This window comes from Phaseolus vulgaris, chromosome 7 (genome assembly GCF_051622355.1).
Source record: "Phaseolus vulgaris cultivar YP4 chromosome 7, ASM5162235v1, whole genome shotgun sequence".
Taxonomy (NCBI): domain Eukaryota; kingdom Viridiplantae; phylum Streptophyta; class Magnoliopsida; order Fabales; family Fabaceae; genus Phaseolus; species Phaseolus vulgaris.
In genome coordinates this window covers 56,195,210-56,337,793 of record NC_143504.1, presented here as the reverse complement: position 1 = coordinate 56,337,793, position 142,584 = coordinate 56,195,210, and the positions used below count along the sequence as shown (strand labels likewise).

Here is a 142,584-nt window from a genome sequence, read left to right as displayed (position 1 = left end):
TATCAATATTTTAAAAAGTAGAGTATGATGTGTTAATAAATTAATTAAAGAGGAATCACAACAAGAAAGAGAGGAGGGAGTTCAAACTTTGATAAAGACTTCAAGAAGTCATGACTCACAAGCAAGCACAAGAAAGTTAAATGAAGAACTCAATATAAGGCTAGTTTATTTGATCGTCACCACTAACAAATTTCTCCATTGTTGTTTTGGTAGCAGAGTTGTGACAGATGTTAATTGTTATGACTAACGTCGTGCCTGATAATATGTGATTATGTTATTATTATTATTATTATTATTATATTAGGGAAAAATATGGATGTTATGGTGTTTGTATAAATAATATCATTATATTATAAATTTATAGTAGTTATATTTTTTTCAATTAGTATGATAAATTTATAAATGTTATTATAATTTGTAACATGTATTGTACGAGGGAGGTAGGAGGTAGGAACGACTCAAAAGCTATATTTTTTTAAATGGAATTAATTATTATTGAAAACATTGATTTAGATTTAATGAATAAATTTATTTTTAACTAAGTGTTAATTAATAATACTAATAATAATTAAAGAAATAAAATAATTATTATTATTATTACTAGCGGGAACACAGGCACTCACATGCTTGTGTATCCGCATTTTCATTTTTACTATTTATATATTCATATAATTTTAATAAATATTAAATTATATGAGAAGATATGTAAATTATATAAATGCACCATTGATAATAGTTTTATTAAGATTTTATGTTAATTTTTTTATATTTTTATTTTATTGTTTTTAATATTAAATTTTGATTTAACTTGGGTGTAATCTTGAACTTTGTAAGGTTATCAAGATTAAAATTAAGATTTAAAAAAAATGGATCAGCCAACAATGTCAAAACATAATGCAAATGGTTGAATGTTGGAAGTTGTAGAATCTATCACCATATCAATTTAATTCACATCTCCCATGGCAAAGAAGTTGAAAAAAATAAAATAATAAACTAAATACAAATTACCAAACTTCCAACTTATGTAATATCTAATAGATCAAACCACCAGTAGACAAAAAAACTTTGCCCGCAAAGCTGGGCTTAGGATTCATACAAAAATATACAAAAAAATTAAGAAAGCAATAGAAATAAAAATGTTCAAATCCTATAATAATGAGACACGTCTATGCTTCGAACGCTTTGGGAATTGCGAGAAAGAGGAAGCAATGGTGATTGTTGTTGTACAGTGGTGATTGAAGAGGGGCTAAGATGGGTTAGAGTAGGAAAAGAACATGGAGCGTGAAGGTAGAGGGTTCAAAATGTGTCAAAATTTATGAGCATTTTTTTTTCTTTGGATGCAACGCCTGAAACTACTCCTTATAAGGAAGTGGAAGAAAGTGGTAACCGTTCAACTACTCTTATAAGGGAGTGGATGTAACTGGTGAAAATTACTCCTTCGTAAGAAAGTGAATGTAAATGGTGACGTTGAAAACTACTGAAGAAAGTGGTAATAATCAAATTGTTCACGTTGGTCACTACTCACATTTCCTAATATTTATTTCTCTCTCATAAAACAGACACTCCCTCTCATTATCCAATTAATTTTCAAAATAAATTATCTATTTCAATTCAGTTGCTCCATTTATTTCAAATATTTTATTAAATTTATTTCTCTCTCATACAACAGACACTCTCTCATTATGCAATTAATTTTCAAAATAAATTATCTCTTTCAATTCATAATCACTCATTCACCTTTCTTTCAATTCAAAACGTTCATCCACCTCTCTTTCAATTCATAACTATTTCTCCACATCTCTTTCAATTCAAAACCGTTTTTCCACCTCTCTTTCAATTTAAAACTGCCCCACGTATACCAAATATTGTAGAAAAAAATAAGAAAGGGCACAATGACCATACTACAATAATAAAATTAAATATTAATATAAGGATAAAATGGGAAAAAATTAAGAGCAGTTAAGAGGGAATAAGAAATGACACCATGACCATAATACAATAATAAAATTAAATATTAATATAAAGATAAAATAAAAAAAAAATTTAAGAGCAGTTAAGAGGGGAATCCCCTATATATTATCATATTTTATGTCTTTATACTTTACAAAATCTGGAGTCTTTATTTTTTTATAATTTTAGTTCTTTAATTTTTTAATTATCTTTAACTTTTAAATTTTGAATTTCCTTTTATGTAATTTTGATCCTTACTTTTTAATTCTTCGTAGCTTTACTTAGTTTTGAATTTTAAAAATACGTTAAATTATGTAAAATTAAATTTAGGACCAAATTTCTCCTGCTAATAAATGATCTTTTAAATATATAAAAGTAATAATTTATTTTATTATAGCAATCAAATTAACTACATTCTTTTTATTTATTTCTCTTTCCTTTTTAATCTCTTTTCCATAATTCAAACAATCATATATTTTTCCTTTATTGTTTAATGATTAGAGATAAGTTGAAAGCTTGTATTATAATCATAATTATTAAGTTTACTTTAGATTTCCATTAATTATCAAGCAGAAGAAACAAATGATGGTGACCTACATGTGTAAAGCTGAATGATTTTAATGAATGATTTTAAGAATAACTAATCATAAATGGGTACAAATTATAAAGATATAAAGGTAAAATGAACCAAACAAACATATTTAATAAAATATACTTTAATACATTTTTTTTAAGTGAACACAAGGTATTAAGAAGGTTCTTTACATAAGTTATTTAAATAAATAATAATTTAATACACAATAAATGTATGGTATAGGTTGAGATGATCTTCAACTAAATTTTTCTTATGATCACAGTCTAATAAAAATTAGCATCTTTATCTACTAAGATAATTACATTTAATTATTGAGATATTGTAATACTAATAATGTGATAAAATAATTTAAAACAGATAATCAAAGTTTATTGAGATTACAAGTACATTAAATTCAATATAAACATTATTCATTAAATAAATAGAAAAATGTGTGGCTATTATTAAATAGAGTGGACAATTATTGTGACATGTGAAAAGGGCATTTTGCTAATTGAAAGATGACAAGGAGGGTAATCCCATGTGAGGACATTATTAAGGTCACAGGTGTTATCACTTTTCTCATACCAATGTAAGACAAATTGTCAAATAGTTTTTTTTTATCATTAATTTAATATGAAATATAAGATCACTTAAAAAATTTGTAAAAAATTGTATCCACCCTTCTTAATCGATTTCTAGATGAAACACAAATTTTAAGAATTTGAAGATTTATAAATTTTATAAATTTATTAAATTAATTAATTATACCAGAAACTTCTTTATCTAATTTAATCTGTTTGGTAAATTTTCAAATTTTCAAATTGATCTAATAATTAAATCTATTGATAGTTCTGTTTACATAATATGTGTGTAGATATAATTTGTTTCTAGTTATATATATATATATATATATATATATATATATATGTTTGATTTTACTTTTAAAATCTCAAATCTATGTTTACAAATAAATTTAAAATATATATTTACATAAGTTAATTACTTATTTTAATATATTTTAGATTATACAGTCTAAAATATATTTTAAAATTTTATAATCTAGTAATTAAAACATGAACATTTTAAACTTTTGTAAAAACTCAAATGAAATAGAAATTAACTCAATTTTCTAACAAAGAAGGGGAAGCAGGGAACGATAAGATAGTTGTTTAAAATTCATAGGCCGAAGAGTGTCAAATCAAAAGAGTAATAGAAAACAAATAGGGTTTACTTCATGCAGTTAGTTGACTCAAGATTTTGAATTTCCTTTTACACTAAATTTTGTAATTTCAAAATATCTTTGATAGATCTCTTAAAATAATTTTAAAAAAATAAAGTTACATTTAATATTTAAAAATATACATTTAATCAATAGAATAATAGAGATAATTATATTACTATTTACTAATTTTTACCCATTGAGTTAGATTTTAAACTCAGAACCCGTGATCCAACCCAAAAGAGATTGGACTGAGTTAGAATCAACCTAATCTGTATTGGACTTCTCTCCATATGTTTTTTTTTTACCTCCATAATTATTTTTTATTCCAAAAATATCCTTATGTAATATTCTAAATTATGGCATTTTTTAAATTTATAATTAGCTTCTGAATTATGTAATTCAGAAATCTTTTTTCAAATACATAATTAGCTTCCAGATTACATAATCTGGAAGTCTTTTCTAATATAAGATTAACTTTTAGATTATGTAATTCATAAGTCTTTTTTCAGATTCAAATATGTAATCTGAAAAGCTACTATCAAATTCAGACTTCCAGATTATATAATCTGAAATTCCATTTTTTAAAAATATATTCTAGATTACATAATCCATAAGTTATATCTGAATCTAAGATTAGCTTCTGAATTATATAATCCGAAATATTGTATAATTTTCTTAAATTACTTCTGAATTTTATAAATTTATGAAGGTGACACAAGGATAAAAAGATATTTTCGTTTTGTATGGAGGGAGACAATAACATATGGGTGCAGGGATAAGCAGTCCTATTGGTTAGATTGAATAGTTGGATTATTTGACCCAATAAACATCCCTTTTATGAGCATAGCAACATGAACTAGCAAAAGGTCCCAAAGGATAAATTTCTTTCCGCAAAAAAAATTTCACATACAGAATTCATGAATCTTTCAAAATCCATTTAATCATTGAGATTGCATTACAAACAACAGCGTCTCTAAACAAAAAGAAATGTTCATTCAGCTACTAACCAAGAATTCAATAATACATATGCTACAAGCGATGTTTCTAGAACCTATTCACTATACAGAGCAATTTAAGGGCAGCGCCAGTGGCAATTGCTATGACCCATGATTTCAGATTTCACCTGTTCCAAGAGGTTGCCTTGAGGTATCACCAGTGGCCCAAGCTTGATAATCTTTCACAAGCTGCTTGAGAAAAAATATAACAAACAAATCAAATTCATAAATTGTTCAGTATATAAAATATGAATAAGATTATATGGACCAAGCAGTTCATTATTCAACCATAAACTATAGCTACTGCTACTTCAGTCAACAAACCAATCTCATTTTATTTGAATCTATATTTATAAAGAACCAACAAAATCTTTAAATGTTAAAAACACAATTTGGTTATATAACAGTAACACCATAAATAATTAGGATATGCTATTGTATACCAACTTGCTTTTCAGAAGTACTTTATAAGTTATAACTTCAATTTTCCTGAAATATACCCAAGATGAAACTAGCTAAAATATTCTTTCTAAAATTAAGACGGTGTATATTCAGAAATCCTTACAGGATTTACTAACATACACCCATTTGTCTTTTAGGAAAATTTTATCAAGTTATAGCTTTTTGTTGGAAGCCACCTTAATTAAAAGTCACTCCTAGCTCATCTTAGTTGTGGTCTCTAAAGTTGTCTTAATTGTAGCCTCAAGAATGGTAGTTCATCCCACGGTTGACTAATGATATGTCTAAATAGAATATGTAAATGAGCTGTAAATCTTGCGTTACAAGTTAATTATGTATGACTGAGAAAGTTCAAATCTCAAATTATAAGACTGTTATTTTTAAAATACATTTAAGATATAGATTATTAAAATATTCTTTCTAAAAGTCAAATACGTGTATGATAGTAATCTTTAAATTACTTGCCTTGATTTTATATAATTCCATTGATAAAAACAATAAGTTAGTTAGTAACTAAAAGGGGAAGTCAGGTACACTCAAGAACAAAAGAAAGATGTATCAAACAACACAGGGAAACTAATAGTTGCAGTGATAGCAAAGTAAAATCTGAAAAATATGAAAATCTGGTTGGAACTTCATATGCATGTAGAAAACAAATAGGAAGCAGAAAGACAGAAAAAAGTTTGAAAACGAGGTTGAAATGCCAAGCTTTCTGTCATCAACATTAGGCCTTGTTTCAGTACAGCAGGAGTCCACTTAGGAAAGAAAAATAAGAATGTATGATATGATAGGTTGCTAATAGTACCAGTTAGGAAACAATCTGCAAAATATGAATTCAGTTTTGCGAAAGTAATAGCGATGATAGACAATCTATATCTTCAGCATTTTTAGAATAAACAACCAGATTTTATATGTTGTTATAACCAGGTGCACAACAAACAGAGAACAGTAAATAGACAGAATTAAACACGGTTCTGATACAGCCCATGACTCAGGTGATGTGCCGGTTATTTGGCAGGACACAGATAGGCCCAAGATGTAGAAGGTTTACACTAGGAGAAATGAGAGTAAGGCAAACGAAGAGTCTGCTAGACGTGTAGGATGAGCTCTCAGTTGGTTATGTCTGTTATTAAAAAACTGTCAGTTTGTGATGTCAGTTAGAAGGAATATTCAGGGGGTTGGAATATCATAAAGGACGGGAAGTAATAGGTAAAAGGGGGAACTGTAAATTGTATAGAGCCTTAAAGATGGACGGAGAATTTTCTCTGAGAAGATACATGCTCTGGAAATTGTGTACTATTCTGTGCTGTCTTTCAATTTCTTGTGAAATTTTTTTCTGGTTTCCTAACAGTTCAACATACAACACAATGGTGGGCTCACGCTCCTGAGACAAAATAGAGAAAAATATAAAATAATTGAAGAAAAATACAAATAGCCACAAATCTTGTGTGAGAGATTTACAACACACTGCAATCATTGAATCTATCCTTCCTTTCAATCACAATTCCTAAAAAAAGATTGTGGTCTGGTCACACATCACAAACATTATGAGTTGGTCACATGTTGGGTCATCCCAAACCTAAAATAAAAGTCTTAAAATGTGTTTAAGCCTAACTCAACTTCACAAAACTGATTTATAAAGTGAGGTTTACACATAATTTGACCATATCTCTAGTTGATATGAGGTTCATCATACACTCTCTCATGCTGAGGACTAAATATCTCAAGCATAGGAATAGAGGGGGACCCGATAACGGGTGGTACAATAGGACCAATAAACCTCACTAGGATGGACTCTAATGTCACCTTAACAAGTGAACTTTAAGTCGAACTCAAAAGGTCCTAAAAAACCAAAAATGAAGAAAAAAAGCTACTAAACAACTCAAATTTTTAAGTTTTTGTATAGAGATAAATCTATTGGTGAACTATGGGACATGTAAAACATCCTTTTAATACAATAGATAATTCTAAAGTTATATTCTCGGATCCACATATGGGTAACTTGTCACCACTTGCTATTGTATTGAGTTATATTTTGGTCATTTTGACATACATAATTGAAGAACTAAGGAAATGGATTTGTGTGATCAATTACTCCTGAATCAAGAATCTAAACACCCTTTCACAAAGGGCCAATAGTATTGAATGTACTTTAAGGAGGCTTCTGCAACAAAAAATTTGATTTGGGACAAAGATTAGGCATTTCAAGTTCTGGGTCTATCTGTCAAGGATTGGGAAGCTCTGTTCAATTGGGTTGTATTGTGTTTTTTCTTATGTTAAGGAGGATCCGTATCCTCCCATATCCTTGTAATTCTTTCTTCTAATGAATTTCTTCTTTTATCCATAAGGGAAGAACATACCTTAAAAATAAAATTGGCATATAATACTAAGCTTTAACAAACCTGTGACATAAATCGGGGAAGCATAATCCTGAGTATTTGTTCAAGGACTTGAGTCCCAGCTGATTCAATTGCTTGCTTTGGTATTGCTAGGAAAGGAAATGGAATATCAATGCTTACCTGGATTCCACATAGCAATCCAAAAAGACACTTTAACTGGAATCCAACATATATAGAAGCACAAGAAAATGAAATAAACATAGAGTACTACCTCAATTAAAGTGTCTGATGTGAGTTGCTGCATCAAAGATTTATCAGCGTTACTATCACAGGATATCCGGTTAACCATTAGAGCTGCATTACCATATTAAAGTATTGAAAAGGTATTCCTGAAAGTAGCATAAACCAAACAGCATGACACCCTACATGTTTTCATATTGCTTTCCTCGACTACAAGAAACTTGCCTAGCTGCTGCTATAAATAAGGAAATATACATGTAGTTTCATAACTATCACAGTTACTGCTTCTAATGAATAGCCAGTAAGCTACAATCAAAAGCAGTACTGAGCAGAATAAGCATTGATCCACTTTCATACCAATTTAGTCATTCACAAGTTGTTTTTTCAAACAATTTGACAAACCACCACTTTCCAAGAAATCACATACATCTCAACTGATATAAACATGTTAAATCTGATCTTTCTTAGGCTATGTTTGAATAAACTTCCCCATAAACACTAATAGGAGTAAAAAATAAGAAAGAAAAATAAAATAATTATTTTATAAGCTAAAATTAGTTTATACAGATAAAATCGGCTCATGGAGAAGTAAACAAGATGAAACTTTTATAAATTAACTTATGGATAAACTAATTTTAACTTGTTGAAAAACTTATGACATTTTTCCTTCGTATTTTTTCATCCTGTAGGTGTTTAAATAGAACTTTATCTAAACAGGGCTTTAACAATTATGATGCATCTTCATACCATGCCCTCCGAATACTTTATAAAGAAACATTAAGTAGAAAAACAAATCCATGCCAGCCATTCAACACTTTCTTCATTTAAGAAGTATGAAGATGTTGTATATGCAAGGTTGTTGAGCTCGAAGTAAAATTGACTCGCATATTTGATTTATAAACTTTGATAATAGTTAACTAGTGCTAAAGAAGAAAAAACTTTGTACAAATGATATACAATACATAAAAATGTAAGTTCATAACGTAAAAATATTTCAGAAAGTAGCTAATAATTTCAAACTCCTTGACTACAGAGTTTATGCAAGTTTACACAAATTTAAAAGTTCATCCAAGTTTATTCAGAAAATAGTTTGATTGCAAACTAAATCATTTTCTCTAGTTAGGATCGTAACTTAAGAGTTAAGAGTTTCACAACCTTATCAGAATTCGTAATCATTTATTCTTAATGCACTCCCAAACGGAAATAAATAAAAAATCAAATTCTATCAGACATCATTTAGCATCCAGATTTAAATTGGGCTCCATGATTACAAGGGAGGCTGCAACATTGCAATTTGTAAGGTCTACAAAACACCTTCGCAGCTGCAGTTTCTGCTGTGTTTTCCCAAAATTTACAATCTTAACAACTACCACCACAACCTAACACTACACACATTCTGACATGCATTTAACAAAACTCACCATCAAACTTGTCGTTCTGTGCAGCAACCATGGGAGATCCCTCGAGCTGTCACCAACAGTCAAAGCAAATAATCAAAGACAACGAAAGAAACGAGCACAGTAGAAAACTAAATTCAACAACACATTCAAACAAGTTTGACACCTTGCAAGACAAGAGCTTGATGCAACATCCATCAGGCTGCTCTTCCACCTTAACCAACAACACTGGACAGACCTCAAACGCAAAAAACCTGAACCTATAAACGTAACACCGAAACGTGTTGTCATTTATCCGTTCAATCCTCTCCGCGTCCAACACCGAGTACTGACTCGCTGGTAACCGCATGTACTCAACTGCACACATCATAAAATTCAAAAAAATTACCACCTTTTCAAAATCAAACAAAAACATAGAAAATAAAAGAAAGAAAAAAACTCATCTAACTCCTTTCACTTAAAAACTATTTTTTTTAATCTTTATACATATAAGATCAATTTGGACAAACTTTTTCCAAAACAACTTTAGGAGCAGCTTTAGGAGAAGAAAAATTAAAATTAGTTTTTTCATAAGTTAATTTATAGAGGCATTGTCGTATATCTTTTCTAAATTCTTATTTTTAATTTAATTTGTGCATAATTTCTAAATTCTCATAAGCTTAAACCTAAGGAGAAACTCATTTAATTTTATTTCCTTCATATGTTAAGCATTTACGAAATATTTATCTAAACATACCCATTTTTACACATTCCAAGGTATATATTAGATGAGTTTTCCCCAAAAATCTTCCAGAGAAGAAAAAAATGAAATGAATTTCTTCACAGACTAAAATTATGGTAACATCTAGAAAATAAAAAACTTTTGCAAATTAGCTTAATTTAATTTTAATTAAGTTACAGTTATGGAGAAGTTACAGGCAAAACTCCATCGTCAAATATGTACTTAATCTATTTTGGTTTCTAGAGTTGAAAACTGCAGATACTAAAACAGATATAGAGTAATCAAAAGCATAATTGATTAACATTTGTCTAACATTACTTAGGGGGCGCTGCAATTGGCGAACCGAAACGGACTCTTTACGGCGACCTACGAAGCGAGCTTTCTGGGTCGGAGTTGCAGAAGCACGAAGCGAAGGGCGTGAAGATTTGAGATTCCATTGTTTGGTGGAAGGAAAGGAAATCGGAATGGAAGGAAGCAAGGAAGAAGAAGAAGAAGCCATTCACTGAACTGTAGAATACGTATATGGATAGATAGCACTGGGAACACTGCAGGAACAAGAAAACCAAAGACGTGGTCACAAAACGCCACCCAAGATTGCGTTTTGATGAAAAGCTGAATAACTCTTTTTTGTAAAAGTAAAACAACTTTTTTTAGTAACATAACAAGTTAAGGAAAAACACAGATACGGATACGGACGGTCACGACATGCATACGGATATTGAGATTTGTCTAATCTCTAAAGCACGGATACGAATTTATATATTATATAATTTTGAATTATATAAATTAAAAATAAATATTTATGTGTAAAAGTATGTTTTAAATTTTTTTGGGAGCAGAAAGATATTTGTTATGACTGATTCAAAAGAATTTGCTCCTTATTTTTATAATCATAATAAAAATTTAGAAAATTATTGTATTTATATATTTTAAAATTGTGTTAGAACCGTGTTAAAATTTTCAAAAATTCAACAAATATTTTTTAAATTAAACACTTCACGTCGTACGAGTGTCGACACCGATACGTGTGTCCGACATGGATACGCTCATTTAAGAGAATTGTCCGAGCCTCATAGAGTAACACATTCACAAAAATACATATAATTTATAACACAAATATACGAATTTATATATTATATCATTATAAATTAGTAATAAATATTGATGTATATAAATATGTTTCTATTTTTTTAATAAAAAAATGTTTTTCATGGTTGATTCAAAATGATTTGTTCCTTAATTTTATAATCATAATAAAAAACTATACCATAAGTTTAAATTTTTATAAAATTAATGTACTCATTCTTTTTAAAATTGTGTTAGAACCATCTTAGAATTATCAAATATTCAAAAATATTTTTTGAATTTAACACTTCATTGATACGTGTCTTACGAGTATTGTACGAATGTTGTATGAGTGTCGTGTGTTTGACACACCATTTAAAAGACGTGTCCAAGTCTCATAGGTGATAAGTAAAACAAAAATTACCCAAAAATAAATAAAATAAAGAAGTCCATGAATTAGTTGAGTAATATTTCATTTGTTTAATTAAATTTTGGATTAAACTTGAGTATGAAGATTACATTTTTTTTAATTTGTGGCTAATTAATTAATTAATTAAAAATAATTATTTGTATAACTTTTAGAATTATTGTTATTATTATCTGTATTATTTGTTTTATGTCGTTGTTGCAAGGTAATCATAGTGAAAAAAAATATAGATTGGTGATATTTATTTGTGTAAGTAAAGGAATGCAGTTAGTAATAATGGGTGCAAGAAGAAAAAGGTTCCATGAATTTAAAAATCCAATTATTTGATTAAAAAGTTATACAATTAGTTAATTATTATTTTCATTTTAATATCCACTAATGTCCTCTCTCAACTTGCAATGTTAATTTTAATTAGAACAAAAAATTAATTTTACATTTTATTTTATAAGATTTTATTTTATATTTTCAATATGAAATATACATAGACTTTGCTTTGCTATGTCATCATTTATACTTAAATTATTGATTTAAATACTAGGTTCTTTTTGTCAACTCCACCAACTTTAAAAAAAATGTTGACTATTTAAATATATGTTTGTATTAAAATTAAACATTTATATTGTCCAGCAAGAAATTTAAAATAAATTAAATAAATAAAAACAACTGAAAATAAACTATAAAAAGAATTAAATTCTAATTAGATCATGTGAAACTAATACCAGATCTAACAACCGTTATCGTACTATCGGGTTTAAATAACCTATATAAATAAGTGGATCACCACCAAATTAATATATGAATTTAATAATATTTATTATCTATAATCATTGAATATTGAATACTTATCGGAGAAAATACATATTAATATATAATTAAATAATGCCAAATTTTTAAGAGACTTAACAATAGTGTTCATGTTATCGAGTTGAATATCTTATAAGTTCAAATCATTTTTATAAATAAGTAGATTGCCACCAAATTAATTATGTATTTAATAATATTTATTATTTATTATCCACAATTATATAATACTAAATATTGATTTAAGTATTGGAAAACTTTTTATAAATATGTCTCACTCCAAATCGAGAACAAGAATCCAAACCTAATAAAAAAAAATATGAAGAAAAAAAATATATTTCCACTCATTCAAAAACAATAACAAAGTAATAAGTTAAAAAAGTTTAAACTTTTCTAATGTCAAAGAAAAATATTAGTGGAAATATTAAGAAGATGAACGATTTTAAATTGCAAAAGTGGTTAATGTGTGTGACATTCTTAGGAAATAAAATTTGTAAAGAATAAAACACTTACAATAATGATCAATTACTCACATTGGTTAAGACAATTCACATAAAGTATAATAATTTTACATAATAATGATAATGTTATTTTTTATTTATAATATACTATAAATTTATATTGTTAAGATGAATGTGTAAATAATAATATTATTTCTTCAAATTTTAATATTAAATATAAATATATATAAATGAAAAAATAAGAAATGCGGATACATGCGCTTGTGTTTCGCTAATAATCATAATAGTGTAATCTAATTTAAAAACAAACAACACCGTAATTTATCTTACTTATCATTATAAAAATATATAAATACAAAAGGAAATAAAATATTTTGTAATTCATAATATGCACATACATTAAATCTCTTTAAAATATAATAAAAAATACTGATTATTGTGATAAAAAATATTTTAACAACTTAAATTAACAATATATTGGATTTTAAAAATTGATGATGTGAAATATATTTAAACCTAAATAAAATTAGGAGAGAGGGGAAGGTGAGCAGTGCAGTGATAGAAGAACAGTAGAGAAAATGGAACATGCGGTGCCAGCTAAGCTGAAGATGTCGGTTCCTCCTCAATAATCTCATCATCCACTGGTTAGGGTTCCATTCTCACCCTTTCCACCACTCTAAGCAACACCACCTTTTCGATCCACATTCCCCTCTGGTACGCCGTCGTTTTCCTCTCAACCCTTTTTCTATTTCCTTCTCCCTACCTTTTCTGCTATTCCAAGGGATGGCTTCCCAAGAACCTTCCAGAAACTTCTGTTTCTGACCAAGATTCCAAAGATCTCACCTTTTCAGCATTTTAAGATTGCGTTACAAGATTCGCTTCTCCACCTTTTTTTTTCTCTCATTGGGGTGTCAAATAATTAAATAAACACGTTTAAGATCAGTTAAAACAGTCGAATCTGGGGAACCTTCCTCAGCCGTTCTTTACAATCAATGCGTCGCTCTGCGTGTGATTTTGCGTAATCATGGTTTTTTCAGTCATGCTTGCTTAGTTCTTTACGATTAGAACCCTCTTGTTGTGTGCTGCTTTACTTTTTGATACACAGAGGATTTGTATTCCTTTTCTTCTCAGATTCTGTTTTGTTTAATCACTGCGCATGCTTCGGATTTCTTTTCCTATTGTGAGTTCGATTAAAATGCCAGTTTTGCACTTTTGAATCTGATTAAAGTGTTTATGCTGGTGCCCGTTTTCTTTGCTTTTTAGGTGGGTGAGTCAAATTGAGTTACTTTGTTTTGGGCCTAGAATCGTAGTGTTTAAGTCTTAGCCTTAAGTAGGAGATTGGTGGTGATGATTTATGATCGTGGATAGAAACAATGTAGAAGGTTTAAGGTGAAATGCGTGAACCCATTACATGTCTATCTCCTGGCATTTTCGAATGTTTGCTCAAGAGTTGCAGATCATTGATAAATTTTATGGATACCTCTGATATGAGCATTAATGTTTGCTATTGATCAATACACACTGCTTTGTACAGACAATTAGAATATTGTTTGCTCAAGTTTAGTTCTAATGTGTTCTGTGTCTAAGTTTTAGCTGACAAGAACGGCATTGTGTGATTCTTAGGCAACCTCACCTAGTAGTTGGTTGTGGTGGTGTTTTATGTATAATCTGAGTGATATCAATGTTCCTTGACTGTTTTCAAATTTATTTTGCAGTATATAAGTCGTCATGCTGTTGTGACAGTTGAAGACAGTGTTTGTGGGAAAGTAGGGTTGTGATTAGTTGTTTGAGAGTATTAAGGAAGTAAGCAAAAGGATGTCAAATAGTAGGAACACACATTGGTGTTATAGTTGCAGGAGGCCGGTTCGGCTGGGGCGGCGAGATGCGGTTTGTCCTAGCTGTAATGAGGGATTTGTTCATGAACTTAATGATATGGTGCATGTTAATCCTTTTGACTTGTTTGGAATGGACAACAACGAAGAAAGAGACCAAAGGGTCGGACTCATGGAAACCTTCTCTGCCTTCATGAGGCATCAAATGGCAGACAGAGGCAGAAGTCGTGACATCAGGGCACAAACAGATTCAAATCCTGAACACAGTGCAGGGTTTGCTCCTCTGTTGATCTTTGGTGGCCAAATACCTTTCAGATTGTCCGGCCACGGCGGCTTCGAGGCTCTCTTCAACGGGGCTCCCGGAATCGGCATGACACGAGGCAACACAGGCGACTATTTTGTTGGTCCTGGACTTGAAGAACTGTTTGAACAGCTTTCAGCTAGTAACAGGCAAGGTCCAGCACCAGCATCAAGATCCTCAATCGATGCCATGCCTACCATCAAGATCACGCAGAGGCATCTTCGATCAGATTCTCATTGTCCAGTTTGCAAGGATAAATTTGAGCTGGGGTCTGAAGCAAGACAAATGCCATGCCACCATTTGTATCACTCAGATTGCATTGTTCCATGGTTGGTCCAGCATAACTCCTGCCCCGTTTGTCGCCAAGAACTGCCACCACAAGGATTGAGCAGTAATCGAGGCACAAATGGTAGAAGTAGAAGTGGAAGTGGAAGGGTAAGCAGTAGTGGTAGGGAGAGCCAGGGAAGGAGAAATCCATTTTCCTTTTTGTGGCCTTTTCGTTCTTCTCATTCCAGCAGTAATGATGAAGCAACCGGAAGCAGCACACCAGCACCAAGTATCCCAGAGAATAGCCATCATGCAGGGTACTCTGGGTGGCCATTTGAATGACTTAGTGTGAGTAGAAAAGTTTCTTTTTGTTTATGAATCTGCTCTCAAAAATCTTGTGGACTGATGCTGCTGCTTGCTTGCTTGGGGTGAAAACGGTTTGAGACTGAGTCTTCCACTCTGGATTTGCTTTCTCAAGTTGTGAACTATTTTGTATAAATGGTTATTTATGCATAATTGTTTGAATTTGATATTCAAATAACAAGTTTTTTTATCAATAGAAAATATTTCATATGAATCTGAACAAGCAGCTCTGAAAAGCAGTGTGATTTTCATGTATACTCTTTGATTCTGAGATAAAAGGGTTTTAAATTGAACTTTGATACCAACTAGAACATGAAATTTTGTTCGAGAGCAGGAGAGTGATTTTCCCAAACTCTTTTTGAAAATAGAGAATTTTATTTGCATTTTTGGGATCTTCCAATCTTATATATAAGAAGTAAAAGATAAAATTTGTTTATTAAAAAAGTAAAAAGTTGTTTATTAAAATAAACAATTAACTTGAACAAGTTCATCCGAAATAGTTGTAATTTTATTTAACTCATTCAATACAAAAAAAACAATAAATAGATAATTAAGGAATCATTATTATGAAGATATATGATAACTAAATTGCCATAATATTAATTATTTGATTTCATAAGAGGTACATGAAATTTAATTGATTACTCAATGTGACCGATACTTTATTGATTATGTATTTGTTTAAATAAAACAGTATGTATTATTATTTTATATATAATGTATTATTATTTTATATATTTGATTGTAGTCTATATATTTAACGTGGAGTGGTAGTTTGTTTTTCATTATTTTTATAAATTTACACCACTAACTTAATAATTAACTATAACTATAATAATAGTACATTTATTCCTTTATAGTCAAGCTCATCTCACCATGGAAGCCAAGACTCAAGATTAGACCGTCTAGAGCCATGTGAGGAGCGTCTAGACTCAAGAGGAGAGCGTCTAGCACAAGATGAGGGGCGGCTACAAAAGGAGCGTCTAGGAGGAAGCCTAGACCGTCTAAGACCTATCACTAGGTCCATGGCCAAGCATATTCACGCACAAATGGGTCAAGCAACGAATGGGAGGTAGAAGACCTTGTACATGCTACATGGAGGCCCATTAGGGGTGGCTTAGTAGTTAGTGTAGTGTTAGAAAGCATAAACTTGTCTTATATGTGATTTACCCTAGATTTTGTGCACATTCTAGAACATTGCCTCACATGGCCGGCCATGTGCTCCATATGCCATGTGCCTTCACATTTTCATTTCATTTTGCTTACATTTCATGTGCACTTAGCTTAACATTTACAGCCTCCTTAGCCGATGCCTAACACTTGTATTTTAAAAGATTAATGAGAGTAATGTTATGCTGCCCACATTGTGCCATACATTGCTTTTGCCTAGTTTCTAGGACCTAATCTTCATCTTCACCATCTATTAAAGGGTTGGCCGAACCTCCCTTCTTCCATACTCATCATGCACTTTCAAGATCACCACAACTCCTAGGAGGATCTTGTCCATTTCAATCCATAACTTCCGCACCATTTTCACAACATCCAAAAAAAACTCCATGAGAATGTCATCATATATCATTATACTTTTGTATATATATATATAAATAAATAAAAGGTTATTGCATTTGTCCTATTATACTTTTGTATATATATATATATATAAATAAATAAAAGGTTATTGCATTTGTCCTAGGAGCATTTTATCCCATCCAATTAGGCCAATTTGGTAGTTAAATTATTAATTTTATTTTTATTAGTTTAAAAATTACTGGATACACTATCATTGACGTAGTTGATCTATGTTTTCAATTTTAAAAAAAAATCAATTTTTTTATCATTACTACTTCTTTTCTAATTGTTTCTCAATAAAACCTCACTTATTTTAGTTAAAGATATTTTAATATAAAGTAATCAATACGCAAATATTATATTAAAAAAAAATCTATAACAGTCATTCTCAACTGAAATAATATTATTAACAATTTCATTATCTTAAAACATTCTCCCTCCTTACAATACAACACTCTATTATGGTTTGTTTTGTAGAAGTGAAAAAGAAGGAAGAGTGTTCTTTTTGCTTATTTAGTTAAGAAAAAACAATTTAAAAATAGTAAAACTCACAACACTATTCATAATTATCTTCTTTTTTAATTTATACAATGTTTAAATTATTATTTTTACTTTATTTTCTTTTATCTATTTGTACTTTAAGAAACAACAAAAAAATAAAATAAAGACAAACCACACCATTCTGGAAAAGTCCTCACACTTTCCCTCCTTCTTCTTTACAAACTTCAAACCCTAAACACAACTTTTTAATTTTTCTTTTAACCAATTATTATTATTATTATTACTATTATTATTATTATTATTATTATTTGAAATAATAAAATAAGGCACTAGACTTGTGCTGAAACTCATTTTCCCTGAGCTTCTCTTTGAGTTAGTGTTAAATGGGTACTCCAAACCCGACCCAGACCGAGGATGGGCCATGACCCACTTCGCCGGCAATGGGAAAGTCTGGAGAACAACACCACCCTCTGCCCTCCATCGTCGCCGCCCAGGATTCGCGGCCAAATGCACTGCCGGCGGGTTGCGCCTTTTCCGTCGTCGGACTCAAATGCCTTATTGTCTTGCTTTTCTCACTCGCACTTTTCATCTCCGCACTCTTCTGGTTACCGCCATTCGTTCACTTCGCAGATCCCAAGGATCTGCGTTTAAATTCTAAGTACAAAGGTGGGTTTTTAACTTCTTTTCAAGCTAATTTTTTCTTCTCTCTCTCGCGGTTATCCTTCTTAATTTAGTAGTTTAATTTTAATTTTAGGAAATTTTTAAATTAAGAAAAATAAATCCCTGTAGTGATGATAGTTAGTGGATCTGTTTCTATATTTGGTGTTAATTTATTTATTTTTTCTGTGAAGAAAATAACAATGCCAGCGTAAATATAGATTTTAACTTGTTTAAGTATTTTATTTTTAATTTTTGGTTTGTCATAAAAAATTGTTGACGAATTAACGGCGTGTGGCAGTTTTTAATTTTCGGTATTTACTATATTTGTGGGGAAAAGGGGAGATTTGTTTGTTGCATTGTGTTTTGATGTTTTCTTTACTTTGGAAGTTATTGTTCAAAACATTTATAATTAACTACAATTTTAATTTTAATTATAGAGATATTGAAATTACCTTAATGGTGCATGTGAATACAAAAAGTTTCCCAGTTTTAGGATCTGACACTATCATATATGCTGTTGTGAATTTTGGTTGAGCTGGAATATTGCAGTGAGAATTTTCTTCTGGGAAATTATATCTATAAGAATTTTGAAGCTTTTATGCTGCTATGGAGAGGTTTCTTTGTGACTCTTTGTGTCAATGCTTATGTTAGCATTGAACATAACTTTTCCCTTAAAGAGAATACTTGGTTTGCATAGAACTTTACCTATTAGAGCAAGAAGGAATGGAGGTGTTGTAAGTGATAACTTGAAGAACCATAATAGGAGGTTAAGATGATGTGAGAAAGTGACAATATGAGGGCTTGTCTGTGTTCCATTCTTCAATTTTTTTTTGGTTTCATAAAAAAAAAACTAGTTTTAAAAGTTATTTTCAAAAGTGGTACCTTCTCATTTTTAAAATAAAATAAAAAAAATCAAAACATCTTGAGTGTTTTTAGCACTTTATGCTTTCACATTTATATTTATTCATACTCTTTTTTGCATTATCCTGTCTTCTTCCTTACTCTTTACTATCTAAAAAGTAGATTTACAAAATTGATTTAAAAACAAAAAGAAACACAACACCCTTTGTGGTTAAAGGCTTCAGCAGATAAAAAGTAATGGAGGAGGCAGGGTCAAACAAAATTAAATTAATTAGAGGAAAATAGCAATTTTGGATGATGCAATAATGGCAGTTAGCATTGGAATATATGTAGTTCCAATTATACTTCCTTTAATAGCATACCTTTTTGCCTCATACTTTTGCATGGAATTTCCACAATTTCCGAGACAATTTTCTCATCTCTGCCACAATAAATTTATTTTCTTGTTGATACCGAGTTTAATTGTTGGAATACTTGCTTAGTTTATAAAACCATGAAATTAACTGTTTTTTCTATGTTTTTTGTCCTCACGTGCACTGGAATTAATGACAAACTAAATATGGAGTAGTTTAATATTAGAATTCTATTCAAATAAAATCATTACTAGTAATAATGACTAGATGAGAAATAACTGATAATGGTATATATCATTTTGATTTGTAACTCCTACCAATATGATTAGAGAAATGCTTGTAATATCAACGGGATCAAATATAATGGAAGGGTGGTGAAACAAAGTTTGAGTCCCTATTGGAAGAGCATTCTCGTTTAGCGTCTGAATGTATCTAAAAAACATTGCTTTTAAAGAAAGATAACTGTGAGAAAAAGGAAATATGCATTTCATTTGACTCTATTTTATTCTTTTGGAATTTCTATTTCCAAAAAAATAGCAAGGAACAAGTCAGCTGCTGGAAATGTGTCGTCACATGTGCTGTTTGAGTTGAGAAATGAAATATTTTGTTTTTGTTCTGGATGTGGTACTGTTAAATCGATTTTGTAATCATTATAAGTGGCCAGGAACAAAAGTTTTAATTTTGATTATGAGGTTTAAACATGATTTTAAGTAGTGCTATAGTAATGTAGCCGTGAGCGCCCTTACCTGTTACAGGGGTTGCTATAGCAGAGAGGTTTAGTGTAGCAGGCTGAATAGCTGTGATGCAAAACCAAGGGTTTGCATGTTTTTGTTTAGTCTTGGAGTACCCACTACCGTAATGAAAGTTTGGACAGGCGAGAGAATCAATGTACAATTAGTTTTATCTATGAAGGAAGTCTCATACGTTACAATACATTATTACATGATTTATTTGATAAAGGATTTAATGTAATTACGCACATAAGCATGATTATCTAATCTTTTTATTTAATGACATTGTTTTAACTTTTCAGATCATGATATCGTTGCAAGCTTTTATGTGCAGAAGCCAGTATCTGTGGTAGAAGACAATATGTTGCAGCTTTCTGATGACATTTTTGAAGAGATAGGGGTTCCCTCAACCAAAGTAACTCCTTCACTGGTTTCCTTTTGTCAACTTTATTAATATATTTTTTTTGGTAAAAGAACTTTATTAATGTTAATGTTATTTGATATAGATATCATTCTTATATTTCAAAACCAGGTGGTCATCTTGTCTGTGGATCTCTTACCACGATCAAACATGACAAAAGTGGTGTTTGCAGTTGATCCTGATGGTAAATATTCAGAAATGTCTGCAGCTGCCATTAGCTTGATAAGAGCATCATTTAAATACTTGGTTATGCGCCAATCATATCTCCTGCTGACTACATCCTTATTTGGTGTACCCTCCGTTTTTGAGGTGCTGAAATTTAAGGGAGGGATCACTATCATTCCACAACAAAGTGTGTTTCCTCTGCAAACAGTGCAAACACTATTCAACTTTACTTTGAATTTCTCCATTTACGAAATACAAACAAATTTTGTTGAGCTGACTAGTCAGCTAAAGGCTGGGCTACATTTGTCTCCTTATGAGGTTTGTCTTTGTTATTTCTGACCTTACTGTTTTTGTTGTATGGCTCTTGATTGTAATTTGTTATTTACTTTCTTCAGTTTTGATGTTATGTCAAATCTGTCAATTATGGGCTCTGTGTCTAAGCTCTATATGGCATTATGGATTCTGTTGTGGGATATCTATCAGTTACAAGTGAACCATGTTTAAGGTTGGACTCTGTAAGCAAAAGGAATAACATATAGCATGCAAAATAAGCTAGCTCTGTCTTGTGTATAATCTTTAAATTTAGGAATTCCTTACATAATATACATTTACGTGTTCTTAATGCTGGGAGGATTTCGAATATACTGATCTCGCCAACCTGATTCTGATTAGGTTTCCTTGTTGGTATGCAGAACTTGTATGTCATCTTATCAAATTCTGAAGGTTCTACAGTAGCTGCTCCTACCACAGTTGAAACGTCTATCCTACTTGCAGTTGGGATTACACCATCAAAGGAGAGACTAAAGCAACTGGCACAAACCATAATGGGACATCATTCATGGAACCTTGGGTTGAATAACACTCAGTTTGGTAGGGTTAAGCAGGTTCGACTTTCATCCATCTTGAAACATTCCCTTCATGGCACTGGCGGTGGTGGCTCTGCTTGGTCACCTTCTCCTGCCCCTCTACCTCATCCTCACCATCACCACCACCACCACCACCATCACCACCATCACCATCACCACCATAGTCACCACCATAATGCACATGTTTTTCCTGAAACTTCCCCTTCACCTTCACCTACAACTGGGGAAGATGCTGCTTCACCTGAATATGGTTCTCCTGCCCCTGCAAGAAGTGTGCCTGCCCCAGGGAGAAGTTCTTATGCTCAACCTCCGAAATGTCAATCTGGGTGCAGAAAGAGATCCAGCCGGAATACTCAAAAGCAATTTCGTCTAACACCTGAAGTTGCTCCTACTAATGCCCCACACTATCCTGTTCCCTCACCACGGGATAGACCCTCAGCACATGGTTTTCATTTCTCAGTTCCTGCTTTAAGTCCATTACCAAACATAGCATTTGCGCATGTCGAGCCCCCTCCTAAGAATGAACTATCTGCTGAACGTCCCAGCACACACTTTCATGGGCCATCACCATCTTTATGTGAGTATTGTTAATGGCAATTATTTGCATGAGCTATTAAAGGCAACTTGTTTTACATAATTTGTTGTCTGCGCATTTTTAATACTACTGGTCATATCTTGGTATTAAATTTATCTCAGTTTATAAAAGGAATTAGAAATTATTAGCTCAATGAAATTGAGCTGTGAAGGGGAAATATGAAAGGAGGAAAGTACACATTGTGTATGGGCTCAAACTAACTCCTACTCTGCATGTCCTGAAAAAGTTTTTGCACTGCTTTGCATTGAAGCACACTTTCATGCTCGGGTCATGCAGTTATAGAGTCTACTGCTTTGTTTTTGTTTTTATTGTCCCCTTCTTTTTTTAATGGAGGTTTCTAGTTCATCAGTATTAAATCTAACATTCCAACATTAGATTATAATCTTGAGAAAGGCTAATACGAAATTCTTTGATACATTATTTTTTATTGAGTAAATTTTAAGAGGATCCCCTGAAAAGGCATAAATGGTTTTTTTAGTGAGACCATGTATGAAATTCATCTTATGAAGACATGTGGAAAAATTGTGTTACTAAGCTCTAGCTCACTTGTTCGTCCTTAGGTTTGATTATACCCTTCGTGATTACCTGAGCATTTTTACACTTGTGGGTTTCATTGTATGTGGGTATTGTCTACACTTGCAATAAATATAATGATTGTTTAAGTTCTTAAGAGTATGTGGTAACTCATTATAAATTACCATGGTTATCAAAATAGGACTAGAATAGTTGCTTCAATTAAAAAACCAGTGGACTGCTCTTGTGTTTAGTTCATTTGAGTCTAAACTGGCTTCAAATATTTTCATTCAATCAAAGAAATTCGTCCAACCGAATAAAGAACCTATGTTAGTCACAAAGGTATACACAAGGCTTTTATTATCTTCTAGCAAACCATATATTAAATCCTTTGACGGATTTAAAGTTTTATTTGACTTGATTTTTATTGTTGTGTTATTTCATCATTTAATAGTTTAGACAATATTATAAATATATACATAATTATTTTTTGTTCCTCTATGTTTTGATTTAGTTGAATCATTGAACCCTAAAACACTGTATGCGACCATGAAATATTGATTCCTTTGGACTGACATTTTATTTTTGCAGCTTCTGCAGGTTGTGTTGGGACTGTTAATTGGATACCTTCAATGTTTTTAGTAATTTTATTACTTGTATAAGCAAGTTCTTAACTGTATCATTCGGGCATATAAACCAGAGAGTGCTATAAAGATGTGCTACGCAAAGGCTAGCTTCACATCTGAGTGAATACAAGGTGTTATTGAGAGTGTAAATAGTTGTTTAAAAAGATCTAAGAACAAATGTGCCCTTCAAAAAAGGGGGGAAAATGCAGACAGTGTATGCTTTTTCAGGTCAAAGTCTTAAAGTGGCAGGCCTTGATTAGGTGCATCGCTGTTGTTCTGTAACGGTAGATGGAAAAAGGAAATGAAAGGAAGAAAAAAAATGGTAACAATCCCCTTTTGGTTCTCATGGCTTTTAAATTTAATTTGTATGGATTAATAAGCTAGTTGTTTGGCTTACTTCCATAGTTTTTCTTGCAACTTCTTTTACAGTTGAATGAAATGGTTTATTGAAAAAGACAACAACACTAAATTCTTCCATCCAAAAGTTAAAATTAGATATGCCACCAACAAAATTTCCTTTTTAAAGCATAATGATAATATGCTTAAGGATAAGATTTACATTGAGATACATGTGCTAAATCATTTCTAACATGTTGTCTACTTCTAACATATGCTCTGATATTGATAATATCATAATATTATTCTTTTAAGTTATTGACAAATGTGAATAATCTTATCGTTACACAACAGTCTACCTTGATTGAAGTTAAACAAATTATCTTCAATCATTTCTCTGATAGTGTCTTTTGTTTAACTGGTATTTTTTTATCGAACATTTTGGATATTATTCCACATTATCATTATGTATATAATCACATTGTTTTAATACATAGCTTATTTGATGAAAATGAAATGGAAAATTTTAGATCTATTGTTTTAGTTAATTTTAAATATAAAATTATTTTAAAGATTTTAATTAATAGATAATTTTGAAAAAAATGTCTTTCCTTAATAAAGAAGTTTTGTTCCTGGCAGGTAAAAAACTGCCTTGAAAGATTGGTTGCAGAAGGCTCATTAAACAATGTAAGAAATCGTTTAATGGTTTACAAAAATATTCTCAAGGCTTTTGTAAAAAAATTTGACGATGCCAAAAGAAGTTAAAAACTTGAGTAATAGAGAGCAATACTAAACACTTTGACTTGTACAAATTCATCCTTAACTCAAGCTAAGCTCAATTATCCTCAGTCAAAAAGGGTTCCAGTAATAAACTAATTATTATATTAATATTATAAGTGCGGTTTACAATAAATATACAAAGTCACTCATAACTATCAACTAATTTTTTCTTGAGATTTACATTGAGTACATTGTGTCTCTTTCGGACTAAGTCTTTTTAGATTATACAAACAATAAAGTTGTAATGTTTACTCTTTACTAAGAGAGGATATAAAATATAAACATTGAGAGAGATAACAAAAGTAAAGAATATACAAATAAGCTCTTGTCTTTCTATATCATCTAACACAGTTTTTACTAAGCACATAGAAGTTAAAGAATGAAAAAAAATCATGTACTTGCATGAGCATATTTACATTCGTTGATTCAACAAACTTATATCATGACACAACTTCTATTTATAGGAGTCCCAAAACTGTGTATTATGACCGAGTGTTTCCACTTTGTCTTTTTGCGTTATAACATTGTTTGACTTTATTATGACACTTCTGTTGTAGAATACTTTTGTTTAGGTGAAGGACAAATTTTATTTGAGTAACTACCTTGTTGCACTCTCCATACTAAATAAGCATACAACACTCAAGCATAGGTTGTATGAATGCCAATATCTTCTTTGAAATCCATGAGACACCACTTTTTGGGAGAAACAATCTTTCATGTGTCTCAGGATACAACTTTTGAGTGCATATGCTAATTGCATGTTCATCTTGTCTTTGTAAGCTTGTGTGTAGCACTTCTTTTGAACTTGTCTGATCTTCATATCATCTTCATCTTTATGTATTTGCATCTGGTACCAGATTTCATCTAGTTTTCAAACATAGCATAGAATCTCTTTATTTTCTCAACTTTATTCAATTTAACTTCCACACTTTTCACCTCACATCAATGCATTTTTTAAAACAATGAAATCCAACTTTATTTATGAAACATAATATCAAACTTCTATTTTTTACTTATATGAAAACTTATGCATATACCAACATGAACACGAAAAGGAATAGAATCATGATTTGTCAAAAAATGACTTAATTCAACCTACTTGTTCGATGACTTAATAGGTCAAGTTGCGTTTAATGCACCTTCCTATCATAGAGAAATAACCTTCTAAATTTCTTAAACCCTTTAGAATATAACATCTAAAGTATTACCTTTTTTTATAGATTAGACATTCCAGAAAAAAGTGTATGCCAGAAGTAAGATTCTAAAGTGCATTCTCTTTGATTCCAAAATGAATAATTCAAAATAGATTTATATTGTTTCAAATTATTCATTTAGAAACCATCCATAGTAAGATTTATCGAAAGATGAACAAGATGTGGACTACATACATCTCCATCAACCATAAAATCCGACCGTACCATAATGAAAAAGAAAACTATATTTCTAGCGTAACACGATTAGCTATAAAGATGAACAAAAAGAAAGAGCACAGACAATGTTGGAAGGTTCAGAATTTACTTTCTTGCAACCTTGAGGTTCTAGAATTTTCCAATCGTGAAAAATCATATGGCTATGACGTTTCTGCTCATGAATGCCTCTACCAAGCCGAGTGCAATTTTCATCATCACCCATCAGACGCTTCAAGTATGGCTTCCGTTATAGCATTGAAGTGATGCAAAATTCTCCAGTATTTGCAGCAAGTCACGGTATTATTGCACAACAGCACAGATGGTTTTGCCAATGCTGTGGCATCCTTATCTAACTCATGGATCTTAGAGTAAAATGTATCTGATAAATTTTCATCCACTTGGCAAAAAGGGCAAGATAAATTAGTTCACTGTTGTGATAAGATGGTTCTAATCTGCATCACCAAGCCCATCACTTCCATCACCCCTTTTAGATATGGGAGTAAATTGTGAATTTGGTTTCTTCTTCTGAGAAGCAATTTCAGCATTCTTCCGCAAAACAGCTCCAGGTGATGGATATGGTCGTTGTTGAAAGAGAGGACCCTGAAATTGATAGAGAAAGAATTTATAAATAAGGCTCAGTTGAGGAATGTAAGGAAACTGAAACCAAAAATTATTATGGCAGACATTCTACTTTTCTCTGTTTCTGCATAAAAGACATCACTGTTACCCAGTGGCACTAGAGGCTAGCTTGGCATCAAATAGAAGCTCAATATCCCACCAATTCTACCCGTAATCTATCATTACACAATTTCACCAACTTTTTTATTGTTTATACACAAGACATTTTCGTGGATAACTTCATTCAGTTGCAAAATTCTTCTGGGTATTAAACCATCCATGGATACCAGGTTAAAGCATTACTTTGGTAAAAAATGCATTGAAAAAAAATAGACATCAAATGTATCAATAAGAAAAGCAACTAAGGAAAAGATAGGAACAAAAGAATTTCTGAAAGTAAAATAAAAATAAAATAAAAAAATAATGTACATACTGTTGCTGTTGTGTCAGCTGCTCGTGGCTGCACACCTTTCAGACCCACGACCCTGAAAGTAATCATACATTTATAGTTACTAATCATTTAAGCGAGCTTTTCTATTTTATATATATATGTGTGTGTGTGTGTGTGTGTATAAAACATACAATACACATACCAGCCACCACGAGGAGCATCAGAATAGGAGCTAGGGTCCATGGGATCCAACTCATCATCCTCTGCATGAGCACGTTTCTTTCCCCCTTTTCTACTTCCCTTGTGAAATGGAGGTTTCAAACTGGTCCTAGGGAAAGAAATCGAATCAATACAATCCTTTATGGCTCCAGTAAAGACAAACGTATAGATTTCAAGGCAAAACTGTGAGATAACAGATGATGAGATGATAGCAACCCAGCCCAAAACTCCCGACCCAACAATTCAATGGACTGTATATGATTATTGAGCATTTTGGGGAATATCAAGGGTGGCAGAGGAGCATTGAGCAAAACTGTGAAATACAAGGGCAGGGAGTATTGAGCATTTTGAGGAATATATAGGGTGGCAGAGGTCAAGGGCAGAGTAGACTTTGCCCATGTGATAGGTTTCGTTTTCTATTCTGCATTTACATTCTTCAGTGTTATTCATTGTAATTAGAGCTCTCTATCTCTGCAGTTTTATTGTTTTTATTCAATAATACTGGTTCCCATCAGTTTCTTTTCAAAAGTTCACTTCCCCTTAATTTTCATCAATCATTTCCTCAGAATGCACCTTTCCACAGTTTACCTCTAGGAAGTATTATCGCAATATGGAACAGAACCTAAAAGAAAGTGTATTTGCTATACAAGCTTTTAATCTAAGCATATTTTAGACTTTTCATGAAAGCATGGTGTAGAAAAAGAGAAAATCTAAAAGATGGATAGTGGAAGTTTAAATTTAATTATATATTATTATAGAGGTCTGCCCCAAGCATGTGCAGCAACAAATTTGGCTAGATAACATCAACTGAACAACAATAAGCTTTTGTTAAAAATTTAATAGCACTGCAGATCTTCATACAACTAACCCTTGTTTGCTAGACTTATTATCTGAAATTTCACCGGGATGTGCAGCACTGCTTTGCTGATTATTCAAACTTGAGGACAAATATTGACATTGAGGAAGATTCAGAACCCTGCATTTTTAATAAAACCAAACTAAATATTAGAGATAAACCTTTGCAGCTAATTTAGAAGAAAAAAAAGGTAAGCAGATGATGTATATAGTCATACATGAAGAAAAAAATCAACATTAATTTTGCAGATTTCATTTTCACCGCAGTGAGCAGGATCTATGGTTCTGGTTGTACTTTTGTAGATTTTATTTACAATTAAAGCACATTTTCTTGTGACCTTCAATTACTATTCAACATATGATACATATAAACTAACAATAAAAATTCTCCAACATTAGCAAGTTTGGTTGGGATTATTTTTAAAGAAACAATCGCTTAAGAGTAACCATTCTCCAAAAGTAAGCAATTATTTCTCCTAAATAAAATGAACCAAACATACACTAAGACCTCAATAATCATTAACAGTAACAACTCTCTACCTTGTGCAGTGATTGCAATAACCCCATGTTTGAACAAGGCCAACACCCCAACCACCACATCCCGTGCACCGTGCTAAATTAGATGATTCGTCATATCCATCACCAACAGGAACATTGTGAGCTAAATTAGGTCGTTGCCATTGTGATACATGAGTTTTTGTATTGTAGTAATACTTATGACCTGAAATACAAAGAAATAATAGATAAGGTAACTTAAATTCTTCAAACAATGGCAAAAAAGATAAGAAAAATCTATCATACAACTACAACAAAGTCTATGGATAAACTGGCCCAACAAACAAACCACTCTAAAAATCATTTCACAAGTGTTGAAACATTTTATTTCTCTACCAAGGAAACTAAATATACATTGAACCCGGTAGCATATATACCTAGTCACTATTGAAAATTTGTAATGTTTATATCAAACAACAATGAATGACGAATCAAATACATTCACTAATTGACAAAACAAAAACATGCAAAAGGGAAGAACAAATAAAAGTCAAATGTTAGAATTGTTAAAGTATAGGAAAGAGAGACATCGAGCTGAAATCGTGTTTGAGACAATACAAATGGCATTAATATAATACATAAAGGAGATTTGATATCTTCTAATAATAAAAATATGATATAGGAATAAATATTTTGTTGAGGGGTATGAGGAAACAAAGTTTCATAAAGAACACTAGTGGATGCCATGAAATCCAAGAATCATGAGTCTTCAGAATTTTGATTCTTAGGAATGACTAAATTATGTTTGGTTGGTCAAATATTGCTAGGAATATTTATATAAGTTCTCTACAGACCAAAGACTATCGTGTTATTTTCACTACATTTTAATTCATTACCACATTAAATGATTTAATAAGAGTAACATGTTAACCTTTTTTAGTAAACTTCCATTTTAACACTCCCATGGGAATGTTTTTCTGAGGAAACTCGGCCAACAACCAATTCCGAGAAACATTGTTTCTTGGGAATGTTATTCTTTAAGAGGTAAACAAAACATGAGAAACATATTTTGGCAACTTTAGATTCCTGAGAAACTAAAATTTTCCTTCTACCAAAAAACCCCTTGGAGTAATTATATTTTAGCCATTCTTTCTCTAATCTAAACCAGTGAGTCTCCTTAGAATATAATAAATAAAACTCATATAAAGACCAGACGAAACCACATGATAATTATAGCTGAACCTGTTGTTTCATCCAATGACTCCACCCAATATTCTGGAAGATGTGAAGATGATGGTGATTTCTCAGTTAAGTATGACTTTTGAGGATTTTCCCATTGACTCTTCCCAGTACTTTCATTATAATAATAACATGCCCCACTTACAGGATCTTTTGCCTCAACCTACATGGAAAATTAGAGATTCATATGAGCTAGAAGTAGTAGGGTATTGATAAAAATAAGATATGCTTATTGTCCGAAATATGCAGCAACTGTGATGTGACACCAAAATCTTAATTATATCTTTTTTGGTAAAAGTTAGGATTTGGTTTAAAAAGGTCCAAGAGTGATTAAGAGATTTAAATAGCTGAAGGCATATGCAAAGAATTTTTCCACCCAAATTCTATGGCAAACTTTACAACAAGTGATAGTGATACACACCCATCCTGGTGGCAACTTTTGATTTTCCGTAACTTCAGCTGCATTGGCTTTCTGAAACTCAGAAACAGGTAATCTGTAAGGTAGTTGAACAAATTGAAAATAATTACTGGAAAGCACATGGCATGAGAAACTAGAAGTTAAAATTGCAGCACAATCAAATGTCACATTTTCAAACCCAACGTGAAATTTGTAGTACAAAGTTGTAGAATGAGGCCTCAAAAATAGATTGTCACCCCCACTTCCAAGGAGGAAAATAACAGAAAAAAGAAAAAATAAATAGGTGAAGGAGAGGAAATTGAATATGATAACAAATATAATCTAAGATCAATATACTTACTGGATCTGCAGTACATGAATTTTCTCCAAGAATACCCCTAGCTCTCAACCTCTGCTTGAGGTACTCAGGCAATTCTTTAGCTGCAGGTTTTTGTTCTGAACATCTATCAAGTATAGGATCAGACTGACTGACAGCATTGTTACCTACTTCACAGTTCCAAAAGCAACAAAGTTAAGGTACAAGAGTCTACTACATGAGTTAAAAATATTTGTAATCATATTTACCTGCAGTAGTATTAAGTTTTGGACCATCATAATAGGCACCTCCACCAGGCACACCATATCCATTGCCTATTTCTGTGTTACCTGATACAGAATGCATATAATCCCAAAGTAATCAGACAAATTATTACCATTAAAAGACGATAATAGATGCAATGATGTTAAAATCTCGAGAAAACTCGTGCGATCCCACAAGTGCAGGGGATGCTACAAGCTGAAATAGATGGCAGATAGAGATAGGCACAGATCACTGTGGAGTCGTAAGGCTGCTCGTCAAATATCGGGATTGTGTGCCACATCGATCCTTTCTGTTTTTTGCAGCTAGGGTTCAACGGCCCATTTGTTGGCTATGGGACAAGACCCAGCCAAACTCGTATGGTCCTTTTGTTCTGCTAGAGTTCCCACCCATTCGCAAATTAGAGACGAAGGAGACTACTCATGACGTTGTGCACACCCCCCTAACCTTGACGCTGACGCTGCTGTCAAACAACAATAATTGTCATTGCTGACAGCCATCAAAGCACTAATGTAGCTCCTGCCGACACTAGCTTCTCCATTGTCGGCATCATAGCACTCACAAACATTGTCTTCGGTGATGCCTTTGGAGTTGTCGATGCTTGCTATGTTTTGCTCTGTCTTTACTTCTTTTGTTCTTGCTGGAGAGTGTTCTCTATTCTTGCTAGAAGCTTCTCTATTTTGTTTAGAATTTGAAGGAAAACAAATGGCATCAGCTAGAAGTGGTTCGAGTCACGCTAATAGAAGAGGAAGTCGTATTGGAGCAAGGACTGATCTTGCATGGGGTCGGTGTGTTTCTCTTGGTGGGAAAGCAAGAACTGTGAAGTGAAAATATTGTGAGGAAGTATTAACACAAGGAATCTATCGATTGAATCATCATCTAGCAGGAACTTAAAAGGATATTGGACATGTGTAGCAGTTCCTGGAGATGTTAAAAGTTTAATGTTGGATGTTGTTTAGCATTTACAGAAAAGTTTGAATAAAAAATCAAAATTAAAAGAACTCGGAGGGGGAGTAGTGTGGGTGATTCAAAAGACTAAGGCAAGAAGAGGAGAGTTATGACTCATCAAGTATTTTCAAGAAAAAGGAACTGGCAGTCAAACCACTTTCAATGTCATTTTCAAGAAAAGTGAGAGGCAGGATCCATATCAAGAAATTGCTTTATTTTTCTACAACAATGTTATACCATTTACTGTATCAACAAGTGAAGAGTTCAACTTTGGAACCTTCGGATGAAGACATCTTAGTTGAAGTTGGAAAAGATGTCAGTGGTGGTGGTGTTGCTGCACCTATGGATAATTTGAAGGTTCCTCCAATTGCTGATAATGATGGTCACGAAAGGAGATGACATTAATGAAAATGAAGATCAACTGGAGAAGGATGCTTATCCTACTTTTAATATGAATGATCTTCTTGGATTGTTTGTTTGTATTAATCATATATGAGTTTATTAGTTATTTCATGAGTTGTAAACCTATGTTTAGTTGTGTTAAGTATTGGATATAATTACTTGGGACTTATTATAATTTATTTTTATCGTCTATATTATTTTTAACGCATACACAGGTCTATGAATACAACTTTTTGTATCTCATAACACTCACGAGTCTAGTTACATTCTTGAGTCACGAATTTTTATCCCCCTTTTGATCCTCTATGATCCTCGAGTTTTACAACATTCTCTAGATGAAATTATTAGTATAAGTGACATGTTTCAAAGAGCTTATTTATAGTTTATTTAGGCTTATTTTATGACATAAGCACTTTTGTAAGTATTTGGAAGAGCTTACGAACAAATAGCTATGATATGTTTACAGGCTTTTTTAGTTTCTCTCAATAAGCTCTCTACGATAGCATATGAAAAACACTTACAACTTGTCTGGAAACAATTTAGCCCCACTTCATCTTCAATTATTGAAACAACATATAAAGAAGTGTTTACATGATAAGCAATTATTCAATAAGCACTTAAGTAAGTTGCTTACTGTCCCAAACCCACCCTACGACCTGTAAAGTAATATCTAGTTCCACTCAAAGAAGGCCAGAGGTTGCCTGAAGATTTCCTGTGGTTAATCCATTCAAAGTGCTCTAGCTGTTCCTTTGAGGGAATTACTGCGTTAAGGAACATGGCCAGCCCAAATTCCCAAAGGGTGCACATAATAACTGTCTTTTTTGCCTTCCCTAAAACCCTATAAATCCAACATGATATTGAAATGGTATGATCAACCTCACAATATCAGTCCACCAATGCCACATTACCATTGAACTGGAGAGAAAGGAAGCAAAATGGTATAGAAATAAGAACACTTGGTTAAGTAAACTACAGACCTTCTTCCACACGTGCAGCTTTCCCACGCTTCACAGCCATTTCAGTCCTATGCTCTGTGGCCATTTTCAACAGATGCTCCTGTTTTTTTAAAAAATAAAAACAAAAAATAGAAAAGCTCTGTCTAACTCTCCTACTCTTCAAAAGAAATAAAATTAATCCCAATCACGTTTTTGTCACACACCTTCAAAGCACCGGGGTCACGCCGCTCTGAGAATACATCAAAATTATCCTCGTTAGGTGCAGCATCAGTTCTTCCCTCTCTAGAATGGCCAAACACAAACATCCAACTCAACAATCCCACTACCTCAAACCACTTAACATTTCAAGAAAGCATTTCCACATAATTGAACAAAGGAAAACGAAAACCAACACACACCTTTGACTCCTTATGACATTTTGCATCGCAATTTCCTATCAATAAAAACAAATCCAAAACACCCAGAACAGTCAAATAAATGAAAAATAACCAAAAAAAAAACAAAAAAAACACAAGAGCAAGAACTTAAAACACGGTCCACAAGATCAGCACAACAACAATCGCACCCACATTTCTCCACAGTCTCAATAAAATCACAAAGAACCGAAAACAGCAATGTAAAACCTGGCACAAGAGAAAGCAACATACTTGTTCGCGCAGCACTGCATCCTGAGCAGCAACATCAATGTCGTGCGAGCCATTGAAGTGTGCTCCGTAGTTGTTCGAAGCGATGCTATTGGAAACGGTTACTGTGGCATCGTCCACTCTAGTGTTCTGAGCAAGGTTAGAATTGGGAATGGGAAAAGCATAGTGTGGAAGGGTTCCTTGTTGAAGATTGTTGGGAGGAAAAGGGTATTGAGGTGAAGGAGCGGCATGGGCATAGTTTGGCCACGAAGGAACACCTGGAGGAAGTGGTTGATCTTGGGAATTTTCCATAGCTTCTGAATTTCCTCTGGCGAACACAAAAGAGGATTAACGAGAAATAGAGTGAAATTTGCGTAGAATGAAAGCGTGGAAGTAGAATTGGGTATATCTGAAACGAACAAGGATTGAAAGGTAAAGAGAGAAGAGAGAGAGGGTTAATGTGTTCTTAGCTATGAGGTGGACACGCTATTAAATGGTATGTATAATTCGAGACTCCATTGACACATATTGATGAAATGTATAATTTAAAAAATATTTATTTAATTTATAATAATTTTAACACAATTTTAGAAGATAAATACATTAATTTTTAAAAAACTTAAATTTATTATATAAATTTTTAATATGATTATAAAAATAATGAATAAACTCTTTTAAGAAACATTTGTTAAAAAAAAACTTAAATATATTTATACACATAAATCCTTATTATTAAGTTATTATATAATATTAGGGGTGACAAAGTGGGGCGGACCGTGTAGACCAACCCGCGGACCGCTGAAAAAAATGCGGGGCGGGTTGTTTATTTCAACCCGCTGGCCCGTCCGCATAATTCGCGGGCGCACCAAGTGCGGGGCGGGGCGAGTTGGTCTGTATAACCCGCATAACTTTAAAATGTATAATTTTTTTTTTTACACCCTCATATTTTCTTCCTGTAACCTCATATTTTACATTCCGAAATTTTTAATAACATCTTACTTTCATGGAAATAATAATATTACGAGACCATTTACCTAATGCATCTAAATAAAAAAAAATTCAAATTTTTTATTTAAAAAAATAATTTTTTAATAAATATTTCTTATACGGGTTGGGTTAGAAAAATCAGTCCGTAAATTCTTTACGAGACGGCCAGCCATTTCCACTCAATATAATATATAGATTTATATTTTTTTCATACATTCTATAAATTATACGTATTTCGTGATGTGTGTTACATATATTCTTAATGTGAAAAATATTTACTAAATAACCTTATAAATTACTTGTAATTGTGGTTTAGTTAGGAATCAACAAAATAAGTTAGTTATGTTTTTTTTTTTAACTGAAAAATAACTCATCAAACGTTTTTATATAAAAAAAATGTTATATGTGCATTATTATATGTGAAAGATGTTGATTTATAATGTGCATTAAATGGTTTAGATATGGATGATTATATTTTTTAATTTTTTAGTTTAACTAAAATGTAGTTAATTAAATGTTTCCATAAAAAATAGTGTTATATCATATGTGGGAAAATAAGTTGAATATTCAATAATATATCATTGAATTGTATATTACTTTTTAAAAAAAATCTAAAAATACAATTAGGGAGAGATAAAATGATAAAATATGTTTTTTATATTTTTATACTGGTTTGACTATTAGTGAATATTAATTTTTTTAGTCAATTTTATCGAGTTTCCTATAATAATTTTCACTGTAAATATAATTTAGTATTTTTTTTTTAACTTCAACCATTTATGCAACAAATAGACATTAATTACTTCTAACTAAAATATAAGTGTGTTATTTCATAACAAAACAAAGAGATTACAAGGATTTTGATTAAAAAAAAAATATAGAGAGCCTAAGACAAGAACTATTAAAATTATGATAAAATCATATTTGATACTTATTGTAAAACACTTAATTAAATATTCTTTTAAATACTTAGAGATCTTAAACACATTTTTTTTTACATTTAATCAGTTAGTTGAAATAAACTGCTACACACTCATAAAACATGTTGTATAGTTTTTAAATAAAAATTATTATTTAAAATTAATTAAATCTGATTTAAAAATACATAGAAATAGATTTTTAATGACTAAAAATGATTTACAATTTGTTGTTCGTTAAATAAATGTAAAATTATTTATGAAATGCGCTAAGAACTATTTCATATTGGCTTTTACCAAAATATTACATTTTCACAATTATATTTTGAATTTCAAAAACAAAACATTTGCCTATCCGTGTCACTATATGATTTTATATTTTTAAAAATTACATCTCTTATATTATACTCAATAATATTATAAATATTTGTATTTTATATATTTTTTAATTAAAAAAGAAAGTAGGAAAGAAAAATACAATAGTTAAAATTTGTAATTATAAATAAATACATCTTATTATAACTATTTACAATATCTATACCAGAGCATATAAATTATTTAGTACTAGCGGCACACTTTATCCGGATTTTTTATTTTTATATAATTAAATATAAAATTTAATCAAATTAAATAATATATTATTATTTGCGTTAATTTTTTATTTTCTATATTTATATTTATTTTTAATTAAATATGTTTAAAATAAAATAAATAAAATAGATGAATATATGAAAAAAATTAGCAATATACAATTTCATAATCTTAACATTAGAATTTTTTAAGCATTGAAGATGGAAGACTGGTGAAGTGACGATGATGAAATATTGAGGAGATTAAAGAACAACAATACAGAGTTGCATAGTGATGCCTAACACGAAAACTTTATATAAAAAAAAAAGAACAACAATACAGTTTCAGAATTTCAAAATTATTTTTTAACTCAAAATTTTTATTGTTTAATAAATAAAAAATATTAATTCATTTTTAAAATAAATAATTAAACGCAACTTTTTTATTTTAAATAATTAAATAAACTCTAATTAAAAAAGACCAATTATATAAAGTTTGAAATAATTTTAAAAAATTAAATATATATTTTTAAATTGTATTATTCTTTTATTTTTTAATTATTTTTTTATAAAATTAAAAAAACATTTCACTAGTATATATAATTTCAACTGTATTATTGTAATACGATTAAAAATATTTTTATTTTCTTAAAAAATATTGTTTTTTAATTGTAGATAATTATTCTACTTTTTTAAAAATTTAAAATAAAATACTCTGTGAGAAAATATCTGAAAATATTTGTTCATATTTGCATATTTTGACGCAAGAAAGTGTTTTGGAATTGAAATAAACTGTTTTATATTGTCTTGCAATCTCAAGTCTCAAGAAATTCCACGATACGGGGCCCACACAGAGAGGAAGAAAGAAAGAGAAAAGTTAAAATGAAAAAAAAAAGAAAAAAGATAGTTAATGAAATTGTCCTATAAAAATTACACCCAAAACCTCATTGGTCTTCCTTCTTCTCTACACTCTGAAAACTCATAGCCCTCTTTCTCATCTCTTCAGCACCACACTCTCCCACGCTGCTTTTGAACTCAAAATCTTTGCCAGCTTCTTTTTGCAATCGCCATTCATATTCTCTGTACGAACCTCCTTCACAATCTCTCAATGTCCTTCTACGATTTTTCCTTTTCCTACAACGCTACATGTTTATGTTTATGTTTGTGTTTTTATGCATGGATTATTAGGTTAGTTTTTTTTTTTTTGATTTTTTTATCCGCGCTTTTGACATGTGTTAAACGCTATAATCGATCAATAACTTTGCAAACACTTTACCTGGTTGAGTATGCACTTGTTTTTGTTGTATCTTATCGAAATGTGTGTCTGTTGCTGTGCTCCGATACTTTATTCTAGGTGTGTTTAGCGCTGTCAAATTTGTGGTGTTTCTTTATTGTTTTTTTAAGTTTGCTAAACCTTTTATTTTCTGGTGCTTTGTTAGCTTTTGATGATCAGTGTGTTTGTGTTCTAGCATTGTGTTTGAATTACTTCAAACCTTCGGTTGACACAGTTTGTTGTCTCCATATTATGAGGCTTGGTGAGAAGGGGTTGTCTATGCACCGAAGAAAGGGGAATTGGTGTGCCTATGGTGGGCAGGGTTTTGTCTACATTGCTATTATTAGAGCATTGTGAAGAATGACATAGGAATCAAGCAATTTGCGTTTGTTTGCTTTAAAATTAACAAAATATTTATTATGTGATTGCATGCTATTTTTAACATGTGAATTTATGGGCAGATTTATTTTCTAGCACGTGTTCATTGTAGAGGACTAGCAACTGGTTATGATTATCTATACCTTTTCATTGCATATTGCAAGTTAGATGGTTTTGTTTTGTCTGTTATTGTAATCATTAGGTGTTAAAACAGTTTTTTTTGGCCTTAATAAAGTGTCTGCCCAAAGGCATTAGCAGTTTAAGGTTGAGTTGTTATTCGATCACATCTATTTGTTGCCTTTGGCTACTTATGCATGAACGGTGTGGGTCCATTTCAGTGAAGTGTCAATCTGCAGACTAACATTTACTGTGTGTTGATTTTAGAGGTTAGCAATTTGCTAAAAGGCTGTATTATTCTCAATTTGCATTTATAAATTCTAATGGTGATTTTAGGAGGGTGTCTTTGGTAGATCTGTATAGAGTTGATGTGCTGCATCTGTACGTAGTGTTAGCCATCATTGATATAATTTTTGACGATTTCTTTTCTCTTCCATTTGTGTCTCTCCTTTCTTACTAATTTATTTGTTATGAATAGTTAATATAAGTGCTTGGAAATAGAATAAATATTCAATTCTCAAACTATTCATAATTAATAATAGAAAACATGCAAGTAGCTGCTGCTGCATCTGGACAGTAAGGGAAAAAAGAAAAAGAATAATTGATATTAAAGAAGAAGAAAATAGATAGTGGGTGAAAGAGAAAAGAGGTAAACAAAGAAAGGAAAATATATGTGAAGGTAGAAGAAGAAAGGCAAACAGAGCGTAGAAAGAAAAAAAAGAAAAGAAAAAAGAAACAGAGCACAGAAATGAAGAAAGAAATCTGTATGAGTGGAATGGAGCAGGTCATCCGAAACGGAAGGGGTCACTGGAGAAAAAGAAGAGATAGCTTGCACAGTGATAGTGTGCGGGAGAGAAGAATGAAGGGGTCAATATAAGGTTTGTATAATGTAGTGACCTAAATCTGGTATAGTGCACTATTTGTCACTATTGATAACCCAGTGAGATACCATGTCCAAAACTCGGCCATTTCTCATTCATTGTGGATTTTCCCCATCTGTAAGTGTGGATTGACCTAAATATGGTTTGCTAATAGATGCCAACAAAGGTTCATATATAATATGCATATAGGTATTTGTTATTGTAAAACAATCAATCATATTTTATGCCAATAAATTGAATGACTGATTTTGATTTCTATCTCTTACCATACACAAAAGTTACGTGAAGAAGGAATGTTCCTGCCACTACCTTATACAATATTAATGTGCATAAGGAAGGTGATGGATCAACATATCTTTTATTGAATCTGAGTCGCATCTTGTTGTGAATATATTTTCTTTTAAAATAAATACTCCTAGTCGCATCTTGTTGTGAATATTACGGGCATTGACATATGTTATGTTTGTAATGCTTTAATGATTTTGCTCTTAAGGCCTTAACAAGATTTGCTCAGAATTCGGAACAACTTCTTTATGATGATCAAGAGAATGGCAGTTGTTTACATGTTTCTGTATTTTTTGTATTATGTGGATTAAAAAAAACTTTTTATTTATTGAAAGATTCATTATTATGATTATGATTTTGTTTTTGAAAAATAATAGACTTTTTTTTTTGTGTCAGGACTGCACTGCTCATTTTCTACGGACAAGTGCCATTGTAGCTGGATTTGTTGGCGAATTCTGCTGTGATCCTTTTATGCAGAGCTATCTTTGTATTTTAGAGTATACTTGTAATTGAAACAGTTTGAGATTTGAAAACATTATCTTGTACACCTGTAAACATTTAATATTTTAGTGTTACTATATCAAATTTATAAACTTTGGTGTTGCCTGATGCTTGTACTGAACTGATTCTTGCTTTAGTTTCTTTTTTGTGTTTCCACCTCTAAATATGTACTTGAATTCACATGAAATCTTGTAGATATATATTGGTTATACGTGGGAAAAAGGAGAAGAACTGACTTCTTCATCTGAATTGTTGGATACACTTCGTACACAGTGAAGAATGGAGACTTTAGCCCAGCTGGAAGCAATGTGTGAGAGGCTTTATAACTCGCAGGATTCTGTTGAAAGAGCACAGGCGGAAAGCACACTGAAATGCTTTTCCTTAAACAGTGACTACATTTCACAGTGCCAATATGTTCTGGATAATGCATCCTCTCCGTATGCATTGATGTTGGCAAGTTCGAGCTTGTTGAAGCAAGTGACTGAGCAAAGCCTTCCTTTACAGCTCCGGATTGATATTCGTAATATTCTTGCTTGCAGATGATTATGACTAGGAGTATTTTAGGGGCTTTTTGGCTTGGGTCTGCGGGAACATACATGATTTGTCTATTTCCTAAAAAGAATTTACCGAGTGATGTTCCGGTGTTATGAGTTACATTCTAAAATACTTGTTAACTTAATTTTGTATGAATTGAAGTCTCTGTTCCAAATTTGGTATCAACTTATTTTGTGGATAATCTGACTTTTCTCTTATTTCTTTTTCCGGTTGTTTTTGGGGAATTTGGGTTCAGTATTTTGGATTACCTTGCTGTCAATTTTCCCTCACTGTGGTTGCTCCATTTCTTATTCTCTTACAACCCAAATTGATTAGATTGCTATTTTTTTTGAAGGAAACTACCTCATAAATTATCTGGCAAGCAAAGGACCAGAACTGGAGCCCTTTGTTCTTGGATCCTTGATCCAACTCTTTTGTCGCATTACAAAGTTTGGTTGGCTTGATGATGACAAATTCAGGGAAGTTGTTAAGGAGGCAATGGACTTCTTGAGTCAGGTGACACATTATGATTTTATAATGTTGCTACAGTTATCTGAGCAGGCCATTTGTACATCTCAGAGCTATGAATGTAAAGAATTAGGATATGGAAGTCCATATATTTCCCTGTGTGCTTGTTTCAGCATCGAGTATGTGCATCAGGCATTAAAATTAAAATCATGTTAAGTTTGCAAGGAAAGTATCCAAACATGCTTATTCATTAACGATAACATATTAACATCATGTTTGTTATTATTATTTTCCCTATCAATGAATAATGTGCAGCTTTGGTTTGTTTTCTTTACTGTGCTATTAAGCATCTCGTGACTTTTGATTTTAGATTCTATCCCTCATAAATTAAAGGTCGTTGTAAAGTAGTTGTAGGTCTATGCTTTTTGACCATGCTTAGGTTTCTTGTTTTGTTCTTCAAAAGTGCTTGTTGTCCTTGAGGTTTTTTGGAAGTTGGAATTGCTAGAGTTTTTTGTGTGCACAACTTCTCTGCAAAATGGTGGAAATTATGTATAGGAATTCTGGATCATTTTTGAAATCTATGGCAGACGCCAATACCAAAAGTCAAAGCTTCAAATTTTGTTTTGGATCTTAAATAATTAATGGGGTTAGTGCTAATGACATGATATGGATTACGTAAATGTTACCATAAAATGCTGTTTCTAGAATATTTTTCGCACAGACTTATCTTTGGGTCTGTGGTGATCTTTGGTTATGGGGTTTCAAAAAATAACTAGCTGCATGTATTTAGTGATGAAGTTTGCGAGTCCATCTATAATATTTGATTCAAACACATGTTTGTATTTGTCTTTGTTGCTGTTTAAGACTTCATAATGATTTGTTTTCCTTCACCATCTACTAGGTGAAACACTTGAACTTTAGGAAAATCCCATTGTTACAAAATAAACACACAATACAACATCTGTTGCTTGCTTTCCCTTATCCTCCTTGAAGAACTTGTTTTTGGTGCACTCATTGGAAATAAGCATGTTTTCTAGGATATGTTTTCTTTTGATGAAGCCTTTCTAATGATGGAAAGGGTGTATTTTTAGGACTACAGGAAGGGGGAAGTTAGTTGATATAGTTAGGATTAGTTAGTTAGGGAGTTAACGAGTTAGATAATAGGAGAATGTAGGGGGAAAGAGGAAGGATGTTGATTTTGTAGATTGAGCATTAGCTCTTTGTGAAAGAATCAATCCTTTGGGAAGGGTAAACCTTCGAAGATGGAGAGCTCTCCTATTTCTTTGTTCTTTTCATCCTATTCAATAAAAATCTTTATTTTCTTTTTCTTTCTAATTCTTGATTCCTCGCAGTATCAAATTGAATTACAACGCTCCTTAACAAACTGAAGGTACTTAAATGGCTATAAATGAAGGAAACAAGAGATATTCCCCTTCAAATTATCTTCTTTTTTAACCTGGGAAGCTTCCTAATTAAGTATATGTAGTTGGTTGCAGAAGGAGTCCAATGAAGATTTGGTATTTTATCTTCTAATATTGGAACTGCTAAAACATAATTCTGTCATTATCTATTGTAATTTATTTATTTTTCAGCTTCAAGTTATGCGTGACATAAACCAAGTCATTCATCTTTTTTGATACAGACAATTTCTTCCTTTTTTATGAAGGTATAAATAAATGAAGTTTTAAAAATTATATAAACCAAATAAATAAAATTATATACCACAAATAACTTGATAGACTTGAATTACCATTTCAAATGAGCTCTAATCATGCTCACAAATTTTGTTAAGTGAGACACGTGATTCTTGGGAAGTTGATTATATCCATGCCTTGTGTAACACATGTCTTTGGTTGTTGGTTGTTAAAAGAGTTGTGATGTGATTACAATGTGAGCAGAGATATACTGTATTAAGAGAGTAGCAATTGAGTTGTAATCTTTGGAGTTCTTTTTGTAACGTGTGTGAAAAAGGAAAACTTTTTCATAGTGATTTTGCCCATAGATGTAGATTAGAGCTCCTTCATACTCTAGTCAAACCATGTTAATTGTCGTGTGTCTAATAATCTCCTTCTTGCTCCTCATTTCTGTTCATCGTTTGTTGTGGGGTTTGTGGTGGATATTTCTAGTTTCCGGTGAAATTGTTTTATAATTCCACAATTGTTACATATAGCTACTTTGTGATTATGTGAGCATACTTAATTTTATTTTGGTGATTGATACATATATAGTGTTTCCTTTATGTGGATATTTTGTCCTTATGTCTTATTTTTCTCATCTTTAATGTGTTCTTATTACAAAAATGAGGTCCTGTAATATGTTGAGTCCTTGTAATGAAGTTTAATGGTCTAATCGCCGATGAAAAAGTTTAGGGTGATTGTCTTGTATCCCATACTGGTTGTCCTACCCACATGAATATTTATAATAATTATAAAGTTTTTTATATTATTATTCTTAAACAAATATTTTTAATTTTATTGGGAGTATGAGAATATCGGAAATTAGATGTAGGATTGGATAACACAAGATTTTGGTTGATGGAATCAAGTTCTATTAACCACCACAATCCATCATGTCGAGTTTTGGATATGTTGACCAGTTTCTCTGTTATTGGCATGTGGTGTTTGAGGTTTTGATTGCGTACATGCTGTTTTTACCCTAATTATTAATATTAATAGATCTTCCTTTGTATTACAGATATCATTGGTTTGAATTTTAATCTGACCAATTGATACTTTTTGCAGGCACAACATCATTATGCTATAGGTTTGAAGATATTGAATCAGCTAGTTTCTGAGATAAATCAGGTGAGAATCAATGCTTATTTCAACAGGAAGTAGTAGCTTGCTTATAAAAAGCCGTGCACTTGCTGTATCTGTGTTATTGTTCTAACCATTAAAAGCCTTTTTTTCACACTTCTTTCTTAGGACTGAACTTTTATTATGTTATGCTTTTTTTGTTGTTGATTTGTTAGTCTGCTTTGCCTGAAGTTAATGCTTGTTGTCTTTAAGGTATGAAGTTTTGAGGTATTAATGATGAATGTTTCTGTATTTTCACATTTGAGCATATATAATATATGCATATTAGGAACTATTTGTTTGGTTTAGCTGCTGCTGTTTGATCTGCTGCTATCTGGTAGACTGATTGACATGGGATATCAAAACCGTGAGTTGTCAATATTAGCATCATATTGCATTGTTATATTTTAGTACCAATCAGTATCTGAAGTTGGTCCTCATTTTAATTCCTATCCACCACTTTGCAAGGGTTAATGCGTATAGAGCAGACTTGATGCCTCTGAAGAGTAGTGCTATGTTGTCACTGAACTAAGTTACTGCAGAAAAACTGAACTTAGATACTGCAGAAGCACTGTTTTTTTTAATATTTTTATTTCCTTATTTTATTTCTTTGGGTGCGTAGACTTCTTGTTGGTGTTGATTCATAGCTAAGCGGATATTTATTAATACTACAAAATAGTCCATAAATTCTGTACCGTGGGTGTATATATTCTCTTGCAAGACATTGAATTGTATATTTTAATTTTAATCAGGTAACCAACTAAATATTATATTTGATTATAACTTCATTGCTGATATTGTTGTTGTTACCTTTATTTATTTTATTGTGTATTTTCAGCACAATGCTGGATTACCTGCTGCTCGTCAACGTAGGATAGCTAGCTCTTTCAGGGATCACTCACTTTTTCAGATATTCCAGATATCATTAACTTCTCTCTTCCAGTTAAAATCTGATGGTATATCATATTTTTGTTATGAATATGATTGTATACATTTATTCATTTTCAAAGTTCTAAACTGATGCCATGCTATGAATTGAGTAATTGTGCTTTGTTTTTGTGAAAAATTCAGTTGGGAGCAAGTTGCAGGAACTTTCTCTTATGCTTTCTCTTAGTTGTTTGTCGTTTGATTTTATGGGGACATCATATGATGAAAGTTCAGATGAAATTGGTACTGTTCAGGTATAATCTGTGTACGTAGATAGTTGTTTTCTTTTCTCTAGTCAGCAGTTCTTGACCTGGAATTGGCATTGGTTATGCAGGTTCCATCGGGATGGAAGCCTACCCTAGAGGATTCATCTACACTGCAAATATTTTTTGATTATTATGCATTGAATCAAATGTTTTCAAAAGAGGTTTGTTTATGTTAGTTTATTCCATTTGACAATGGAGCCAGTGCTTTAAAACTTGTGATACACTATTTTTTTTTGAGTGCTGCATTTTGTTTGATTTAACTTGGGTCTTGTTTTGTGTATAGGGAGAATATTATGAGATCTCAGGATAGGATTTTTCTTTGTTGCATATGTTTACGGGATAAAATGTAATTTGTCTGAATTCCGGATGCAAAATTAGAGGCAAAATCTGAGGAAATTCTTTCTTTCTTTTTATGATTAGGAATAGTATTTATAGTTACAGGAAGTCCCAATTAGTTGCCATTTGCAGCTGATGTGATGTGACACCTAGCTAACTTCTATCTAAAACCAGCCAGCTGGCTCCTGATTGACATATATATATATATATATGTATGTATAGGAGGCCCATATGAAGGCCCACTACTACAATGCACAGGCCCAATGGTACAGTTATACTTGTAGGATTCTACATCTACAGTATATCTCTAATATAATTAAATTGGGTATTTGGGGCCAATGTTCTCGCGGGAATGTATTCTGGGTCATGTCATCTGCGTAAATATTTATTTTTACATTGATCTTTGTGGTCTTATATAATTGTGAACTTCTAGATGTGAGTTATTGTAAATCCTGTTGTCATGGATCAGCTCTCAAAAGAGCTTTAGCTTTTATGTGTATGTCTATGATCAGTTTTATACTTTATATACTTACCCCCTTGTTATGCAAGGGTTCTTATCAAGTATGGAGTATAGACAATGCAAAATCTACCTTTACATTCTGATTATATTTAAGTACGGAAAATGGTTCAGGATTCTACGGTATGCCCTTGCGAGTCTAACACGAGCAAGGGTGGTGTTTTCCTTTTTTTGCTACTTGTTCATTTTTTTTTCTGTGATAAATGTTGAATAGGTGCACAGATAATGTATTTGGTGGAAGACAATCAAATAAAATTTCCTAATCTTGTTAGACAATTTTCACCCCCTACTTTTACTATATGCAGCATGAGATTTTATTTTCTGCTTGATTTGCTATACCTGTCTGTATTATTTTTTTTTAATGCGATGAACTTGTCTTTCACAAGAAGTATCTAATTTGTGGTAAAGTGTATTTTTCTCCATATGCCTTTTCCTTTATTCCCCCACCCAAGTAATGTAATCTATCAGCCCTTTGCTTTAATAAGATGCTTTTGCTTTAACTTTCCTGTTGATAGAGTTTATTTTATCTTCCCAAAAAGCTTTTGCTTCTGATTGTGATAAGCTTAAATTGTTACTGCTTTCAATACTATGTCATGGTTTGTTAACCTCTTAACATAGAACTGCTATATGTTTAATTTAAGGTCTTGTTTATTGTTAAAATCTTGTTGACTTATCTTAATATATGTATTTTATTGTTCAAGTTTACTGACATTTTGAGGCATTGCGTAATTTGATTTATAAAATACAATTTATCCTATTATATGTATTTTGATACTTGTGATAAATAATTGATTACCATATTTTAAATGAATATACTATTTGACTGTCGTCCTTTTCTTTTATATCTATAACATAAATGCATGTGAGCTTCTGTAAGGTTTATTTGCATCTGATCCTTTGTTCCTACAGTTCTATTATAATGGAAAAATTCTGTGTGCAAAGAAATTACTGTAGGTGTCTAACCTCACTTCTTTATATTGGCGATTTCCCATTATTTGTTGTTATTGACTGTAGGCTTTGGAGTGCTTGTTGCGTCTTGCTTCTACTAGACGATCATTATTTCCCAATGATACTGCTCGAATGAAGTTCCTGTCACACTTGATGCAAGGCACCAAAGAAATTCTGCAAACTGGAATAGGTAAGTTTGATTTACAGCTACTTGGCTTTTAGCTTGATGTGTGTATTAGTTAATGGTCCACTTCTGAGCTGTTAAATTGGTGCAAACCTCACCTTATGAGTTGATTTTATAAAGTTGAGTTAGACTTAAAGTCCACTTCCTAATAGTTATTATGAAGATATAATTATTTTTTGCTTTTATATTCACATACTTATTTTTCTTGTAGTTTTATTGGATATAAATGCTTTTAAAGCTTGGATACTTCACCAACCTATAATGGTGAAGTATCCAAAAATATCTATGTCAGATACGTGAAAAAAAAATAAAAGAATTTGTGCTTTGTAGGTCTATAATACGCACGCACACACACTAATAATCAGTAAAAAAAAATCCCTCAGTAGAATCAGCCATAATCTTCACCCAAATCAAATCATGGAGACCTTAAAAATATCAGATACGTGTGAAATAAATATATGAAAACAGACATTTTTTTGCTCATCCTCTGTATCTGTGAAAGCTAATCAAGAATAATTGGTCTAGTGTGTCCTACGATAAACCAAACTTTCACCGAAGATGTTGAACAAGAAATTCCACAAAGAAAAAGCAGTATATCATAGAAAAAAATGTGGAATTGATTCTGAATGAGCATACTCGTACTCATCAAAGGAATTGTGCTACATATAGCCTACAAACTTACTACATATCATTAATAATAAATTTAGACTACTGCTAACCTGACTTGGACATTGCTAATCCTATCTATTGGTTTAGACTACTGCTATATTTTCATTCAATATGTTTACATATTAGAGCTGAATAATGTTGGGTGATCCATTTAGCTATTCTCACCTTTGTACATAAATTTTATATAGATTTTTGTTGATGAATTTCTTTGTATAATAGGTCTTTCTGATCATGATAATTATCATAAATATTAGAGCGGAATGATATGTGATCCATGTAGCTAATCTCACTTAGTGAGATAAGGATTTAATATATAAATTATATTTAGATCTTTGTTGATGAAATTCTTTGTATAACAGGTCTTTCTGATCATGATAATTATCATGCCTTTTGTCGACTTCTTGGACGCTTTAAACTAAATTATCAGGTGAGCAATGTTGTTTCTGTGTTTTTTCATGATCCATATACATGCTCATTCAATCTCTGTTGTGATTTTTGTTTTCAAGTATCATCACCTCATCATATTTGTGGACGACATGTGAATGTAGTATTAGTTTTATTTCTACAATTCTTGTTGAGTGTTCATCTGTGTTTTCTGTAGTGTCTTCCATCTTTTGTTTTTCGCTAACATGTTTTGTACAAAATCTCCTACATGATCATATAGCATCTTAATTCTCATAATTACAATTATAATGATAAGTTAGATCTACTAGTAGTTCAACAATATCATTTCATAATTCAACACCCTTCCTCAAGCTACTGAATGACTATCTATCATTCCTAGCTTGCTTGCAAGATCATGGAATTGTTCTGTGGGGAAGGCCCTTTGTATACAAATGTCCTAGTTGAAGTCTTGATGCAAATCTACTCAATCTATCTATATATGCTTTGTCTTATCACGCCGAACTGGATTGTGAGTAATACTAATAATCAATTTATTATTATAATAAAGGTTCTTCACACCTCGTTTTTAGATCATTCAAAATATTTTTCAACCATAACAATTTAAATATCACTTGTGCTACCACTTGAAATTCAATCTCTACCCTAGACTTGCAACTACATTTTTGTTTCTTCTCGAAGTCACCAAGCTTCCACCCAAGAACATGGAAAATATATGGAGGTGGATCTCTAATCAGTATCTAATTGTCTACAACAATATACATCTCCATATTTAATTTCATCCTTCTATAACAACACTCCTCTTCATGGATTTACCTTCAAATATTGAAGGATTCTATTCACAACTAGTAAGTGTTGCTCTCTTGGATTCATGAAGTGATTGATCGCACTTGCAACATAAGTTATGTATGGTCTAGTGTGGACTAAGTAAATGAGCTTCCCTAGAAGCCTTTAATATTGGCCCTTGTTCACAACAAAGCTATCTTGATCACTCCCAATTCTAGTGTTTTGTTCTATAGGAGCTATAGTGGCTTTCAATTAATTTTCCCTATTTCTTTGAGAAGATCTAGAACATTTTTTCTTTGGAATATGAAGATGCCCTTTTCAAGTACGCAACTTTTATCCCATGGAAGTAATTCAATTTTCCAAAATCCTCTACTTGAACTGAGTCACAAGTCTTCTCTTTCAAGATCAGTTTCTCATGTTCATCATCCTTTGCAATAATTATGTCATCCACACAGACCAGGAGAAGAGTAAGTTTTTCTTTTAAGGAATACTTGATAAATAAGGTATCTCACCTTGGCTTTGTCAGTACCTAATGAAACATAGATTGAGTAAGTCTTCCAAACCAATCACGGGGTGACTACTAGGGTTTGTACAAGGATTTCTTCAGCCTGCATACTCTATCCCTTTCTTCAATAGACCCTTGCTTTTATAATAGAAATATTGACCTTGTCTCCTTCTCAAATTATCCAATATTCTGTTTTGGTGTCACTGACAACCATTTCAATTACCTTTTACACCAATGAGTTATATAATGATGAATTGACTGAGATTCATATACTGCCTGCCATTGTGAATCATAACCATGGTGATTTCTTCTATATTGCTAATGTGTCATGCAGTGATACCTACCTTTCAACTTTTGTGCAATGTTAATCTTGAAACCAATTTTTTGCAACAATTTCTTCTCCATCTCTCTCTATCACACCACTTATCGTATCACATACCTCTCTTCCTCCCTTGTGTAGGAATTGTTATAAATTCTTATTTCATAAATAATATTAAAATTATTTATTCTATTTATGAAGGTCTTATTTTGACTAGGGATTACTTTTATACTTATGTTGAAAAAACTAGAAATGTTTAATTTTAAGACTGAAACACAATGCTTTTATAATTAAGAGATTTTTTTCTTTGCTTTTTTATGTTGTGGATAAATTATGTTTATGGTTCAAGTGCTGTACTAAACTCTTCACCCACATTTTGCAAATTTGTTCATGTTTCTTGTTGCATCTTCTCTTCCCAGATTTAGATGTTGTCTGATTATTTTCCTTGTTGCTTTACCTTTGTATCTCTATTTCCTTTCCTGATCAAGATAAATAGGTATAGAGGAACTATTGCAACCTGGTTTTTCATGACTGCTGACATCCTAATCTCACTTTAATTTTGTTCACTTGAATTTGCACAATTAAGTTTTCCTAGAGTTCTTGGGATTCAATTTGTACTAGTATGTCTTGATTAATAAAGGCTTTTTCTTATCACATTCCCACCATGATTTATGCTGCAGTTATCTGAACTTGTGAATGCTGAAGGCTATAGTGAATGGATACACCTAGTAGCAGAGTTTACTCTAAAATCTTTGCATTCTTGGAAGGTATGCATCCACTATTTAACTTGTTCCTTAAAATGTCAGGAATTGTGTCAAATATGTTGGAAACAATTTCTGGTCAAATTGGATTAATGGCTAGGATATTTATATAGACAAATTCGTTTTTGGTGGCTTGTCATGAGCCTATGGAGTTAAATTTTCCGACTTTTTCTATTGAATTGAACTTAGTATGAATGATTGTAGAGATGCTGCCAAGTGCTTGATGAAGCATTTCCAATAAAATATATTAGTTTTCAACTTAGTACCAGAGTGGGTACTATCCTGCTATGTTTTCTCACTTATAGTCAAGTCTTTGGCATCGTTCGTTGTTGCTGTTCAGACTGCAATCTCAATTTCTTTGTTGTGAGGCAAATCCCTGAAATTTTGGAGGCCAAGGCCTCCATGTAAGTGTCATGTGTCATGCTCTAGTCACTATCAATTTGCTTGTATGAAAGTTTGGTTTCTTGATTTGGGATCTGAGGATTGTGAACCGCGGACAAAGTTTGATTTTTTGCTTTATTTTCTTTGTTATGAGATTAAAGAAAAATAATTTGTGTATTGATTGTATTATGTAGAATGATGGGAATCATTTCCCATCATATCGTACTACAACTAGAGCTACTACTAAATTAGGTTGAAATTGTTCATATTATTTCACTGCATAAAAGAACGTTTGCCACAAACATTGATGAGGAGAGAAGAAAAAAGAAAGTTATTAGGGGAGAGAACTAGGTGCAACGAACCAAGACAAGGGCATTAACATGGGCAAAAGACATCAACGAGACAAACAATGGTGATCTAGTGTGATTCTGGCATCAAGGAGGAGGCGCCTGGAACACACACGCCTGTTGAGGAGTTGATGGTAGTTTACGCGTGGCAACGAGTTGAAGAGCGTTTGGCCACATGATACAGGGTTGGGTTGTGCTCCTTGAGGTTTCGCTAACCCTAACTTAGATGTGCTGAAAAATTAGTGAATTAGTGCATAATTGGTGTGTGCGTGTCTATATATATATATATATATATATATATATATATAGATGACTGAAGTGTATCTCAAAGGGAAAGATTATAACATGTAAATACAACTTTATGTAAGTTGTACACTATTTGAGGAAGTGTGTTTAAGCCTAACTCATCCTCACAAAATCGACTTATACGGTGAGGTTTGCTCCCTCTTGTATATCTTAGAAGTAGTGGCCAAAGCTAAAGAAGAATTATTGACCTTGAAAAAACTTTTGAGCAACAATCCTTGACCTTAGCCTCACTGGTTTTAGTTAACCCTGTAGCTTGATGATTTAAAGAAGGGTGCATAGTGGCTAGTGGCTTGAAGATGTCATCGTTGACACTAGAGATTAAACTTTTATGTAGGGTTTCTTAATTAAGCCCCACAATGCAATTTGAAACATTTTCAAAATGTTGTAGGCATGGTTATCAAACTTGCGAGTTAACTCGTGAACTCGTCCGAGTTTTCGTTTCTATTCACCCTTTCCGAGTAAACTAGGAAGTAAACTCGGTTTTGGAGCAAACTCGGTAGAATCAAAAGCCAACTCGGTTGAACTCGAGAGTCTGCAACAGGGTTGGTGAGTCCAAAGGATATCTTTTCTTAAACCCAAAACTATCGCTTTCCTCTTGTTAGGGTTCAAACAAACACACCCCTTCCTCGCACTTGGGTTCGCATTGAGGTCACGTTAGTGGTCGTCAACGCCATATTTGTGGTTGTCTTCGTTTGTCGTTGCCGATTTTCGTTCATGGTCGTTGTTTGTGGTCGCCTCACCTATCTCTATTCGCGGTCATTGATTTGTGTTCGTGTTCGTGGATGCGGTCATCTCAGTTGGTGGTCACGTTATGGTTGTCAGTCTCGGTTTTGACCATTTGCATCACTAGCGCCGCCAATGAGTGGTCCTCGCCTTTGTTATGGAGTTGAAAGTAAAAGGTTGAATGTATTTCTAAAAAATATCTACAAATGTGATTACAATATAGGTTTATGACTATTTTTACAATCTAATTAAGGAAAGAAATAATAGGTAATTAAAGCTATAAAATCAAATCAAATCAAATCGCTAGAAGAATCAAATTTGTCCTAATAAATAGAAATAACGGAATCTGCACCAATTATGGAATAATTATCTCCTAATTATGCAACAAGAATGCTAATTGCCTAATTGTTATCACAATTTATTTATTGGAGTTTGGTTGGAAAACTCATCTCTATTTCATTTATTATGTACATGACATTTCTTTTATAGTCATAATAGTTTGTCAGTTCATACAATGTCTAGTACATACAGGGGTGGGGTGAGACTTTGAGAGAGTTATCTTAAGGTGTGTTGAGATAAGAAGGATAATAGTTAGTTGTGTCAGGGAATGCCTTTTGTGAAAGGATGAAATGTCTTCTATGTGCGGATGCTTGTGTTGAGTAGATAATTGTTAAAAAATACACTAAAGGGTCTTTTTCTACATTTTCTTTATCTTGTTTTGTCATTTCATTAGGGAGTATGTAACAAGTTTGTTCCGACCTATCGCATGGCATAATGGAAAGTAGAGTGCATGCTTTGGAGAAATGGGCCAGCGAATAGGGGAAGAAGATTGCAGACTTGAGAACAAACATGACTTTGGTAAAAGAAAGTATATCAAACATGAGAGAAATAAAGGAACTTCTCAGTGAACAAAGGGAGAAGATTGTAGACTTTAAAAGCATGTCAGGCATTACATAAATAACACAACTTCTTGAAATCAAGGAAAGAAACTGTCATATGAAGGAGAATAATCAATCAATGGTGACGAGAAAAGAGAAGAAGAGGACATTTATAGTAATGGATTGAGTAAAATGAGGAGGAATCACTTCATCCTTGGGTTCAAAGGGTGGAGTTGCCCATGTTTGAAGGGAATGAATGTTGGATAGAAAGGGTTTTTTTTTTTTTGAAGTTCGGAATGTCAAAGGATCGGCAAAGTTATTCCCAGCCTTCATTAGCATGGAAGGAAATGTAGGCAATGGGTTCAAATTCTGGCGACAAAAATCCAAGAACCCTTTTTGGGAAGATCTTGCAACGACATTACTAAGGATATTTGAATGCAATAGGAGAAGCACAATATTTGAGAGTTTGGCAGCAGTAAAAGAGGCTGGTAGTGTGGAAGATTTCATTCAAGAGTTCAAAATATTGGTGTCAAGCAAATCAAACATTCAAAATAAAAATTTGCCCTTATAGACAAACTTATATGCCTAACATGTTACAGCTATCAGCACAATATTACAACCCATATGTTGTTCTAAAACAAGAAGGTAACATGGCTTATTACTTATTCCCAAAGCATCCCAGATACATCCCATCTTCCATGCATCTAAGTTGAATTTGACAGTTGGAACTCATCCAGTAGAGCAAGAGCTGCCAAAGGAACTGCAGGGCCAAGTTTCTGTTTGTTTTCCAAGCCAGATTTTAGATCAAAGGAATATTTAGCATCATGATGAGCCAATGCAACTAGTGTTGGTGCAATGACTAGTGGGAGGTCCAAAAGTGGCTATATGGGAAGACATTTCCACCATACAAAACCAATTTCCGTAGTTCAGCCTTGAAGACGAGGTTGTTCCAGCAGCGGCGGGTAATGTCAGGTAGGGAAGTAATGAGAGGGTCTGGAAAAGGTATTATAGGCAGAAGTTTAAAAATAAAAGTAGTTAATAAGAAATTGCTGAATAATACAAAATGGGTCTCTGTATGTTTTATCTATCTTGTTTTGTCAATTCCTTAGAATGTACGTAATAGGTCCTCATATTGATCACTGGATGCAGTGGTTTGTATTCTGGGGGTAGGATTGCTGCCTTTTTTTAGCCTCAGTAGCATTCTTTATTCTTTTGTTGTGTTTTTGTAATCTTCAGAAAATACACTATAAATGACTGGATATTATTAAATATGAAAAGAAACTTCTATTGATACATATATGTTTCCTTTCAGTGGGCTGGAAGCAGTGTTTACTATCTTCTAAATTTATGGTCTAGATCAGTGACATCTGTGCGGTATCTCAAGGGTGATAAACCTAATCTGTTAGATGAATATGTCCCTAAAGTTATAGAAGGGTTTGTATCATCAAGGTTTGATTCATTGCAGGTCAGTTGCTTTAACACTCCGTATATACATGCATAAAAGTGTTGTTGTTAGAGATATTATTTGATCTTAGTAGTTAGAGAAATATGTACAGCTGATAATTAGGGATGTTGTCCATTATTAGCCTTTACTAGGTTTCCCTATATTGTACTTTGAATGTTATAAATAAAGGGTTCACATGTGTGATTAAACACAATTCATGAAGACAGGGAAACTCTACTGTATGAGAAAACTAGGTCTTCCTTTCCCCTTTTTTTCTTATTTTTTTCCCACCGACTGTCTTTCTCCACCGCGGTCTCACTATCCCTGAAGAGTTTTTGGATTCACCTCACCTATAACATGCTTGACTAATATGATATGCACGAAGGGGAGTGTAAAAGATATGATTTAATCTTCTCTAATTGGGAAAATATGTACATTTGATAATTAATGATATTCTCCATTATTAGGTTTCCCTATATTATACTTTGAATGATTATAAATACTAGATGTACATATGTGATTAAACGCACAATTCGCAACAACAGAGAAACTTTTCAGTTCTAAAGGGAAATATTTATTCCACATTTTAACTTCAAATCATCCATTTTTTTCCAGTCTGAACTATCAGATGAACTTGGTGAAAATCCTCTAGACAATGTTGAAGTGCTCCAAGATCAGCTTGAATTTTTTCCTTTCCTCTGTAGATTCCAGGTTCTTGCTTTTTCATGCTTCTAAAATTATATGAAGTTTTACTTGTTATATTGGAGTGAATGTTTTTAAGTGTTATTAATTATCTACATTTTTAGCATCTGTATTGATTCATTAAATTTCAGTATGAAAGTTGCAGTTCGTATCTGATGAAGATAGTGGAGCCCATCATGAAAAGCTATATGGTACTTTTAGTAGTTCTTCATGAAGTGATTAAGCTTTGTTAACTGTTTTTATATAATATTCTGATTTGGTTTTATATATTTTTGTGTAGAAGGAAGCAAATCTTCAAAGCCAAGTTGATAGTTTTGAACTCTCTATAACCGAATCCAAACTTGCTTGGTTCACACACATAGTTGCTGCAATTCTCAGAACAAAGCAGATTTCTAGTTGCAGGTAGTTGCTTTAACCAGTGAAGGAAAATAAGAACTTCTTCACAGTAAAGTGTTAAGTTGTCTTTTATTTCTATACAGCAGTGAAGAATCACATGAGACACTTGATGCGGAGATTTCAGCATGTGTGGTGCAGTTGCTTAATATTTCTGATAGTGGGTTTCACAGTAAGGTACCCTTTTTGTATCAATTTGAGGATAAGATTGTTATATCTTATAATATTAAAACGTCTGCATGGTCTGCTATGGATAAATTTTTTTCTTATTATTTTTTGTTCAATGTTTGAGTATTTATAAACTTTGACATCATCTTTGCATTTATTTGGCTGGTTCTGGTTTGTCATTTAAGATTTCGTACAATACCAGAAACACCACCTAACACAATATCTCTCTCTGCCAGCTCTTCACTACCCTGGCAGACTCTGGTGCCTCCAGAGGAAACTCTATAGGAAATCTGCTTAGTACGTATAACTGATTTAATAGGATTTGATCATCATGTAAGCCAGCTGTGCAGTGTCATTTAGAAACACGATTTTAGCCTAATTGTGTTTCTGTTATCTCTCTTTTAACAAGTGCTATCACAATCCTTTTTGATGATATCTTCTAAATTTTTCTGAGGTTTTCCTCTGCCCTTGTAGTTTGAAAAAATATCATAAATGTTAAGGGTAGAGCTATTTGGTGAAATCTGTCAATCTGATACATTTTGTTTTGATATTTTTGCCCTTGATTACTAAGGTTCTAGGTTAAGAATATGATTTATACCACAGTTACCTGCTTCTTAGTCGTGGACATTAAGATTCTTTCCTGTGTCTTTTGTGTGTTGATGCTAGCATGAGGTTGTAGTTGTGTTTTATTTTAAATAGCCATCCTTGTTGAATGCACTAAAGACTACTTATTAAATTCAGAGATATGGAGATGTGAGCAAGCAAAGACTTGATCGTGCTATACTAACTTTCTTTCAACATTTTAGAAAGTGTTGTTCTGGTCACCAGACTGTTTTTTCATCCAAGGTAGAAAATTGGTAGCTATTTTCGTTTGAATTTTTAAATATTATTAAGGTTAAGTCTGTAATTTTTCTTGACTGTAATTGGAGCAGTTATATACCCGGCTATCTGAACTTCTTGGACTCCATGATAATCTACTACTACTAAATGTTATTGTGGGAAAGATGATTACTAACCTTAAATGCTACACAAAGGTAATGACGAATTTTCAACATAATCCTTGCATTGCTGTTATTACTGAGCTCACAGAATGAGAGTTTCTATGTGCAGTGCAAAGAGGTTATCGATCATACCTTAAATCTCTTTCTGGAAATGACATCTGGGTTAGTTTGGTTCCGTCTCAAATACTTGAAGTCTTCATTATTTATAATTATATATTTTGATTGCTGTAATGAGGATTTCGTTTTTGCAGTTACATGTCAGGAAAACTGCTTCTTAAACTGGATAGTGTTAAACACATGATTTCAAACAAGAATGTGAGTTGCCTCTTAACCAATAAGGATGAGATGCACGTTTGACCTCCTTGTTGCCCTTTTGCTTTTGTCCTATATACTGTTTGAAATTATATAGTTATGTTAGGAAAAAGAAAAGGATAGAATACAAACTCTGACTATGATTTTGTCTATCATAATGTATTACAAAATACATTATAAAATAGAGCTAACATATATTTATATCTGCACTCAAATTCCTATTCCTATTTAACTATGTAAACAAAGCATGAAATATAATGCGCGAGTATGTGAAAGATTGTGATATAACTGCATAATCTGTAAGCTAACTATTTAATATTTATACTAATAGGCTATGAAGAAACTGTTCACTTGTAAGTTGATTGGATCACTATTATTTCATAAGACACATTTTTACTTAATTTCAACTTAGAACCCACCTTTTATGTGTGTGTGTAATTGAGTATAAAAAGGTGAAATAGGTGAAGTTTTTATTTTCTCCAAAACAGATACAAAAGTAACATAGAAAAATCAAATGTGCTTATTGGTACATTTAAATTGTGCAACTCCTGTGTATCTTACGAGGAAACTAGCTTGAAAGTATGTATTTTTGCCTAGTTTTGTATCCAGTGTTGTCTAGGATTTAACTGCACAATTTGTAGAAGCTGAAAATCAAATCTGTAATATTTTTAAAATCCAAGGGCAAAACGGAACCAGCCTAATAGTCTGGAGTAATTGACTTGATATTTTGATTCTGTATATATGCTTACTTGTTTGAATCAGCTGATTTCTAAGGCCAAATTTTTCTTGTTTTTTTTTTCAGAGGGATCTATTCCCTTTCATTGAAAATTGGGAATGTTTCAGCAGCAGAACAACCCTGTACTATACTATTGGCATGTTGTTATTCTTGGAAGATAGCCCCCTCAAATTTAAATCTATGATGGAACCTTTCTCACAGGTTGGTAGCTTTAAATTGCCACTGACCCATAATGGCAACAATTATTCCGACATAATGATCTTTAAGAATTGGTCTTGCACAGTATTTGTAGCAAGCATATACTTGGAAGGTAGATTTTTCTTTAGAGTCCTTGTAATAGAAATAGGTACTGAGAGTGTATACTAACTCAAGCCAAGAATCAAAATTTCTTTACAAGAACATAGAGAGAACTTTTCTCACAAAGAATAGAGTTTCTATATCAAATGAGTTAAAACTTATCACAAAAGTCAACAAATGCCTATTTATAGTATGGACCTAAGATTACTAGGCCCATCCAACAAGAATCTAACAAGACTAATGACAATTAATGCCTCTCATAATATTAGGGTAGAATACATCAAATATATATACAAGATTGGGGAACTAATTCTGGAAATATAATGATAACACTTAATGTAATCAGATCCCTATGATTCATGGATATTTACATTATAAACTTTAATTATAATATGCCAAATATGGAATGATAAAATATGATTGTTGACACACCCCATCTAGCTAGTGAATATGCATTTTCCATTTGTCACAAGGCCCGCAAGGTTGTCTTAAGAGGACACATGCGGAATATAGATTTGACCACTATCTAATTTTCCTTTGATAAAATGCCGATCAATTTCAATTTGTTTGGTGCTATCATGTTGCACTTTTCTCTTCCAAGATGATTTTCAGCCATAGTAGTTCACAAATCCCTTGGACTCTATTTCAACACGGAATCTGTTTTTGTTTTATGTCATTCAATGTCTCGGATAGAGATGTAGGTGTTGTAGTAATGTTTGGCCATAAGGAAGGCTTTATGAATGAGTGAGAAGTGTATTGTGGCTTGGTGGTACATTTTTTAGTCTCTTTCTAGGGGCAATTGGAATGTCTAGATCCTTGTAGGTTGGTGTCAAACTAGATTCAGGTTCTTGTGCAATTGAGAAATCAAAGATTGATTCACTAGTGATTACAAGATTAAGAAAAACACTTTCCTCATGTAATGTTGGATTGGATTCATGCACAATGGCATATTTTGGAATGGCCTTTGTCTTCCTTATATAACAAGTTTTTTCTCAAATCTTACATCATCCCCATCTTGAGTGGATTTAGTGGATTGAACTTCTTTCTCAGAATCTACTTTTTTTCTTGTCCAAGTATAAAACTAAGAGGCAGCAAAGGAGAGTCATCTTCCTTTATTATAGTCTCCCCTTGAAGATGATCTGGGTGAAAGTAACTTTGTTGCTAAGTATCGTTTTTGGATGTTGGGTGATAGCATTTATATCCCTTTTGTGTTGGTAAGTATCCTACAAAGACACATTTTAAGGCTCTAGGATCAAGTTTATTTGATGTAGTCACATTAGGATAGAAAGAAGACATAACCTCCATAAAACATTTTGAGGCTAGAACTGTAGAAGGTAGTCAATTAGTTAGATAATATGGAGTAAGATCATCTTCTCCCCAAAAAGATTTAGGAACCTCGTATTGAAAAAGATGTTGACATTTGTGGATAAATACTTACAATTCAATTAAATCCTTAAACTCCACATTGTCTAGTTAGTCCTTTCAACCATAGTTGATTATCTAGTTAAGAAGGTCATGTCTTCATGAGATTCTTTTGTGACAAGTGATGCTTGTCAGACCTCAATTAAATTGGGCCTAACATGTTATACAATTTACCATAAAGTATTGTCAATATTTAATTATTATAGATAGGTCCTACTGATTATTAAACATTCTAATTGATTCATTATTTTTTGTTTTTAAATTCTAAGGTTTTGGATACATTGGAATCAACTCCTGATGCTTTGTTCCAATCAGATGGTGTAAAATTTGCATTCATTGGGTTGATGCGGGACCTTCGTGGAATAGCAATGGCTACTAATAGGTTCGTAATCAAAACATCGAAACTTTGTTATGTTAACAAAGGACTTGTTATTTGTTAACAATGTTAGTGTATTTTGATTGTGCTTAATTGCTTGTTAACAGTCGTAGAACATATGGGTTCCTTTTTGATTGGCTTTATCCTGCCCACATGCCTCTTCTTTTGAAAGGCATTACACATTATGCTGATATTCCAGAGGTCAGCTTCATTCTTTCCATTTAAATGTTTTTTTGTATACAATTGAAGGAAGAATTGTATATTCTAATTTTGCTTTGAAATTGAAGGAATAATTATTTTTGCTATGCTATTCGACAGACAATACTCTATGATGGTGAATCTTAATGGCAATACTTGGAAAAATTAACTAGTAAAATAACAATATTAAGATGGAAGTGTGGCTAGACAAGAAAATACATGATCATGATTGATTATATGTATGAGTAGATACAGGTGTGACACATATTGAGGATAAGATGGTAGAAAATTGGTTTTGGTGGTTTTATTACTTGTGAAGGTTATTGGAAACATAGGTGAGAGTAGATTGAATGGGCTTTAGTCCTATGAAAAGAAGTAACCTCTAGCATTGATAGTGATTGAGCTTCAAATGGTGTAGTTTGAGTAGGACCTTCAGAGGATGTTACTGGTAGCATAAGACTTCCCATACCAGTGGTAGACCTTGGTATATTAGACTAATTAGTAATAATCAACAAAAGAAAATTACAAATCAACACTGTTATCACGCAACCACCACATCCACCCAATTTTTATTTTTTTTTATCAACAAAGAATGAAATTAAATTAAGAGGGATACAAAAGGGGTATCCCAACCCTTTTACATAAACCAAACCACATTAAGAATCTCCAAGAGTAAAGAGATGAACAAATACCCCAGAAGCAATAGATAGATAATGTTTGTTGCATAAGCTAGACATCCTATTCCAGCTAGCACCGTGCTCTTATTGGAATGCTATAAGCAATGCAAACTGCAACTACAAAACCATCAAAATACATAAAAATATTGGTTATCTCCACCACCTCGTTGACATTCCTTCTACCTAGCATGCAGTGGCACGATTGTAGCTCTTGTCACAGAATTAAACACTTCAATGCAGCATCTTCCATTCGCTCCTTTTTGGACTTTGGCTTCCCCCTGTTTGCTCCTTTAAGGTCACTTTTATCAGAAACCAACTTCCTACTTGCCACCAACACCTCCAAGCAACTATAAATCCAATATAGGCTGTAGTCTTAAAACTCTTGGCTCCTGAAAGTCCTACTTATAACTTCTAATGCAAAGCATTGGATTAAGAATCCAGTGTACGAAAGAATAAGTAAAGGAATGCACCTTGTGCTTCATTCAAAGCTAGGATTTGAGTGTAGCCTTCTGAAACACCTCCTCCGCATCTACTAACCCTGTTTTGAATACAATCAGGTTCCTTTGGTCCCAGATACACCTAATAACAGATGCCCAAACACCTTTCCATACCAGGTTTTGCTTCTTGTTAGCATTGCTCAGATAAAAACTCATAAAATGAAAATTTAAATCATTTTGTTGAATAAAAGAGATACCTATCCATTTGAAGCACAAAGACCATACCCATTGTGCGAATTTACACTCCAAGAAGATATGTTGACAAGACTCCTCCTTAAGCTGACACATTGCACATATCGTAGATTCCATCATCACCCCTTTCCTACTCAAACTCACCCTTGTTGGGATTCTATCCAGCAGTACACTCCAAGCTGTCACGATCACATTTGGGAATGCCTTAGTCTTCCAAAGGAGATTAAACACATCGGATTGGGTTCCACGAGACTGCTTGGCAAGGCACTCATAAGCAGAATTCATAGAAAAAAGGTCTGGTTCTTCTTTCCCCCACACCTGCACATCCATGTCATTCCTTCTCGTTAGTGCCCCTGATAGCAGTGTAAAGAGGTTTGCTTCCAGTGAAAATTCCCATTCAAATCTGGCACGCCAACTTCACCCACTGTTTGCCCCTGGTTTAAGGATAAAGAGAACAGTCTAGGAAACAAGGATTTGAGATCAGAGCTCCCAACCCACACCGCCTCCCAGAACTTTACTTTGTCTCCACACCCTAGTTTCCAGCTTAGTTGTTCTTGAAGCCATCCTTTTCCTCCTCCCTCCTTGCACACTTTATAGAGATATTTTCATCACCAAGATTGGAGTTTGACCAGTGTATGGACGCTTCCAAGCTCCAACCCATACTTTGAGTCCAATAACTCCTTCCACCTTCCCTCCTCTTGAGAGATACAACGCCATCTCCATTTAGCTAGGAGAGCATGGTTTAACTTTCGTATTTCTCTTAAACCCAATTCTCCCTCCTCTTTAGGTTTGCACACATCTTCCCAACTAACCCAGCAAATTGGCTTGCTTTCTTTCCCCCAACCCCACAAGAATCTCCTTTGGATAGAGGTAATCCTCTTACAGACTGAGTTAGGGGCTTTGAAAAGGGAGAGATATGACAAAGTTGATAAGACAAATTCTCCCTGCCATGGATAAAAATCTCTCTTTCCACACACTGAACTTTGCTTTTAACTTGTTAACAACCGGATCCCATAATTGCTTCTTCCTGGGTTACCTCCCACTTCAAGACCTAGATATTTAAACGGTACTCCCATTTGTTTGCAGTTCAACGTCTTTGTATAACATGCTACATCACTACTTTGAACATTGATGCCTGCAAGCTTTGACTTATGGAAGTTGATCTTCAACCCTGAGGCTAATTCAAACCCCCTTAGGATGATGGCCTTCAAGGTTACCACGTTGTTGAAGGAGTCTTCACATAGAAAAATAGTGTCATCCGCAAACTGGAGGATGCACACCTCAATCACCTTCCTTCCAAACTTGAGGCCCGTCAACAAAGTGGTTTTGCTAGCACTTCTAACTATCCCAACAACGCCTTCAGCTACAACTAGGAAAAGGAAGGGTGCAAGTGGGTCTCCTTGCCTTAACCCTCTAGTCGACTTGAATTCCTCCGTAGGGCTCCCATTGACTAACACAAACACGGATTCCAGACATCCTTTAATCCATGCGATCCAGAGGTTGTGAAACCCCATCCTGGATAGCATATCATATAAGAACGCCCATCTAACCGAGTCATATGCTTTTTCAAAGTCCACCTTCAGGCACAACCCTCTTCTCCCACTTCTCCTTAAATCCTCAACAATTTCATTGGCCATAAGAACATTGTCTAAGATCTCTCTTCCTTTCACAAAGGCTGATTGACATTCATTTATCAAAGAGGGCAACACCTTCTTCATTCTACTAGCTAAAACCTTCGAAATAATCTTGTACATAGCTCCAAGTAATGAAATGGGTCTATATTGCTCGAGCTTGGATGGGTCCCTAACTTTAGGAACCAAAGCTATGAAAGAGGCGTTATAGCCTTTCGGGATACTTCCCATCTCATGAAACAGGGACAGTGCTGCCACAAAATCTTCTTTTAGCAACTCCCAATTCTTTTTGATGAAGTTGAAGTTATAACCATCTGGGCTCGGACTTTTTGTACCTTCACACTGCCACACTGCATCCCTAATCTCTTTCTCAGAGAAAAATGCTAGGAGACCCCGTTATCAGTTGGAGATAGCGACTTGAATTCAACTTCATCCAGTCTTACCCCTAAATCTTTCGTTGCTTTGAATCTAGCTTCGAAAAGCTTCTTTGCTTCTGAACGGACAGTGCTTGGTTCCTAACACCAATGGTCCCCCCTACCTGGACACCCTTCACTTTGTTTCTGAGCCTTCTCCATCTCAAGGAGGAATGAAAGAACCTAGTACAGGAATTACCATTCTTGAACCAGTTAGCTCTCGCCTTCTGGCAACTGAGACATTCAATTTTCTTATCATTCTCTTTCAGGCGACTAACCAACTCCAATCTTTTCAATCTATCGTTTTCCACTAAACCCCCCGAGCAATCTTGGCAATCTAGAGCCTCCACATCCTGTAATATCCTCCTCTTGGTAGAGTCAAGGTTGCCAAAAACATCCCTGTTCCAAGACTTCAGATCTGATTTGAGGAGTTTTAGCTTTTCTTTAATCTTCGTCAAGCCATACCCCTGTACCGAGTAGGACCGCCATTTGTCTTGCCCCATCCTGTTGAAACCTCTCTCCTGGAACCAAGCATCAATGGTTTTGAAGGGTTTGGGACCCCAGTCTTTCTCTACAAACTTAACCACCATAGCACAGTGGTCTGTCACTTCCCTTCTTAAAACATATTACTTACTCATGGGCCAAAGCTGCAACCACTCTTCATTTACAAACACTCTATTAATTCTACTCTTTGTTGTTCCGTCAAGTTTAAACCACGGAAACTTCTTACCTACTAGAGGTAACTCTAGTAGAAAGATGGAGTCAATGAAACTATTAAAGCCAATTAACTCACTTGTTTGCTCTCCCCTACCTCTAACGCCTTTCCTTTCACTTCTGCTTCTTTCCGCGTTGAAATCCCCACAAAAGCACCAAGTTGGTTCATGGCGAGCCATTTTTACTTTAGTAAGGTCCTCCCACAAACTCTTTTTACCATTCAGCGTGCATGGAGAGTAGACGTTTACCACCACACACCTAGAGGATGATTTTATGTAATGGCCAAAGATGATAATAAAGCCTGTTCCCATCAAATGATTTTTGTATTCAAAGCCTTCTTTATTCCACATAGACAACAAGCTTCCACTTCCTTCGTCTGCTTTGTTATGCATCCACCCCAATGAAGTGCAAAAAAACAGTACAATCTCGTGACATGCTCTTGGTGTGCTTTTTGTCTTCAACGAAGAGCTTTTGCTTTTGCAAATTATAAGCAAGGCGATAAGGAGATGATGTTTTCATTTAAAAGAATGGAAAATTAAAATGCAAAACATTTCACTTGAAACCAAGGTCGAAGACAAGGTTGTGTTAGAGAAGAGGCGGCAAAGGCAAATGACATAGACAAACACTGGAGGCAATTGATGTGAAGGCAAACAACAGAGGTGAGAGGGATGACAAATAACAAAGGCGAATGGTGAAAGACAATGACAGTGGTGTGAAGGCTAGGGTTGATACGAAGGAGATACACAACAACATTGTTTAGGTTTGTTTGTCTAATGTCAAGGTTGAGATGTGACAAAGGTGAATGACGCAATTGAACAACAAGTCGAGAATGCTAGTGTTGATACAAAGAAGACACATTGCCACGAGAGTGTTTAGGTTTGTTTGTCTAATGTTAGGGTTGAGATGCAGTGAAGGTGAACACTAGATGTGAATGATGGAGACGAAACTGAAGAAGATTTACCACCGCCACGAGAGTTAGGTTTGTCTAAGGTTATACTATCTATGAGTGGGTGTGTGAGATAAGTATAAGAGTGGGTCTCAGGTCACCTATACTAAAACTGTCACCCAACCCATTTAAGAGTGGATCAGTTTGGGTTGAGTCGGGTTTGACTCAATCATAAATTAAACCCAACCCAATCTAATTGGGTTGGATTGGGTCATCGGGTAACCTCACCCAATGAACTCCCCTATGTAGGAGTGGTAAACTAGGAAAGGCAAAGAAAAAGGAAAATAAGAAAGAAAAGAATCAACAATTGTCCATTTAAAACTAATAAATTTATCACAATAAAAAGCTAGTTTCTTAGAGTGGGAGACATGATTTGAGTCAACGTGTTTTCCTTTCAAATCTTAGCTTTAGCAAACTAGTTTCACATTTTTCTTTCTAATTTTGGAATTATTTTTTTGCTTTAAATCTTTCTGACATATACTTTCATTGATAGTGATTCTTTTATATTTTTTAAATTGATGCTTTTTACTTTAAAGCTAAGCTATATATTGTATTGTATTGTATTTTCGATATTGAAATTGTATGTATGCTTGAGAGCTAAGACCTGTGACTTTTTGTTTCAAACTGTCTAAAAATTTGACAGTAATGGTTGTCTTGCTATGTTGCTGAAAATAAGGTATTATATATAATTAATATCTAGTTTATAATGTACATCTTCCGATCAATGTTACATATTCACCTCCACTACTTAATAGAGAAACTTATCATTGTCACATCAAAGGGATGCTTGATTTAAAAAATACGATGCAGGTAACAACTCCACTATTGAAATTCATGTCTGAACTAGTACTGAACAAGTCCCAGCGATTGAATTTTGAATATTCTTCTCCCAACGGGATACTACTTTTCCGAGAAGTTAGTAAATTGATTGTTGCTTATGGATCGAGGATTTTACCACTCCCTAACAAAGCAGACATGTACACTTCCAAATACAAGGGGATATCAATTTGTTTGATAATTCTTACACGTGGTACGCTTCTATTCTGGAATCTTAATATAGCTGACTGTCTATCGTATTTTCTGTTGGCATGTAGGATGTAGTGGAAGGGACTTCTCTATTGGGAGCATGAAGTAATTTAGGTTTAGATCTAGGTAACATTTGTCATTTGATTAAATGCCACATGTGAAAAATACATTTTAGTGCCACCAGCTTCCAAGCTGCCTTTCTCTACTATCCTATTACATTCTAAATGTAATATTTTTTCAAGTTTCTCTCGGTTAAATGATTGTTTAATTACCCCTATTATTAATTTTATCACACTTTATGTGTAGTTTTATATTGGCAGTATGAAATTTATTTGTAAGTATGTTTGAATTGTTAAAGGTGATAGAAGTGAAAGTATAAATTCTTACTTTTTTTTAATTATTTTAGAGGTTGGTTTCACAATAATTGATTATTACTTCTGTATTGTCTTATTGGTCTGTGAAGCAAAAAAATATTAAGTGAACATATTATGTAATAGTATCATCATATATTTACATTCCCAATGGGTTTATTATGTTATTTTCCTTTCTCTGGCAGCAATATCTGGGAGCTTTGTGAACTTTGGTATTTTTGAACTTTATGGTGATAGAGCGCTTGTTGATGCTCTTGATATCATTGTTAAGATGATATTATCAATTCCTTTGGCTGATATATTTGCATTTCGGAAGGTACTACTCTACATTTACTCTATGTTCTCTAATATGTTGGTTAACGATAGAAGTGCTTTCCTCTGGTTAATCCAACTTGTGTGTTGTAATTATTATATATCTGTAAAATTTATTAGGCTTACATAGTTGGTAAACCTTACATCTAATATTTCCTTTTGTCTACGCGAGAGTTTAATTTTTAATTATTTTGGTAATGATTATGCAAACAAATTTGAATTACTCTTTGGTTTGCTTGTTTTCTTAAACTGATATTAATTAATTTGTATATAAGTGTTTGATCAATCTTTTAAATGTATATTTTTGTTTGGTTTGTGCTTTTTTTCCTTGTTAACACAGGTTGCTCAGTCCTGATGTTTACAGTTTTGTTTCTGGAATATAGCTAAAAGAACTAAAAATTAATGACGGCTGAGTTTGACTTAAAAAGTACAGTCATTGATAGAGTTCTTTCTGATGTTATGTCCTGATCACTGCGTATTGAATCTATAGCTTCTGGTGATTTTGAAAATATCAATACAAACTTATTGTTTTCTTGTGGTCTGTTTTCCAGGTTGCAGCAGCTTACTTTGCATTCTTGGATTCTCTCTTCAGTTGTCATTTGTCATTTGTTTTGAGTTTGGATAAAACTACATTTATGCTTGTTGTTGGATCTCTTGAATCAGGACTAAAAGATTTGAGTGAGAAAATATCATCACAGGTCTGTAAAAGCTCGGCACATTTTTAGTTGTGATAATTCAATTAATTTTTTTTCGGCTCAGCAGAGAAAGATATTATATTATATAATAGTGGTACCAGAGGTGCTTAAAAGTGTTACATACATATGACCAAAAAGTAATTAAACAATGATATCTGGTTATAGTGGATTTATATGCAATGTCATGGTATATAAATAAACTTTAAACCAGACTCCCACATAAAACATCTCCATGGCCTATATTCATCAATAACTACATCTAACTACACCACTCCATCATGTTCCTTTTTTCCCCTGTTTTACATACCAAAATAATTACCCAAGGTAAAAAAGGTGGACGTTGATTACCCAATATAATTCAATTTATGTTATTTACTGGTATTAAATACAAGTTTGGTTTATAATCTAAATAACATTTGCATATGCTCATGCATTGATAACTAAGGACAATTTCTTACTTCGATGGTATTTTTGTAATTACTAACTCTAATGTTCCTTTTGTATATAGTGCACCAATGCTATTGACAACTTGGCTACGTTTTATTTCACCCATGTCATTGTTGGAGAGTTGGCTACCTCACCCGCTGCTCTTAATGCATCTGGACTCATTTCTGACTGTGCTGAGCTTTTCTCTAGAGTATGTTTGTATTTAGCTTACTTTTTTTTTTACTATAGCTTGAACCAATGTGCTTACTCTATTGATATTTTCTCTAATATAAGTATGTCTTAATCTTTCAAACGTTTTAAAATTTTCCTTAGATATTGAGAACTCTATTTGAAGTTGTTATATTTGAAGACCGTGGCAATCAGTGGACTCTTAGCCGTGCAATTCTGAGCATGATGCTGATCAGTGAAGAGGTGATTATTTGATTATCTGATTGCTACATAATTCACTTGAATGTTCTTTATTCACACTGTTTCAGAAGATATAAATTTGCATGGTTGTTCATGCTAGTCAGAACACTTAATGTCTTCACAGTTTTTTAAATGATTGTTTCAAAAACTAGGTGCTGAAATAGATATTAAAGCTTGTGGCCTGTTATTTTAACATTGGTTTTAAGATATTCAATTTTCTTGGATGCTTGAACAGAACATGACAATGCATGAATTTTATAAGAGGCATTCTGTTTTAATCCGGAAATGTAGGTTTCCAAATGATTTCCGCATTGTTGGCTGTTCCATGTTGAATATACGTATCATTTCATAATATCAGTATTTTATTTGCTGCCTATTAACGTTCAAGGAGTTTCAGAGAAGTGAAACTTGATTTTATTACAAGAACAGAAGAATGATTACCACACACATGTAGATATATATAGCAGGGAAGGAAAACTAACTCCTAACAGCTAACTGTCATCACACATTGAGTATTGTGATGTAGGGATAAACAGTTGAGAAGGGAAATTAACTCCTAACCAAATTCTAACTATCTGACACTGACAAGAAGTAAATTTGTATCTTCTAATACTGAGTAGTACAGTAGCACATACACTTGCACCACATAAGGATTTTCATGGTATTGGAAGAATTACCACTAGAAAGCATAAAAAAATTTATTATAAGGTTGATGTTAATATCGGTGATACTTCCTTTGTTTTTATTACTTGTACGACACAATAACATGTCTAACTCATCCATCTAATATTCTATGGAGCATTCTTCTTATACATCCTTCCACCATATCTGAGTCTTGTAATTTCTTCAATATAAACAAGCATATTGACTTAATTATTTTTGTTGCAGATGTTCACAAATGTGAAGGCTCAAATTTTGGCTTCCCATGTAAGTCCAAATTGTGGCACATCTTGTTATTTAATTTAACAGTATATCAAGCTTCCCTCTATTGGTATTCTTGGCATGCGTTGGTTAATATGGGCATAAATATAATTTTTCTTGTTGTTATTATCATTGCAATATGATATTAAATAAATGTATTAGTAACATTTATTGTTATCATCTTTACCATATTGCATACAACATTGGGTAGATAGTGTAAACAAAATAATTACTTTGCTAAAGTAAGGGTAAAGATGTGCTACAAAAGTATAACTGTAACATACTTGAACAAATTATGTGTAAACTACATGATAACTAGAGCAACATAGTTAAATAACATAGTAAAATGATTATGTACAATACTAAAATAGCTAAAGTCTAGTAGTACATGATTACGACATAAGTTCAAACTAAACCAAATAAATAAGTTTCTTTCAGCTACTGAACATGAAGTTTAAGATTTGTAAACAAAAGCAACTAAACGTTAAGATTAGCCAAAGTTAAGATTACGTATTCTATTTGCAATAGAAGTAGCAATAATTTCATGCCTTAAAAAATCTTAATTTTCCTTGAATCGTTTTGCAGCCGCCAGACCAACACCAGCGGCTTTCTTTGTGTTTTGACAAGCTTATGACAGATGTGACTCTCAGCTTGGATGGAAAAAATAGGGATAAATTCTCTCAGAACCTCACCAGGTTCAAGACTGAGTTTTGTTCCAAATAGCATTTGTTTGCCACAATAATTTTTGCCAGCCCCGAAACCATATCGTATTTGCTTTGCTCTTATACTTTTAGGATCATGTACATTTACCATTATTCCTTTTTGTTCTCTCGGGAGGTAGATGAATTTTTTTCTTCATTTTTTTGGGTCGGGAGATTTTTTTTATGAAAGGTCTGATCACATATTACCCTAGTTGAACTGGTATTTTGAAAGGGATAGAATATAGCAATTCCTAGTTGCACTGCTATTTTGAGATGAACTGAGGCCAAGATGCCCTGCATCAAACCATTTATCTTTCCCCTTTTAAACTAGCTCAAATATTGGTAAATTCAAAGGGTATTTGTAAATTTTAGGTACTTCATTCACTTCTAGTGCTTACAATATATGATAAAATTTGTTAATACTTCATCATTGTCTCCTTTTTTATTTCTTCCTTCTAAAAAACTATTTATGTTATACAGTTTCGAAGAATCATTAGTATTCTCTTCACGTATATCCTATTTAATAATTGCTATAATATTTTAGTATAAATAATGAAATATTGAATTAGTGTATTGTATCTAAATAGAATAATGTTTTATATATTCTAAATAGTTTTGTAATGATTTTTACCTTAAACATCAATGAATATGAAAGAGAGGTAGTTCACTTTAGATTACTACTTTTATTTAAATAAGTAAATAAATTATTAATTATGAAAATTAGTTTTAAGATTTATTTCAAATGTTCTATATAATTTTATATTATTATTATCTATCGTCAATATGATAACTGTTGATTTTTTATAGTAAATGTTTTCAATGTTTCTAAAGCTACTAACTTACCATCTCATAATTAATATCTTATTTTAAAATTAGTTTTAAATGTGTAAATATTTACAAAATATACTTATTATATTCTGTTTGGTATCTGTTGGCATATTTCTTTATTAGTTGTGACAAATAGAATGTCACATGTTGAGGTAACGCAATGTTTCATTTGTTTCTGCTACCTCATTTTCCATGGACACCTCATGAGGTAGTTAAAAGATCATATTTATTTCTGCTTCCTTTGTTGTCGTTGCCCTACAATTTTGTCACCTCCTTGTCATCTTCCTGTGGTTGTCACCTTGTTCTTGTCATCCTCTTGTGGTTGTTGTCTCCTTCCCGTTTCCACCTCCTTGCTTTTGTTGCCACTCTTGTCTATGTTTTGTCTATGTATGATGTCATGGATGAACTTAAAAAAGAGTGTTCTGAATTGGACAATAGAGATACTTCTAGTATAATTTAGAAGTTCTTTTTTTTTCATTAAGTTCTTTTTTTATTGTGTAATCCAAAGTTAAAAAATGATTGACTTCTGGATTGATCAATCTAGAAACTATTTTTTCATGAAAAATATAGCTTTCATATTATACAATTCAAAAGTAAAAGATATACAATTCCAGATTTGATTACAATGTCTAGATTGTACAACCTAGAATATAATTTCATATTTTGTTTCAATGTTTGGATTACAATCCTAGATCCAGTTTCATATTTAGGAAGGAAGGATATTCATGGAGAATTTGCTTTATTTTAGATTATGATATTTGGAAATCTTTTAGGTTAAACAATCTAAAATATTCATTCTAAATTTTGTGTTATTAATTGTAATTTTCAAAAGTTAAACACTTTTTCATAAAGGAAGAGATGTTGAATTGCACTATTTCGAAAAATTACTCTATTGAAACTTTTTGGATTATGTAATCCAATTTTATTTTTTTTAATTCTAGCTAAGCTCATTTGTAAAGTTTGAGGTTCTTTCAAAAGGTGATTCATGACTTTCTTACAATATGAAGGTCAATTGACAAAATTTTGGATAGTTTAATTTAAAAGTTAGTTATGGATCACCTACTCCACAAAGGGATTTATGACTTTTAAAATATATTTTGACAATTCTGTGTGTTATCGATTATGAAATCCAACAGTTTTTATTGCACTTTTAGATCCAAAATGTAAACATTTGTTTGAAATGTAATGAATTTATGTGATATATCTAGAATGAATAATCAATTGTAAATATCGTGCCAAATTAATATGTTGATTGATATTAAAAAATAATGATAATATAAAATTTAGTTCAACGACATAATAATTAATTAATAGAATTTGGACTGAAGCTTTTATAATGGAAAAGATAAATACTATATTTTGTTATCTTAGCATAAAATTCATGAAAGTTTCTATAGTAATATATAAATTAATAATTATCATTTATAATTTTATATTATTGAAAAAATGTTTAACGTCTTACGTGTAAATATATTCTCTATAGTTTTCTGTATCATGCAAAAATATGAATAGTTTATATGTATCTTGAAATTTATATGGTTATGGTGGAATTTCGACTATCTAAATATTATAAGGTTTCATTCCTGAAAATTGATAGTAATTAAATAATTTAATTTTAATTGAAACCGAATGTAATCTTTAAAATTTTAATAATAGATTATAAACTGAAAAAACTATTAAAAGAAAAATTAATTATACTCAAATTCTCTTAAATTATACTTACTGTCATTTTCATTCTTTCTAATTTTAGAACAAACATTCATCTTCTTATATTTTTAATAATATAAGAATTAAAGTAGTATGTTAATTCTAAAAGGGTTTGAATAGAGTTACTAAACATTTTGGCAAACCTTGTTAGAAAACAAATAAAATAATAAATGATCTAAAGATTATTATCTTGGCGTTTAATAAAACATTTTTACAAAGATCTTTTCACAGAACTTATGTGAAAAGGATTATGAGGGATAGTCTGCAAGTGTAATAAAAGGCATATAAACCTTCATTTTTATATTCATCACTCTAATAGCATAAAATCTAAAAAATTAATTTTTTATTATTATTGATATTATTATTTAATAGATTTATTTTAATTATTATTAAACTTGTAATTTATTTTTATATTTTTATAATTTATTATTATTTTTGTAATATATATATATATAATGTTATTTTATATATATAAAGTTAAGGGTAATTTTGACATTTTAGTAATGTTATTTAAACTTTTTGTTGGTTTCGTTGCTTTTTCTTCGCTACACATCAAAGATTGTTTTTTCTGCTCTCCCACAACCAATCACTTTTCTTTCCTCACCATTACGTAGATACAAACACATATTTTATTTGTTTTTCAATCCGGGTGAATAGTATTCACTTGGATGCAAAGAGGCCCTAAATGACATAACAAACACCAAGTATTTTTTTTAGAAGTCACTTTTGGTTCTACCAAATATGACTTACAAACAAAATAGTTTGAGTAATAAAATGATTAATACAATAAAGAATTTAAAACATACTAACTTCAATAAATTTAGGATTTACAAGTATATACATTTGTTGTGTATTTCTTCTTTCTCCCTTATGTCTTTTGAGTTTTTTCATTAAATTTAAGTAAATTGGCTCAACATCTCAAAGTCCTTTCAAGAAGCTTTATTTAGAATAATTTAATTCAAAGAAATTTGTGCTTTGCTTTTATGTAAAATTGAAAAAAAACTGAAGTTTTGTTTTTAAGTTCTATTCACCCCTCTCTCAAACTCATCCTACTTTCTCAACACAAAATACAATAATTACATAAATATCACATATGCTCAAATAAGAATAAAGAATTATAAAGAATGATGAATATAAATTACACAAGCCCATATGATGTTAGTTAGTCATGGTAGAGTGTATATAGGCTAACTACAACATAACTAACTACAAAACTGAAAAACAAAAATCCTAATTGACTAAATATAATAGCTATCTAAATAACAACAATTACCAAATGTTAACCTTTAAAAGATAGGTGCATACCATCATACATAGTCTATTAGATGCTTCAACTAGACTCATATCATTAAAAAATCCAACAAAGTAAGACAACACAAGGCATTGTCAACACATCTATTATTTAATACAAAGAATGAAAGAGTTGATTGAATGGTGCAACAATGGAAAAGTGAAAGAGTTTATTGTGAATCATAAGAAACTAATTCTTGTGATTTCTTCAACAAAGTAGCTTCATTGATAATGATTAGTAGTGAACATCTTCATTGTAATTTTCAAAATGTAACAATGAAATTTATAGTTCCCTCTTGAGTAAAAGTAGGAACACTTGATCATGTTCTTGACCCTTCATAAAATACACATCTTTTTATCTTCAACACCATCACCATGCTCATATTTTGCATATGTAGAACCCCCTTTTAGTTTTAAGATTTGGTGGAAAACCACATGTGCTACAAAATGAACATCACAATCTCTGCTATAAAAGAAGAAATCGAATTAATTATCCAAAAATGAATCATCTTATTCCACAAATAAGATCAAAGTTATTGAGATTATAATTGATTAAACTATTATTCTCACTTTTCTCATCAATCGTGCCATCCATAATAATTTTTAAGTTTAAGAACTTGATTAAGATTTTCTTATGAAAATCACAACATTCTGCAAAGGATCTTGATTACAAGTATGCCACAACATGATCAAAGATGCTTATAAGTTCTGTATTAACACAAACAAACAATTAAGAAAAAATAACAAAATTGAAATGACTGACTGAAGTTAATAATAATGGATTTTATTATTGATTTTCTAATATAATATTGCATCTATTAATTCGAGTTACAGTATTCGGATAAGATTATGAATGAATGGATTGATTTGAAAAAGACTAATATAAAATATTTATTTCATATTTAGTTTTTTTTTTATTAATTTAATCTTGATCAGGTAGGAGGAGAATTGGACGTAAGAATCAAGTACAAAAATAGTAATTATTAATTATAATTATATAGTGAGAAGAATAAAATAATTATTAATTTATTAATTATTTTGCACACTCACAACTCACGTGCATGGCAAGCATCGAATTACGCTCGGAAGATTATATAAGGAATAGGCTGAAAGACTCACTCTTTCACTCCTCAACGCTTTCTCATCGCTCATCAAACTTCAAACCCTAGGATTTTAAGGTATCTCACACCCTTTTCGATTCTCTCAATTTTTCTTTCTCTATGCAACGTTTTCTTTCCGTCTTTCCTTTGCTTCATCGTATTATCTTGCTTGCCGATTTTTATTTTTTGCGGATTTTAGGGTTCATTTTCGCATTTTTTTGTTTTGTTCATTTTCTTTCTCTCTTGCCTTTCACACTGGGACTTGTACTTTTTGCTTGTTCTTCTGTGTGGTTAGAGATTGTGTTCTATGGTGCTGTGCACCAGCAATGCGTCTGCAAACTATTGATGGTTTAAATCCTGGGTTTCTCTTATACTTGTTGTTGTTATTATTATTAATTAGGTTGGTTTTGATTTAACTATAGTTTTTTTTACTCGTCGTACTTTGGTTAAAAATTTAGTTCACATTTTTCTGTTGCAAAGTCTTTTGCTGTGTAGTCATATTAGTTTGATAAAATCCGAATGAAATCGTATTTTGGTTTCTGTGATGGTTCCCTCGAGGGTACTGCAATCACCTTGAATTGGCTATTGTGCTAATGCTATCATGGGGGGACCCTTTTTTGTGATCATTTATATCAGTTACTGTTTCTTTTTTGTGCGTTGAATAAGCTTGTTTATGTGTTTCCCCCTCCTTTTGAAAAGAATTTCCATTTTAGAAGTTTTGCTGGTTTCAAATTGTGTAAAATTTTAGAACATCAAACCAGCCAAACATGATTTTTTTTTTTTTAATTTAATGGTGGTCTCGTGGTTAAGGTATACCAATCCTGCAAATAGCTTCTCTGCTTGTGAGGTTCCCCAGACGCCACCTCCTCACGCTATGGCATCCCATTTTTTGTTTTTTTTCTTATTGTTGTCTCTCATGCATGGCATTTTCAATATTTCGAAGGATACAGAACGTTAATGGAGTAAAATGTTAGCTATCGTAGCTATGTTTCTTGACAACTTAAGGTAGTTATGTTTCCTTACAGATGAAGTTATTTTACCTGTCAGGCTTTTATCAATTATTTTCAATGGTGTTTGATTCGAAATGAACTTTTTATCTTTTGTAAAATCCTATTTTGATATAGTGTACGTGATTTGAAAAAAAGTGCAATAAAACATTTTTATTTATTGTTTGTTTGAATTGCCTTCATAAGTTGTAAATTGAATTTAGTTTTTATTCTCGGACGCCATGGTTTTATTCAATCTGTTTTTGAAACTGATGAACAGGTAATATTAAATGCATTTATATTTATATTGGTTCACAAATTGCTCCAAGAGGTAAAAGAAGCCTGAAATTTGTCTTAAATGTAGGTACACACACTTGTGATGGCTTCTAAACGTATTACTAAGGAGTTGAAGGATTTGCAGAAGGACCCTCCTGTTTCCTGCAGTGCTGGTTTGTTTGCCTGAGATTCTCTCTATTGTGTCTTATTATTTAATCCTGTTGTTCAGTAATTCAGAATGGTGTGTGCCTATACTATACATTCGCAAGTAAACCAATTAATATTTCTATTTCTGGAAGAGATGCTTTTCTTGTGTTCTCGTCTGTCTTTTCTTTTAACTTATTTGTCATTTTGTTATGTATCCCGTGGCTTTTAAACTTGTCTTATAGCTCTGTACTGATTTGAAGTGTTTTCTTATATACACTTTTTACTTCTCATCTTAATCTATTTATCTCCTAATTTATTGGTTATTTTATAATATAAATTGTCACTATTAAACAGGCCGTATAGTTCTCAAAACTGATTTAAAGTGGTTAATTCATTGGGGAAAAAGCGGTTATGGTGCTCCCATACTTCAATGATGTGGTGTTTTTTGTGCTTGCTGCCATTCGCTAGCTGCCAAATTGTTTTATGATGCAATCCACCATTTCTGCCACATGAGGACCTCTTTTATTTTAATTCATTTTAGGGCTATTTCAGTATCGGGCTTCATTTTTTCATTTCACTTTTTTCTTCCTGTTGCTGGCAACTTGAATGATAGCACCCAGAGCTCTGGCAAATGTTTTCGTGTGACCACCTCTTTCTTTTTCTCTGCATGTTCTTTCTGTGCCACTTTTTTTTTGTTTGTCTATTATTGTCTGAGTGCCTGATCTTTGTCAATTGCATTTTTCTTTTTCTCTTATTCTCTGTTTTTCCTTCATCTCTCTTTTATGTTTCAGTGTTTCTGCAACATTGACATCTTGTTCTTGATGTGATTGTTCTGTTCTGTTATTTTCTTCATTTTTTTGTTTCTGTTTTAATACAATTTGTTATCGGTTTCAGTTTTCTTTGTTTTCAAAATTTCAGTCCATCTTCTCTTGTTTTCTAACTTTATCTATTAAATCTATAATTGTGTTTACAATCCTTCTCCCTTCTAGGACAATGTCAAGCAAAAATAAAAGTCGAGCAGATTCTGTTTTCAATTTTTTTATACTCATATTTTAGTCATCTGTGTGTGTGTTTATGTTGTCTGTCATGGCTTCTGCCATTGAGCATGCCATTTGCCTTGTGTATATGGGAGAATTTTGGCTTGCTGCCATCCACCATTGATAACATTGATCATATCTAGACAAGATGAAACAATATGTTCTTATGAGGAAATTGATATTTGTTTGAATTGAAGATATGATACAATGATGGAAAGTTTAATGATATGAATGTGGATTCAACTTTAATCTAGAGAAAAAGAAAATTTCCCAACCTCTTTTTGTTTTACATTTCTTACGCAAAGCCACTCCTATTTTATAAATATAAAAACCATACTCTTAAACCTTTATTTTTTAGATGGAACTGAAAAAAAAACCTTTTACAGATTTTGACTTCTTTCATAAAATTCCTTCTATTTCTTAAACATTATACAATTTTCCTTTTATTTTATGTGAATTAAAATTAATTATCTCTACAGTGAAAAATTGAAATTATTAATAGCAAGAATTGATTCAAAATATTACTATAAGAAATTCAGTAGCTTAATAATACAAGTTATCAAAAAACTTAATCATTTGAATGGTTAATGATAAAAATAGTAATAGTGATAAAATAAAATAAAAATTTATATTATTTATTATTGAATTCTGAAGAATTGCTTTTAAAAATTTGGTTTATTCCATCTTTTTACGATTCATGACTAAGTTAATTTTAAATTTTTTATTACAAAAATTTAAAATAACCTTTTTTCTTTTGTATATGAAATGATAATTTTTTATTGATTTTTTTTAAGAATTTAATAGTTTCAATTTTTTTACATTAATAGAGTGATTTAATTGTAATGTTATAAAGTAGAAGATTCTCTTTGTAATGTTTGATAAATAGAATGAATTTGTGTCCTGGTTGTTCAGAGCATACTATGGTGATGATAGAGTAGTGGAGCAGAGCAGCCAGTGGCTGCTATTTGGACATTGTAGTGCTGTTTTTTAGTGTTCGACCACTATAACAGATTGGGTTTGCAGCCTGTCATGTATAAAGTGGCTTCTGTGTGCATCGCAGGCTTCTCTCCCAAGTTTTTTGGCCAGGATCTTCTCAACCCAATCCTTATTCACGTTCAATTTTTTTCCCCTCTTCTTTTTCATTTGTTTTTGTAGTGTTTGTGTTCATTTTTTTGTTTGTGAAAATACTGCTGTTTTTTTTTCCTCTCTGTTTATTTTGCCTCGTTCAAAATTTGCATACTGTTAACTCTTTGTTAATTACAATTATTTCATGAATTGAGTTTTTTTCAGCATATTTGTATATAGTTAGTATTAATTCAGTAGTATGTATAATGTGTGTATACAAAACACTTTCTGAGTTTGAGAACTATATGAGACGAGGTCTATATTATGGATTCTTTTTTGTCAATTTTATGAAGAAAGATTTTGGGTATAGATTCATGTTTATAAAATAAGAGATCAAATGCCTAGGGATTAGAAAAGGATACTATTACAGAATAAATAAGAATTAGAGGGTTGGTTGGTTGAGAGTAACAGAAGCTATATGCAGATTTGAATTGATTAAGATGTTTTGGTCACACCTTCATGTTGGGAGCCCAACAGCCAAGTACCTTGTTTGTTTGTATAAAATGTTAAATAATTTTCTATTAAAACGTAAACAACCTTATATGTAGTTGTTTATCTGTATCAAATGCATCTAAAGTTATCTTGATTCTATGGGAAGGCTATCACGAATCTTGTATATTCCATTCTTGATTAGGCCCTGTTGGTGATGATATGTTTCATTGGCAAGCTACTATCATGGGTCCAACAGACAGCCCTTATGCTGGTGGTGTATTCTTGGTCACCATTCACTTCCCACCGGATTATCCATTTAAGCCACCAAAGGTAACTAACTAGGCTTTAATATCCTGATGGATTCAAGTGCTTTTTTGCCATTGTTGTTATTACATAAGTATTAAAGAGATTATTCACCTTAATTTCTTATGTGATACTGAAACTTTAATATGTACTTTAGGATGAAATTGTTGCTTGTCGTCTTTCTTTGAAATTGAATTGGTTTGTTTTCTGGTTTAGTTGTCTTTTTGCTAAATATTCTTGTGTAGTTGGCATGGCATGTCGTCGAGTTCAACCATTTTATGTTTTCATAATAATATTGAGACACAACTTCTGATTAGTAATGTTTTCATGAAAACCATAGTCTTCCTGTCGTTGGCATGTACTCAACCAGATATTTAAATCTGTTGGTGAAAGTGATGTAGTACCTTTCAATTGTCAGTTTTTGTGGCATCATGGTCCACTGTGATATTTCTTTTTTGTAATGTTTTGCTTTTAACCTTTTCACTGATTTCACTGCACTGTACTTTCATTGGTTTTCCTTTATCTGAATAGCATCCGGAATTATATCTTGTATATGTTTCTTTGATCTTGGGTGTATAGTTTAGATTGGGAAACCTATTTACAATGTTGCTTTTGTAGGTTTCCTTCCGAACCAAGGTATTTCACCCTAATATAAACAGCAATGGAAGTATCTGTTTGGACATTCTGAAAGAACAGTGGAGCCCTGCCCTTACAGTTTCAAAGGTATGCATGCATGTGTGTGCAGATCACTCATAAAATTGAAATTTGAAAGCCTATGCGCAATTAAAGTTGATATTGGTTATTAATGCAATATGTTGTAGGTGCTACTGTCAATTTGCTCCCTGCTGACAGATCCGAACCCAGATGATCCTTTGGTGCCTGATATTGCACACATGTACAAGACAGACAGAGCAAAGTATGAGAGTACTGCCCGTTCTTGGACTCAGAAATACGCCATGAGCTAGACGGTCATATGCTTATGCTTCTGGGTGGGGACTGCTTATGTGCAAAAATTATACATATATAGTGCCTTCTGCTTTCATTTTATAATAATTAAAACTCTGAATATTATTTTAGACTTTTAAGACTTGTCACGTATAAATATTTCTTTATGTTTGCCTTTTCATTTCGCCAATTGCTTCCTCCACCACCATCATATTTTCTTGCCGTTTATTTCCGTTAGTTACAGTGTAAAATCTTCATATTTTTCAGAGCATATATTTTGAAATATATTAAAACCTTCCGAATTAAATATTCTGGAAGTATTTAAAAAAAAATATACTTCTGAATTATTTAAAATTTCAAATCTCTCGGAATGCTTTATTTAGAATGCATTATGTTGAAAGGTCGATCTGGAAATATGTTTCCTTTATCAGAAATCAATTTGAAATCAACTTTGATGTTAATTATATTACAAAACTCAATAATCTCACCCTTTATCAGCAGTACACGGCAATGTCAAACCTTGTGTTTCTGTCACTGCATTCTAATTAAATTCTTTTTGTTTCATTAAACTTTTTACATCTGTCTAAGAGTGCTTCATAATGTAAAAGATAGAGGAATAAATCTATACTGTTCCAAGATAAATCCATGTTGACAATTTACATTTGAACCCCACTCTACATTTGACATAGTTGCATGATGATCCCTTCACATCTGAAAAACCAGAAAAAGAAAATTATACACTTCCAACGTGGTTTATTTTAATAATTTTCATTTGATTTTTTTGGCCTCTCCGTTAGCAGTTGTTTTGTTCCATGTCCGCGCTTTCGTTGTGACAGCTATATATTAACATCCAAAATCATTTTGCAATTGTAATTTTTTAATAGAAAAAAATAATTATACTTTCTTTTAGTTCACAATGTTATAAATTCAAGTGATACGCACTTTTCAAGGTATAATTTTCCATTTACAAATGTCAGGCTTCTTTACCTTTGCTCTTTGTCTGTTTTTTCTTCATCTATTTTGTTTATGTCTTGGTGGAGGGAATTTCAGTTCTTTCCTCCTTGGTGTATGATGAGATTTGTGGTCATGAGCACTTTGAGTTGGCCGTTCATGAGGCTAAGGACTTGGTCTTTCTCTTGTTGGTTTTTGTGGGTGCTGTGAATTTTGTTTTGACCGTGTTATTTGGTGTGTTGTGTGTGATGAAAGCAGTCTCTTGCCATCCCCTCCCAAGAAAAGGAAGTGACTTATTATTTCCATATGTTATTTTGTCACCCTCATTTAATTCCAAAAATATTATTTTTTAATATTAAAGATTACATAATTCAAAAGTTTTTTTTATACATGAATTAACTTTCAGATTATGTAATTTGAAAGTTTTTTTTTCATGTGTTAATAACTTTCAGATTATATAATTCAGAAATCTTTTCTGGACATATGAGAATATATTTTTGGATTATGTAATTCAGAAGTATTTTTCAAAGTCTTTTATGGACATATGAGAATAGATTCTGGATTATGTAATTCAGAAGTATTTTTCAAATGCATGATTAGCTTATGGATTACATAATCCGAAAGTCTTTTCTAGATATAAGATTAGTTTTTGAATTACATAATCCATAGGCTTATCTCAAATTAAAAAATGACTTCCAGGTTTTATAAACTTAAATAACACTTCCATATCCGAAAACAACTTTCAGGTCCAAAAACATCTTCCAAAAATTTGTATGGAGTGGCACAAAAAGAATAAAAAGTATTTTTCACTGAAGTGACATAAGAAGATATGGAAGTGGAGGAATAAGCAGGTAGCTTAACAGGGAACCTATACTAAGTAATAGATAACATGTAACAAATAGCTTAGCAGGTAACAACTAACAACTAGCAACTAGGAGATAACATAGAGCAGGTAAAAGGTAACAAATAGTAGGAAAAAGAGAACGTAATAGTAGCGGATAGTAGGTAACATGATATCAGGTAACAGGGTATCAGGATATTAGGTAACAAATAGTTTAACAAGTAATAAGTAGCATGTAGATGTTAGCAAGTATAAGGTAGCAGGTAGTAGGTAACAAGTAGAAGTTAGCGGGTAGCAGGTAGAAGGTAGCAGATAACAGGTAGCAGGTAGTAGGTAACAGATAGAAGGTAATAGGTAACAGAGAACAAATAACTTAACAAGTAGCAGGTAATAGGTAGCATATAACAGGTAACAAATAACTTAACAAATAGCAGGTAGAAGGTAGAAGGTAGAAGGTAGAAGGTAGAAGGTAGAAGGTAGAAGGTAGAAGGTAGAAGGTAGAAGGTAGAAGGTAGAAGGTAGAAGGTAGAAGGTAGAAGGTAGAAGGTAGCAGGTAGCAGGTAGGAGGTAGCAAGTAGCAAGTAGCAAGTAGCGCGTAGTAGGTAACATGTACCAGGTAGTAGGTAACAAATAACTTAACATATAACAGATAATAGATAACAAGTAGAGGTAGTAATAGCAAGTAGTAGGTAACAAGTAACAAGTAGCAAGTAGTAGGTAGTCGGTAACAAGTAACAAGTAACAGGTAGTAAATAACAAATAACTTAGCATGTAATAGGTAGCAGGTAACAGATAACAGGTAGTAGGTAACACGTAGCAGGTAGTAGGTAACAGGTAACAAGTAACTAATAGCTTAACATGTAACAGGTAGTAGGTAACAAATAATAAGTAGTAGGTAGCACGTAGCAGGTAGTAGGTAACAGGTAACAAATAACTAATAGCTTAGTAGGTAACATGTAGCAAGTAGTAGGTAGCAGTAGCATGTAGCGGTAGTAGGTAGTAGGTAGCAGTATCAGGTAGCAATAGCAGGTAACAAGTAATAGGTAATAAGTATTAAATAATACATAACTTAGCAGGTAGCAAGTAGCAAATCGCATGCAACAGGTGGTAACATATAGTAGATACCAAATAACTTAGCAGGTAGCATGTAACAGGTAGCCGGTAGCTGGTAGCATGTAACAAGTAGCATGTAACAGGTAGCAGGTAACAGGTAGCAGGTAGTAGATAACAGGTAACATGTACCTTAGTAGGTATGAAGTAGCAGGTAGTAGGTAACAAGGAATCTATAACAAGTAGTAGGTAGTAGGTAATAAATAGCTTAGCAAGTAAGAGGTAGCATGTAGCAAACAGCTTAACAGGTAGCAGGTAGCAGGTAAAAGGTAGCATGTAAGAGGTAGCAGGTAACAAATAACAGGTAACAAGTAGCAAGTAACATGTAACAGGTAGCAGGTAACATGTAATACGTAATAGGTAATAGATAATAGGTAACAGGTAACAGGTAACATGTAGTAGGTAACAGGTAACATGTAACAGATAACAGATAACAGGTAACAGGTAACAGGTAACAGGTAACAGGTAACAGGTAGCAGGTAGCATGTAGCATGTAACATGTAACATGATAACAGGTAGCAGGTAGCAGGTAACAGGTAGCAGGTAGCAGGTAACAGGTAACACGTAACAGATAACAGATAACAAATAACAGATAACAGATAACAGATAACAGATAACAGGTAACGAGTAACAGGTAAAGTAACAAGTAATAGGAAATAGATAATAGATAACAGGTAACATGTAGCATAACAGGTAGCAAGTAGCATGTAATAGGTAATAGGTAATAAATAACAGGTAACATGTAGCATAACATGTAGCAAGTAGCAGGTAGCGGGTAACGGGTAACGAGTAACGGTAACATGTAGCAGGTAGCATGTAGCAAGTAACATGTAGCAAGTAACATGTAGCATGTAGCAGGTAACAGATAGCAGATAACAGGTAACAGGTAGCAGATAACATGTAACAGATAATAGTAGTAGGTAGGGTCTCAGTCTATATCATTTTATGTAAGTGAATTATTTATATGTTTAGTTCAATTTTTTTAAATTGATCTTGCATTTGATATGCTTCTCTATATATATGTAAAATTCTCAGGATTTGTTTTAAAATCAACTACATTAAATGAGTTTATTTAATCCAGCAAGTTGTATTTATACTTAACATTTATTTAAGCAGGTAATATATTAAATTGAATAATTTGTATACATTAAAATCAAGAGTTTAAAAATGGTTAACAACAATCATGTATGGAGCTAATTATTTGTTACTTTATACACAATTGTGAAAAGTTTGGAATGTAACTATATTGATTAGTTGCATTTATAATAATAAAAATAATTTTAATATTAATAGTTTTATTAGTCTTTAAAATAATATTTAATTTAATTAATATAATAATTAATAATTTTTTATCTAATAATTTTCTTGTTGATTTTATAACATAACACTTGAAAATAATTAGTTTAAGGTTAAAAATAAACTGTTGGTCACTCTAACTTATGTAGTTGACTATGTTATTTTAAAAGATGGTATAGCTTTAAGGCTCATTGTGGGGTGTGCAACACATATTAGTCCTTCACTTGAAGGTAATGTCGTATTTTAAAAGACCTGAACAACATTTTAATGAAATTTGGAACATGTAAGGATAACAAATATTAACAACAATGTTCAGCAGTGTTATATAACTCACGAAATACCTTAACAATGTTGTATTAAGATAGCATGTGGAAGGATTAGGGATGAATATTATAACTATGAACCAGCATGGAAGTGTGAGAACTATAAAACACAAATTGTAAGAACATATACATATTTTAGAAGTACCATAGAACAACTTGAATATGGGATCCAAATTCAGGATCTACTACCACCTTGCGATGAACATTGCCCATTGTTGCTGTAGGATCCTATAATGTGTAATATTGGTTCACCCATAAATACACAGATTTTGATAAATTAAAAGAGTTTTTAATAAACTTTAAAAGATCAAAATCAATGTGTTTTGAAATGACAGTGACGATAAAATCTCAGTAAAAAATTCAAATTTTTTTGTTATATCTCATTGGTGAGTTGAATACTTGTTCTTATTTAGATAAAATAATGGTGAGAAGAGAGGGGACCAATCTAGCTGAGTTATTCTCGTGATCCCATATGCAGCTAAAGCATCACACAAGCAATAAAACGAAAAGTGAAGGAAGCTTCCAAAATAGAGTACTACTCATCATCTCCATCCTGTGAATTGGCTTTTATCTATTGGTTGTATTCTAAAGTGTTTTAAGAGATAAAGATAAAATTAACTCAACAATGTATGTATAAATTAACCTCTTCTTCACTTCATCAACCCACCAAAACATGGAGTTCAGACTCTTTATTCTTGCCATTCTTCTACTACTACAGGTACATACACACAATTTATTGTATAAAATCTCAATTCAAAGTGTCAAATATCTCACAATTTCCCATTCTTAGGCTTTTGCAGAAGCTTCATCCATCAGCACTGGAGTTGCCAGTTTCCTTGAAAATGTGAGTTATCCACAATTTTCTACTTCCATGCAATACTAGTCTATCATTTCTTTGACTCGTTAATGCATGCATGTGTGCACCTAAATGAGTTTTTTATTGCATTAGTTGCTTTTCTTCATTTTGTAAATTATGCATACTATTTACTATAGGAAAAGTAAATATTGTAAACAAAAACATGAACATTGTGTTTTGGTTACAGACACATGGAGGAACTAAGAATGTGGCTCTCAATAACAAAGATATCCAGCAGCACAAAATCAGTAAGTAATACATCTTCAAGGATAGATAGAATGCTTTCATTTTATTTTTCTTTGGAGGAATGCAGAAAACTTATGTATTCCAAACACAACTCAGTTTCTCATCTTGTGCGACAAATTGTTTGCATTTTCCCATATTTTATCTTCAATCTGATATTGCATTAGAAGAACTGATATGTCGAAGATGAAAAATTGATGTAATGAATTATATATTAAAGCATTTTTGTTGTGGTGGGTTGTGAATAGATTGCAAGTATGAATGTTCTCGAAGATGCAGCAAAGCATTGAAAAGGAAGAGATGCAAACGAGCATGCAAGTCATGTTGCCACAGATGCCACTGTGTGCCCCCTGGTACCTATGGCCATAAGGACCTCTGTCCTTGTTATGCACGCCTCAAGACTCACGGGAATAAGCCTAAGTGCCCTTGAAATTAGTGCCATCTATCAACAATCACGTTCAAATCTATATATCATTTGAATGTTATGATTGATTCAGTGTATTAGGAATAAAATCTTCCACTACTGTGTAATTTCAGACAGATTTCTTTTCTTTGTTTTCTGTTTATCGTTATATTAAGGAAGAAAATCGGTTATTCCGTAAACTTTTACCTTGCATTACCTTTATTTTATACAAGTATTAACAAAATGGTGAAAAATAATGAATATCCATAATTTGTTATTACTACTCCACGTCAAATGTACAATGGGTCCTTAAGACAAATCTTTATGCAGATATGTTTAGGTGGAGAATAGCACACACAAGTTTTTCATATAATTGAGTATTTTTATGTCACGATGGCATTTTTTCTTGCTTTTGTCAAGAACAATCTTATAAGAGATTGTGTTCCTTTCTATATCTACCTGTAAGTCGATTCCAACTTGAAATACTCGTACCACCACCAAAAACAGAACCTTCTTCATCCTTTAAAACTCTCACTCTTAACCAAACAAAGACCCCATTATCACCTTCCAACCAAACACCAACCTCACCACTCAACCTTCTATAACAGTGATGCTTTAAGGCACCTCCTACCTTTTGTTTATGCTAAAGGGGGAGAATAATTTACAGTTTTGTAAAAAAGATATTACACTTGTGTACAATAGTGTTAGCTCATATAGTTTTCTTTAGACTCATGGGGAGTCTCTTATCTCTTTACCACCTTTCCATGCTATGTTTTTATACGTAAACATCTACACAAGCTATCAATATGCTTGCTCTAATATTATATGTATGCTTTGAGATTCCTTCGTTTTGATACCTTGTTGCTTAGACATGTTTATCAGACGACTAGTATACATGTATGAGCTCTAAGAAGACAAATGTGTTTCAAGCTCTAATGAAATGAATAACGTCAAATTGCTGCAGCAAAAGTTTCCTTCAATAGCTTTGACCCTTTTTCAAAATCAATTTATTACAAAGGTCTAGATAGAAAAGTGAAATGCATGTTTCCTTTGTTTGTGTGAAACATAAGATTTACTCTCAAGACTTGTTTGATCATACATATGTCTCAAACAATTGCTCAAAACGCAGTATGATACATAGCAAGGCGTGTACGAAAGCTTAAAGTATTGTCAGTCAACATACGTTTAAAGCACTAGACGCAAGACATGAAGATATGGCAAGTCTCAAGAAGCATCAAACACAAGACACAAAGACCAGACGAGTCTAAAAATGTGCTAGACCCAAGCCCTCAAGATGTGCTGGAACACAGTCTCTCCCAAATATACAACAATAAAGGTTTTACAAGGTTTCACACTCAAATAAGCGAATTTTTTATAACAGTGCAAAATATTTCTTAGTAACTCAACAAAATTGTATTATTATTAAGGATTAAAATGTTAATTAAAACAAAAATATAGTGATGATGACTTCAACTTTACTATGAGACAAGTACATACATTCAATGAATTAATTAATGGAATTTTTAACGCAGCTAACATCATAATTTACAACAAAAACAAATCACACACCTATCATTTCTTCCTAAAGATTTTGGGGATGCATGTAATTTTTAATTTCCTGTGGTGGATTGCATAGTCAGCTCTAGTCGTCAACATGTTTGATCCGCATTATAAACAGGTATCTGCCAAAGTTTAGTGTTCTTTTTCGGGTCATCAGTGAGGCTAAGATCTGTCTCATCCTCCTTGAACGTCCTAATAAACGTTTTGGCACCCATCATTATAAGCCTCTCGATCATGAATAATTGATAATTGTTCTCAATTAACGGGTCCAATATATGGCTATAGTTTGATGAATATGCCAATCTATACCTGCAATTGAGTCATGAAGAGTATGGAGTTGTATTAGATCATTATTGCAATTTCTTTTAAATCAATCTGGACATTAATTTAAAAACAACACAACTTTCCTGCAGAAAATAAATGACAAACTTAAGTAATTGTTTCCATGACTATTGAATAACCAGGGTCAGCTTCATATAGCGTTAACCATAAATATTTTAATTACTGTTAATCTATCATGTACGATTTCTTGCAAAGAAAATTATTGCATAGGAATCCCCTCCCCGTTTACCCCAAAGTGTGATCATGAGAACGGTTACCTGGCAGAAAGTGATGAAAAAAACTCTGGAGTCCTTTCATTTGAAGCAATGAACAAGGTTCTTCCAGGTGGGACCCACTTCGCTATCCTACAAATAATAAACTCAGGCCGGGTGTCTCTATCAAGGTGAGGATGCAGGCTCCTCGCTACTCCAAATCTATCTTTCCTGGTCTTTATTTTATCCCCACGACGAACATGGATGGCATCATAATCACCAAGTAATGCTTTGATCTGTGAACAAGTCTAATAAAAAATTAAAATGTGTAACAAAGAGATACTGTTTTATTGCAATGCCACAGATTTAACAATCAACCATGCATTACAAGTTTTGTAATTTATAGGATAGTCCAAGCAATGATTACAATGAAAATTACAATATCCTAGAGTATCACACTTGTAATAATTACAATATCTCCTTGTAAAATAGTTTCTCCTCACTTAACATATATGTATAAAATGAACATACAAACAAAAAACAAGAAAATAGTATGTTAACCATACTGTGCTTCCAAATGAAAATTTCTATGATTAATTAAGTAATTTGTTGAAACAATCAAAGCAACCAGCAGAAGCTCTATGCTTGTAACTAATCACATTAGTTATACATCATTTAAAAGTTACAGATATAACCAGAAAAGTTAGTTTCTATGTAGTTATGTCCACTTGTTGCTGACATGCAACAAGCTAGCTCAAAAAAATGATACATGTTCAAGGCTAGGCTCAAGAAATCCTTTAGAGGGCAAGTCTAAAACCTTCATTTAATCTACTAAACAAAGAGGCATGAGAGCCTAGCCCAGCATTTCCCCTTGAAATAACTCATTTAAGCTTTGATTGATACAAAATATCCCAATCCAAGATAGAAGACCAAAAAATATAGCAGTTGTATCTCCAAACAAAGTATTAAAACCTTTGATGAAAATATTAAGGACTTTAAAAGACAACGTATGAGATGGACCTTTTCTGCTGCTTCTCTAAGTTTCCCTGCAGCCATTGAGGGTAGAAATGAATATGGCAACAGTATGGAACTGCGATTGTTTCGATCCTTGCACTCCATAAACCTGGAAAGTCATTAGCACCTCAAGAAATGGACAAAATTTTAAAAAAAATATCTTTCCAAGGTATATAACTATCAATTTTATAAGCAAAAAAACTACATAGTAGCGTCATTATAGCAGTTATTGCAAGGCAAGAAACATAAATCAACTTGGTTGTGACGTGATACAATTAAAACTTCAAAGTCAACAACATTGGGCACATTTTAAACTCACAAGTTAGACTTTGTGATGTACACCAGTTTTAATAGCTCAGAAGTTCTCAACTTCCTACCAACAAATGTCTTTCTATTATATATTAAGTTCTGCACTCCTACAAGTTTAAATTGAATTCCTTTAACAAGTAAACATACACTAACCACCAAATAGACATTTAACATTTCAATGTGAACTGAAGGTGAGGACACTTTAGTGGGAATGAGAAATTTCATAAAGGTCACAGTTACAGAAAACGTGCAAATAAGGACCATCATAATCATAATCATACTTGCAGCTTAACAGGCATAACAAACTGAATACAGAAGGAGTATTTTACTCCCAGCTAAAAGGAAATCATTATTGTTTCTTGCATAAATGGACTAAAAACCAAAATAAGATTCATTATTGAAACACATCCAACTTACCGTTACACAAACCAACCTTATTTTGCAATATAATAAAATAAAGGGTAAATTATGCTTGCAGTCCCTGTCAAATGGGGAAACTAATAAAAACATTCTCAAAAAAAATTGTATTAGTTTAGTCCCTATGAAATGTAAACATATTTTTCTGGACCTCATCATTAACAGCAGTGGACAGAAACGTAACATGGCAAACAGAATTTCACCATTGGAGATTATATTCTCTAGAATCATTCCCATGCCACCCGCTTTCTTCACCACCAACCCTTTCACGACTCTTGAGTTACTTCCTCTATCACCTACGCCTTGAAGTCACACTCAATGGTGCATGCTCCCATTGTTTGTTAACCACGAAGTGAGGTTTATCACTAACATTTCGCTTGGTTCATTGTTGCAGGCAGAAGATGTGAACATTCCTATGGAAACCATTACATAGGATCCAATTGTGATTGGCTCGAGGTAATACGGTATGGAGAGAATCTGGCACCGAATTCGCACATAGCTTTCCAGCAGTGGGGATGGGGCCAGGTTTCAAATCAGAGAAGTTGTGCCACTCCGGCCAGACACCAGTGTCTTTGACACCAACAATGATGTTAAATAGTCGGATTTTAACCAGAGGTCAAGAAACAGCAGGTGGCGCCAGGGGGTCGAAGTTGCAAAGGATGGCGGTGGCAAGAGGGGAGTTCATTAGCCATGTTATGTTTCCGTCCACCACCATTGACGAGGACCACAAAACTATGATTATATTCTATAGGGACTAAACTAATACGAATTTTTTTTAGGATGATTTTATTAATTTCCTTATTTTATAAGGATTGAAAGCATAATTTACCCTAAAATAAATCAGCCATAATTCTCCTTTTAGAACCTACCAAGAAAGAGGACTTGCAGTTCTGTTTATGAGCAACAAATCAGAGTAGCGCCTATTTTCTTTAAGTTTGAAACGGCTAACTCCTTCCACATGTTCAACACCTCTGGTTCCCAACTTCATGGTTGTCGATAGAACCCTATACCACTCTTTTGAATTGTCAAAAATCACAGGAACAGTACCTGACATAAGTTCTGTGTCATATAAAGAGTCCATGGCACAAGAACTTCCATCCCACCTAGCACATTAAAAGAAAAAAAAAATAAGACCAGTTAATTCAGACAAAAACATTGCAATGGAAAGGTATAACAGACGCGTATAATAGCAATAAAGCTGCAACTCACAGTTCTTCAGAGCTAGCATTAGTGGAATGGTGAAGAATGCCTTTCTTGTTATGTATGGGATTGATACACATCATCGATGGCATCACAAAAGTTCTGCAACCACCACATAACAAATTAACTCAATTTTTGCAATTCAGTCCTTCCAGTTGTATTAATTACAATTAAGGCTTCATATTACTGTCCATAGCAATACACACTTTCTTCTTGGCTAAAATTCATTGAAATCACATAGTTACATTACACTCCTTAAATAAATACATTCTTAACGAATTACTGCATCCACTATATTTGTTTCAGGAAATGTTATGACAGACACATGGTAGAAATCCAAGAAGAGAGAACAAAGAAATAAGTATAATGAAATTAAATTGAAAACTGAAAAGACAATACCATCAACTTGGCTTATATACTATTGTTCAGAAGGAACAAACTCATAACAACGGTCTTGTTTGAATAAATTAAAAAGGTAAATAAATTGAGTTTCTCTCGTTTCTTACCTAGTGATTAGCACTCTCACTTTCAATAAAAAAAAACTGTTACAGGAGTTCTCTCACATTGTTTTTAATTTAAGAGATAAGCTCAATTAATTTTAACCCTTTTGGTGTATAAGTGCTTACAGAGCAGTTTATCCTGAAAATACCTAAATTTTAAGGGTAAAACGCCGTTCAAGTCCTTGAAAATGCATCGCATTGTCACCTTAGGCCTTGAAAATAAGAAATTAAAAAAAAAAAAATCCTTGAAAGAGTGATAGAAATTTGGTATCTTATTAAAAAGAATATGGGATTTCTCCCATCCACAATTACAGTGTTTAACCTGCACAACTTTGAGCGTCTGGCACCTCCCATTACCCAAAGGCCTGAAGTCTTTCACAGTGAACAAGATGACATCCCTCTCAATCCCTCTTCCTATTAAATACAGCTACTGCTCTAATAGTATTAACATAAACCCACCTTCAATGGAGCTACTTAGTTGCAGACCCATCAAAATAACACCTTGTTTGAATTCCTTAAAATAATATAACTAACTACTAACGGAGATTATCTAACAAAACATGACTTAAATAATAATAAGATTAACATTTGTCCAATAACTCATCTCATATAGTTCAGGGATCAATGTGAAAGTGTTTTACACTTCGAGGATCCAAATTCAAATCGACAAACGGTGTTTAACCCAAATTTAAAGTAACAAACTAACTAACTGTAAGTGATTTAAATGGATTGCAATATAAAATATTTAAATGGGAAAATGAGGGATGAAAAGTACCTGCCGAGAAAAATGGCTTCTTCGAGGGCGCAGCGGAGGCTGGATTCTTGGTGACCCAAACCTTCACATGATCCGCAGTGTTTTCCCGGGCAGTCGATGCGGTTGCCCCAATAAAGGTACTTTTCGAAGTGTAGTTGGCGTCGCTGAAGGAGGCTGGGTTTTGTGGAGGTGGTGGAAAGCAGAGAGGAGAAGAGGAAGAGGAGCGCGATTGCTGTGACTGCCGCCACGAGAAGCAGAATTGGGGATCTGGCGGATTTAGGTTTTGGCTTTGGAGCTCTGTGGAATGCCATTAATACGTTAATTGAGGAACGGCGAAGAAAAAGGAAAAAGGTTGAAGACAGTGTTCAGTGTGTTGCCATTGCCATTGCCATTGCTGAGTTGAGTGCAGGGAGATTACAGACTCTTCCCATTTTCGTGAGGAAGAAGAAGCTTCTTAGATTATTACACAAATTCTAATTTTATATATTTTTTTATTTTAAATTTCACTTTATTTTCTTTTACATCGCATAACTCAGTTATTTTAAAGTTTAAATAAAAATATAATTTATATATATATATATATATATATTGAATAATAAAATTCTTCTTATACGTTCTTACTGTGTATCTTAGTATTTATATTAATTATAATATGTGTTTCTAAAATAAAATAGTACATTTTTTTAAATTTTGTAAAATGTCACTCAACTAACCTTTTTATTTTTATCTGACTTAATCTCTTTCTTCTATATTACATAATAGTAAAATAACAACAATTTGTGGAAGCATGATTTTTAATAATTTTTATTGTATGTTATTGTAGATTATGTAATTCTATTTTTGTTTTATGATTACTAAAATAAAATTAAAAAACAGTGTATATAACGATAGTTGCAATTATAAAAGTAAAGTGATATTTGTTAACATAATATTATTATGATTAATTATTGTATTGAAGGTATTTTATTTTTAAGTTTCAAGTTTTTTTTATATAAAATAGAAATGTGTATATAAATTATTATTGATTTTAATTTTTAAAAGACGTGAGATTTATAAATATACTCGAACAAATATTTATTTGAGGACTAAGACAATAACAATTTGTCTTTTAAAATATTTTTCTATTTTCACATGAAATTTACGTTAATTTGTTTTTCATTTTCATATATAACTTCAATTACATTGAAATAACATTATAATAGTCAATTATCACATTAAAATGAATGTGCATTTTTTAACTATAAATTTTATTGATTTTATCTTTAACAACGTGTTAAAGGATTAAGAGAAAAAATATATATAATATATTTTAAAATGTCTTTAATTTTGATAATATAAAATTATGAATAGAAAATACATAAAGTTAATAATAATTGAAGTTACTTGCAAAAGATCTTTAGAAAAAGTTAAATTATTATCACACAAATAATAGAAGTTATTTGAAAGTAATAAAAGAGTGTTTGAAAGGTCTTTAAAAAAAGTCAAACTACTATAATAAAATTGACTAGGAGTCACATTCAAAAAAATTAACATTCTACATAGGAAAAAAATATGATCAAAATCTTTTGAAATAATACTAAAGTATTTGAAAAGTCTTTAAAAAATGTTAAACTATTATAGTGAAGTTGATAGGGACATTCAAGAAAATTAACATCCTACATATAAAGAAAAACCTCAAAGTCTTATTTTAAGTATAAAAAAACCTCAAAATCTTATTTTAAGTATAAAAAAAAGCCTCAAAGTTTTATTTTAAGAAGAACTTTTGCACATAAAAATAAAAATATTTAGAATTATTACTCATATCAGGTAAATTTTATGATGAAGATGAGAAGATAAATTTAGGTATATTAATTATGAAAGCATAAATTGAAAGATAAGAGAAAAACTCTTCCACAAACTCATTCAATGACAACGAATCTTCAATACCAATAACTCAGGACAAGAATAACACCATTACAAAAACAAAAAAACAAAGTTTGAAAAATCATTTAAAACAAAATTGTATTTTGTAAATTTCTGCCATTAATGCATTAAAACCTTTTTTTTCAATGTCATTAATTTCTATCCAATTTGTTTGCTTTTTTGTGATGAACTGAAAGAAAGGGTAAGAACAGAAAAATAAAAAATCACATAAAATAATAAAATTTGGTGAACTAAACTTCTTTCTAACAATGAAAAGATTTGTGAAAATTTTACTTTTTAAAGATAATCGATTATATTTTAATATTTTCGTTTTGTATAATAAAATAAGTATATTCAAATAAAAAATATTAAAATTTTATTTTAAATATATTAATATATAAAATTATAAAATATTTATTATACTACATCCATAAAATCTTTTACATCTTTTCACTTATTTCTACCTTATTTTTCTTAATCCAAATAACATCATTTTTTACTATTTTTTTTTCTTCATTTCTTTCATTTTCTACTACTTCCATTCACTTCTTAATAGTTCATGAATTTCAAAGGATAATAAGTTGAGATTTAAGAGTTTTAAAATTTAAAATTTCATCACAATTTTTTTTTAGAAAAATATTTTTAAAAATTAAAGAATATATAAATTATTATGAATCTCTACTCTAATAGAAAATGAATGAAGAAGTTTATATAAAACAGTGTTTGGTTGAGCTGCTGGTCAATATTAGGACCTTTCCCCAAGCAAATGTCCACGTCCTAACAACCAATTGCAGCACCAAAAACAACCAGATTTCTAACATTGATGCAGACAATTTTTATTTAATTTTTAATAATATTTTAATTTATAATACATAATTTACAAAAACATATCTCTACCTATCTTAGCATAAACACTAATGCGGATAAGACACGGAGGCGGAGATACACAAAATTTCTAAAATGTAGGATACACAAAATCTCTAAAGTGTAGGATACAGGGACACATATCTATATATCATATAATTATAAATTATATAAATTGACCATAAAGATTTATGTGCACAAGTGTTAGAGATCCCAAATCAACTAGAGATTAAAGTCTTTCATTGTATATAAGTGGGTGCAAACCTCAACCTTATGAGCCAGCTTTATGGGGTTGAGTTAGGCTTAAAGTCCACTTCTATCATAGCGAATATATGTTGGGCCTATCGTGCCACCCACTATTGGACCGCTATCGGATCACCCATAATATATATTAGTTGACAGTCTCGGCGTAAGGGGTGTGTTTGAGCTTCACTGATCCCTACTAACAAATAAAAACATATTTTAAATGTAAATAATAAAAGCAAGTTAAATTTATAAGATGTTTAAAACTTAATTAAGCAAATAAATAAAAAAATTAGACGAGAAGAATGAAATTTATTATCTTGAAATAGTAAATAATTACGAGGGTGTCTTCGTCCTTAAAACGACATTTGTCTTACCGTAGGCTTCACCATCTCCAAGTGGACCTGCTCCTGACGTGGTTCCTCTCGTTTTCCAACCATGTCTTCCGTTGACTCCTTCTTCTTCTTCTTCTCTTCTTCTTATCTTCGCATTCACTCTTCATTTCAATTTCACCTTCTTCCTTCCTTTCTTCCACTTTCGTCACGATCGAAATGGTTCCGAATGTTCTGCGTTTCCTGCACCTTGTGGCGGTGGCGCTGGTGGCTTCGGTCCTGTTCCGTCGGACGCAGTGCCAGCAACTAAGCGACTTCGATAACGCTGCCGTAGTGTCCGGTGCCACGCGTCTTGCGTATGAACATATCTCCAACATGACCCGTGAGTTCCTCATTCAGCAAATCAAAGCCAGCTCCGAATTCTGCGTCAAAGATCCGTGAGTTCACCTACATCTTTCTCAAGTTACGCATGGAAAAACTTTTGCTCGCTGCTTTTAGGATAAAGAAGAATCAATTGATGTAAAATAAGCAACTGTTTCATCTTGGTTGTTGCAATAATTAGGTTGTTGAAAGTCACAATATAATAAATTAATATTTTATTTTTAATTTAAAAGTATTATTATATTATTATAATCAGTGTTAAGTATATGTTTTTTATTGTTTATGGTGTTAACAAATCTACAGAACCCAATAATTAGGTGAAATGATTAAATGATTCTCTCTGTCTCTCCCTCACTCCACATCACTGTCACTATCGCCTGCTTAGTTAGAAGAAAAGGAAAAAATATCTCATTCTAGGATTAGAAAGTTTATTTTGTAAAAGTGATTTTATTAGAATATATTTCATAAATTTCGAAAAAAGTATTAGAAAAAAGTTTACAGAACACATAATCCATAAATACTTTAAAAAGTATAAAATAGTTATTTTGAAAATTGTGGGTGCAACAAGTTCAAATAAACGGGTCCAGGAAGCAATTGTCCTAATTCTTTCATTCTTTACATCCTGTAAAATTTTAAATATTTTTTTTAATTCTTATAAATTATGATTTTTTTGTTTTAATATCTGTAAAAAATGTTTCTTTATTTTCTATCTCTTCAAATTTGAAATTATAATATTTAGTTCCAAAATTACTTTGTTTTTATTAGACTTAAGTTAGGATTATTTACTAGAGTTTCTCTATCAGAAAGAAACAGTCTCAGTTAGCTATCTGGATAAACAAAGCTCTAAAAAACACTTTTAGTTTCCAACTAAATAAGTTCATAAACTAATTTGTTAATCAATTTTATATTAGTTTCTCTTTATTTTAGTTTTTTAATATATAATTTTAGTTTAGAGAAGCAACACAGCTTAATAACAGAACTTCAAGTGAGTTCAGTTTATTTGGACAAGTGAAGCTGAAAAAAAAAATGGACATGGAAATATTATTTGATTTCTAAAGATCTTAGAACGGAGACATTAGCCTTGGAAGATAAAACAATCAAAATTCGTCTTTGAAAGATGAAAATGTGGTGGATTTTTGTCGGACTAAATGAAAGTACTAAAAGCATTACGTCTCTTCAAAATTATAATTTTATAGGGCAGAAGAAAAAAGTAATTTCATGATGATTGATAAAGAAGTACATGAGTTATACTGATGAAGATGGTTCCTCTTTGTTTTTTTTTTTTTATATTTTATTTTGAATTTCTTACTACTTATGCTTGGTTTCTTATTTAAGGGCTGCTGACTGGAATAAAGCATTTAATTTTTCTTCTGATTTGGACTTTGTGTCTACTTGCATCCGGACTAAAGGTATGATCTCCAACAACTAAAAAGAAATTATGCCATTTGTTCATTTCATTTTTTAAAGAAGTGCACAAAATAAATGACTCAATTTTTTTCTTCTCATTCATTATTCCTTTTTTTTTTGTTCCTAGAACCCAGCTAAACATGTTTACTGTGTTTTCTAAGAAACTCTGAATGTACTCATTCCAGTGTTCTGAACTTCTTTTCTTTACCACTGTTTTAATTCTAACGTTACTCTTATGATCTGGAACCTGATCTAAACACAGGAAATATTTTGCAACGGTTGTGTACAGAAGCAGAAATAAAGTCTTACTTAAATAGCACATTGGAGAGGAAGAGTTTTAGCAATAGGAGTGCCACTGCCGACTTTTTAAAGCCTAACAAGAACTGCAATTTTACGTCATGGGTATCAGGTTGTGAGCCAGGATGGGCATGTAGTGTTCCCACAAGCCAGGAAGTTGACTTTAAAATTTCAACGGAGATACCTGCCAGAACTACAAACTGCGAAGCATGTTGTGAGGGTTTCTTCTGTCCTCATGGCATCACATGCATGATACGTAAGTATAACATCAATATTTTTTTCTTCATTACTGAACTGCAAGTACCTTCCTTATGACTATATACCAACTTTTGATTCAACACATTAGCATCCTCCTACTTTTCATAAGTCTATTGTGAAGGAATAGAAATACACAACCAGAAAAAAATTGACATTATTCAGTGAGAATGGACAAAGATTCAAGGGTGGTTGTTAAGACAAAGTGTGGGAACCACTTATCTATCCAAATGTCTACAACAATGCCAATTCATTCTGGAAAAACATTCTGACATTATCTGAAATAACTATTCTTATTATCAGTATCTAAGGAAATGATGTCACTAATGCTTTCATCTTCTTGTGGTATTTGAAATATTTTTCTTGAAGCTTGCCCTCTAGGTTCTTATTGCCCTAGTGCTACACTCAATAACCAAACTGGTTTTTGTGAACCGTGAGTTCTAATTCTTGCTCTATGATCTGTTACTCTGTTTATGTTACAGTTATTACTTGCGTGCTTTGTGTAGGATATTAATTGATTTGATATATTCTTGCAGATATCTTTATCACCTGCCTCCAATGCAGCCAAATCATACCTGTGGAGGAGCAAATATGTGGGCTGATATTAGTAGCAGTACTGAGATATTTTGTCCGGCAGGAACATATTGCTCCACAATTACCAAAAAAATTCCTTGTAGTAGAGGGTATTGTTTTATTCCAACCTGTGGTTACTCGTTAATAAACTTCACAAAAGTTTGATCCTTGATGAAGTAATCCAAAGTATTGAAGATATTTAGATGACATGACACAACATACTCTAAACTAGTCAGCAAAAAATGATCACTTTAGTTTACTTACTGCCTATACTATTATGTTACCTTTTTGTTCATTATCCTGATTCCTTGAAACTTCTCTCTTGTAATTCCAGGCATTACTGCAGGATGGGTTCTACATCTGAGCAAAGTAAGATGTCATGGATTTTGAATTATGGCAATAACGCATCTGTGTTTCAGCCTTAGATTCTCTCGTGAGATTCTGACCAAATGTTTTTAGAGTATATATGACCATTTCCTGATTGTCTTGTAGGGTGCTTCAAGTTGAGTTCATGTGATTCAAACTCCGAGACCCAAAATATGCAGGCGTATGGAATCATGCTCATTGTAAGTTGTTGCCTCTTAATTTGATGGATTATGAAATAGGTATATATGTGCATTTATTTAGATCCTAGATTTCTATTGTTGTTTGTGTGTTTTTTTAGAGACGTACGCTAGGAAATTAAGAATGAAAATTTTCCTGCACTTCTATCTGCTTCTCCATCTGTAACTACTATCATGTTTCATATTTCTCTCCCTTTAACTCTCCCATTTAGATTCTAATTTCCATATTTTTGTCCCTGATAGAAACAGGAGTAGAAATGGTCAAACTAAAGGAATATGGGATACTGAATAAGAACAATCTCAAAAGTATAAACCTCTGTTACAAGATCAATAGTAGAAAAGAAGCCAATAACACAAATTTCTCGGGACTTATCTAGGCCCCCACCTTCCCTCTATATACATTGTTTTCATCTCTCACCACTCATCGCTTGCCACCTCTCCCCATCCCTCTAATTTCATTCTACCCTTACCACTTTTCTTCTTTATTGTTACCTCCTAACTGGGTGACCTATCAGTTCCACACCCATTGGATCATTTAGACCTTTGCCTGAATTTTCCATTGGTTATGGAGGAATCAATACCACTTACTAATAAATTTTAACTAAATTGGTCATATGGATACTTGTCCAGAAATTTTTTTTGATATTTTATGCTTCCTGCTTTCTTTTCCTTTTCCATCATGAGCACAAATGATCTTGGAATTGTGGCTAATGCTTAATTCCTTGTCATATACAGAGATGTAAAACATCCAAGCCCACACATACGCACTGTGTTGATAAAAATCTGACAACAGTCTTTAACTGCTTATGCAGGCTGCTTTGAGTACTTTGTTACTCATTATCTACAGCTGTTCTGACCAAGTTCTGACTACTAGGGAAAGGAGAATGGCAAAGTCCAGAGAAGCAGCATCCAGAAGTGTGAGAAAGACTGCAAATGCTCGCCAAAGATGGAAAGATGCAAAAAATGCTGCTAAGAAGGGTGCAAAGGGACTACAAACTCAACTATCACAAACATTTACTCGGAAAAAAAACTTTGTAGATCCGGAAGAAATTAGTATTTTGAATCAAGCAACTACTGAAACAAAGATTGAGTTGTTTTCACATTCACATCCTATTACCTCACCTATGACTGGTAGCTCCTCTGCTGGGCCAAAGAGAAAGGGAAAGGAACCCAGTGATTTGCTGCAGACAATGAATCAAATGGAAAATGATGCAAATATTAGAAACAACGTTCTAGTAGAAACAGAAAATCGAGAAAAAAATGTTACAGCAAGAGTGCCTAAGGAAAAACAACTGAATACACATAGCCAAATTTTTGAGTATGCATATGCTCAACTTGAGAAAGAAAAGGCTGAGCAAGAAGAAAACAAAAATCTTACCTTCTCAGGAGTAATTAGCATGGCTACCAAAAGTGAACAAAGGAAAAGGCCTTTGATTGAAATATCTTTCAAAGATCTATCTCTCTCATTGAAAGCACACAATAAACTTATATTGAGATGTGTTACGGGGAAAATTAAACCTGGACGCATCACTGCTGTCATGGGTCCATCAGGTGCTGGCAAAACAACTCTTCTTTCAGCAATAGCTGGGAAGGCATTTGGATGCAAGGTGACTGGTTCCATTTTTGTAAATGAAAAGAATGAATCAATCCACTCCTATAAGAAAATTATTGGCTTTGTGCCACAAGATGATATAGTTCATGGAAACCTGACTGTGGAAGAAAACTTCCGGTTCAGTGCACTGTGCAGGTAAATCACATGATTGGAAATTCCAGCTATGATATAGTTCATTCCTTTTATTCATGTTATGTGCTTAAACTTGGTGTCTTAGTTTTATATTTAATCAACTCTCCTTCTTTCCTATATCGAATTTTAGTTCCATTGATACTCTTTCACAGTCTTTCTTTCTCACCACTTGATTTTAAAGAGGAGTTCCCAGTTTAGACGCAAGAGACTGAGATAATTTATATGCAACTTTATTATAATTCTATCTTAAATTCTTGATAATTCATTGCATTAGGTGGGAAAATGAAGAAATTGAAGCCTTTATTATCTTTGAATAGAGAAAAAACACGGGGTTTCTTGGTCACTATTTGCCGCATGCTTTAAGCATTGGTGGCACAATGATTATAATATAATTTGAGCCTATATTGCATAAAGGGAATACTTAAGTTCTGTCCTTAGATAGTGTTTTCTGTTTTTACTTTTTAATTACAAAACTGCTGCCTTGTTTACGATTAGTTTTTTCCCCCTAAGATGTATAAGAAACATTGAAAACAAAGGTGTTTTCAATGTTTCTTGTACAAATATTTGAAAACAGGAAACAGACTGAAAAAAAAAAGTCTCAGCTCTGTATGAAAAACGGAAAACAGAAAATAAAAGATCTAGTAAATGCCCCCCATAAGTTTTCTTTTCTATTTTTAGATAGTGCACAAAGAAGCTGCATTTTTAAACTTATGACTTATTGCCACTTCTTAGGTGCTTACCTACTATATCAGTTTTCTTTTGTCTAGCTGCAATATCTACCAATCTAAGTATCATAGTAGTTCTCATGTGCTTTGTTAAAGCATGGAATCGTGGGTTCAAACCATACCTTAAACACTCTTCCCTCGATAGCCAATGTAAAACTCTCCGAAAAACCGAGCTTTAATTTCATGCCCTTTTCTTCTAATACTTGTGCACATATTATTGTTTGCTGTAGCTTTTGTAAGTTTGAATATTTGGTAACGAAATGAAATTTTCTTACTTTAAAAGGCTACCTGCTGACTTGCCAAAAGCAGACAAAGTTCTGATTGTTGAAAGAGTTATTGAATTCTTGGGGCTTCAATCTGTTCGGAATTCTTTGGTTGGAACTGTAGAAAAGCGAGGGATCTCTGGAGGCCAAAGGAAACGTGTAAATGTTGGATTGGAAATGGTCATCGAACCTTCACTCATGATATTGGATGAACCTACTTCTGGGTTGGACAGTGCATCATCTCAACTCCTTCTTAGAGCACTAAAACGGGAAGCTCTTGAAGGAGTAAACATTTGCATGGTGGTTCACCAACCCAGGTGATTTTTAATTCCATGTCTTCTGAATCATGGGGATTTATCTTTCAGTTGATTTTATATTTTTCTAATGTAAAATTAGGGAATATTTGCTCAGCAAATAGTAGCTTCCAACATTTAGGATGCTAACTTTTTTGTTACTGACACATTTCTGGAGTAAAGAAATTTCATTCAACTAATATAATCTTGCTGGTTCAGAAAGTTTAGAGCCAGGGTCATCCAGAAATCTAGTTAAGGGGGTAAAATATGCCAGTAAATAAAGTGGGGGAATTCAGGACCTGTTACCTGAATATTTGGATTAGTGTGGTCTGAAAGCAATAGGATGATGGTCGAAGAACAACACGCTGCTTATTATGTGGGCTTATGCTAGGTATGAACAATGTTTATCAAGGTTTTCTGGGAAAGAAAATTAGGAAAACTGGGTAGAAAAGTGTAGAGAAGGAATTGTTCGGATTTATAGAGAATATACATGGAATAAGGAGGGAGAGGGAGAGGATTCTTCTAAGAAACACTATGGGAATTGATGGGGGAGAACCTTGAATCCTTGGTTTGTCTGTGTTTTCCTTTTTGCTTTCCAAGTTTTCTATACCTGCATACACTTGCTAGACCCTAGTGATCTGAAATCATCTTGATATTGGAACAAAAGCAAAAAAACATTTGGTGAATAGAAGAGGAGATACGTACCTCTGTTTCTGTGCTTTTTGTGTGATTCTGATCCAGTTCCACTGCATACCTCTGTTTCCCTTCATGGACATTATGAATAAAGAAGATTGATCTCATGTTTCCTTGCTTTAATTTGTACTTGTGAACAATGTAATTTCTTTCCCTTTGATTAATTAATGATTTAACCTTTTTTTTCTGTAGCTACGCTTTGTTTAATATGTTCGATGACTTGATACTCCTCGCAAAAGGTGGTCTTACTGTATATCATGGATCAGTCAAGAAAGTTGAAGAATACTTTGCAGACCTTGGGATAAATATACCAAAGCGCATTAATCCTCCTGATTACTTCATTGACATTTTGGAGGGCATAGCAGTACCTAGTGGAAGTTCAGAAGTCAGTTATAAAGAGCTTCCAGTTAGATGGATGCTTCATAAAGGATACCCAGTACCTCTTGATATGCAGCAGAATGCAGCACAATTTGGTATGTTTGAAACCTCAAACCCAGCTAGAGAAAAAGACCCTGATGGCTCTAGCCATGAAGAAAGAAGCTTTGTTGGAGAATTATGCCATGATGTGAGACATGTTATGGAACTAAAGAGGGAGAAAATAAGACTCAATTTTTTTAAATCGAAGGATTTATCTGAACGTAGAACTCCTGGTATATTCAAGCAATACAAGTACTTCCTTATACGGTAAACCATCCAATGACTTCATTTATTTGTTAACTTGAACATTTAACTTTTCTTGTTGCTCATTAAGATCTTCCATAGTTTGGGTTATTTTTTTCCCTGGGGCATTACAATTTTCTTTCTCCAAATAGTTTCTTTTAAAAGAATGTAGCATGGAAAGTGTCGGCAGAATTTTTTAATGCAGCAGATTGAACAATTGTATTTGAATTTTCGTGGTCTAAATTTCTGTGTGGTTTAAGGGAGACCTGAAGAAGTATGAGTGTCATTGCCTTGCTCCACTACTGTCTTAGTGGTTTGGGAAGCAAAATGAAATTAAAGGCCACCAAGTACCATTTTCTATTGATTAGAGAGAGAGAGAGAGAGAGAGTAGTAAATAACCTTTTAATGATGAACATGTCTGCTCATTCTGGTGTCTGAATTTTCTTTTGTTAATTGGCTTTACCCTACTTCGTGTCAATGCTGTTTCAGGGTTGGTAAACAGAGATTACGAGAATCTAAGATCCAAGCTATAGATTATTTAATATTATTACTTGCTGGAGCCTGCTTAGGATCACTTACTAAAGCAAGGGATCGGAGCTTTGGTGCAGATGGATACACCTATACAGTGATTGCTGTCTGTAAGTTGATTGATTCTAATACATAGTCTTGAAGCATTATATCATTTTTCCAACATAACTGAATTCTAAATCAAGCTACGCTCTTCATGTTATATAATTTTTCTTTGCTATTGTACGTAATTTATGTTGGAAATACAGTTTGTGATGATGCAAATATTTGTTTTCCTTTTCTATAATAATATGACAATAAGTTTGCGGGCTAGTCTTGCATGACAGTAAAAGTTTTACCTTGTGACCTAAGGTTGTTTTAAGTGGCATTAAAGCTGAGTAGTACATCTGTCCTTCTCAGACCCTCATGCTATTATTCACTGTGCTGCCTGCCCTGTATCTGAATTAGTTAAAAAGAAATATATAATGACAACATTTTGACTGCAGACTAAGATTATTCCTGTCTATAGAATTTTATTATGTTAGTTTATATGTACATGCTTGATCCAGAAGTAAAATAAAAAATTCTACTACTTAATACCTCTATTAAAACATCATGGTGTCACTGAAAAATTGTTTTTGAAAATCAGAGTACCAAACAATTTTAGAAAACGACTAATAAAATCTGAACATGCAAATAGTTGACTGACCATTCTGTCTCCTATCACCACTCCCCTACTGGTTGCATCTACATGGTGAAACAACATCTCTTCAAGCATTTTCAAATAAAAGATCTTGTAAACTAAAATATTTCTTAGGGATAACATGGCACAATCCAAAAATGGGATCAACATATCACAAAAGATGTGATGGATATTAAGTTGAACTACCTTATTGTCTCTCCCAGTAGTCAGTCAGTTACTCAACTCTTCGCATTGTTTGACACATTAAAGAAACATTAGGAAAGGGTATCTTGTATGAAGATAAAGGACACACTCAAGTTATGGCATATTCTAATGCAGATTGGGTATGCTTCCCCCTTGATAGAAGGTCCACTTCTAGGTTCTGTATATATGTTGGAATGATAAGAAGCAAAATGTTGTAGTTAGGTCTAATGTGGAGGCGGAGTATCAAACTATGGCTATAAATAGTCAGAAGCTTATATGACTCTAACAGTTGCTTCAAGAACTAAAATTTGGGGAGATTACACAATTGTCAGTTACATATGATAAACAGACCACCATGCATGTTGCCCCAAATCTAGTATTCCACCAAAGGACAAAGCATCTTGAAGTTGGCAGTCCCTTTGTCAAATATTTATTAGTTTTGTCAAGTCCCATGATTAACTAGCAGATATCTAATCAGCTTGGTGCATATCGCTTATATGCTCTAACTTGAGGTCAAGAGTTAGAATCCTGTAAATAAAGTAATGGTGGATGTTACGATTAATCAAATCGATTCTATATTTATGTTATTGCCTGAAATAGGGTAACTGAATATTCTTTAATTATGTCCTTAATATGCTCTCTTGTTTCTCTCTCAAAAAATAAGAATATAAAGACTTAAAGATTAGCATTACTTCGTTCTTTTAATAATACTTTAACTATCATAATTCCCAATGACATAATAGTTAATGTAACTATTTCCACCACAAATAATTAATAAAATTTATCATAAACTACAAGGATTTTAAACTGCTCATTGTAGCTCAATTTATTTTTCCATTTGTTCCAACAGAACATATAAGTTGTAACATTTTTTTGTTTGAACCTGGGGTAAGTAATGGAAGATTTTCAATAGGAATTTCGTTTTGGAGTTAAAATAAATTTAATGCTATTGCAAATAGACTTTCAGAATTCATGTGTATGGTGCTTTATTCTAATTTATTATTATTGTTAATTTCAGGTCTTTTATGCAAAATATCTGCCCTGAGATCCTTTTCTCTAGACAAATTACACTACTGGAGGGAGAGTGATTCTGGCATGAGCAGCTTAGCGTATTTCCTCTCTAAAGACACAATCGATCTTTTCAATACAGTGATCAAACCTGTGGTTTACCTGTCAATGTTCTACTTCTTTACCTATCCAAGATCAAGTTTTGCAGATAATTACATTGTGCTGCTTTGTCTTGTATATTGTGTGACTGGCATAGCATATGTATTGGCCATACTCTTTCAACCCGGTGCAGCACAGCTGGTGAGTATTGGAAGCAAATAATAAAACTTTTACCAACTCCCAATTCAAATTTTACTCTATATTGTCATCTCTGACTTGTTACTGTTTCTTGCAGTGGTCAGTACTTATTCCAGTTGTTTTTACACTCATTGCTACACAACCAAAAGATAATAAATTTTTGAAGGTTATATCTAACTTAAGCTACTCTGAGTGGGCTTTAGAAGCGTTCATAATTGCAAATGCTGAAAGGTAATTTACTGTTAGTTATAATTGGTATTGAATTCCACTAGTGTTTTATTTTTGTTCCCTTAAAGCGATTTGCTAAATGCCTGCATTATAGAGAAGGAGTTAATAATCTGTTGCATTTAGAAATGGAACTTGGAAGCATGAAACATTGTTTGACTGCATCAACAAAAAAATTGATTATTTGCTCGAAAGAATGACGGATACCAAAGAATGGTGAAATGATTGTAAGGTGATGCCTTAGGAGAGTTTAATTAACAACGTAGTATAATGATGGTTAAGAAGCTAAGTGGTGGAATTTGGATAGTGTCAAGGACCATGTCAAGCAATCATTAACCCAAAAGCTTTAGTTTTTAAGAGAAGACTCATTACTGGTTTTTATATGAAAACTAGATGACCTATTTCAAGGGAGAGATTGTAGAAAAAAATGAATGGGGGATAGGAGGGTACGTTTTTAGGAATCCTCAATAGAACATAACCATGGATATCAGAGTTAATGTCACAAGTTCGATTCCTAGTAGAACAATTATTAAGGAAAAATTTATTGCACGTGATATCAATTGTTCCTCGACACACTGATCACACTTGGATTGCTACGTTCTTAGATAAAAAGAGTTGTGTTATTCCTATCATCACTCTTGTATAAAAAGAGTTGTGGTATGAGTATCATCTATAATATTTGGTCTAATAATAAATATTGGATCCAACATTGGTAACATATCTATGAAGGCGTTTGGGGAATATAAGGGTTATCAAACTCTTATATATAAAGAAACATTGGTGGATAATATGTATAGATATTTTTACGAGTTTCTGGTGCCAAGATACCTTAAATATATTAAGGATAAATTTTCTTATAGTCTTTAAGTCTATTTGTGCTAATCAGTTGTATACTGTAGGTATGATGGGGTGTGGCTCTTAACTCGTTGTGCTTTACTAAAGAACAGAGGGTATAGTCTTCAAGATTGGGGTTTGTGCATATCTATCCTCATTCTCATGGGTGTAATTGCTCGGATAGTAACATTTTTCTGTATTGTCATCTTTCTCAAGAAATAAGCCCAATCTGGGACCTTTAGAACTTGGAAGGAATGCATGTATTTCTGGATCGATTGCATTAGGATTTCATATTTCAAGAATCTATGATTAATGAGTTAGGGCTGATGATGTTGGTTATTGTAGATAACGTTCAAGTTTATCATCATCTAATCTTTAAACTTCAAACTTTTATATATTTCATTATGACAACACAATTACTACTCCTCTTCATGTATTATGTATTCAATATTCAGTTTTTTATGTATCTTACATTTCACTACTAGAAAATTATTAAATAAAAACTAAATTTAGATACTACAAATAATTACTTACTATATTAACTAAATTAGATATTATTTTAAAACTAATTTTTTATTCTAAATTAGTTTATATTATTGATAAATACTTTCTAAATTGATATCTAATTAGCTATCAAGATTTTAACTATCAATTATTTAGATTTTAAATTTGGTAGCAAAAAACTTGATAGCTAACTAGATACCAATTTAAAAATTATTTATCAATAATAAAAACTAATTTAAAAATTATCACTAAAATAACATATAATTTAATCAATATAATCACTAATTATTATTTTTGTCCTTCAATTTATTTATATTTAATATTTTTTTTAGTGTGCAGTTTCATCGTATAAATGGTTGTAAATCCTATACACACTTTTCTACCCTTTTGTTATTATGAAATGGAGTAAAAACCAATATTTATAGATTTACATTCTTGAATACCAAGTACATTGTTAATCAATAACAATAAATTTATACTCAAACATAATCCACCAAAGTAACAACTTTAAGATACACAAACACATTAAACAGAACAAGGAAACATTTTACCTTTTGAATTTCGTGTTTCTTAAGCAACTACCAAACGATTTAAACATAGCAACAAAAATTAGACTTAGATCTAGGTGATTTTATTATATTAAATTATCATTTTGATGGGTTACAATGTTTTTCCTTAATTTTCCAACAAATCTATGAGCATTTTAAGAGATTAAAACATAACTAAAAATTATAAAGGGTTCCAGAACACTCTCAAAGCTTTCCAACTTAGAAAATGACCAATTAAAGGTAAAATAAAAGATTAAAACCACAAATTATAATTCAAACCCAATATCAACATAGCATATTTTGGTTGGTAACATCAAATAGTGAAACTAATAAAAAAAAATCTTTAAATTTCAAACTTTTATATCAACACAATTCTATTGTGAACCTAAAGGAGACTGTATTGGTATAAAAGAATACCAAAAAAAAATAGCAAGTGAGGAACAAGAAGAAAGTTCTTGTAACTAAAAAAAAACATTATATTATATTTAACAGTGTGATGAATGACAACAAATTATAATATTATGAGGTGTCAATTGAATATGTTGTAATGGATAATTTTTCTCGCTCTACAACATGAAAATGAACAAATCAATTTTCAAAAGATTATTAGAATAAAGAGAAGCTACAAATTCAACAAACAATTGCAAGAAAGTGAAGAAAAAGATGTCAAAAAAATGTACAAACATTTTCATTAATCATCATACCATTTATATATAAATATTATAAAGATATTTACAACTCTCATGCAACAATAATAACACAACTATTTTAATTCCTATAATTAGGTAATCTAAATGAATACACATATTTCTAATTTAAAATAGAAATATGATAATCAACATTTAATAGAAAACATTAACCATAAGATCTTGATTGACAATAGAGGAGAAATCATAAATCTAAGTATAATTAAACTCAACCCACAACATGCACATCAAGTTAACTTTATTGTAGACACTTCTTGTTTATAGCTACTAAAGCATGCAGTTTAAGTTCACAAGGATGCATACTGTATTCATATTGGCTGCACAAATCACATGGCAAGAACTCAAGCAAAGTCAAGCTTAGAAATGGAGAAATGATAGAGTAAAGGAAGAGGTACAATTTTTGTTCATTGTAACAATCAAAATTTGCATAATGTTCTTAATCTAATTAGTAAAAAGTGGACTTTAAATCTGATTCAACCTTATAAAATTGACTTATAAGATAAGATTTGCATTTACTTATATCTTAGTGAAAATTTGTTAGACTTATCAAGTTATCTACTATCAGGCTGTTATTGTATCATCCATAATATATAGTCTCACGCACGAGTTTGCAGGTCTCGACGTGAGGAGATGTGTTGGAGATCTCATATCGATTAGAAATAAGGACATAAGTGAATACGAATTTCATCTTATAAGTTGATTTGATAAGATTAAGCTAGACGAGTAAAGATTTTTTCTTAATATTAATTAACAAAGATACTTAGCTTCTTTTAGAAGATTTTTTCTTAATATTAATTAACAAAGATAGCTTCTTTTAGAAGTAATGTCTGACACTTTAGTTTTTGATTATTATAAAGTTATTAAGGTTAAAATATGTGATAATATAATAACTTATTAATTAGTTTTAAAACATGAATTAATTTACACTTATTTCCAAACATGATGGTTTTGCATTACACACAAAAAATATATAGTGGATGAATTAAAATGGAGAAATTGTTCCGAAAATGGAAAATATATAATTTATGTTACTAGTAATCATCTTAAATTTATTCGTTATGTTTTATTAATTTCGTACTTAAATCAAAATTTACTCAATGTTGTTCAAAGTAGACTATACTAACTCATCTTTTTGAAAAAAATAAGATCAAATTGAAAATTTTTAAAAGAGTAACCAATTCAAAACTAATATTTCGAAATATATGTTAAAAAATGTTGATTAAAGATAAAAAAAAATTATTATATATAAATTATCTAGACTTCATATTATGAATAATTTTATAAAATTAAGTTAAGATTGAGATACATTTCTTAATAATATATTTTACAATATTTCATAAAATTTATTCTCTAATCCAAAACTTTATTATACTTATCAATGTATACATTCTAAATGTCATCTATAATCATTGTTCAGAATTTTTTAAAACGCCTAGTTTAATTTATTATTTTCATGTGATCTGAAAAACATTATTCTAAGAGTTTTAAATGTCATTTCATGGTTACATTGTGACAGAAATATGGGATTCAACACAGAGTAAAAAAATAACCCTTAGTCTCTGTTGGATGAAATTGTGGATATTGAATTTGTGCATTGTAGTGGGAAGGGTAAGTAAGTCCTTCAGGAGCTAGTCAAAGGACAGACCCTCTGGTTTGTGGCTCTTCTGATAGTGTCTAAAATCAAGAAAGGTTTTAATCAAATTCTAATACCATGCAGGAAAAAAATTGAATTCTACTATGAATTATGAAGGATTACATGGAAAATATCTACTCTGGCATTTTAAAACAATGAAAACAATGTTCTCCTAACTATACCAGTTAGAGTTTTAATGCTAGAAAACTGAAATTAATATCCTAAAATGAAGACTCAATGACCAACATGTTGAAAATTGAAATCCAGAAGCTTTTGAGTGACTGCAAAACTTTACACTGATATCATTAGAAGCTTGGAACCATCTAAAGATATTGTGCAAAACTGATTAACCAAAAGCCACCCATAAGTTTTGTGTGTGCATAGTTTGGAACAAGTTATAGATTCAAAACTCCATAAAGCTATTGTATATGAAAAGTACCATCCCTTGTTGCCTTGAATAATAACATATAAATACAACAACAAAAAAGCTAAAAATCTGTCAACTATCAAGGAGTTCACAAGGTTTATTGATAGGTGCCATGGGTAACACGGGATAAAAACCTCCAAGAGAATCATCATTTTTCAGAGGTTGTGATGGTTCTAGGTACAATTTGTGGTCTAGTTTTCATCTGTACAAGCCTCTAACTTCAGAACCACCAACCTAAAGTGAGTGAGAACAAGGTGGGGGAGAAGGGTGTGTTTGTAAATTTTGGAAAAGTGGGATTGATACATGAAGATGTTGCATACAACTTCATCAGCAACAAATTCCTATCAGCCACTGCCTTCAACTTGCAGAAGCCATCATTGAGGAATGCTGATGGAGGGTAGCTCAAGCATTATCCTATCAAAATATTTAATGGTAACAGGCAAGAAAAAATTATAGCAACTATTCATTCAGGCCTTCTGAAATGCACGGGAAGAAACCCCATGCAGAAGCCTGACAAACCCCAAGAAACTAAGCTTCCCATCTGAGTGCCTTATCCAATCTTGAAGTACTACATGAACAGGTACTGATGGACTAAGCCCAAGTTCCTGAAACATGTCAAACATGAAGAGCTTAGTACCATTATACATGTCATGAAGATTACATTAAATGCAACTGATCAAGAATCTTGTTTGATGTATCTATCTGTCATTTTGATGAATGAAGAGGAGAATTAAACACATGCAGATAATAAGTTAATCAGTGTTCCAAATTGAAAGAACGAAAGAAAAAAACTAGCATCTTTGGCATTGCACCACATTAAATCATTTAACAAACATATTGGTGTTAGACACAATGGGATGAGAAATTACCGAGGCAAGTTCCTCAATCATAATTGGTCTATTTCCTTCCTTTTCAAAAAGTTCATAGGCTCGCCTTGCATGCTGCTCCCAGCTCTCCATTCCCTCTAGTTGGTGCATACTTATAGCAGCAGCACAAAATTCCTCAAAATCTAGTTTCCTATATTGGATAGAACTAACCTGCAACAAGGATAACAAATTAACTTTTCAGTGAAGCTGATTTGTTAAAACAGTGAACAAGGAGTGACTGACAATCCCTCAAACTAACCATATTCACATAATCTAAGACCCGTGAATCCTTTGAAGCATCTGTGGAGCTCCTCAAAACAGCCTGCCAAAATAACCGTTAATGCCTTAAAAAAATTTGGAAAAGGAACAACAACTTCAAACTTCAGATATGTGCTGACCGTCTTAAAGTTCTGCATAGAGATTAATCCACTCTTGTTTGGCCCTAACAGAGTAAATTGATCTCTGAGATAAGCTAGCTGAGCTACTGTTAATGTCTTTGCAAGAGCCTGACAAATTGACAATTTTAATCAATTAATATCCACGTTTCTAAGATAAATTGCTAATGGTTACTTCAAGAAACATGAAATAATTTATTACACATGCAAATGATGGAGCTGCCAAGGGCTCTAGGGTACTGCTGCCTGTGGAGGTATATTCAGGGACCAAAAAGCATCAATTATGAGCTATTTTTCACAATTCCTTGGGATGCAAGTTGCCTTATATGCAGAAATTATGGGTACTATTTTGGTAATCGAGATTGCTTTCACTAAATGATGGTTTAGGCTTTGGTTGGAAGTGATTTTCAATTAGTTGGCCGAGCTTTTAAAAATTCAACTATTGTTCCTTAGAGATTGCATAATATGTGGCTTAATTGCATGAAGAAGACAAAACACATGAGAATTCATGTGCAGATAGAGTTAGGCAATTTTGGTATTGGTTCACAATGCTACATGGTGGGATAACCTTCTTTTGTTAATTTTGATATTTTTCAGAGATAGATTTCAATTTTCTTGTTATAGATTTTCTTAGTGGATTTTGGTCTAGTCCTCCCACTTTTTTTTTCTCTCCTTTATTTTATAGATTCGGGTGCTACAGATGATTGTTGCTAATATAGTGTCAATATAATTGGGATGGCAATTAACATTGTGATGCTTCAGCACTACTATTTTATTGGAAAAAAAATCAACTTGTTTAGATAGCTTTAGTGAATGTTCCTAGAGCAATAAGAGACATTAAGTCTCAATATTGATAAATGACAAGGGAAAACATAGTAGTTTCCAGTGACAGTAACATCAAATCAATTTGTTGAAACACGATTATGAAGGTTGACTTTTCAAGTAGTTGCCATAAACTAAAACCTGATAATGCATGATTATATAGTATCATAAAAAACTTGCACAACTAAAAAAATCCAAAACCATAGCCAAATAATACTAATACCATACCCGTAAAGCAGATTTACGTAAAGAAGATGAGCAAATGTAAGCTTTAACAAGCTTGTGGATTATCATATCCAAAGGTATCCTCATATCATCATGGTGATTCACCAGCCATGGATGACCTGTGCATAAAACCAGGCTATAAGCAAGAGAACTAATGAGATAAAAAAGTAAGAATACTAATACCATATATGCACCACCATGGGAAATAGAAAGACATACTTAGTGCCTGAGCTGCTGTCAATCTTTTACGATAATCCTTATTCAACAACCTCTTTACAAAATCTTTTGCATCAGCAGACAAAGAAGGCCAAGGAGCCTCATCAAAACTTGGATCTGCCTTAAGTACAGCCCGAAATATACCAGATTCAGTCCGAGCCCAAAAGGGACGGCTCCCACATAAAAGAATATAAGCAATTACACCAATGCTCCACATATCTGCTTCTGTCCCATAAGATCTATGCAAAACTTCTGGAGCTACATAATAAGCACTTCCAACAATATCATTCAACCTCTCATCTGAAAAAAACTTCGAATTGTTACCCTTAGATGTTATATTCTCTATCAACAAAACAAGAGAAATATAGAAAGCAGAGAATATGCCCCACCTGGCTTCACATAGTCAGACAATCCAAAATCAATGGCCTTCAACGTGGAATTTTCATCCTTAGAAGTGAAAAGAAAATTCTGAAGCATAAAACCAATATTCACGATTAGAAAAACAGCAGAACAATCTAAATTGAAGGAATGTGCATTTGTTATTTGTTTCACAATTAACATTAATACAAACAGTTGTCATTCAGAATTATTATTACCTATAAAGAATGAAGATGAAATAACTCCAGTAAATGTCATTCATTCATACTCACTCCATAACTATTATTTCCAGAACTGGAAGTGGCAGAAAAGGACTTAGTTCTTCTAAAGTGGAAAGTTAGGTTTGAAAACATGAGACATATGCTAAAAGGATACCCAAACTGAGACGAAACTCACATTCGGTGCATCACTAAAAGGGTAACAACCAGGTTCCAAATGAGTTAAGAGCCCAATCTAACAATAAATTTGTTAGGTTTAGGTCGCACTAAATGTGAAGTTTTAACCAAAATTATTGAACATTCTGAAAAGATAACTTACTGGGATAAGGCTTTTGTTGTTGTTGACAGTTATTGAAAATTCTAAATGAGGCTAGCAAAAACATTCTTAATTTAGTTGCAAGAAACATATTAGGATATAAATGCTACAGAGTAACCTATAAGAAAATGTATTGAATAATTATAGAAACTTGCAGGAGAATTGTGTTGATTTCTGTCAAGTTTTTAAGTACAGCAATCTTTTTTCCAGGATGTAGACAAAAATATGAATCTATAATGTAATTAATCCCAAAAAACAAGAACACCTAGATGTCAAAGTTTCTCTAAAGTTAATAAACTCTATAACTTGCTCACCTCTGGCTTGAGATCACGGTGAACAACACCCTGAAGATGACAAAAAGCTACCACACTTAATATTTGGATCATAACTACTCTGGCATCATTTTCTGGGTACTTTCCACCCCTACACAAGACAATTGAACTTGTAAATGGTTAATACATGCTATGCAAGGGAAAAATAACTAAATCAGCATGTCTCTTTCTAATTTTTTTTTCCCACTTTTGTGGCACAGAAAAAGGCAAATTGACAAACATCGTTACCTGGAAAGAATCCTATCTAGCAATTCCCCTCCTTTGCATAACCTGAGTAGCATAAGACACATGAGAATGTAAGCTCTTAATGTGTTAACCCAAATTAACAACTTCAAGTTTCCTGCTAATAAATTCAATATTTAAAAGAAAGAAAAAACAGATTCAAGTTTGTAAAGGGGATTCACAACATAGTATAGTATCAACTTACTCCATAACTATATAAACGTTTTCATCATCTTCATAGGCTTCATAGAACTGCACCAGATTCTTGTGTCCTGTTAGAGCCCGCAATATCTTCACTTCTCTCCTTACATCCTCTATAGCAATTGCTGTGGTCATCTGCCAATCACACCCAGATGCATAATAAACAAAAGAACACAATGATGCATTAAACTAACACAACCAAGCACACTCATGAACAAGGTAGCAGTTTCCTCACAATCTTTAACATTTACAAACAAGGGTATTTAGGTTTGGACAAGTTTCTCTATACTAAACAGATCCTTAACAGATACATTAGAAGTCACAAAAACTCAAATAGTGTTTGGATGGAGAATTTTAGAGGATAATTCCTTTTTTTATTGATAAATGATAATTATTTCACGTTATAATGAAGAATGTGTAGCATAGACACTGACACGACACGGATACGGAGATACCTAAAATCTCTAAAATGTAGGACACGAGAACACATATCTATATATTATATAACTATGAATTATATAAATTGACAACAAAAATTTATGTGCACAAGTATGTTCTAGATTATTTTTTGGAGCAAAAGGATGTTTTTCATGACTGGTTCACGAGGATTTGTTTCTTATTTTTATAATCATAATAACAATCTATACAATAAAGTTTGAATTTTTAGAAAATTAATGTATTTTTTCTTTTTAAAATTGTGTTAGAACCGTACTAGAATTGTAAAAAATCTAACAAATACTTTTTGAATTGGACACTTCACGGATCCTACAGGTGTCATACAAGTGTCGGTATCGGTATCGGACACTGACACGTCATTTAAGAGGAGTGTCCGAGTTTCATAAATAAACTTTTACACAAATATTACTTGAAATTAATTTATATTAAATTGTGTTAATCAACTAGTTTTATCAACAACTTTCAGTATAACTTTTGAACTTTCCACTAGTTTTTCATCATTCAATTTTTCTACTTAACTTTAAGCTAATATTACCAATTACAGCCAAAATTTTCTCTATTGATGCTATAAGCTGGTGTTTAGGAAAAATATTAAATACATAACACAATAGAAACTAGGAATAAATTTATTATAAACTAAATTAACCAATTTCTATGACATATCAAAATTAAATAATTAACATAAATGAAACGAGGGAATAATGTATGCTTTACTCCTAAGTTTGAACAATTGTTTTTAATCATGCCAAAAAGACTAAACATAACTGTTTCTATTAAATCGCATAAATTATACGAAAAATGTTTTGTCTGCAAATACTAATAATATGTAGATTTTTTTCCTAAAAAAAAACCATTTAAAAAAAATCACAAATGAACAAAAGGTTATTTGCGGAATTTTCTTTTTGAAATTTATTTTGAAAAAAGAATGCAATATATGTGATTCTTTTAACAAAGAGATGCAATTCCACTTATTATTTAAAAAATAGGTAAAATTTTTGAATTTCGTTAATTTTTAAAATTTTAACCATTTGGATAATTAAGTATGAAATTGCACTAGAACTTTAAAAATCCGAATATATGTGTCTAAGTGATGTACATGTATAGGTATATATATGTACATCCACACTGACACGATTATTGATACAAACGAACCCAAAGATATTTATAATCTTTAAATTTTTATAATTATAATAAAAAAATTATATAATAAATTTAAGTTTTTAAAAAATTAATATATTTATTTTTTTTAGAATTGTTATAAAATCGTACTAGAATTCTTAAAAATTTAAGAAATATTTTTTAAATTAAACACTTCACCTATTACAAATCCTAGAAATGTCATTCAGTTATCCACTTCGAATACTTCTAAATCTGATATATGTGTACGACTATCAGTTTCCGATATGCTTCTGAATCTGATATATGTGTACGACTATCATATGTGTATTCAACACGAATACATGTGTGTACGAATATCAGTTTTCGATATGTGTTCAACACGGATACACCATACACCATTTAAGAGTGTGTGTTCAACCCGGATACATGTGTGTAGGAATATTAGTTTCTGATATGTGTCTTCAACACACGGATACACCATCTAAGAGGCGTGTGTAAAGTGTTAAGTATAATATATAGGTATATAAAAAAAAAGTGATAATAATAGTATGAGATGAGACCTTGGATTTTGGAATGACTTTGACGGCAACTTCGATGGCTTTGGAGGGCCCCTTCTTGGGCTTGGCAGAGCAGGTGTACCCGAAATGCCCACGGCCCACTTCTTCGCTGATCTCGTAATGGGCCGAGAAGTTTTTGGCGAAGCCGAACCTCTTATCCAACCCAATCTCACACTCGCTGCCTTCAGGTATGGAGGCTTCGTTCGGCTTCACCGACCCCTGCCGCCGAGCCAGAAGCGCGCGAATGTGCTTCGCCGGCGACGGAGGAGGGAAGGGCCGCTTGAAGATCCTTAACGGTGTCGAACTCACGCTGCTAGGGTTTGAGTTCGCCGGCGACTTTTTGAACCACCCGGGCAAAGGGCTCGGGCTGTAGAATGGGAATTTCGAGGGTTTGGTGTTCGTTGATGATGGAACATCGTTCGGGAATTCTGGGTTTTCTCTCTCACTTTGTTGGGTCTCGATGGGTTTTCCATGGCAGATTCCCATCAAATCACTTCAAGAAACAGTGATAACAAGGAGGAGAAGAAAACACTTCACCAAAAGAGCAATTTGAGATCAGGGAAGTGCCCAATTACCCAATTCAGAGCATTTTGAAGCTCAACTATTGAATAACAAAAGGAGAGAAGAAGAAAAAAGTGAGTTATGTACTGCAAAAGAGAGAGAAGGGGCTGTTTAGAGAGTTTGAAGCAGAGATTTTAGCAAAGTTCAAAACTTGAGATCAGGGAAGTGTCAAATTCAGAGGCTTTTGAAGCTCAAATATAGATAATTGAGAAAATCAAAAGTATAAAAGAAAGTGAGTTATGTACTAGAGAGAGAGGGAGAGAGAAAAAAATGATTTTCTTTGTGGGGTTGATCAATGAACCCAGAAAATATGAGGGAGGGAAATTTCTGGAATGAAAAGAAGGTGAAAGATTGAGAAAGCAGATGGGGGTTTTGAGGGATGAGAAGTGGAAATCTGAGAGAAATCCTACAGAGGAGAAGAAGCTTATGAGGGTGCAAGAATGAAGAGTTAGAAAAGCAAGGAAAGGAAGAAGAGCAGAGAGAAAAAGTGAGGGAAAGGAAGATGCTTGCTTAGCAGAAGGCTGAAGGAAAAGAGAAGCAAGGGTCCTTTTTCTGCTTTTTGTAAGGCTTTTTTTGAGGTTATTTTATTTGTGTATATGTTAGTGGTTCCTTGGCAAACAGTGGTGTGTAGAAATACACTTTATCAGAGAGGCTGTATTGTTTCTTGTCTCACAATAATGGTGAGTGGGGTTGGGTTTGGATCCTTCCAGCCTGTCCTTATTCATCCCACAAAAACCTTACATCCATTTCTATGCATTTCATATGGGAACTGCTTAACAGCAACAACAACAGCTCAAGAAACTCAAACTTTCAACAAAATTGTTCTCTGTTATAACATAATCAAGTGTTTCTTTGGAGCAAAATCCTAATGAAGTTACTGCATTAGTGTGAATATGATAATGATAAGGAAAATGGGAAAGAGGAGATTGAAGGTTTCACTGTGTTGCATAGATAAACTTTGAAGTTTGACCTTGTTTTATAATTGGCTTTGAAAGGCTGTCTTTGTCTGCTTTATCTATTGTTTTAATTTGTGCATGGTGGGTCTGTGTTGTTTTGACAAATAAGTGGCTAGAGATGAGGAAAATAAACATTTCAATTCTGAGGGAAAACTGAAGCTGAAAGCACTTTTATTTGGTCTTTTCACTCTCCTTGCAATTCTTTTTCCTTGTTATCCAAAGTCTTCTAATTTCTTATGCAAATTGTTCAGTGAATTGTGTGTGTTTTTTTATTGATGATCGAATCTACAATTTATTACTTTTATTCGTGATCGTCTACTGGTTCAATGTTTATTAAGTATGTGAATTTGATTGAAAAACAAATTATTATGTAACATACGTAATGAGGGATCTCAATCAAGATCATTGACCAGATACTCTTTGATTGATTGGTGTATGATACAACAAAAAAATTTTAACACAAAATTATTAACATAATTAGTTTATGGAATTTTCCATAAAATTTTAAAGTTAATCCAATAATTGTTTTAATATCAATAATTTTAAAGACTTCTTACAACCTTATAAATAGGTATATCTGAGTTTTAATTTAGACATCAAAATATCTTTTACATAAATATCACTTGAAAATTAAGATCAATAACTTAGTGAATTCAAAAAAAACTGAAATGTTTCTAATTTTTTAAATTAATATTATTAACATCTTGATTACATGTAAAAATTAATATGTTAACATTATAAATTTATAAATAATAATTTTTCAGCTATCTATCATACCATGGTAGTAATAATTTTCACTTTTTTTTATCTCTTTTTCCAACCTTTTTCTTGGTCTTGGTATGATATTTTTATTATATATAAGAGTTTTCTCCCTTAATATATATACCCATTACATACATTCTAATATACTCAAACATGATTAATATGTGTTAGTCCCTAAACCCTAACACACATTATTGTATTATTTTATGGATTTGAGCAACTTATTCACCAAAACATCACAAATTTTATAATAACTAAATGCATGCTTACACCAACTTTCATGGACTCTAAGCAACCACTCATACACAGAGTTGTTTGATTCTTTGATGATTTGATAATAAGCATGGGAAGACAATAAGCCACAACTATTCCTATTTAACATTCTTATAACAATAATAAATAATAATAATATATGAAATTAAGTTATTTAACTAAAATATAAATAAAATTATTCAATATAAAAATAATAAAATAGTTGTGGGAGGAAATTTGTTAGAGTGTCAAAAGATCATATCCATTGAAAAAATAGATGAATGAGGAGCTAGCCTATGAGAGATGGGAAATTTATTAATAATGCATCATGACATCATATATTGGCATTTTTAAAAAAATATAATTATTAAGCTAATTAAGGAAGTTACAAAAGTTTTTTTTTTAATCTCATTGGTCAACGCATAATTGCAAAGTTGGAAAAGTCTTATGAGTGGGTAGGAGTGGCAAATAGTAGTGTAGGGTGTCAACTCATCACGTGTATTTCTAAAAATACTTTTACATTTTTTGTAGTTCTACATCATACAATCAAGTAATAATGAAAAAGACATACCATTCAAATTCATTTCATTGTAATGTAACTCTTAAACCAAGTTGGATGTAACTTACACTTAAAAAAATTATTAAATAACAATTAATTTTACAGATAAGAATTAATCCATTATTATATTAATTAAGTCAAATGTTATTTTAAAAATTAAAAAATTATTAATATATAAAATAATTTTTAAATTGATATTTGATATTAGTTATTAAAATTTTAATTACTAATTATTTTATATTTTAAAATTTATAATAGTGACTAGTTAAAATCTTATAGTTAATGTTACATACTAATTTATAAAATTAATTTACAAGTTTTTATTAATAATAAAAACAACTTTAAATATTAACTTTTAATGAATATAATAATTAATTACTATTTTTTGAAAAATTAATTACTATTTAATAAACAAAAAATAGTTTATGAAAAGGATGATTGTTGTTGTATTATATGTGAGAATTATGTTGATGTGATGTTAATTGGATAAATGTATTATTAGGAGTCACATGTAAAGTGTGTTTGTAAATTAATGTGATAACTTAAGAGTATAGGAGAAATTATATCTAAAATAATATGAAACCTAGTAAGATAAACTATAGATAACTTTATTTATATGGTGAAAAGATATGATAGCATTAAGTGTAATATAAAAGTCAATATTGGAAATATGTTAAGAGTAAAGTCAATACTTTATTTTTTAGGCAATTCTACGTTTTTAAAAGTGAGAAATTTTGTAGTTTTTATTATTAAAATGAGATTTATTTTAAAGTTGTGAAAGTAACAAAATTCTGTTATTACTGTCAGGACTTCTCCAACTTTAAAAAACGATTTTATTTTATTAAAAAATAACTTTAACGGTTATAAAAATAAATTTAAATAAAAATCAAATATTTATTGTTAAAATTTAAGTAATATTATTGAATTTAAATTTGGTATATAAATAACTATAAATAATAATATACTTATATATATTAAAAAATAATGTTACTTTAATTTCTTTAAATATAATTATTATTTTATAAAGTGGTTCACAAGTATCCTCTGGAATATTATTATACAACTCAGCTAATAAAAAATATTTAGAAAAAAATTATTTTGATATGCTAAAATAACTGAACTTTTGAAAATATATATAATTTAAATGTTGATTCATAATATTTAAATAAATTTATTATATATATATATATATATATTATTTTAATTCCTCGTTACGTTAGTATCATTAAAACAATTAATTTTATCTTAAAAAGTATAAATTAACTTATATATTCATATATTTTTTTAATATTTTTTAAAAGTCAATCTTATATATTTTAATAACTGTTGAATTATTTTGTAGGAACTTCAAATATTTAAAAATATAAATAATTAAATTTCTTAACAGTTTTTTCAACCGAGTCTTTAAAAAATTATTTATTTTTATTGAATATTTCCATTTAACTGTCATTAGGGAAAATTAACCACAAACATCTAACCATATATAATTAAATAAATATAAATTCAGGAATTCAATGAAAAAAACCTTATTAAATAATTCAGATATTTAAAAAATTGATTTGACCTCTGAGAAAATCAAAGTGGTGACTTATTAAATTAACATATTTCCAAAATTAAGAAATTCCTATTTATATATTAATTTGAATTTGAATATTCATAATATTGCAACTATATATTAAACTATATTTTATTTACTCCCAGAGTGTAGCGTTTGGTTGCACAGAGAATACGTTGGCACGTGGTAGGGCCCACATGAAAAGGATAACACACTTCTATAAGATTTAGCAAACAACCACATACATCACATAATCCTAAAAAAAAAAATTAATTTCTCATAACAAATTTTATTTTCTAACTATTTCTAAAAAACAAAACAAAATCTAATATTATTAAATACCGATTTATAAAGTCTTTAACAATAATAGAAACTAATTTAAAAATCAAAAAATAATCTCTAATTTATTTGCTATAATAATTATTTTTTTTTCTAAAATTGATTTTTATTTCATGATTTTCTTATAGTGTATTATTTAAAGTAGTTTTTATTATTAATAAAAAATTATGAACTAATAACTATCAAAATTTCAGTTAAAGTTGGTAGCTAATTAAATATTAATTTAAAAAATATTTTATAATTTTTTATTGATAATAAAAACTATTTTATATATTAATAATTTTTTAATTTATAAAATAATATATAGTTTAGTTAACTATTTTTTATTTTTATAATTATTTTTTATTTACTATTTTCCTAGTAATGAAGAAATGAGTAAAAAAAAATATGATAATTTATAATAATTAAAAATTTAACTTTTTTTTCTTGTAGGAAAATTCGCCCTGGATCATATAAATTTTAACATAGTTATTTGAAATGACTGAAAATAATCTTAAATAAAAATTAAATAAGAAGTGAGTGTGAATAAAAATTACTTATAGAACTATTTTTTCAGAATATTTTGGATTTAAATTTCTAGAACACATTTTTAAATTTCAAATTTTTTTATTAGAATGCATTTTTAATTTTGTATTCCGGAATGTTTTATCCAAAATTTATTTTTTTAGTTTTGAATTATCTTTATTATTTAAGATTTTTAAATTTGGAATAAGAGTAATTTTGAAATTTTTAAAAAATAATAGAATGCAGGTTAAAAGTGATATGGGACAGGAAGAAATTGCCCATAGTTTATTGGGCAAACCCATGCGTGCATACAAGGTTCTTTGTTGGGGTAGTATTTGACAATTTTTGCTTCCTGCACCCCTTAATTGCTACATGTACCTTGTAACTTTTAAAATAACCACTCTACCTAGTATAGTACTATCCAAAGCATGTTATTCTTGATCTAATATAAGCAATTTCCACCCATGATTCTTATTAAACTAAGCATAAGAAAGATTAAAGATTTTAAATTTTCAGAACGCAAAGAATCATAATAGTTCACACATAAATTCTCTTCTTGTTTTTGAAGTGAGAAGATCTCGTTTACATTTTAAGAAAATTATTAAAGAAAAATTATTTTAAAAAATAAAGAATAATTAGTTAGACTAAATTAAATATTATTTAAAAAACTAATAAAATTTTGATATATAGTTTTTAATTTAAACTGGTAGTTGTAGCTTTTAATGTTACAACCTAAGTAGTACAGACAATGACACGGACACTCATACGACATAGACACGGACACAAATATATGTTTAATTTCTAAAGTGTAGGACACTGGGACACAAATCTATATTCTATATCTTATATTATTATATAATTATGAATTATATAAATTAACAATAAATATTTATGTGCACAAGTATGTTTCAGATTCTTTTTGAAGTTTAAAAATGTTTTTCATGGCTGATTCAAAAGGATTTGTTCTTTATTCTTATAATCATAATAAAAATTTATACAATAAGTTTGAGTTTCTAGAAAATTAATATATTTTTCCTTTTTAAAATTGTGTTAGAACAATGTTACAATTGTCATAAATTCAACAAATATTTTTGAATTTGACATTTCACCGATACACGATACATATCCTACGAGGATCGATGTTCGATACGTATATTCAACATACACACGCTATTTAAGATAAGTATTTGAGTCTCAAAAGTTACAACATATTTATTAGAACATCGATAATTTTTGTTCTAAATTATACTTCTTCAAGTGATAAAAAATACTCTTTTACATTTCATAACCTCTATCATGTTATCATGTGAAAGTTGTAATTTGGAACGACGAAAAAAATGGTTGTAAAATAATATTTTCCTATTTATTAACAAATATTAGTCTTGAACTTCTCTCTCCCATTACTCTGACAACAAAATCTTAAAGTAAAAAAAAGCATGGTGTCTGGTACTATGATGTCTGCTATTACTGAGTTGTTATTGGTAATTTAGACAAGGTAAGAGAAATGGAGTGATGGGCAAGAGGTGGTTCCTTTTTTGTTTTGTTGTGATGAGCATATAATAATGTGCAGAAAGATTGTTTGATTCATTCAGAAGTTTTGAACTTTGCAGAGAAGCCTTATTGGTCTCTCACACCTTTTACCCCTTTTCCTTCTGTTAGGAACACATTCTTCTGCTTCTGAGGGCACAAACCCTTTCTTATTTCACTGTCACACATGCCACCACAAACCCCCACTTCCCAACATTTATCTTCATCATCGTTGAAAGAGAAACGAATATGCCATTTTCAATAGCTTGGAAACTCACAGAAGCTTCACTTTACAGAAATTCACAGACTCCAATTCCTTCACTGTCCAAACCTCACAACTTCCACATCACCTAAGTACACTGCACATCTTTCTTAATTACCCTTCTCTTCTCTTCATTTCTCTTCTCTACTCACATGCAATACACTACTTTCACATGCAAAAGATTCTCAAACACCACATTCATCAAACCCTAGCTAACATTTTCACCAACACCCTTTTACAATTATCAACCTAATATTTTCCTCATGGGTAGAGAGATCCATGCTAGAAATCAAAATTAAATTAGATACTACAAAAACCTAAAAATTTACAAATATTACTATAATATTATTTATAATTTTTCATTTTATCATGTTTGAGATCTCACAAAATTAATCGATTTATAATATATAAGAGGTGAGAATCTCTTATAAATATCTAATTTGATGCACAAAACATTCATTACTCTATGTAAGAGATGGGTGTTTATACATGGTAATTGAATTTCTTTTACTATTAACTTAGAATTAAAAAAAATTATGTTCACCATTATAAAATTTTAAAATAGTTAAAACTTCATTTCAAAATTATATTTTTTTATCAGCAAATAAATAAATAAAATAAAATGAAAATATAAAAAAAAATCCACCTCTGAAAATATTTTGATATCAATAAAAAAAAACTTCTTAATAACTCAATATATCAATATTTTCATCAAATTTCTTTTATTTTAAACTTAAAGTATCAATATATATTATTATATTATTAAAATGGATTGTTACATATTATCAATACATATTAATTTTTGAACATCCAACACACTATATTTAGGTTTTGGAGAAAACATAGATATAGCCATGAAAGTTCTACAAATAAAAGACTATAGCTTACGAAGGTAAGAATTCTAAAATAAGATTTACACTGAAAACACTCAAATACTTGTATACTTACATGTTTCAACCAACTTCTTCACAAATAATATAGTTCTTTTTTCATAAACTAAAATCAACTTATCTAAATAATAATTCAAATAAACACTTTAAAAACTATCTCGTTCATAAATACATTGTAACTGAAGGAGTTCATTTGTTTTTATTTCATTACCTTAAAAGGTGTTTATAGAGCAATGAAAGAAACCCTAATTCTGGTCACAACTGCAAAACAGTTTGAGGCAGTTAAACGATGAAGTTTGGTCCTACGACACGGCGTCGTTTGGATGCGCCGTTGTGTTGTAGCAGAGTGTGCAACGAGTTTTGCAGGAAGTGGATTGATTCAACGCTGCGATCTTTGTCGGTGGCCACCACCAGAACGTTGCGGGTTCTTCCTCCGAGCGTTGCGATTTCGGCTCTGAGCGTTGTGAGGTGAAGAGACTTGAGAATTCCGACGAGGTCAGGGATGAGGTCGGAGCGGTCCTCACAGCACAACGAGGCCTTGAATATGAGTCGTCCGTCACCGCCACTCCCGTCACCGCCGGTGGACAGAACGGAGATCTCGTCGTTCTCCGAAGGAAACGTTTCGGATTGGGTTATTTCAGACATCTGCTGCTTCAACTCCTTCAACCTTTCCACCACCTTAGCCAAGAGCGAAGCCTTGTCGGTCTGAACAAAGTCATTCAAAAGCTATTTAACTTTCTTCATGGTTCTCAACATATCAGTACTTGATAAAAAAAAACATCATGAAAGAATTCTGGGGTGAAAGAAAAACAAGAAAAAGATACACAACTATAGTGTGTTTAAGGTATAAAATTGTGAGAGAATTGAATTAGAAGAAATTAGAAGAAAAAGATTCAACATCAAGCTGGTTTTTTTTTTCATTTTACTTTTTAAAATACTTATTTTGTGAAGAAAAAATTTAAACTTGAGTGATAAAATTGTATATAATCATGTGGGGTTATGTTAGAAACATCTTTGCAATGGAAAACAAAAGAATATTCAAAAGGGTCTTATATATGATTAAGTTTGTATGAGCTTTTGTTATGTAATTTCCTAGAAATATCTATTTATTTTGTTTTTTCTGATTAAGCTGGAACTAACATATGAAATGGGTTAACTACTATAGTATAGTCAAAAGATGCAGTTAGTCAAAAAGGTATGCAACCTTTCTGAAAAAAGAAGAAGAAAAGCCAAACATTTTACAGTACCCTTTCACACTCTTTGTTGTCATTGCAGTTGTTTTGTGAATTCCCTCAAAAACTAACAATGATGAAGCAAAAATCAGCATGAATGAAGATTGGATTGAACTGTGACATGAAAAGTTGAATAGTTATACCTTGGAGTTACAAGGAAGAAGAGTGCGAAGCTTGTTGAGGTGGGCATTGATTCTTTCCCTTCTTCTCTTCTCAGCCTCTTTGTGGTTCCTCAGAGCAGCAAGGGCTTTATCTTGATGGGGTGGTGCATTAAATGGTTGAAGAGGGTAATAAGAAAAGGAAGAAGAGAAGCTTTGTTGCATGATTGATGATGCAGGTTCAGGAAAGAAAGAATCATTGGTGTTTGAGAGGAAGTGAAAGAGGTCATCAGAGTTCTCCATCTCTCTATCTGGGGTCAGTTTCTGAGAGAAGGAAACAAGAAAGTGTAGTGTGTAAATATTCTAGTTTCAGTTTTGTGATTTCATACTTATGGTTCTGCTTTTTGACTTAAGCCAAAGGGTTCCCAAGTGTGGAATGATAAAGACTTAAATTCTTAAGAAAATAATTAAATACAAATAAATTTTAGAAATAAAAATAATTATTAGTTATTATATTTACTAAATTAAATATTAATAAATTATTTGTATCTAAATTAATTTTTAATATTAACAAATAGTATCTAATTACTTTTCAAATTTTTAGTTACAAGTTAGAACTTAATAGTTTTTCTTTATTTGGACTGATACCTAAATAACAAAAATCATATACCTAAATAATAAAAATCATTTGTCACCATAAAAAAAATATTATTAAAATATATATATATATATATATAAAAGAATTAAATCAAAATCTATATATAAAAAAAACTATACCTAGATAATTTATATTTATTAATAAATAACTTTAAAAAAAAAATGGAAAATCTATTATATTAATAAAAATACTAATAAAGTCAAGTTAACAAGTTTATGAACAGATAATTTTTTTTAATATTAGCAACTAATATTTCTTTTAATTTTTAAAATATATTTAATTTAATTGATATAGTAATTAATTATTTTTTTATTTTTAAAAATTAATTTTTATTTAATAATTTTTTAATAGTATTAAATAATAAATACTTAACCGGTATGTTTTTTGTTTTTAAAATAAACTTATTTTGAAAACAATTTACTAAAAAAACTCATTTCCATTTACTGAAAGGAATTTCAGTTTTTGGAAAGTATTTGATAATATCTAGCTAACCTTACACAACATACTTTTCACATATATGGAAATTGAAAATGTTATAATCTTTAGTTAGAAAATATTGAATGGGTGATGTTTTTCTTAATATCAATTTTTTTTTATACTTTCTCATTTGTTTCAATAAAAAGAAAAAGTTAATAATGTGAATTAATAAGTCGATGTAAATTTTAATATTGGGTCGGAAATAAATTGTTATTGAAGACAAGTTTAAATGTAAAGAGAATATAGTGTTAAATTGTTAGGAGTAAAAACATATATAACACGTGAAATTGAATTTACGTGACACTAATTTTCTACGTTAACGTTTCTCCGGCCATGTTAGTCATAGAAAACGGCACCACTGTAGAATCACGTTTGGAAAAGGTCCTTTTGAAAACAACAATGTCCACACCAGTTGCAAAAGTTCAAAGACATTTGCAAAATTATTTTTGTTTTTTTTTAGAGATTCATGAGAAATTAAGGCTACACAGTACACAGAGAAGAGGATCTGAATTAGAAATTGAGGAGGAATGAAAGGTTCAAAATACGTGTTATATTTTTTATATAAGAATTAATTCAAAAACATATTAAAGTGTGTGACTTTATTTTATTTATTATTTACTGATAAAAAAATTATAACTGATTATTTAATAAATACATATTTTTTCTATTGAATGTAATGAATTATATGTTCTATATATATATATATATATATATATATATTATACAAATCTTGATAAATGAAAATATAACCAACAAAAGAGAAAATATATGAAGTTGGAAGGTTGAACTATATGTTATTTATCATTAAAAAGAAAGAAATTATTGGTCAAATTGATTATGATCAAATCAATCTACTTGAAGAGTTTCATTTGAAGATGTGTTTGTTGGTGACAAAACTAATTTGTATTGCATGTTTTAATTTTTTTACATGAAATTGTTAATCATACATGTTCTTACTTCTTTTCTTCTCGAGCTGTCAAAGAAATCTTGGACTTTCGATTACTGGATCTATTGAATTGGGCTCAAATATGTGGGCTTTAAATTGGCTCGTGATTGCTGGATGTGGTCTGTCTATCTGTTACTTGATCATGTTCAACTATCGGCTTCTAGTTTCGAGTTTTCTCTCAGGTGGGTGTGTACCTGCAAGGTGTTCCGATGATAAAGTCAGAATTAGTTTGTTCAATTTATCAGATAAAATCACTCTACTAACCTCTTAAGCAGATCACCTATCTATAGTGTTCACTTCTTGGACTTTGACTTAATTCAGCTTTTACTCTTCACACCTTACAATTATTAAATATAGGTTTCTTCTTCCTGCACCCCCACGTTTTTCTTCTTGCACCCCACAATTTTGAATATCTCAAAATTGACCTTGACCTATTATTTGAGAAGGGGCACCGTGCTGGACTTTCCTTGCCACTGTGCTGGACTTATCGGAAGCATAAATTCGGGATTTTACCGTATTATGTGATCTGAAATTCTACCGGATTCTATAATCTAGAATTTGAAAAAGCATTTACGAAAAACTAATAAAGATGATTTAGTCTTTGCATAAGAGTGTCGGAGTGCAAAAAAAAACATGAGAGTGCAGGAAGAAACTGCCTTAAATATACTCTAAATGTTTTTAACCTATTTATTGAACTTTGATACAATGTCTTATTATTCTATTATTTATTTATTTTACTTTAGTTTTCAACATCCTAACGTCCTCTCGACCTTTAAGTCTCTCGATTTAGTTATTAAGGAAAAAATTTCATCTAGAGTAACATGAGTCATAACAACCTTAACAAAATCTTTGAAGTATTATTTGAGAATGTTTTTGAAAGGTTCTATGAACATTTTAATTAATTATTATAAATTGAATAATTCATATCCTTAATAATAATTGATTATGGTTTCATTAGCATAGAAAGTTTCGAACCTTGCTTTCTTTGATAATCGATTGTGTTGACATTTACAAATATTTTAAAAACTTTGCTTTTGTTGTTAATCGATTAATTTATACAATAGTCTGTTATTTATGCAAATAATCAATTAAATAGAAGTATAAATGATTATATTGTTTTATTTGTGTTTCATGAAACACCTTAAAATAAATAATCAATTATACTTAACGTATCATGAGTATGATTACATGTTAAACATCTGCTTTGTGGTTTAATATGAATATTTTAAGATAGTGTAAATAATTACTCTAAAATTAAATTAGTTGATACTAAATGTAAAATTGGTGTAGTTGAATCAATCTAAAATATCTTAGTGCAATCTTTCTCTTATCCTTGAATTCTCAATCATTCTATCAAAAATTACATTATAAATCTAAGTTTAAGTTAAGAACTCAAGAAAATGAAAACTTGTAAGAGAAAACCAAGATTTCTTTTACAAACTAAACGACACCAAAATCAAACAGATTAAACTAAATAGAATAAGAATATGAATTTAATAGAATAAAAATAGATGATACATTACAAGAAAATCATTAAATATATATAAACTAATTTTAGAGATTAAATAATTAGTCAATATATTGATTAAATTAGAGAGCATTTCATAAACTAAAAAAATATTGATATGTAAAATAGTTTTTATTATTAATAAAAAAATTATAAAATAGTTTTTAAATTAGTATCTAACTATTAACAATCAAGATTTTAGCTCGTTCTAAACTAGTTTCTATTAGTCTTTTAGACACTAATGTAGAATATCAAATATTAATAGCTAAAACTTCGATAGCTACTTAAATACCAATTTAAAAACCATTTTATAATATTTTATTAATAATAGAAATTATTTTACATATCAATAATTTGTTTGTCTCTAAATTAGTATCTAATTTAGTTAATATAGTAACTAATTGTTTTTTGTCTTCAAATTTAGTTATTATTTAATTATTTTCTTATAATACATTATTAATAAAAAAATATCAAATATTTTAAATTAAAAAAATAATAGAGACTAATTTAAAATATAGAATAGTAAGTAGCTAAAATATTGTGAAACAATTTAAAAATTATATAAATTTTTATTAATAATAAAAACAACTTTAAATATTAATATTTTTTTAATTTATAAATAAGTTTTAATTTAGTCAAATAATAATTAATATTTTTGGTGTCTAAAACTTAATTTCCATTTAATAATTTTTTTATTGATATTTCAATATAATTAAGAAAATAGATTCATTAAATTTATATCTAACTTTAGAGTACAACAACTATTCAGGTGGCTGTCACGGGTGAATTAAATTTTTTTATAAGTTTGCAGTGTTTGAATAAAAGTTTCACCTACTTTAGAAACTATAAATGGAATCATTGAATTCAATTTTCATGGCTAACCAAATAAATTAACTTATTTACTTTATTAATTGAAATTGCCAATTAATGATTGCAATTTCTTGCCACAAGAAATGCTGGTTCAATAATGCTTCCCAATTTTTCAATTCAAAACTCACCAAATTTAATGAAAGATTACACCTAAATTGCATTTGATTATCCAATTTTCTTCTTCAAATTCCAAATTTTCCACCTAATTCATAATAAATAAATATGCAAATCTTCATTTATTCTTTGATATTTCTACTGAATGTTTATGCCTAAATATTTTAATGGTTTTGTGATTTTTCTGTATACAAAAACTGTCTTCTTTCTGTTTTATTTTATACTACTGGGAAATACTAAATTAATTTTTAAATATTAATGTCAATCAAATTGTGATATTATCAGAGTTAACATAGTAGACTGTAAATTAACATAAAATTTTTTATTTTTTATTTTTAAATAAAAAATTATTTTAAATGATTTACTATGAATAAAGTCAGTTTAGTCAATTATAATTGGATGCTAATTATTTTTAACTTCTTTAATAAAAAATATTTTTCACTAGTTGTTAATTAAAATAAATATTAAGGATAAATAAAGTTAATCTTCTTTATTTTTAATATTTATTTAAATTAATGTTAGTTAAGTTGATTTTAATTTATATGTTATAAATTTGTACTTTCGATAACAAATAGAAATTTTAAATTATTTTTATAAAAAAAACTCAAATTTAAATATAATACATCTCTCTGTTCATAACATGTCTCAGTTACTGTATAAAATCTCTTCATATTTATCTTTTTTATCTACACTCATTTTCTTCATTCACTCACCTGTTAATCTTACTTTTCTTTTCATCTCTTTCATTCTCATTTTCTTCTTTTTTTCTACTTTATTGTTTGTATTTTTTTTTTTATCTTACAAAATTAGTTTGATAAATTTTATATATATTATATTAATTATGAAAATGGCATTGATATCTTTGTGGTGTCATGTGACCTATAATCTAAAAAAACTCACAAATACTTTCACCAATTAGTTATTATATTCAATTTCAACAACATGAATGAATTGAATTTAGCTAATGCACTATTTGCAATCAAATTCTTGTATATTGCACCATAAGAAAAGAAAAAAAAAACTTAATATATAGAGAGATCAAATAGCACCATTTGGGTTTCTCTTATTAACGAATGAATAAGTTAAAAATTGACCTTGCGTTGATTCGCACCGTACAAAACCATTGAACAACTAATTTGGTATTGAATCACTTCATGGGTCCACTCAAAACAATTTAAGTTTTTGCTTACCACAATTTTCAAATTGTACCCAACGGATACACTGCTACCACAACTTAAATCAATTTCAAATGCAACCACCAAACATAAAAGGACTCTCAAATTTATGTGAATAAATGGTTAGAGATAAACTAGATAAAGATATTTTATAATATATAATTGAGTGCAAATATCAATTTGGTTTCGTAAGATTGAATTAGATTTAAAGTCCAGTTTTTAATATAATATCAGAGTCAATTAGAGGTTTATCTTAACGATAGTTTGCTAGTGTTATGAAGTCACTCGCTATTGAATTATTCGTAAATATATAGTCTCACGTACGAGTTGACAAACTCAACATGAAAGGATGCATTGGAGATCGTCCGTCGAGTAAAGATAAAACTATTTTAAAATATATATGTTTGTGTATACTTCACCTTATGAGTGAGTTAAAAGTTGAAATAAGATGTAACCGAAATAGGATAAAACCAGATAAAAGAATAAACAAAATTAAGATATTGATTGATAAGTTGAGAAAGATTTATTACCTCAATATAGTAATTCAAAGTTAAAAATCTAGAGTTTTTCGGACAAATTTATACAAAATATACTTAAAAAAAAATAGATGTTATAATTTAATAAATAAATTACTGACAAAAAAATTTACTTCTATGTAGTAGTATTTTTGTTTTATAGGATATGTGAATAGAAATATATAATAAATTTTTTAATGACATTTATAAATTTATTTCATATATTAATTCAATAAAATTACAATTATTATAGATTTATAATGTAATATTTATAAAGATTAATTTTGTTTTTTTTTCTTGTAATACTAAATTGATTTTTTGTCTAAACTTTACACTATCCATTGATTCATCAATGTAGTTATACTTTACAATAAAAAAAAAAGTTAAAAAACTAATAACCTTTAAAAAAAATTTAATAATCATTTTAGAATAGAATGATTCATTTTAATATTTGTATACTACAAATATTTGGATAATATAAAACTTAGAAAAAAACAAAAATTAATTTCTTTTTTTAAAATATATAAACAAAACATATTTAAACCTTGATTATATAGTACATAAAACACAACAAACTTTTAAATATATTAAAAAATGTGAATACACATTCAGGTAGTATTAATAATTTATTTATGATACAGTGAATTGTAGACAACAATAAAATAAACTATGTTTTTAAATACTTTATTAATATTTACACGTATCTAAGTTATAGCGCATTGTATTAATATTGAAACAATCAGTTATTTTTTAATATAATTAATGTTTTTATTAATCTCTATATTTTTATTATAAAAAATAAAATGAATATATTAAATAATAAATAAACAAAAAATTTAAATTTTGGTAATTTTTGGAATAAGTTTTCTTAATTTATTGTTTTTGAATTATAATTTTCCCCCTAAGATTATATAGTTATTGGTGTTCTCCTTCGAATTTATATTTTAAAAATGATTATTATTAAACGGGTAACAGATATTTAAAGAAAAAGACATTTCTCTGACATAAAAGAAAGAGTTGAAGGAAAAAAAAGGAAAAAAGAAAACTATGAAGAAGAAACCAAAATTTGTTGACATGGGAGATTTCTTGGCAGCAACCTGCAGGACCCAAGTCATGGCAACAAACACTAATTAATGCATTTTCTCTTTATCTTCTTCCTTTCAACTTAGTTAATGCTTCTTCATGTTTGTTGTCACCAACCCAATTTCACTCTTCATTTCACCTTTTCCATTTTCCTATAAAACCCTTTCTTCTCTTCATTCCAACGCTCAACAAACTCATCATGTCTCCCCAACTTTCCGACCACCTTGAACCCTGGCGCACCCTTGCCGGAAAGGTCGTCATGGTCACCGGCGCTTCCGCCGGCCTTGGCCGCGACTTCTGCCTCGACCTGGCCCGCGCCGGCTGCCGCGTCGTCCTCGCGGCTCGCCGCGTCGACCGCCTCCGCTCCCTCTGCGACGAAATCAACGGGATGGCGCCTCCGGCGGCCCTCGCAGACGGCGGCGGGAGCCTCCGCGCCGTCGCCGTGGAGCTTGACATTGCCGCCGATGGCCCCGTTGTGGATAGTTACGTGCAGAAGGCGTGGGACGCGTTCGGCCACGTTGATGCGCTGATCAACAACGCTGGTATTAGAGGTAACTGGATTTTCTGAATCTCGCCATGAATGAATAATATTTCGGGGTTGGTTTGTTGAATTGAAATTCCGCAAATCGACGTCGTTTTCAACGATTGCTTTCGTCTTCTTTGATTCGAATGTTAATTAGCTTATATGATTTTGTGATCCTTAAAATAATAGAACGACATAAGTAGTTTCTACAGTTTTAAATATTTTATTAAAATCGAGAAACTAATTTGAAGGACTTTGGTCGTTGAAGACGATGCAGCATCCATTTTTACATTTTAATGATTATTTATTAAGAACTACTTACTTACTCAAGAAACAGGGTAGTGTGACCTGAAAGAAGATAAAAATAAATAAAATGAATAATTTAGAAAAGAAATACATATTTTAAGATCAATTCGACACTTGAAGTGTCCCCCATTAGCAGACATTGACAAGTGAAGATTTCGTTACTATCCACAGTGATTTGGTGAAATTGATGCCATTTTTGGAATGATTGCATTCCATTTGTGAGCCCAAAAAAGAACCTTGCTTTGGTATGTGGGATGAATTTGAAATTTTGCTTTTGTGCTTTTAAAGGAAAGTTTTGTTTTACTCAAAAGATTTGTATTGTTTAATCATAGGGTTTAACCCAGGAGAAAAATACACTGTTTGTGTGCTCAAAGATCTTTAACTTTATCAGTCATTACTGTAAAATTGAAACCAGTAAGAGGGTAATTGTTGAAAGAGCACAACCTTACTGCATAACTTTTGTCAAGTGATTTGCTTTGCACACTTGAAATGTGCCCTACCAGTCAAGTCCACTAACTTTATGGGTTTATTTATATACTGTAGTTCTTAATGGATTGGTTTTAAAATGTGTAACTCACTGATAGTGGAAAGTTGTGGTGTTTGATGATGGTGGTGTGGCGTGCAGGAACTGTGAAGTCACCATTGGAATTGTCTGAGGAGGAATGGAACCACTCATTCAGAACGAACCTAACTGGGACGTGGCTGGTGTCAAAAAGCGTATGTAAACGCATGCGTGACGCACAGAGGAAAGGATCCATAATCAACATTGCTTCCATTGCTGGTTTGAATCGTGGCCAATTACCTGGTTCAGCTGCATATTCATCTTCCAAAGCAGGTGTCAATATCCTCACAAAGGTAAACCAGTCAACTAAAGCTAGACAACCTTCTTTGAATTTCTCTTTTCCACATTGAATTTCTCTTCTTTTCCAGATAGAATTTCTTAACATCTCACTTTGTAGTTGTCGTTGATTTGTCGGATGGGAATATTCCACTGGAACACAAATTAAGAAAAGCATTGTCGTTGACTTCTTTTGTTTACATATTCATTTAATTTCTCCATGCTAAAAGACATGTTGCTTATGTCATCACTTTAGTAGTTGAGAACACTCTGCTTCTTATCTTGTCTGTTAATTCTAAATTCCATTGGTTAATACAAAGTGACATGCTACTTTTCAGATAAAAACACAACAGAATAAAGAAACTCACTCAGCAGTAAATCATTGATTTTGAAACTTGTCTCTAATTTTGCATGCTGATATTGAGAATGATTAGATGTTTGTGAGAGATGAGTGACATTGTTGAGAATGATTAACAGAGAATTTGTGTAAAATGTTGTTTGACAGGTGATGGCACTGGAACTGGGGGCACACAAAATCAGAGTGAATTCCATTTCACCTGGACTATTCAAATCTGAAATCACAGAGAAATTAATGGAAAAAGATTGGTTGAACAAGGTGGCGATGAAAACAGTACCCTTGAGAAGATATGGAACTGCTGATCCAGCATTAACATCATTAGCTCGTTATTTAATCCATGATTCATCTGAATACGTAACTGGCAACAATTTTATTGTGGATGCCGGAGCCACCTTACCTGGCCTCCCTATTTATTCCTCCCTATAAACCAACCATCATTTCAATCACAAGTGTCTGAGTATTTTTTTTAATATCATATCTACTTTATATGTAGTTATTGTTATAATGTTGGATATAGCAATAATCAACATAAAAATTAATACTCATATTTAATTAATTAAAATATTTAAGTTAATGATATATTTTCTCCTTCCATGAGTAAGAATTGTTGACAAATATGATTGTGTGAATTTGTCCCAATGTATAATATCTATACTCATGATTATATGTTTGCTAAGAGCAATACAAATTAATTATGAATAATTAAAAAAATTGAAGATAAATAATTTACATTACATAAAATATATTGTAGTTTCTTCCAAGAAAAAAAAAAGGCAGAAACACCCCAGTATCAAATTAGATTTTATAACTATAAAAAATAATATAAATTAAAGTGTACTAATATTAAATTATATACTAAAGAAAATATAGTAGAATGATAAACTTACGAGTCTATTATATTTTTAATGGCTAAGTATTAGTTTTCTTGTTTAATGAACATAAAAGAACCACAAGATTGGTTAAAAATAATTACTAAAGGACCTATATAAATAATAATAATATATTAGTATCAGTTACGTTTTAAATTAACTAACACTAATTTAAGAATTCCATACTTATGCAAGGAATTATATACTTATGCAAATTAAATCAAATTGATTTTTTTTTTAATTTTGAGTTAGTTTTTAACAAAAGCTGGAATAATAGGCCTACGATTAAATATATTTTATAAATACGTTTCAATCTTCTTTCGTGTTATTTATATATATATATATATATATATATATATTTAACTGTATACCTTTAAATGCCTTACCAAGTTTATGTATTGATATTATTTATTATGTTTATATAAATGATTTTACAAATTAATTTTCTTGACCTACTATGACCAATAAGATCAATGGAAGAATTGAACTATAGATTGTATACATTTATTTACACAAAAGAAAAAACTCAAAAACAAAGATATATGGTACATTGAGTTAAATTTCTAGATTTATAACAAGGACTATATCTTTGTTTTTGAGTTTTTGATTTAATTTGATTTGAAAAAATAAAAAAATAAAACCAAACCAAACTAATGTATTTTATTTCGTCTTGATCGCTCTTTGTAGTTTTTAATTTTTAATTCTAATTTTCAATTTTTTTAAATTAAAATATAATAATAATAATAATAAATAGTTACTTAAATTTTGATAAATATATTGAAAATAAATCAATAAAACCATAAGAGTAATATTTAATATATTGATAAATATATTGTAGTCTAATATTACTAATAAATATGAAGTAAAAATTTAACATCAACTTAGAACACACAAAATAGTAAAAAATGTTTGTATAATTTACAATGTGTAGAAAATAAAATCTTATTCATATTATTATGTAGGATAGATACTTATATATATATAAATACGAAGAAATATAAATACGAAGAAACGTATAATCTTTAATTTTTAAAATTAGGACACAAATCTTTATATTATATAATTATGAATTATATAAATTTATAATAAAAATTTATATATATAATTATATTGTAGCTTTTTTAACATAAAGATTTTTTTTAGAATTATTAAATTTTTTTTCTTTATTTTTATAATCATAATAAAAATTTATATAATAAATTTAAGTTTTTAAAAAATTAATTATTAAAAATCGTGTTAAAATTAATTAATACATCTTCTACTACGAGCATATAAGTATGAGTGTCGTATAGTGTATCCGGTATTATATAAGTATGAGTGTCGTATAGTGTATCCGGATGATACCCTCATAGCTTCTCATTGCTGAGCTTGTACTGCAGAGGATATTGTTGTAACTAAATGAATCTGATAGAAGCTGAACAAGTGCTGGAGCCATGGCACAAGCTAGAAGACAAAGTCGTTCTTGTGACGGGTGCTTCTTCCGGAATCGGACGAGACCTCTGCATCGACCTCGCTAAAGCTGGCTCCTACGTCGTCGCAGCAGCTCGCCGCCTCGATCGCCTCACCTCCCTCTGCAACGAAATCAACCGCCTGTGGCCCTCGCCCGCCGGAAACTGCCGCGCAGTGGCCGTGGAGCTCGATGTCGCCGCCGATGGCTCCACCATCGACAAGGCCGTGCAGAAAGCCTGGGACGCCTTTGGCCGCATTGATTCCCTGATTAACAACGCTGGTGTGAGAGGTAATCCACTCGGAATTTCTCTATTATTATTGTTAGGCTTAAATTTAGTTTTGGTGACCACATTATATACTGTATTAGTTTTAATTGTTTTTAAAATAGTGTATTTAATGTTCAAATTTTGTGTGTTAGTCTCCATTGTTGTTTTCTTGGGTTACGACATTTGATTCTGTTTTGTCGATGATTAAACCTTGTTAATCAATTTTAGAAAGGTCTACTTTCACAATTACGATCGTTGTCTACGAAGTTCTATTTTGAGGACTTGCTTAAAGGATTCAATTCCAGTTTCACTCAGACCAGGGACCATAGTTATTTTTTAAATTTTAGACCCTGACTTCTTAGTCATGTTAACTGGGACTAATACTAAGTAAGACAATGGTTAACACCAAAAATGTTGAATATTATAGAGTGTCTCATACTAAATAAAGAAGAAATTATTTGTTTATTTGTAACATTGAGGGCATAACTGAATGCTTCCTGAAAGTTGTAGTGGCGTTTCCACCATTTATTTTGTGTAGGAAGTGTTAAATCACCCTTGAATTTGTCTGAGGAGGAGTGGGATCAGGTCTTCAAGACTAACGTTAGAGGCTGCTGGTTGGTGTCAAAATATGTATGCAAACGCATGTGTGATGCCCCGATGAAGGGATCGATTATTAATATTTCTTCAGTTGCTGGTTTAAATCGGGGGCAATTGCCTGGAGCTGTTGCCTATGCATCATCGAAGGCAGGAGTAAATATGCTGACCAAGGTGATAATATTATTTGAGATGATTTTTCTTAAAATTTAACCACTTTTTTTAATTCTCTCTTGGTTTTTTCTTTTGATTTCTTAATACTTTTATATGACCACTGCATTATAGCAAAAAGTAAATGAATCAAGATTATGAAACTTGTTTGATGTGTTGTGTATACTGTTAGGTTCTTTTTTCTGATGTAAGGATAATAGTTCTTGCTAGGAAATATTAACACCAAACAAAGAAAGAAATACTGAACATGCTTCTTTATTGCTGATAGAAAGACAAGAATCACCCAATAACCATGGTATACAAGTATACCCCGAAGGAGCTTTCTCCTTATTACAATGGAATTTGCCCAGCAAACTAAAAACTCATTCCTCTCCCCTTTACTCGTAAGAGAACTTATTTATAGGAATTACAGTAAACTAAATAACAGAACCAACTGACACTCCTATCCAACAAATAACCTGTTACAACTTTGACGCTTCCCTTTTCCTATGATAAACCTGCAGACCCTTTCCTCCTATAGATTTTTGCCTGCACTCATTCCTAACATATACAATTACAGAGTTTGATTTATCCGATTTATCAGGATTATATAGAAATGAAAAATTGCCAATATTAAGATAAAAGGTGAGGTAGAAGTTAGTTTGGGTCTACAGTACATTGTATCACAACAGAGAGCATATAAAGTAGTTATTTTAATCCGAGTTATTTTAATCAGGATACTTTAATTAGATTGAATAAGAATAAATCGGATAGCTCTTTCATCAACTACAGCAATATCCGATGTAGCACATTCTCCCTCTTTCGCATATCCGATGCTTTGCAAGGGAATTCCATTTTTAGTTAGAGAAAAGGCCGAAGAAAGAAGGAATAAGAAAATAGGCCTTAGGGGAATTAGACCAGGGCTTGGGCCTGATATTGTAAGTAATAACTAACTCTAGTTAGTTATTTAGGTGTAGGGCAGAGTGAATGAAAGGGTAATTGTACAGGGAAAGGGGATAATCATAAAAATCAGTTGCTATCGAATATTTGTGTTTCAGTCGTATAATTTCCATTTTTATTCTAAACATATCTGTTTTCTTTTAGTTTTTTCTCTATGATTCCCTCTTCTTCTGTAGTTTCCGTAAGAGATCAGATTATGTTTATCCCCTTTGGCATCTGTATAATCAGTAAAGCTATCTTTCTCTTATGATATTATCCCTTCATTTTGGATAGAGTCATGCACCAATTGGAATCTGGTCAAGATTTTACTACTTGTGTCATATTGAATAAACAGCATGCTGATATCACTATAACTAGGGTAATGGTATATGACAGGTCATGGCTTCTGAATTGGGAGTGCACAAAATTAGAGTGAATTCAATATCCCCTGGAATTTTCAAATCTGAAATCACTGAAAGTTTAATGCAAAAAAAGTGGTTGGAAGATGTGGTCAGGAAAATAATGCCTTTGAGGAGATTAGGTACTTCAGATCCAGCATTAACATCTCTAGCTCGTTATCTTATTCATGATTCTTCAGAGTATGTCACAGGCAACAATTTCATTGTTGATTTTGGAGCCACCTTACCAGGTGTGCCAATTTATTCTTCTCTATAATTTATGTATACATTGTTCAGTAGCCCAATATGAACTATTCTTCCATCACATATCTTCAAATTAAATGATATGGAGTTCTGAAGTCTATGTATATGGAGAATTATGTATAATGGCTACCGCCTTCATCTTTACAAATTTTCTTTTTCACTTTTTGGATTATCTAATGAGAAAATCCGTAAGGTACTAATTCTGGAATGTAATTTTACATTCCAGATTAGTCAATTGAGAAGATAAAAGAGGTACAGAAAGACCATAGTAAGGTAAAGGAATCTATGTTCTGTTGTTCTTGTACAAATGATCAAACAGTGACTAATGATCCGTTAGGTTGCCTTCATTTAACTTGTGAATTTCAAAGTTTCTTCACACTAGGATGATGTGGCAGTAGAATTATGCAGATGTAGTTATTACAAAATACTTTCTTACATCTAAACAGTTATTTTATAGAAAGAAATCTCCATAATGAGATGTTGAAATTAAATTTTAATCCACCATAGTAGGTATATGGACTTTTTTTATTTTATTGTTATGTTTATATTAACATTTGTTTATGTTCTGTAAAAAATGATTTGTTTTTATCCAATCGTGAGAATGTACAGAGAAGAGTTTGATTTATTACACTTAAATCCTGTCTTTAAGAATTCTCAATATATTATTACATAGAATAATGAAGGAATGATGAAACAGAATGGCATGCATGTGACAGAGATACAATCAATCTAGTAGAAAATATCTATATTGGAGATTAACTAAAACCTCACTACCATTTTTAACAAATTTTAAGATATATTCATTATATTTAAATTATGGTGAGTTCAGGTAAATAATTTAAGTAAATATTTAAGTAAATATTTATTTGATAACAAGTTCTAACTAACATAAGTTTGTTTTGATGTTTTTACTGTGAAACTTAATAAAGAAGTTGCAAATAATTACTCATGACAAAATCAATTAACTTGCATTTCACCAATCTATGAAAATATATGGGGATATTCTTTCCTGAGAATTAATTAAGAATCTAAAGAGAAATATTGGGTTGGATGGGAGAAAAAAAGTGCGTTTTAACGGGTTTAGATCTTTCTGTGAAATATGTCAAAAATAAACTGAAATATATCTATATATATAGTTAATTATGTGAACAACATAATTAATTATGATGTTCAAAATTTTAATTTAAATGCGTATCTTTTAACACTCATTGATTATGTAATTCCATAATCTATTATGGATGTATTTTCTATTTTTTGTCTGTTCTTTCTACTACACTAATAAATAATTAAAAATATATTAATAAATAAAATTATTAATAGTAAATAAAATCACATTTTTTTACCTAATTCTTTCCAATCAAACAAGTTTTTCTATTTTTTTTGTCTTGCTTATTCTTTCTTTCTTCTTTAACAAGGAATAATTTTTTTAGTTATTTGTGAGAAAGGTCAGGATTCTAATATTAAGAAGTTTGATGAGGTTCCTCAAGTATTCTTAAAGCTCCTTTTGTTTCCAGAACCTTATCAAGTGAAAAGAGAAAGCAAAACAACCTTAATTTTACATTTAGATATATAATTTAATAATTTTTAAAATATTCAAATACTTTGAATTGATTTCATTTCAAATTGTTTACTTTTTAAATATTTTATTTAAATAAGATAATTTAAATTTATTAAATTTTATTTTATTATTTAAATAAAGTATTT

General features: G+C 31.5%; 13 protein-coding genes and 1 long non-coding RNA gene across 29 annotated transcripts; 8 read left to right on the top strand and 6 right to left on the bottom strand.

The window, feature by feature from the left end:
- Window positions 1-4,663: 4,663 nt before the first annotated feature.
- LOC137830479 (RAP release 2, galactose-binding-like domain protein, putative (DUF1997)) lies at window positions 4,664-10,542 on the bottom strand. 2 transcript variants are annotated; one of them, XR_016522861.1, is made up of 6 exons: window positions 10,219-10,542; window positions 9,346-9,536; window positions 9,204-9,249; window positions 7,814-7,931; window positions 7,606-7,722; window positions 4,664-4,933 (listed from the first exon to the last, which is right to left on the bottom strand). XR_016522861.1 is itself a non-coding variant. In XM_068637851.1 (6 exons), the coding sequence occupies exons 1-6, from the start codon at window positions 10,397-10,399 to the stop codon at window positions 4,862-4,864; spliced, it is 690 nt and encodes a 229-aa protein (XP_068493952.1). In that variant the 5' UTR covers window positions 10,400-10,542; the 3' UTR covers window positions 4,664-4,861. The 2 variants fall into 2 exon arrangements, 1 of the variants encoding a protein (XP_068493952.1); XM_068637851.1 differs by having other exon boundaries at window positions 7,814-7,896.
- Window positions 10,543-13,227: 2,685 nt separating this feature from the next.
- On the top strand, window positions 13,228-15,631 carry RHC1A (RING-H2 finger C1A). Of its 3 annotated transcripts, none has more exons than XM_068637843.2 (2): window positions 13,228-13,368; window positions 14,370-15,631. In XM_068637843.2, exon 2 carries the CDS (start codon window positions 14,470-14,472, stop codon window positions 15,394-15,396), a length of 927 nt encoding a protein of 308 aa, XP_068493944.1. In that variant the 5' UTR covers window positions 13,228-13,368; window positions 14,370-14,469; the 3' UTR covers window positions 15,397-15,631. The 3 variants fall into 3 exon arrangements, with proteins under 3 accessions (XP_068493944.1, XP_068493946.1, XP_068493948.1); XM_068637845.2 differs by lacking the exon at window positions 13,228-13,368 and adding an exon at window positions 13,534-13,672; XM_068637847.2 differs by lacking the exon at window positions 13,228-13,368 and adding an exon at window positions 13,696-13,834.
- Window positions 15,632-17,807: 2,176 nt separating this feature from the next.
- LOC137830476 (uncharacterized) lies at window positions 17,808-23,624 on the top strand. Of its 2 annotated transcripts, none has more exons than XM_068637841.2 (5): window positions 17,808-18,153; window positions 20,395-20,507; window positions 20,625-20,996; window positions 21,371-22,121; window positions 23,244-23,624. In XM_068637841.2, exons 1-5 carry the CDS (start codon window positions 17,928-17,930, stop codon window positions 23,312-23,314), a joined length of 1,533 nt encoding a protein of 510 aa, XP_068493942.2. In that variant the 5' UTR covers window positions 17,808-17,927; the 3' UTR covers window positions 23,315-23,624. The 2 variants fall into 2 exon arrangements, with proteins under 2 accessions (XP_068493942.2, XP_068493943.2); XM_068637842.2 differs by having other exon boundaries at window positions 17,825-18,153; window positions 20,427-20,507.
- Window positions 23,625-25,651: 2,027 nt separating this feature from the next.
- LOC137830475 (WW domain-containing protein) lies at window positions 25,652-34,053 on the bottom strand. Of its 5 annotated transcripts, XM_090304906.1 has the most exons (15): window positions 33,569-34,042; window positions 33,320-33,354; window positions 33,125-33,203; window positions 32,943-33,021; window positions 32,779-32,781; window positions 31,827-31,933; window positions 30,603-30,699; window positions 30,379-30,524; window positions 30,042-30,092; window positions 29,624-29,783; window positions 28,427-28,607; window positions 27,900-28,007; window positions 27,015-27,140; window positions 26,855-26,906; window positions 25,652-26,403 (listed from the first exon to the last, which is right to left on the bottom strand). In XM_090304906.1, exons 1-15 carry the CDS (start codon window positions 33,854-33,856, stop codon window positions 26,251-26,253), a joined length of 1,665 nt encoding a protein of 554 aa, XP_090161032.1. In that variant the 5' UTR covers window positions 33,857-34,042; the 3' UTR covers window positions 25,652-26,250. The 5 variants fall into 5 exon arrangements, with proteins under 5 accessions (XP_090161032.1, XP_068493938.2, XP_068493939.2 ...); XM_068637837.2 differs by lacking the exons at window positions 31,827-31,933; window positions 32,779-32,781 and having other exon boundaries at window positions 30,603-30,683; window positions 33,569-34,053; XM_068637838.2 differs by lacking the exons at window positions 31,827-31,933; window positions 32,779-32,781 and having other exon boundaries at window positions 30,379-30,521; window positions 30,603-30,683; window positions 33,569-34,053.
- A 2,907-nt stretch (window positions 34,054-36,960) lies between these two features.
- On the top strand, window positions 36,961-69,931 carry LOC137830478 (uncharacterized). Of its 7 annotated transcripts, none has more exons than XR_016522860.1 (30): window positions 36,961-37,099; window positions 39,348-39,456; window positions 39,648-39,972; window positions 40,342-40,502; window positions 43,196-43,258; window positions 44,088-44,205; window positions 44,321-44,430; window positions 44,511-44,603; window positions 46,310-46,433; window positions 47,456-47,523; window positions 49,789-49,875; window positions 53,817-53,969; window positions 54,564-54,659; window positions 54,782-54,841; window positions 54,931-55,052; window positions 55,133-55,220; window positions 55,953-56,057; window positions 56,144-56,245; window positions 56,322-56,374; window positions 56,464-56,527; window positions 57,327-57,461; window positions 59,295-59,361; window positions 59,463-59,556; window positions 65,434-65,653; window positions 66,206-66,336; window positions 66,884-67,030; window positions 67,536-67,664; window positions 67,787-67,885; window positions 68,771-68,809; window positions 69,389-69,931. XR_016522860.1 is itself a non-coding variant. In XM_090304225.1 (30 exons), exons 3-30 carry the CDS (start codon window positions 39,732-39,734, stop codon window positions 69,524-69,526), a joined length of 3,150 nt encoding a protein of 1,049 aa, XP_090160351.1. In that variant the 5' UTR covers window positions 36,961-37,099; window positions 39,348-39,456; window positions 39,648-39,731; the 3' UTR covers window positions 69,527-69,931. The 7 variants fall into 7 exon arrangements, 5 of the variants coding, with proteins under 5 accessions (XP_090160351.1, XP_090160350.1, XP_068493951.1 ...); XR_016522859.1 differs by having other exon boundaries at window positions 55,130-55,220; XM_090304225.1 differs by having other exon boundaries at window positions 54,934-55,052; window positions 59,249-59,361.
- Window positions 69,932-74,391: 4,460 nt separating this feature from the next.
- On the top strand, window positions 74,392-79,861 carry LOC137830474 (ubiquitin-conjugating enzyme E2-17 kDa). The gene is made up of 5 exons (XM_068637836.2): window positions 74,392-74,507; window positions 75,780-75,864; window positions 78,635-78,762; window positions 79,354-79,458; window positions 79,557-79,861. Exons 2-5 carry the CDS (start codon window positions 75,795-75,797, stop codon window positions 79,698-79,700), a joined length of 447 nt encoding a protein of 148 aa, XP_068493937.1. The 5' UTR covers window positions 74,392-74,507; window positions 75,780-75,794; the 3' UTR covers window positions 79,701-79,861.
- A 4,938-nt stretch (window positions 79,862-84,799) lies between these two features.
- On the top strand, window positions 84,800-85,903 carry LOC137830473 (gibberellin-regulated protein 9). Its single transcript, XM_068637834.2, has 4 exons — window positions 84,800-84,919; window positions 84,992-85,045; window positions 85,245-85,305; window positions 85,549-85,903. The coding sequence occupies exons 1-4, from the start codon at window positions 84,875-84,877 to the stop codon at window positions 85,728-85,730; spliced, it is 342 nt and encodes a 113-aa protein (XP_068493935.1). The 5' UTR covers window positions 84,800-84,874; the 3' UTR covers window positions 85,731-85,903.
- A 1,190-nt stretch (window positions 85,904-87,093) lies between these two features.
- Window positions 87,094-92,471, bottom strand: LOC137830472 (uncharacterized). Its single transcript, XM_068637833.2, has 6 exons — window positions 92,012-92,471; window positions 90,746-90,838; window positions 90,406-90,639; window positions 88,817-88,919; window positions 87,863-88,092; window positions 87,094-87,572 (listed from the first exon to the last, which is right to left on the bottom strand). Exons 1-6 carry the CDS (start codon window positions 92,299-92,301, stop codon window positions 87,353-87,355), a joined length of 1,170 nt encoding a protein of 389 aa, XP_068493934.1. The 5' UTR covers window positions 92,302-92,471; the 3' UTR covers window positions 87,094-87,352.
- Window positions 92,472-94,714: 2,243 nt separating this feature from the next.
- LOC137830471 (uncharacterized) lies at window positions 94,715-95,514 on the bottom strand. Its single transcript, XR_011084220.2, has 2 exons — window positions 95,377-95,514; window positions 94,715-95,195 (listed from the first exon to the last, which is right to left on the bottom strand). It is a non-coding gene; the product is annotated as an uncharacterized LOC137830471 (long non-coding RNA).
- Window positions 95,307-107,374, top strand: LOC137830470 (ABC transporter G family member 28). 2 transcript variants are annotated; one of them, XM_068637831.2, is made up of 14 exons: window positions 95,307-95,768; window positions 97,048-97,121; window positions 97,382-97,672; window positions 98,041-98,104; window positions 98,208-98,354; window positions 98,579-98,613; window positions 98,737-98,810; window positions 99,620-100,554; window positions 101,560-101,856; window positions 102,718-103,209; window positions 103,675-103,823; window positions 105,597-105,886; window positions 105,981-106,114; window positions 107,008-107,374. In XM_068637831.2, exons 1-14 carry the CDS (start codon window positions 95,551-95,553, stop codon window positions 107,162-107,164), a joined length of 3,357 nt encoding a protein of 1,118 aa, XP_068493932.1. In that variant the 5' UTR covers window positions 95,307-95,550; the 3' UTR covers window positions 107,165-107,374. The 2 variants fall into 2 exon arrangements, with proteins under 2 accessions (XP_068493932.1, XP_068493933.1); XM_068637832.2 differs by lacking the exon at window positions 98,041-98,104 and having other exon boundaries at window positions 95,387-95,768.
- A 3,362-nt stretch (window positions 107,375-110,736) lies between these two features.
- Window positions 110,737-118,594, bottom strand: LOC137830469 (CDPK-related kinase 7). The gene is made up of 11 exons (XM_068637830.2): window positions 117,088-118,594; window positions 114,957-115,087; window positions 114,758-114,799; window positions 114,512-114,620; window positions 113,675-113,753; window positions 113,289-113,585; window positions 113,073-113,188; window positions 112,026-112,133; window positions 111,887-111,949; window positions 111,631-111,798; window positions 110,737-111,366 (listed from the first exon to the last, which is right to left on the bottom strand). Exons 1-11 carry the CDS (start codon window positions 117,568-117,570, stop codon window positions 111,229-111,231), a joined length of 1,734 nt encoding a protein of 577 aa, XP_068493931.1. The 5' UTR covers window positions 117,571-118,594; the 3' UTR covers window positions 110,737-111,228.
- Window positions 118,595-125,280: 6,686 nt separating this feature from the next.
- LOC137830467 (transcription factor bHLH106) lies at window positions 125,281-126,922 on the bottom strand. Its single transcript, XM_068637828.2, has 2 exons — window positions 126,627-126,922; window positions 125,281-125,956 (listed from the first exon to the last, which is right to left on the bottom strand). The coding sequence occupies exons 1-2, from the start codon at window positions 126,882-126,884 to the stop codon at window positions 125,534-125,536; spliced, it is 681 nt and encodes a 226-aa protein (XP_068493929.1). The 5' UTR covers window positions 126,885-126,922; the 3' UTR covers window positions 125,281-125,533.
- Window positions 126,923-133,897: 6,975 nt separating this feature from the next.
- LOC137830468 (uncharacterized) lies at window positions 133,898-136,418 on the top strand. Its single transcript, XM_068637829.2, has 3 exons — window positions 133,898-134,477; window positions 135,381-135,610; window positions 136,099-136,418. The coding sequence occupies exons 1-3, from the start codon at window positions 134,126-134,128 to the stop codon at window positions 136,375-136,377; spliced, it is 861 nt and encodes a 286-aa protein (XP_068493930.1). The 5' UTR covers window positions 133,898-134,125; the 3' UTR covers window positions 136,378-136,418.
- A 1,704-nt stretch (window positions 136,419-138,122) lies between these two features.
- Window positions 138,123-141,040, top strand: LOC137830466 (uncharacterized). The gene is made up of 3 exons (XM_068637826.1): window positions 138,123-138,558; window positions 139,074-139,303; window positions 140,615-141,040. Exons 1-3 carry the CDS (start codon window positions 138,219-138,221, stop codon window positions 140,891-140,893), a joined length of 849 nt encoding a protein of 282 aa, XP_068493927.1. The 5' UTR covers window positions 138,123-138,218; the 3' UTR covers window positions 140,894-141,040.
- Window positions 141,041-142,584: the final 1,544 nt, after the last annotated feature.

Coding starts and splice junctions, on each gene's coding strand:
- LOC137830468 (XM_068637829.2), top strand. CDS start 134,126: ATGTCTCCCCAACTTTCCGACCACCTTGAACCCTGGCGCACCCTTGCC. Junction 134,478..135,380: donor CAACAACGCTGGTATTAGAG/GTAACTGGATTT, acceptor TGTGGCGTGCAG/GAACTGTGAAGTCACCATTG. Junction 135,611..136,098: donor GTGTCAATATCCTCACAAAG/GTAAACCAGTCA, acceptor GTTGTTTGACAG/GTGATGGCACTGGAACTGGG.
- LOC137830475 (XM_090304906.1), bottom strand. CDS start 33,856: ATGGAAAATTCCCAAGATCAACCACTTCCTCCAGGTGTTCCTTCGTGG. Junction 33,022..33,124: donor GTGACCCCGGTGCTTTGAAG/GTGTGTGACAAA, acceptor TTAAAAAAACAG/GAGCATCTGTTGAAAATGGC. Junction 30,700..31,826: donor CCGAAGGTTCCAAAGTTGAA/CTCTTCACTTGT, acceptor CTTTGGGATTAT/ATGCATTCTGTATCAGGTAA.
- LOC137830473 (XM_068637834.2), top strand. CDS start 84,875: ATGGAGTTCAGACTCTTTATTCTTGCCATTCTTCTACTACTACAG. Junction 84,920..84,991: donor CCATTCTTCTACTACTACAG/GTACATACACAC, acceptor TCCCATTCTTAG/GCTTTTGCAGAAGCTTCATC. Junction 85,306..85,548: donor TATCCAGCAGCACAAAATCA/GTAAGTAATACA, acceptor GGTTGTGAATAG/ATTGCAAGTATGAATGTTCT.
- LOC137830467 (XM_068637828.2), bottom strand. CDS start 126,884: ATGGAGAACTCTGATGACCTCTTTCACTTCCTCTCAAACACCAATGAT. Junction 125,957..126,626: donor TTCTTCCTTGTAACTCCAAG/GTATAACTATTC, acceptor GACTTTGTTCAG/ACCGACAAGGCTTCGCTCTT.
- LOC137830472 (XM_068637833.2), bottom strand. CDS start 92,301: ATGGCATTCCACAGAGCTCCAAAGCCAAAACCTAAATCCGCCAGATCC. Junction 88,920..90,405: donor ACTGCAAGTCCTCTTTCTTG/GTAGGTTCTAAA, acceptor ATGACTTTCCAG/GTTTATGGAGTGCAAGGATC. Junction 87,573..87,862: donor TTTTCATCACTTTCTGCCAG/GTAACCGTTCTC, acceptor ACTCAATTGCAG/GTATAGATTGGCATATTCAT.
- RHC1A (XM_068637843.2), top strand. CDS start 14,470: ATGTCAAATAGTAGGAACACACATTGGTGTTATAGTTGCAGGAGGCCG.
- LOC137830469 (XM_068637830.2), bottom strand. CDS start 117,570: ATGGGAATCTGCCATGGAAAACCCATCGAGACCCAACAAAGTGAGAGA. Junction 115,088..117,087: donor AAGTCATTCCAAAATCCAAG/GTCTCATCTCAT, acceptor TGTGATTGGCAG/ATGACCACAGCAATTGCTAT. Junction 111,367..111,630: donor TGATTGAGGAACTTGCCTCG/GTAATTTCTCAT, acceptor GACATGTTTCAG/GAACTTGGGCTTAGTCCATC.
- LOC137830478 (XM_068637848.2), top strand. CDS start 39,732: ATGGAGACTTTAGCCCAGCTGGAAGCAATGTGTGAGAGGCTTTATAAC. Junction 56,246..56,321: donor ACCTTAAATGCTACACAAAG/GTAATGACGAAT, acceptor TTCTATGTGCAG/TGCAAAGAGGTTATCGATCA. Junction 67,031..67,535: donor GTGAGAAAATATCATCACAG/GTCTGTAAAAGC, acceptor TTTTGTATATAG/TGCACCAATGCTATTGACAA.
- LOC137830466 (XM_068637826.1), top strand. CDS start 138,219: ATGAATCTGATAGAAGCTGAACAAGTGCTGGAGCCATGGCACAAGCTA. Junction 138,559..139,073: donor TAACAACGCTGGTGTGAGAG/GTAATCCACTCG, acceptor TATTTTGTGTAG/GAAGTGTTAAATCACCCTTG. Junction 139,304..140,614: donor GAGTAAATATGCTGACCAAG/GTGATAATATTA, acceptor GGTATATGACAG/GTCATGGCTTCTGAATTGGG.
- LOC137830479 (XM_068637851.1), bottom strand. CDS start 10,399: ATGGCTTCTTCTTCTTCTTCCTTGCTTCCTTCCATTCCGATTTCCTTT. Junction 9,250..9,345: donor TCAAGCTCTTGTCTTGCAAG/GTGTCAAACTTG, acceptor TGTTGGTGACAG/CTCGAGGGATCTCCCATGGT. Junction 4,934..7,605: donor TTCCCCGATTTATGTCACAG/GTTTGTTAAAGC, acceptor TTTCTCAAGCAG/CTTGTGAAAGATTATCAAGC.
- LOC137830476 (XM_068637841.2), top strand. CDS start 17,928: ATGGGAAAGTCTGGAGAACAACACCACCCTCTGCCCTCCATCGTCGCC. Junction 18,154..20,394: donor TTTAAATTCTAAGTACAAAG/GTGGGTTTTTAA, acceptor TTAACTTTTCAG/ATCATGATATCGTTGCAAGC. Junction 20,997..21,370: donor TACATTTGTCTCCTTATGAG/GTTTGTCTTTGT, acceptor GTTGGTATGCAG/AACTTGTATGTCATCTTATC.
- LOC137830470 (XM_068637831.2), top strand. CDS start 95,551: ATGGTTCCGAATGTTCTGCGTTTCCTGCACCTTGTGGCGGTGGCGCTG. Junction 98,811..99,619: donor CGTATGGAATCATGCTCATT/GTAAGTTGTTGC, acceptor CTGCTTATGCAG/GCTGCTTTGAGTACTTTGTT. Junction 105,887..105,980: donor AACCCGGTGCAGCACAGCTG/GTGAGTATTGGA, acceptor TGTTTCTTGCAG/TGGTCAGTACTTATTCCAGT.
- LOC137830474 (XM_068637836.2), top strand. CDS start 75,795: ATGGCTTCTAAACGTATTACTAAGGAGTTGAAGGATTTGCAGAAGGAC. Junction 75,865..78,634: donor TCCTGTTTCCTGCAGTGCTG/GTTTGTTTGCCT, acceptor ATTCTTGATTAG/GCCCTGTTGGTGATGATATG. Junction 79,459..79,556: donor CTGCCCTTACAGTTTCAAAG/GTATGCATGCAT, acceptor AATATGTTGTAG/GTGCTACTGTCAATTTGCTC.